Source organism: Impatiens glandulifera, chromosome 7, assembly GCF_907164915.1.
Source record: "Impatiens glandulifera chromosome 7, dImpGla2.1, whole genome shotgun sequence".
NCBI classification, from domain to species: domain Eukaryota; kingdom Viridiplantae; phylum Streptophyta; class Magnoliopsida; order Ericales; family Balsaminaceae; genus Impatiens; species Impatiens glandulifera.
The window spans coordinates 9,306,709-9,450,887 of record NC_061868.1 but is presented as its reverse complement, the minus strand read 5'-3'; the positions used below and the strand labels follow the sequence as shown (position 1 = coordinate 9,450,887).

The window sequence follows — 144,179 nt, the reverse complement described above, 5'->3', positions numbered from 1 at the left end:
ACAGTATTTCCAAATGAGCAGAGCATATCAAGTAAATAGATCTATTCTTAACCTGGTATCATATATATATATATATATAGTTTGATATTTATATATGATTATATCCACATACAAATTAAATCTATTTATATATCAGATCATTAATATCAACATTTATTTATATATTTATGAGCACTCCATATTTTAAACAACAGAACATGTTGTATTAAAAACATAACAAATTAATCAGAGTATATTTGTTGTCATTAATATGGAACTAATTTAAAATATATTCTGCTTTTAGGGTAATATTGAAGATAATGTATTTGAAAATATTTTTATTTTTTAAATTGAATTTAGAATAGAAACTGTCATAAAATAAAATTCCTAAACGCATCTCATTAAAAGATTTTTGAATCCACACGTACATGTAATCAGTTAAGATTTATATAGAGGTTAAAACTACCACTGATCCAAATTAATAAACTGATTTATATATATACAAACATTTATATATATACTGATCTATGTATATGAAATTTTCTATTAATTATATATTTTCAATTACAGAAATAATGAGGTCGGATCGTATTTGGATGTATAATTATAAATCATCATCAAATCAACGAGAATTCGTGGATCAATTTTTAAATGGTTTACAAGATTTTATATCATTTGCTACGAGTAAATTTTCTTACATGGATGGTGACAAGATTCGGTGTCCTTGTACTGAATGTCGTATTAAAAAATTTATTCCACCTAATTTGTGTCAAACACACTTGATTAAGTTTGGATTCATAGATAATTACTACACATGGATCGCTCACGGGGAACCAATTCAAAATTCAAAAGTGTACCAATATCTAAGGAAACGACCATCCCGTGTCATGAATGAATGGAATGATCAACAAATTGGAGGTTCAAATGCATATGAGTCGATGATGTTTGATATTGGATCTAGTTATCATGTTAATACAGAAAATGAAGGTACGACTTCCAATTCAAATGACATACATATTTTGTCTAAAAGATTTTGGAAAGCATTGAATGTCGCACATCAACCAATTTGGCCAGGTCATCCTACTAAGAGTAAATTGTCAGTAACTATTAAACTTCTTAATATCAAATCTGATAATAATTGGTCTGAGAGGACTGTGAACAAAAATTTAGACTTTATTAAATCTTTGTTGCCACAAGAAAATGTTTTATTAGATAGCTTTTATGGCATGAAGAAGTTGGTTGAAGATTTGGACTTACCCGTAGAAAGAATTGATGTTTGTAGAGATGGGTGCATGCTATTTTGGAAGACCAAAAGTGATGACGAATCATGTACGTTTAGTGATCTTCCAAGGTATAAGGGAAATGGTGATAAGTGTAAGCCATATAAACAACTTTTTTTTATCTTCCATTGGCTCCAAGATTGCAAAGGTTATATGCATCAAACATGACAGTCGCTCATGTGACATGGCATGCTTATCATGATAGAAAACAGAAAAAAGAGAAACTAGGGTTTTATTATACATTCAATATGTTAAAATAGAAAACAATAAAAGACTTATTTATAAGCCAACAAAGAGACTAAATAATAAAATATATAAAAGTAAAGGTCTAAAATACTAATATCCCTCGTCAAACTCATGATGCAGCAGCAATGAGCATTGAGAGTTTGGTAACAAAAAAACGAAAACGAGAAGAGGATAGAGCTTTGGTGAACAAGTCGGCGTTCTGCACAGAGGAAGAAACAAATGGCAATGTGATGGTACCGATTGCAAAGTGATGTCGAACAACATGACAATCAATCTCAATGTGTTTCGTCCTCTCATGGAACACCGAATTACGAGCAATCTGGATGGCACTCTTATTATCACAGAACAACGGAGTAGGCTCATGAAGAAAGACTCCCATGTCAGCAAGTAACCATCGTAACCAAACAGTCTCACAGGTCGTAGAGGCCATAGCACGATACTCAGCTTCCGTGGAAGATCTAGAGATCACATATTGTTTCTTGCTCTTCCATGAAATCAAAGAATCACCAAGAAAGATACAAAACCCTGTGGTGGACTTTCGATCGGAGGGATCACCAGCCCAATCAGCATCAGAGAACGCTCGAAGATCCAAGGAAGAAGAGGAAGAAAGGAGAAGGCTCTGAAACTGAGTTCCCCGAAGATACCGGAGAATACGAAGGACAGCACTCCAATGAACTGTAGTAGGCGCAGTAACAAACTGACTAACAATGTGTACAGCATGAGCAATATCAGGACGGGTGATGGTGAGGTAAACCAAGCTGCCAACAATAGTACGATACAAGGCTGGATCTGGCAAAGGTGAGCCATCGGTTAGAGAATATCGAGCATTGGTTTTAATTGGAGTCTCCACAATCTTATTATCAGTAAGACGAGCACGATCAAATATATCACCTATATATTTTAACTGAGATAAAATATATCCCTTTGGATATGAAGCAACCTCAATCCCAAGGAAATAACGTAACATCCCCAAATCTTTCATCGCAAAACTACGAGCCAACTCGGATTTCAAGAACCCAATCCCGTCAATATTATCACCTGTAATAATCATATCATCAACGTATATAGATAAAAGAATACGGCCTCGATCTGTACACTTGATGAACAATGCCGAATCATGATGACTACGATGAAATCCTATTGAAGTGATCACAGAAGAGAATTTATCAAACCAAGCGCGTGGTGCTTGTTTAAGCCCATAGAGAGCTTTCCGGAGCTTACAAACTTCACCAGGTTTGTGAGGGACCCCAGGTGGAGGAACCATAAAAACCTCTTCTTGAAGATCTCCATTGAGGAAATCTCTCAATAGACCCATCAGACTTGGTTTTGATTTTGTATACCCATCGAGAACCAATAGGTCGTTTTCCTGATGGTAAAGAAACCAAATCCCAAGTATGTGTTTGATGTAGTGCTGCAAGTTCCTCAGCCATAGCAAACTGCCAAAGAGGATCAATAACAGCTTCTCGATAGGACGATGGCTCATACAAACAATGAATAGATGCTAAAAAGGAAGCAAAAGATGTAGAGTAACACGAATAAGAAAAATCAGGAAGTTTGGTTGACTTACGTATACGGGTTGACTGACGAGGTGGAGGATCCACATAATCGGGAGGAGATTGAGAGACCGTGGAGGGAGGAAGATATGTGTCAGGAACTGCAGTACTAGAGTCTGTAGTAGGAGGTGTCACCTCTGTAGTACTAGAATCTGTAGTAGGAGGTGTCACCTCATCATCAACCGTAAAAGGATCAATTCTAACAAAGTCTAGGTGAGTCATATCATGAGAATTTATAGGAATGGAAAAAAATGGAATATGCTCAGGAAATGAAACATGACGGGAGACATATAATTTTTGACTGACGGGATCAAAACAACGATAACCTTTCTGTCATATCCCGTACCCCAAGAAAACACACATTACAGATCGTGAAGTCAATTTGCTACGCTCAACGTGTGGACGTAATACAAAACAAGCGGAACCAAAGACACGTAATGAGGAATAAGCAGGAGCATATCCTTGAAGCTTTTCAAACGGTGACAAACCTGAGTTGTGAGATGTTGGAATCATATTAATAAGATGTACAACAGTGAGGATGGTTTCACCCCAAAAGACACTAGGAACATTGGCAGACAATAAGAGAGAGAGAGCTGTTTCAACAATATGTCGATGTTTTCTTTCTGCAACGCCATTTTGTTGAGGGGTGTCTGAACAAGAACTCTGATGAAGAGTTCCGTCAGAAGCAAGTAACCTAGAGAAATCATTAGAGGTGTATTCCCCACCCAAATCACAATGAAAACATTTAATGATAGACGAATACTGAGTTTTGACAAGAGCTCTAAAATTATGAAATATACCTAAAAATTCAGAACGACGTTTCATAAGAAAAACCCAAGTATAACGAGTACAATCATCAATAAACGAAACATAATAGCGGGAACCCCCTTTTGTAGGTAAAGGAGAAGGTCCCCACACATCAGAATGAATTAGATCAAATGGAACAAAAGATGAAGATAAACTTGTTTTAAAAGGCAAAGCCAAAAACTTAGCAAGTTTACAACCACTACAATCAGAAACATCATCAGTTTTCAAATCACCTAAAACTCCAGTAGAAGCCAAAAATTTTAAATGGGATCCCGAAATATGTCCTAAACGAGAATGCCATAAATAAAAGGTAGAAGAAGAGCGACTCAAATGAAAAGATGTCAAATCCACAGTAGAAGCAGCACTAGTAGCTATTTTTGGTACTTCAAATTCATCCAACACATATAATCCTCCTCTCCTATGGCCTGTCCCAATCAGCTTCTGAGAATGTGGATCCTGCACATAACAAGTGGAATTAGAAAAGAAGACGGAATATCCCAAGTCACACAATTGACTAACCGAGACAAGATTTAAGGTAAGACTTGGAATATAATAGACATCTGAAAGAGTTAAATTGTGTGTATTAATAGAACCGTCTCCTACTAATGGCATATGGGTACCATCAGCTGTTGCAACCGAGATAGACGAGTTTGGTGACAAGAATCAAAAGAAGACAATTCAGGAGACATATGATGAGAGGCTCCAGAGTCTAGAACCCAAACAGAAGAATATATACCTGAGGGAGCAGAGGTATTGGAAGAAGACAAACCGACATGAGAAGACGCTAACATGGCATGAGGTTGCGAAGCGAGAAACCTTAGGAACTGCTCAATCATCGATGGATCTATAGGAGGTGGAGTCAATACACTACTAGCTTGGAATGCTTGACTTGTAGGTTTCCATGGGGCAAATGAGATGATAATTGTTGAGGGCGTCTTTGTGATTGCTGTTGTGGTTGCGATTGTTGTTGTTGGTGCGGTTGTTTACCTTTATTGATTAACAAAGGACATTGGCCTTTCCAGTGACCCTTTTTCTTACAGAAAGCACATTCATCCATAGCCACTCGTGAGTTCAATCGATTCGGATGATTACTAGAGGGATTATGTGGAGTTGCAAGAACGAATGAAGTAGATGTTGGGTTATGCTCTTTGTCAAGTCGAGTCTTGATTCGTATCTCCTCGGCTATCAACTCATGGACAACCAAATCAACTGAAGGCAAAGGGTTCCGATGCAAGATTGATCCACGCAAAGTCTCAAAATTAGATCGAAGAGCAGCCAAAAATTGAACTAAGCGTTGTTGCTCTCGATGTGTGATGTAAGGTGTCAATACCCGTAACTCCTCAGACTCGGTAAGAGCCAACTGATCCCACAAATCAGACATGGCGGAATAAAAATCTTGGATACACAAATCATTCTGCTTGAGTGCACGAATGTCTGTTTCCAACTGAAATTGTCGGGCAAAATTAGACTGTATATAAAGACGAGCAATATGGTCCTAAACGTGCTTGGATGTATCGTACTTTGCCAACTGAACCCCAATCGAATGTGTGACAGAATTTTTTATCCACGTGATGATCTTCGAGTTATCGGCCTCCCAAATATCGAGCATTGTTGCATAAGTCTCTGCAGCCTTATCAGTAGGTGGCATTTTCGTACCCGTAACATAACCCCACATCGATTTTCCCTTCAAAAAAATTTTCATCACATAGCTCCAATACGAATAATTTTTCCCATCCAACTGTACACTAATAGACTGAAGAGAATCGTCTTTACGAACAACCATAACGAACAAGCAAATGAGATCCAAGCAACAAAGGAACCAAACAAATAAAATCCCCAATTCACAAGCCAACAAACAAACCCTAGGAGCTGCAATCAATCAGTGCGGAAGCAAAACAAGAGACATACCGTAACAGATTAATCTTTCAGTGTAGAAGCATAAGAATCGTTGCAAAAACCCTCGATCCCAACAAATCAAGCCCTATAAATGAATGGTGGCTCTGATACCATGATAGAAAACAGAGAAAAGAGAAACTAGGGTTTTATTATACATTCAATATGTTAAAATAGAAAACAATAAAAGACTTATTTATAAGCCAACAAAGAGACTAAATAATAAAATATATAAAAGTAAAGGTCTAAAATACTAATACATCATTCTACTAATGACGGGATAATGTGTCATCCTTCAGATGGAGAGGCGTGAAAGACGTTCGACCACCACTATCCATATTTTGCAAGAGAGGAACGTAATGTTCGGTTGGGTCTTTGTTCTAATGGATTTTCTCTATTTGATCAATTTGGGAAGCCTACAATTTTCCACCATGTATGTGCATGAAAACACCTTATATGTTTATTTCACTCATTGTCTTAAGGCCTAAAAGTCCATAAAAAATATAGATATTTACCTTCAACCACTAGTGATAGAGTTGAAAATTCTATGGAGTCAAGGCGTGCCTACCTATGATGTATCTTGAGGTGACACATTTAATATGAGAGCAATTGCGTTATGGACTATTAGTGACTTCCTAACTTATGGTATGTTGTCTGGATGGAGTACTCATGAAATAGATGGCTGTCCAATTTGTATGAAAAAATCTAAATTATTTCGCTTGAAATACGGTCGAAAACCATGCTATTTTGATTCTCATCGATAATTTTTGCCCCAAGATCATCCCTACAAACTATATTTTCTTAAAAATAGGGCTGAAATGATGCATCCACCGCATAGGCTAAATGACAACGAGATCTGGGATGAAATTTCACAATTTTATTTTGTTAGTGAGAATCCTCATGGATATCCACTTAGTTTTGGGGATTCTTATAAATGGACAAAGAATATATCTTCTGGGAGCTGCCATATTGGGAAAAACTCCTTATTCGACATAAACTCGATTTTATGCATGTGGAGAAAAATGTATTTGAAAACTTAATAAATACTATTATGAATGCCAAGGGAAAGACAAAGGATAACCTTAATGCTAAAAAATATATGTTCCTTATTTATAATCGTCCGGAGCTTCATGTTGATCTAGAAAGTTCTTCTAAACGGACTAATAAGGCTAGTTACACCTTGGCGAGGAATGAAAATCAAACTATTTGTGAATGGTTGAAGGATTTGAAATTTTCAGATGGTTATGCATCCAACTTATCAAGATGCATTGATAGAAACGAGTATAAGTTAGTTGGGTTGAAAAGTCATGACTGTCATGTTTTTTTAGAAAGACTGGTGCCAATCGCCTTTAAGAAATTGATTCTTAAATTTGTTTGGGGAATATTGATTAATCTTAGTAATTTATGCATGACTTAAGTTCTATGACGTTGAATATCTCTAAAATGAAGAATTTGGAATTCGAAATTCCCCTCCCCCCTTGTTTATTGATTCAATGGAGCACCTTTTGATACATCTACCATATGAAGCAAAAGTAAGAGGCCATGTACAATACAAATGAATGTATCCTTTTGAGAGGTACATACAAATTATTTTTATAACAATTTATTATCTTCGGTGTAATATGTAACTTTAATGAAGATGCATGTATAATATTCTTATTTTTATGCAGGTTTCTTCAATCTATTAAGAGAAAGGTCAAAAACAAAGCTCAAGTAGAGGCATCAATTTGCAATGCATATATTCTACAATAAATTTCAACGTTTGCAATCTTATTATTTTGAATCTAATGTTCAATGCAAACGACGAATACAGAAGGGTCACTCAACAATAAAGAACCTTCAATCTCCATATTCAATTATCTTGGACGTAGTAGTGGAACTTCAACTAAAAGATTTTTAGACAGTCAAGAAGCGTTGGTAGCTCACACGTATGTCTTATTGAACTGTCCAGAGATGGATCGATATTATAAGTAAGTATAAAAAAAGTAAACACTAATTCTCTTATGCTATCTATATATATATAATGATGCTTAATTTTTAAAGTGTCCGGATTGGCGGGTCGAGAGCTGTGGTTAATTTGGATACTTGGGTCGGATTGTGGGTTGACCATTTTTAAATTTAAAACGATTAAAAATAAAATTAAAAATGCTAGAGGTATGTTTCGAACTTGCAACCTATCAAAACAAGTACAACTCTTTAACCAAATAGGCTACAAAGATTTTATATTTTAAATTCAACACCAAATTTGATAAACGCGGGACGTTTTAATATTAATATAAGTTCAACTTTTAACTAACTAATCTATATATATATAATGATGCTTAATTTTTAAAGTGTCCGGATTGCCGGGTCGAGAGTTGTGGTTAATTTGGATACTTGGGTCGGATTGTGGGTTGACCATTTTTAAATTTAAAACGGTTAAAAATAAAATTAAAAATGCTAGAGGTATGTTTGAACTTGCAACCTATCAAAACAAGTACAACTCTTTAACCAACTAGGCTACAAAGATTTTATATTTTAAATTCAACACCAAATTTGATAAACGCGGGTCGTTTTAATATTAATATAAGTTCAACTTTTTAATTAACTAATCTATATATATATAATGATGCTTAATTTTTAAAGTGTCCGGATTGCCGGGTCGAGAGTTGTGGTTAATTTGGATACTTGGGTCGGATTGTGGGTTGATCCATTTTTAAATTTAAAACGGTTAAAAATAAAATTAAAAATGCTAGAAGTATGTTTCGAACTTGCAACCTATCAAAACAAGTACAACTCTTTAACCAACTAGGCTACAAAGATTTTATATTTTAAATTCAACACCAAATTTGATAAACGCGGGACGTTTTAATATTAATATAAGTTCAACTTTTTAACTAACTAATCTATATATATATAATGATGCTTAATTTTTAAAGTGTCCGGATTGCCGGGTCGAGAGCTGTGGTTAATTTGGATACTTGGGTCGGATTGTGGGTTGACCATTTTTAAATTTAAAACGGTTAAAAATAAAATTAAAAATGCTAGAGGTATGTTTCGAACTTGCAACCTATCAAAACAAGTACAACTCTTTAACCAACTAGGCTACAAAGATTTTATATTTTAAATTCAACACCAAATTTGATAAACGCGGGACGTTTTAATATTAATATAAGTTCAACTTTTTAACTAACTAATGTATATATATATAATGATGCTTAATTTTTAAAGTGTCCGGATTGGCGGGTCGAGAGCTGTGGTTAATTTGGATACTTGGGTCGGATTGTGGGTTGACCATTTTTAAATTTAAAACGGTTAAAAATAAAATTAAAAATGCTAGAGGTATGTTTCGAACTTGCAACCTATCAAAACAAGTACAACTCTTTAACCAAATAGGCTACAAAGATTTTATATTTTAAATTCAACACCAAATTTGATAAACGCGGGACGTTTTAATATTAATATAAGTTCAACTTTTTAACTAACTAATCTATATATATATAATGATGCTTAATTTTTAAAGTGTCCGGATTGCCGGGTCGAGAGTTGTGGTTAATTTGGATACTTGGGTCGGATTGTGGGTTGACCATTTTTAAATTTAAAACGGTTAAAAATAAAATTAAAAATGCTAGAGGTATGTTTGAACTTGCAACCTATCAAAACAAGTACAACTCTTTAACCAACTAGGCTACAAAGATTTTATATTTTAAATTCAACACCAAATTTGATAAACGCGGGTCGTTTTAATATTAATATAAGTTCAACTTTTTAATTAACTAATCTATATATATATAATGATGCTTAATTTTTAAAGTGTCCGGATTGTCGGGTCGAGAGCTGTGGTTAATTTGGATACTTGGGTCGGATTGTGGGTTGACCCGTTTTTAAATTTAAAACGGTTAAAAATAAAATTAAAAATGCTAGAGGTATGTTTCGAACTTGCAACCTATCAAAACAAATACAACTCTTTAACCAACTAGGCTACACAGATTTTATATTTTAAATTCAACACCAAATTTGATAAACGCGGGACGTTTTAATATTAATATAAGTTCAACTTTTTAACTAACTAATCTATATATATATAATGATGCTTAATTTTTAAAGTGTCCGGATTGCCGGGTCGAGAGCTGTGGTTAATTTGGATACTTGGGTCGGATTGTGGGTTGACCCGTTTTTAAATTTAAAACGGTTAAAAATAAAATTAAAAATGCTAGAAGTATGTTTCGAACTTGCAACCTAACAAAAACAAGTACAACTCTTTAACTTTATATTTTAAATTCAACACCAAATTTGATAAATGCGGGACGTTTTAATATTAATATAAGTTTAACTTTTTAACTAACTAATATATAATGATGTTGAATAAATGAATACTTGGGTCGGATTGTGGGTTGACCCACCCATAAATTTAAAACGGTTAAAAATAAAATTAAAAATGTTATCCGTAATTTTTTTTTATGTTTTTATATATTATTACTCGTGCAAAGGCACGGGCTAAATGCTAGTTTCTATAATAATTCCAAATTTTATCTCTATGTATGTACATATTATTTTGTGATTTGAACCAAGGATGGCCAGTAGCCGAAATAGATCGTCAATTTGCTTCTTGGTTCCGATCTAATGTGTATAATTGTGACTATTTTCCATTTAAATTTAATTAATATTTATATTCACATATTATAATTTGTACATTTCAAATTGTCTAGGAATATAGTCAAGGCTGTAATGAACCAAATAAATTATTGTATTATTTGTCTTTTGGGCCCAAAACACTTGCATCTTCCTTGTCAATATACTTCGTGAATGCATTTGTGTGGCGGCCTAAAGATTATAGATCAAATAAATCAACAATGAACAATGGTATTTGTGTACATGCCCGTGATACAGATTACTATGGATTGGTTAATGAAATAATACAACTCGAATATCCCGGGTTGTGTCTACGTGTTGTATTATTTAAGTGCTTGTGGTTTGATCTTACATGAGATACACGAGTTGATGAAACTTATAGAATTATTGAAGTAAACATAAAAATGATGTATTCAAAGTATGACACATTCATTCTTGCACAACAAGAGATACAGGTCTATTATGCTACATATCCGACTAGAATAAATCAGACCAGTAATTAGATACATGTTTGTAAAACAAAAACTAGGGGAAAGATTGAGGAAAGATGGATAGATGATAATTTAGTGTATCAACAAGAAGAGTCGATCACTAATATCTATAGAACTATCCCCTTATATGATGTCAATGATTTGAGTGATCCTAATGGTATAATTTATGAGTTTGAAGATGAATCTGATGAAAATCAATATAATGAGAGTCAATTTGAAGAAATTGAATCAGATGGAAGTGAAGTTGGAGACAGTGAATCTGATCCAAATATTGAAGATGTTGGAAATCAATAAGAATTTGGACAAGATGATGATATATTTTAATCATATATATATATATATAATTAGTTATGTTGTAATGAATTATCTTATGTCATTAACTATATGTTATGTATGTATTGAAAAATCTTTTATTTTGTCTTTTTTATCTTGCTAAGAAAATTTGATGTATGTCAAGAAGATATTGTTGAGATTTCTTATACATTTATTTTGAGTATTTGATCAGGTCATTCTGGTTATGGAAGCAAAATAGAGTAAGATTTCATATCTGATTTTATTCTTTTCCAGGTATAACTTATCAAGATGTCTTAAAAGAGTTTTCATCTTTTTAATTATTTAAAAACAAACATTGAATGTCTATTTGAAAGGTATAAATTTGTTAGTTAACATGCTATTTTTATTTGTTTGGAAAAATATAAAATAAAATAAAATAAAATAGGTACTATGTTTACTAGCTAATTCTTTTTCCTTTTTTATAAAGTAATTTGCATCCCCATATAATTTATTTGCATTCCCTCTAATACATATTTATTTTCCCTCCAAATTAGTAAAAATTCTATATCTCTCTTCACAAAACCCTTTTCCATTCCTGGCCGACATCTCTTTCTTGACGAAACCCTTTTTTGTTCGTGGTCGATAACATATTTTGTTCTTCTTCAACAATGAGGTGAGTCACTAATTAAGTTTATTTCATTCAACTATCTGCTTTATTTTTATTTTGTTTCGTCAGTAGTGAAAGTATTAAAGGATTGTTGTTCATTTTGAAAACCCTAAAAGTTATTTCTTCAATCCTTTTGCCAGAAGTTGAATCCTTGAATCATTTTGAACGAAACTAATGTCTTTTCTTCAATCTTCATCAAAGTCTTAGTTCTAAAAAGGGAATACAATCATGTAAATAAAACATCAATTATCTCTTTATCCTCTTTTACAATAGGTTTATGTTGTTGTTCTTGATGTTTAAATATAACTGGAACTTTAAAATGTAGACATTTAAATACATGTGTTCACTGTCAATATTGTTCTTTATTTTAGCTTCTTTGTTTGCAGTATTGTTATGGTTGTTGTTGCTAGTAAATTGATATTTCGTTAGGTTATAATTGTTGTTCCACCTCATTGAAAGATGTTGAAATATGTTTTAGTGAAGTGATTAATACTGTTTTTAAATAAAATTTTACATTGGATGTCCATTTGAAATATGAAAATTTTACATTTGATAAAATTAATACTGTTCTTTATTTTAGATGTTGGAAGGTTATATTCACAATATTCGGTTATGTGTTTCTATCACGACCTTTAATTTGTTATTAATTATATGTTTTGAATTCAATAATTAGAATGAAGATGAAAAAGATTGCTAACAAAAAATAACATGTCATTTTCGAGGAGGAGTCTGAACCAAAATGGGAATCTGAGTTTGAATCAGAAACAGAATATGAAGAGGTAAGTTATATTCTTGTATTTAATCTATATTAAGAACTCATTAATTAATTTAATAAAACTATTGTTTATTAAGTGTATAATTGTTGTAGGATGAAATTATGATGGAGGCCGTACAAAAAAAAGTTTTCAAAAAGAATGAATAATTCGAAAGAGAAGGGTCATATAAAATCTTCAACTACTACTGACAACTTATTAACCAAGAGAAAGAAGAATCTACATGTAGACATTAATCCCAAACGACGTTCAACCATCGAATCCAATCAACCTACCACCATTAACATTCAATCTCTAGTCAACCAAATCCACAAGTCGCCTACAAGGGTTAACACCAAACAACCCTTAAAGGATAACCCCAAACCACCTTCTCAAAAGAAATCCAAACCTCTTTCAATGGTTAATCACAATCAATCGTCTAAACAACCATCCACCTTAGTTCAACCCAGTTTTTGTCTCATAACCTCGGAAGGCTATGAGACAGCAAGTAAAACTAACCACATACCCCACACACAACATCTAAACTCTTAAAACAAGACTCATATATAACACAACTTCCATCACAACTTGAAATGGGTGATCTTCAAGAGAAAGACATAAAGGCCAATGAATAACAAACTATCAACTTCAAGGCATACATTTCTATCGATGGTGCAAAACGAGTATTTAATATTTGTAAATTTACAGAATCCATAGATCTAAACAAAATTTAATTTTAAATTTATACATTTTACATTTGAAATACAGTTTTGAGCCAGACATTACAAAAGAGATTAACAAAATAATAATTGGATATTGGAGGGGTCATTACTTGAACTAACACCAAGTTCCACAAGACATAAAGAATCTTTGGTGGGCACAATTTGCGGTAAATTTAATTTATAGGTTAACAATATATTATATTTTTAAATTTTTGCATGTACCTTCGTAATTAACTAGTATGAATGTTTTGTAGGACAATTTCCAATGGGAACCCACACTGGAAAACGATGTAAACAAACTTTAAAAAAAAGGAGTGCAAAAATTTGAAAATTTGTCACTTGAGCAAAACAACAACCAAAGAAGCCCTCACATGTGACTATTGATGATTGGTCCATCATGAAAACAAAGTTTGGAGACAATACATACATCAACAAATGCAAGAAGGCACAAATGTATCGGGAAAAAAATACACAGAAGATGGAGGAGCATCATACTGTGGGGATTTCATCACTGCGAACTAACAAAGGAAAAGAATGGTTAGTCCCTTCTTTTAAAATTAATATATGAAATTTAACTCCTTAAAATTGATAATGGTTATTTTCATGTAATTAATTTGTTATTCTTTTTTTTTAAAAAGAAACTTCAAAGATCACCTACAGTTATGGAAGTTTTTACTAGAACACATACGAGAAAGGATGGACAGTGGAGCGGGAAGAGGGCAAAGAAAATGGTGGTAAGTTTTCAAAATTATTTATAATATACTAAAACTATTTTATGTTGTTTTAAATATTTTGTTTATGTGGGAAGCATTTACAGCAATGCAAAAAATACAAAAAAACATTAGATGACAATGAAAAAAGACTGAAAATGAATTATGGATGGAGGCGGTAGGAGGTCTTATAAATGGTCGTGTTTTTGGAATGGGATACATTGGAAAAAAAAGATTATTAAACGTAGTGCCATCGAACAATCAACTCTCTTTTGAAGTTGACCAACTGAAAGAATGGAATGTAGAGAAAGATGCAATTATTCAGACTCTAACAAAAGAAAACATGGAACGCGACACTAAATTAAAATAAGTTAACCGTAAATTGGATTCAATATTACGTCTATTTCAAAATTTTGGTTTGCCTATAAGTAGTAAATTCTCGATCCATCAGATTTGTAGAAGATATGTATTTTTTATCCTCTACTAGTTCTATTAATAAATTTTGGACATTAGTCCTTGCAGCCTTTTGATATATTTCAAACTTCACCCTTTATTACATGCCAATATTATGATTTAGATTATAAGAAAGTTGTTATGTTATATTTTTGGTTTTAGTAAGTTGATTTATTATAATAATGATTCATTAAACATATTTTTAATGGCTTTTGTTCTAATAGGTTATATATTTTTTACATTTCTTTTTATATCTAGTAATGATCATTTTTGAATCTAGAAAATTAAACTTTGTTTATTAAAATTCTTTCTATTATATATATATTTCTAGAAAATTAACTTCAATGACTAGTTTTTGTGACGTTATATATATATAATTTGAGGAGATATTGATATTTAGTTTGTCCCTTAATTTATTTCCTTGATTTATTCTCTATTTTTGAACATTTGATGCCCATGTTACTGGTTATCATGGACTATATCATCTTCTACATGATTCCTGATTTCTCAAAATTTGTTCATTGTCTTTATTAATGTGTTTTTGTTAAAATAGTTTCTAATTAAATGAGAGAAGAAAATTATAGAAAATAAAATAATGGAGTGTTTATATCTATTATTTACTTGGTTTTTTTTTTTGTGTATAGGTGTACATGGATGGTGCTAAATGGTACATTGTGGATATATGTCATTTTAAATTTGAAATAAATTATTATTTTATACATAAAATTTCAATATATCTTTTCATTATGTGATCCCATGATAAAAGAACGTTCATTTATTTTACTCAAATTATTATATTAGTAAAAAAAAATTAAAGAATCATCATAAAAGAAATCATACCTTGTTTATTTGGAGTTCTTGGACCTTGACAATTTGATTCAACATCTTTGTTCACATATTTTAAATTGAGTATATATAATCCCAATTTAAATCAACATTTTTGTCATCTCACATATTTATCTTTCAAAATATGAAAGTATGAGAGGTTTGAGAATAAGCGAAGGATATTAGGGGAGGTGAGGAAGTAATGGAATGAGGAGATTAGGGAGGTAAGATGAATAAGTAATGAAGAATGTGGAAACCTCTTTATCCAACTTTAACAATAAAAATATATAATTATAAATTTTATATCGTTTGATTTGTTTTAATTAAATTAATAAAAAAAACTTAAATTTAATTTATTTATTTTTTGACAAAATATTAAAAATTGGTCGATATTATTTTATTTTATCACGTATAATTATATATTTTAAATATATAATTAAAATTTTAATAATATATATATATCATTTAAAGACCTCTCATAATTTTAATTTTATGTCACAAATTTATTAATAATTATTTAATAATTCATTTTTTTAATTAATATATATATATATATATATTTAAATATATATATATTTGATGGGTTAGTCAAATTTATTAATAATTATTAATTCACTTTTTTTAATATATTATTTCTTTAACTCACAATTCATCATATATATATATATATATATATATATATATATATATATATATATATATATATATATATATATATATATTTTATTTTATAATACATATTATTTAACTTTAAATAAATTAGTTATATCTTTTAATGAATAGACTAATTCATTTAATAATTAATTTAAAAAATTAGTTTATATAAAAAGATTAATGAATACATTAATTCTTTACTAATTAATTAAAAAAATTAGTTTATATTAAAATATTACCTTTACTAGGTCATATTTATATATAACACATTTCTTAAAAATGGTCATGATTAATTTTTAAATTCTGTATTACTTATCTAAGTTTTTATCATTTTGTTTAAATCTTTATAATTTTGTATACAAGTTTCAATTTATATCATGCAAATTAAAAAGTCATTATTTATATATTATTTATATTCTTAAAATGATGTATATTATGAAGTAAAACTAATATTTGACTTTTATAAAATTATACATATATTAATTTTTCTGTATTTATATATTAGATTAGATCAATATATTTATTACAATAATAATTAGTTTTTTATTAATTTTAATAAATTAATAAATTGTACTATATTTAATTTTTTTAACTTAATATTAAAATTATTGATATAATTTTATTTTATCCATGTATAACTATAGATTTTATAAAATAATATATAATATTAAAATTGATATATAGTTACAAATTTTATATATATTTACAAATCTAATAATAAATTTCTAACTTCAAGCATTAGACATTAGAATTTTTAATTGTTTTTATAAATTATACATGATAAAAGAATTATAAATACATTATCGAGCTATAATTTAAAATTTTGTAAATCTAGTTAACTTTAAATTATTAAATTCATAATCTTATTTTTATAAAATATAAAATATTAATATTTGTCCAATTTAGGAATGATCATGTATTATATTTAAGTATGAAGATATTATATTTGTTAAATTTAGATAGACTCTCTATATGAATGTATCAAATATTAAGTTAAGTTAGTTTGATATATTTTTATTAAAAAAGTATATAAATAATACTAAAAAAATAAATTTTGTTTTAAATAAAATTTCATACTAAATAAATATGTCAATAATAAAATAGAAGTTTAATAAATAATTAATTAATTTATAAAATAAGTTCATACAAAAATTTACATTTAATTAGTTAATTGATTGAGGATAAAATTTATTTTTAACTTACTTTTATAAAATTATTTATAATTTATACTTCAAAAGTGGATTTATTTCCAAAAGGAATAAAAAAATAAATTACCACCTTAATATATAAGTTTTATTATATTACTATTTTATATTCATTTATTAAATATATAATTATCAATAATATAAAAAATTGTTCATAATAATTAAAAGGCTAATTTATCACTAATTAATTTATAAAATAAGAATTTAATTAATAATAAAGTTTTAATACTCATATCAATAAGGGTAAACTAGAGTAAATAGAGAAGGTGACAGACTCTATTATGAGGTCTGTAGCATAAAGTAGTATTGTTGATAAATAGGTGGAGTTGGAGTTTTCTCTAGAAGAAGATAAGAATATCACGTTGAGGCTGAGTTGCCAAAGCCTAAACTATTAGATTCTCAACCACTAAAGCTATTCATCAGAGTGTAGCTGAATGTCGTCAAAAAGAATTGGAGTTAGACCACATTAGAGATACAGTTATGAGAATATGGTTGATTATGCACTACATGTTAGTATGGAGGAGGTGGATACATCAAAACCATCCACATACAAATAAATGTATTTGATTATGAAGTTGCACAATGGTTTGCAACAATGGGAGTATTCAAGTCAAGGTGGATATTTGTTGAGTAGACTTGAATATTTTGGTTAACAAAGGAGTTGTTAAGTTATCTTGGAGACAACTTTAAATCTAGAAGAGAGAGACGGTAGATCATCTGTGCCACCACTAGCATTGACTAATGCATTCGGGCTACCTCTAACATTGACTAATGTATTTGGGCCATCTTTGGCAATGACTAATGCATCTAGGCCAAATTTTACATTGACTAATGTATCTAGGTCATCTCTGGCATTGAAAAATACATCAAGTCCATCTCTAGCATTGACGGATGCATCTGGTTAATCATTGGCATTGACTAATGTATCTAGGCCACATCTAGCATTGACGAATGCATTTGGGTCACCTCTAACATTGATGAATGCATATGGGGTCATCATTATCATTGACTAATGCATATGGGCCATCTCTAGCATTGACTAATGTGTCTAGGCTACCTTTAGCATTGACTAACGCGTTTAGGACCACATATGGAATTGACTAATGCATACGGGCCACATCCGGCACCACGAGTGCATATGGGCTATCCAACACCGACGAGTGCATTTGGGGTCATCCGACACAATGAGTGCATCTGGGCCATCCGACACAGCGCGTGCATTTGGGCCATCTAGCACCAGTGAGTGCATCTGGGTCATCTAGCACGACAAGTGCATATGGGCCATCCTTGACATTGACTAATGCATCTAGGTCACCTCTAGCATTGACTATTATGTCTGATCCATCACTAGTACTGAATAATGCGTCTAAGATCACATCTATATTGACTAATGCATATGGACCACATCCGGCACCGCGAGTGCATTTTGGTCATCCAACACCGACGAGTGCATCTGGGTCATCCAGCACTAGCGAATTTATCTGGGTCATCCGACACGACGAGTGCATCTTGGCCATCCAACACCAGTGAGTGCATCTGGTCATCAGGCACCCGCGACTACATCTAGGCCATCTGACATCGGCAAGTGCATATGGGTCATCCGACACTAGCGAGTGCATTTAGGCCATTTAGGACCGACAAGTACATTTGGGTCATCCGACATAGTGCATGCATTTGGGTCATCTAACATGGTGAGTGCATTTGGGCCATTCGGCACCAGCGAGTGCATTTGAGCCATCCGACAATAGTGAGTGCATTTGGGCCATCCGACACCCACAAGTGCATTTGGGTCATCTAGCACCAGCGAGTACATTTGGGTCATTCGACATAGCGCATGCATCTGGGTCATTTGGCACCAGAGAGTTCATTTGGGTCATCTAGCATCGACGAGTGCATCTGGGTCATCTGACACTGACGAGTGCATATGGTCCATCCAACACCGGTGAGTGTATCTGGGCCATCCGGCACAACACGTGCATTTGGGTCATTCGGCACCGATGAGTGCATCTAAGTAATCTGACACGGTGAGTGCATTTAGGCCATCCGATAACGGTGAGTTAATACGGGCCATTCGGCACCCGCAAGTGCATCTAAGACATCTTGCACTAGTTAGTGCATCTGGGTCATCCGACACCGGCGTGTGCATCTAGGCCATCTGGAACCGACGAGAGCATCTAGGCCATCTGGCACTAACAAATGCATCTGTTAAGTTGTCATATGACAATTCTGGATTAGAGAGAGGAGATAAAATATTTGGGCATTGATTAAACATTTGGGGTATTTGAGGGAATTCAAGTCAACGTGGAGATTTGTTGAGATGTCTTGAATTGATGATGCAAGGAAAGAGAATATTGAACAAAAGGAAATTATATCTTTTTGGTGTGTAATCTTGATTTAAGGAAATAAGATTAATACAAAAGGAAATGTGATCTTTCGTTATTAAGTATTTTGATAATATTTTAGAGATTATTTGCCAAAATATTAGTGTTGATCTAGTTGAAGCTTATTTAAAGGTGCATTCAAGCACTTTAGAAAGTTGAAGTCTTTGTCTTGAGAGCATCGTTTCTAGTCCCAGTTTTGTATCTATTAGGGTTTAGGGGACCGAGTGTTATATAAACTCGTGTCATAACCCTAGTTTGTCTTTATGTAATCTCTGTTCTTATCTCTTAATAATATTCTCTCTTTCGGGTGCACGTAGCCAAGTTTTATCTTGGTGAACCACGCTAAATCTATGTTTGTTCTTTATTGTTTACATCATCTAACATATAATGAAATTAACATATATCTATTTAATTACTATCAACATATAATCAATTAATCAACATACTAACCAATTAATGAAATCGTTACTTATGATACATATCAACTAACACCAAAACACATTGAAGAAACCTAACATGTTAATCCAAATAAGTCATTTCTCTAAACATGCAACCCTAATAATTCAAGTAATTCATTTATTTAAATATGCAACCCTAATAATAAAAAACATAGGGAAATTATCACTAGTAAAAAATGTGTTATTAGTGGCAAAATTTAACGGTGATATATAAAACTGTAGTTAATACCTTATATGTAACTGCGTTATATATAACCGTAGTTAATATCTTACTTTTAACTGTGATATATAAGACCGCAGTTAATAGTTTTATTTTTAACTACGGTACATAAAAACCGTAGTTAAAAGTCTTAATTTTAACTGCGGTATATAAAACCGCAGTTAAAAGTCTTACCTTTAACTACTTTTAACTGCGGTATATAAAACCGCAGTTAAAAGTCTTACATTTAACTGCGGTATATAAAACCGCAGTTAAAAATCTTACCTTTAACTGCGTTATTATATACTGTATTTAAAAATTTAAATGCTATATAAAATTAGAGTTAAACGTCTTATTAAGATTATCAAACATAAAAAAATTTATTAATAAATTTTAATTTCTATTATTTTAGAAATTAATTGGGATATTTTTAAAAATAGACTTCTTAATTTCTATTATTTTAAAAATTAATTATGATATAAGTATATAATAAAAGTTAAATAATAAAGTATTTATCATAAATCAAATCATGTATAATAAATATTATTATTAATATTATATATATATATATGGAAATTTTTATTGAGTTATTAGAAATATATATTACTAATATTATTTATAAATATGTTATATTATTAAAAAGGTATATAAATTATTTATTAATGTGATTAAATTATTTTTATAATTATATAAATATAAAACTAATATAATTGAGTTAAATCTTTAATAAAAAAATTGTTACAGTTCAATTTTTTTTTATATAATTGTAATGGTAAGTTTTAATTTTTTAGAATATGTATTATATATAAATATGAATTAAGTAAATATACTAAAATTTTAAATTTTGGAGACACTTTATGCATGAATAATCTTATGTATATATATAATTTATTTACTAATAATTATTCTTAAATTATGTTTAAAAATAACCTTCCAAATAAAATATATTTATAATATATATATATATATAAACATATTATTTGTACTTAATAATATATAAAAATTATTTAATGTTCAATATTTATATAAACAAATTATATAGAGTATAAGGTGTATAAAAGTATAAATTATAATTAAGTATAAATAAAATAGGATAATATAAGTTATATAGGTTAGTGATGTTTGTAGGCTTTGACAATTACATCGTCCCCCACTCTTCAAGGGTCTCAAATTTTTAATTTTTAGTATATATAATATTATTATCTATTTTACCCGTATAATATCATTTTCTTTTATATTTATTTTCTTTTAATATTTTATTTATTTCTCTTATTATATTATATATAATGTAATAATATATTAATTTTTCCTTCTCCATATTATATTATGGAATATATTATTTAATTTTTTCTCTTAATTTGTAAATGATTTTATTATTTTTTTATATAATTTTTTTATCCTTAATATTAGTAGGCCCATTTTCATCTATTTATTGTAGTTCTTTTATATCACTAACCATAACTATATTGTTTATATTGTAATCGATTTTCCCTCCGTAATATTTTATTTTTTTTATCATAAATCCAACCATAACTTAAAATTCATTTTTGAGGTTACATTTTAATACTCATAAGTTTATTTATTTGTTCTTATTCTTATGTTTATTTTTATAATCTCTTTCTTATTTAAAATATTTCTCAAATTTTTTCATTACAGAGACATCATAAATAATATATCACTAATATTATTAAAGGAGTTTCAAAATCACCAAAAGCACATCAATACTTATTACCAGATATATTTTCCTATTTTGAAATCAATGATCTTATTATATATTTTGTAAATTTAATATGTTTTTTATCAAATGTACAATTATTATATTTATTTTAATTTAGAGCCACAAAATTTGAATTTTTATTATTATTAAAATTCTATATTTATTTATATTATAAATAATATTATTTATTATTATAAATTACTTTACAGTTATTATTTAATAATTAATTTAATTTCAATTAAAATCTAAAATTTTAATTTTAATTATAATATAAATTGTAAATTATATTTATTTAATGGAAATATTATTAATAATTGTAATAAAATAAAATTAAAATATAATTTATATAAAAAATATAAAAAATATTCTTTATAATATAAGTAAATATAGAAAATAATAATTAATAAAATTATCGTTATAAAATAAATAAACATTTTCTAATTAAAATATTAAATTATTTAAAAATATATATATTAAAAATGATTATATATAATAATAGTAAAACTAAATAAAATATATTTTATATTTTATATAATAATAAGTTATATATAAAAGTAAGTTGAAAATAAATTTTAACTTATAATATATATGATTTTAGAATGTTAATAGGTTTTAAATTCTTAATTTTAAAAATTTTATAATTTATTTGGAATATAAGTTGAAAATAGTGTATACAAAATTATGTATTATAAATGTTTACAGTAAAATGATAAAGAGATTATTTTCAATCAAAATATATGAATATTATTATTAATATTATATATATATATATATTAAGTGAATAAATTATTTATAATTATAATAATATAATAATATAACAAATCACCTAGTTTTTAGGATATGTGTTATATATAAATATTAAACTATGAAACTAAAAAAAACTTTCAGACCTGAGCTATCCGCAAACTGGTCCGACCACACCCCGTTAAGTGTTTTTTATTTAATCCCGATAATTTAGCAAATAACATGTTTTTATGATTGTCGCTTCCCAAAACCTTTCGTCGAGCTTTATAGTATAGAACATGCACATCATTCTCACAAATAATGTATGATTCATCTTCACTTCCAGAATGACCATCTCAGCGGTTATTTCTGCTCCTATCGACAACGTCAACGACCCCCATGTTGTTTCAGTAGAGCCCACATCTTGATCTGCCACATTATCTTCTCCTCTAAAATGACAATCTCAACAGTTGTTATGCTCATATTGATAACTTCAGCAACCCCATGAGCCCTATCATTTTAGTAGAGCCCGCATCTTGATCTACCACATTATCTACTCCTCTAGAATGACAATCTCAACGGTTTTTCTACTCCTACCGATAACTTCAGTAACCCCATAAGTCATTTCATTTTAGTAAAGCTTGCATCTTGATCTGCCACATTATATTCTCCTCCAGAATGACAATCTCAACGGTTGTTTTGCTCATACTAATAACTTCAGCAACCCCATAAGCCTTGTTGTTTCAGTAGAGCCCGTATCTTGATTTGCCACATTCTCTCATCCTCTAGAACTTGTCGTCTTAATGCTTACTATTGTCGTCTCAATTGAAAGAACAAATAATCGAATAACTTAAAGCTTTGATACTAGTTTGTTGTAACAGAATGCGTGAGATGATGTAAGCAATAAAGAACAAACATAGATTTAACGTGGTTCACCAAGATAAGACTTGGCTACATCCACTAGAAAGAGAGAATATTATTGGGAGAACAGAATAGAGATTACATCAAGACAAGTTTGGGTTATTACACGAGTTTATATAACACTCGGTCCCCCGAATTCCTAACAGATACAAAATTGGGGACTGGAAACGATGCTCTTAAGGTAAAGACTTCCGCTTTTTAAAGTGTCGGACTACACCTTTAAATAAACTTCAACTAGGTCAACACTAATATTTTGGCAAATAATTTCCAAAATATTATCACAATACTTTCCTAGTTATATTACCATAACAAAATATCACATTCCTTTTTGTGTTAATCTTATTTTCTTAAATCAAGATTACACACCAAAAAGATATATTTTCCTTTTGTTCAATATTCTCTTTTCTTGCATCATCAATTCAAGACATCTCAACAATTTGTTGTTAATTCCTAGTTAAAATGAAAATATTCGATAAAGCTGGATGACTATATGCCGAAATGATACAAATTATATTCAAGGGTTGAAATTTTCATAGACTTCGCGATTAGGTCTATTAATAGAGATTTGATTCTTGTCCGTGTGTGAAGTATGGAAATCAAACTTTTGAGAATAAAACAGTGGTTAGAGATTTATAATTATATTTAGGATTTATCAAAATTATAATTTTTGGTACTTTCATGGGGAAACGAGATCTTCAAATAAAAAGGACAATATTAATGTAGGTACTGATGATGAGGATGATGAATTAGAAGACCTTATAAATGAAAATCAGGGTGCAGGAGAGAATGATGTTAATAATGAAATGAACAAAGAAAATGATCAATATGATCAATTTATGGAAGATATTATCAAAGAATTGTATCCAACTGTTTGAGCCTCAAATAGTGAATGTGATGTTGACGGTGTTAAGGCATTCTACCGATTGTTGTGTGATTCAAAACTTCCCTTGTATGAAGGATTCTGAATTTCAAAAGCATCAACCTTACTTCAATTACTTCATGTTAGAAAATGTTGGTCAATGGACCAACACATCATTTGACTTGTTGTTAAAGTTGCCCAAAGTGAAAATTTTACGAGTTAATTCTGAGTTGCCAAATTTATACTATGAGTGTAAGAAATTTATTACAGATATCGGTTAATTTATGATAAAATTGATGCTTGTAAGAATGATTGTATGCATTTCCGTAAAAAATATAAAGATTTTGAAGAGTATAAAGTTTGTGGTGTGTCTAGATGGAAAATCAACTAATCAAGTGACACACTTCGGACAAAGGTGAATGGGAAGTTAATTCCAAATAAGGTGTTACGATATTTTCCACTTGCACCAAGGTTGCAAAGGTTGTACATGTGCTCCAAAACTGCTCCTCAAATGACTTGGCATAAATATAGTATTAATGTCGATGATGAAGTCTTAAGGCGTCCAACTCATTTAGTGACATGGAGATCCTTCGATGAAAATTTTAAAGAGTTCTCCTCCGAGCCTTAGAATGTAAGACTTTCTCTCGCAAGTGACGGGTTCCAACCATTTGCAAATGAAAAGACATCTTATAGAATTTGACTTGTTATTATTATTCCTTACAACGTCCCTCCTACAATTTATATGGATAAAAGTAACTTCATTCTTTCAATGTTAATCCCTAGGTCAAAAACACTCGGGAATTTGATTGACGTGTTTCTCTAGCCATTGATTGACGAGTTAAAGGAGTTGTGACATACCGGTGTGATAACTTATGATGCGAGCCGTAAAGAATATTTTAATATGCGGATAATTATGTTATGGACAATTAATAATTTTTCGGCATATTCAAATTTATTTAAATGGAGTACGAAGGGAAAACTTGCATGTTCGTGTTGTAATAAGAATACAGCTTCGCTCAGATTAATACACTCCTAGAAAGATTGTTACATGAGTCATCGAAGGTTTCTTCCACCTATTCATCGATGACCCGGGAAAAGAGATTTTTTTACGGTAATATTGAGTTAAGACCAGCACCTGATCTTTTATTTGGAACTGAAATGATAATGCATGCAAGAGATTTAAAAGGCATTTGTTTGACTAAATATCATCCCAAAAAAAGTAAAATTTCCCATCAATCTCAAGGTGATAATTAGAATAAACATAACACATTTTTCGAACTACCATACTAGAAAACGATGTTGTTGATGCATAATTTGGATGTGATGCATATTGTGAAAAACATTTATGATAGCATGTTGGGCATTATAATGGATTTAAAAAATGAAAGATGGACTCAAAGCTCGTAATGATTTGGAATTATTGAACATAAAGCATTCATTGCATCTCGTTGAGGTCGATTGTGTTCTTTAATGTCCGACAGCCACATACACACTTTCCTCGGATCAGAAAAAAAGTTTATGTATGTTTCTTAAAGATGTAAAAATTTATAAAGGGTTCTGCTCCAATATTGGAGGGTGTGTAAATGTAAATGATATAAATTTTTTTGGATTTAAGAGCCACAGTTGTCATATCCTCTTAAAGTATTTGATTCCACTTGCTAAGTGTGTTATACTTTCGGATGATGTATACGATGCTTTAGTACACTTGTCTAAGTTCTTCCAATTGTTGTGCCAAAAATCCTTAAATGGAGATGAATTGGAAGAGTTGCAGGATGATATTGTTTTGACCCTTTTACTTGGAAAATTTTTTGAATTTAAGATCCACGATTGTCATATCCTCTTACAATATTTGATTCCACTTGCCACGCGTGCTATACTTCAAGATGATGTGTATGATGCTTTAGTACACTTGTCTAGGTTCTTCCAATTGTTGTGTCAAAAATTCTTAAATCGAGATTATTTGGAAGAGTTGTAGGATAATATTGTTTTGATCCTTTGTAAATTGGAAAATATATTTTCACCTTCCTTTTTTGATATAATGGTACATTTTCCTTTGCACTTGACCTTTGAGACTTTGCTAGGGATCTGTCCAGATAAATGTATTCAATTGAACAATACATGGGTACCTTACAAAAATATATTTAGAACAAATTAAAATTTTCTTGAAATGTCATTAATGAGAGTTACCTTTTGCACGAGAATATGAATTTATGTGCTCGATATTTAATAGATATTATTAATAAAATTTTCAAAATTTATAAAATATATATATATTATCTATTTTTAATCATAATTTTGTCAACAAATATAATTATAATAACTGGGCTTTCACTTTTTTTTTATTTTGACAGATTTAAAAATTAATTATAATTCTTACCAAATAAAAAAAGTTAGTACTTTTTTACTTTGATAATTTTGAAGAGTAATTTTAAATTTTAAGTAGATGCGTGTTTTTTATTCATCTTAATTAGTTGAAATTGTTAATACTTTACTATCGTTTGAAAAAAAAAGATTATTGTAAATAACATGAATTAAACCGTTTTCTAGTGATTTTTTTTTGCTTTTGATTCAATTACTATCACAATTAACTAATAATAAAATGTGAATTATCTGAATTCTAATTAAGATATTAAAGTATAAGAATAAATTAAATCAAACCCAATCCCAAATAATGATATTCATAGTCATAGATAAAGATAACATAAATAATTTAAAATTAATTAAACTTTATCCCAAGCAAGCAAGCAAGAAGAAGACCTTATAAACCCTAAACTCAACGGTAACAGTCTCCAAATTATTCAGTATATAAACACCACTAATCCCTTCTTCCTTTCCACACCTTACTTCTCCATTTCTCTCTCTCTCTCTCTCTAAAAAAGCTTCCATTTTTCTCTAATGGCTTCACAATCATCTCTGTACGTTTTTACTGCATTTCTCGCCGCCATAATCGGCTCATCAACTGCTCACCAATTCGTCGTCGGAGGTAAATCCGGTTGGATCATAAACCCATCTGAGAATTACAATCACTGGGCTGAGAGGACTAGGTTTCATGTCAACGACACTTTAGGTAATAAGAAATCTATGTTCTAAACACAAAAAAAAATATGTTTTTTTTTTGTTCTTGATCGGTTTGATATTTGATTTATGTAGTTTTCAAGTATAAGAACAGAGAAGACAATGTTTTGATCGTTAACAGAAGAGATTACGATAGCTGTAACATAAACAACCCTATCGAGAAATTCGACGGCGGCCATTCCGTCTTCAAGTTTTACCGATCAGGCCCTTTCTATTTTATCAGTGGCCATAATGATAACTGTCAGAAGGGACAAAAACTAATCATCGTTGTTATGGCCGTCAGAACCAAGTATCCGCCGCCGCCGCCGCCGTCATTTCCTCATCATGCTCCGGCGCCTTCCGGCGGTGAGACAACAACACCTGCTCCAGCACCGGCAGATGAGGGAGGGGATCAGACTTCATCACCGGCTCCGGCGACTCGGGGTGGGGATGATTCAAGATCGGTTCCGGCAACTATTTCAGTTCCGCCGGCACATAAATCTGCAGCGAGTGGAGTGAGCGGCCGTCAATGGGTGGCGGTGATATGGATGATTATATTAATAATTAATGTTTAATAATTTTTTTTATTTCTTAAGATGGATTAATTAATTATTTGTGTAGTTGATTGGGTTAATTAGTGGTGATAATCATATATATTATGCTTGGACGATTAGTTTTTAATAATATAAGTTAATTAATTATTCAGTTACAGATATTAAATGTTTGTTAATGAATTTTTTTCATTTTTTAAAAAGGTTTAATAAATGTTTGACCTTTCTTACAACTTTTTGTTTTATGTTTTTGTTAGTATTTATTTAAATCAGTTTTTTTTTTTTAGAAAATCAACTTTATATTTAAATTTATATGTGTATTAATCAATATAAGAAAGTAATAAATAGTTTCTACCTATTTTTCTATCATTCATAGATAAATTTGAAATTTGAATTGTTTTGTATTCTATTTACAAATAATAAAAATATCATTTTTTAATTAATTTGAGTGATACTAAGAATCTCTTAAATTGAAGGATAATGATTAAGGTAAAATATTGTTAATGAGTCTGAATAATAAAATATAATTTCAAATAAAATAATTATTATTATTTTCTTTTTATATAAAAAAAAAACATGTGTATATAAAAAATGGTTGAATAACAAATATTTTTACCTGGGTAAGGCAATCTATAATCTATGTAATCTCATCTTTACAGGGGTTTTCATTTTTTAATATTTTTTATAAATATTAATTATATATAATATTATTATTTAATTTTTTCTCATTTAATATTAAATATATGTTATATCATATATAACTTTTTTTTATCTCTTTTTTAATTTCTTTTCGTATTATAATATATTAATCATTTATATCTTATTTTATATTATTAAAATTTTAAAAAATTATTACAAAAATTATTTAATACTTTAAAGACCACAAAATTTAAATTTACATTTACCCTACAAAATGCAACTAAAATATGAATTTAAAAATAAACCACTATATATATTATAAAAATAATTATATTCAAACTATTTTACAAACAACATGTATAACAAATTAACCATCTTAACCTAGAAAGTCTCCACTCCAAATCACAAACAACAAAGTTAAAGCAACAATGGTGAGCAAACGAGTAAACTCAATCCGTATTACCCAACTCATATTCAACCCAAATTAAATTTATCCAACCCATAATTCAACCCATATTATTTACTAACTAGCATGTATCCCGTGCATTTTCACGAGAAATAATATAAAAAATCGTAAAAAAAATATTACGGTAAAATTTTTATGGGCGGGTAAACCCACAGTCCGATCCAAATATCCATTTACTCTCACATATATCCAAATTAATTACAGCTCTAGACCCAGCAATCCGGACACTTTAAAAATTAAGCATCATTATATATATATAGATATGGGTTGGGTATGGGTTGGGTAACCCAAATTATTTTATTTTTATTTTTTCATTTAACATTTATTTGACTCATTTAACACATTTTTATTCGTTTAACACGTTTTTTACATGTTTAACACGTTTTTCACATATTTCACGTTTTGAAATGTTTAACATGTTTTTCACATTTTTGACATGTTTAATACGTTTTTCACACGTTTAACACGTTTTTGGCACGTTTAACACATTTTGACACGTTGAACACGTTTTTCATGTTTTTGGCATGTTTAACACGTTTTTAACATGTTTAACACGTTTTTGACACGTTTTTCACGATTATGACACATTTAACACATTTTGACATATTTTTCACGTTTTTGGCACGTTTAACACGTTTTGACACGTTTTACATGCTTTTCACATTTTTGACACATTTAACACGTTTTTCACATTTTTGGCACGTTTAACACTTTTTGACATGTTTTCCACATTTTTGACACGTTTTGACACGTTTAACATGTTTTTTATACGTTTTCACGTTTTCGACACATTTAATACGTTTTTCACACGTTTAACATGTTTTTGACATGTTTAACACGTTTTGACATGTTTAACACGTTTTTGACACGTTTAACATGTTTTTCACGTTTTTCACATTTCTAACATGTTTTTAACACGTTTTTCACATTTTTGGAACGTTTAACACGTTATGACACGTTTTCCACATTTTCCACGTTTTTGGCACATTTTGACACGTTTAACACGTTTAATATTTTCTCACATTTTTGACATGTTTAATACGTTTTTCACACGTTTGACGTGCCAAAACATGAAAAACGTGTTGAACGTGCTAAAAACGTGAAAACCGTGTTATAATGCAAAAAAATATTAAACGTGACAAAATGTGTAAAAACTTATCAAAACGTGTTAACGTGTAAAAAAACATGTTAAACATGTCAAAAATATGTTAAATGTGCAAAAACGTGTTAAACGTGTTAACATGTCAAAAACGTGTTAAATGTGCCAAAAACGTGAAAATGTGCCAAAAACGTGAAAACGTGCCAAAAACATGAAAACGTGCCAAAAACGTGAAAAGTGAGTTAAACGTACCAAAACGTGTTAAATGTGCTAAAAATGTATTAAATAAGCTAAAAAATGTGTTAAACGTGTTCAACATGTCAAAACGTGTTAAACGTGCCAAAAATGTGAAAAACATGTTAACGTGTGAAAAACGTGTCAAATATGTCAAAAACGTGTTACAAATTTCAAAAACGTGAAAAACATATTAAACGTGTGAAAACGTGTTAAACATGTTAAAAACGTGTTAAACATATCAAAAATGTGTTAAACATGTTAAAATGTCAAAAATGTGTTAAACGTGCCAAAAACGTGAAGACCGTGTTAAACTTATCAAAAATGTGTTAACGTGTTAAATATGTTAAAAACGTGTTAAACGTGCCAAAAACGTAAAAAAAAACATGTTAAACTTGTCAAAAACGCGTTAAACATATTAAAAATGTCAAAAATGTGTTAAACGTGACAAAAACGTAAAAAAACGTGTTATTAGTGTGAAAACGTGTTAAACATGTCAAAAACGTGTTAAACGTGCAAAAAAACGTGAAAACGTGTTAAACGTATGAAAAACGTGTTATAAGTGTGAAAACATGTTAAAAATATTAAAAACGTGTTCGACTTAAAGTTGGAAGATGATTAGTTTATATTGGATTAATAATAGAAAATTAAATTAAATTTATATAATTTGGGTAATTTGGGTAACCCTAACCCAACCCAAATTAAACCCAACCCATACTCAACCCAACCCATATTAACCAACCCAAATTAATATTTTGGGTTTGGGTAAACCCAAATAATGCTCACCCCTACCGACTTTAATATAGTCGACAAAGAAATCTCATGTTTCCCCTTCTGAAAAAGACCCTTAAAAACACCCAAAGGAATATTACTACCAACAAGCTAGAAACCCATTCTCCAACTCCCGGGCCACAATTCTTACCCCCAAGTATTCCAAACCTAAAAACTCCAATAGCAATCGATGTTAGATGGATGAACAAAACAGTAGTGGCAGGCACAAATAACGGTGAATCATCAAACGTAAATCCAGTGTCGTTCCTGAAATTTTTTAGGCCTTAGGCGAAAGCACGAAATTGGGGCCCTACGCATAAACTTCACTTATGTTTCACCGATGATCTTCAATAACCTTCCAATATATCTACAAAGATGCAACATAAATTGTCAACGAAAGTGACTTCTTCTTGCATTTTTAGATGCAAAATCATTGATAATTGTATCGTAATCAATATATTCCAAAAAAACTTTTTCAATACATAAAATAGCAAGTCCATTCAATCTATCTTGAGACATCGAAGATCTTAGATAATTTTTCAATAATTTTAACTTAGAAAAACTTCTTTCAGCAGAAGCTACCGTAACATGCAATGTTAGTAAAATTCGATATACAATAGAGACATTAGGATAGCAATCTATTGACATTACAAAATCAAGAATTTCAGCAGCGGGCATATCCAAACTTGTAGTATTTTTAGTTCAGATAATGATAATGTATTTCATTGTTCATAGCACGTCTAACATGATCTTGCATTATTATATCAAACTCAGCAATCATCTCAACTAATCCTAGAAAATTACCGTTAGAACTTTGATTAAGTTTTTCATTTGAACCACGAAATGCCAAATTATTTTTTGCAAGACATTTAACAATAGCACATATTCTTACTAGTACTTGCCTCCACCGGTCCCTTTCTTTCTTGATCTCAAGTTGCAATTCTTTATCAATAGTTTCATCTTGTTCTAACCTTTTCTTCAAGTCCCACCAGGTTTTCATATTTTTGTAATGTTCAGCGCTGCGCTCATGCTCTTCAAGAATCCTACTAATATTTTTCCAATCCTTGCATCCTTCATTTGTAAGTGAGCTGCTATTGTGATTTAATTTAAATAACTTACAACAAAAGCAAAACACATTATCCACTGATTTTGAATAAACCAACCATTTCCTATCCCTTTCTTCTCCGTTACTTAACTTTTGAGAATAGTGAAAATAAGAAAAGCGCCTAGAAATATGATCATAAGGAAACTCAAGATTTAATTCCCGTCTAGGACCCTTTTCAACCAATAAATCTCTTATTTTATTATCAAGATTATCCCAATTTATAGGATCATATATATCTACTAGGGGTTTATCCACGAGAGAGATAGAATGGTTGTTCGTTTGACTATCGTTTTCGGGAATGATATTTATTTCATCCACATTCTCATCTACATTAACTATATTAATTTCTTCAGCATTTATCGCTTTAATGGAGTCTAAATTTTCAAAAGCTTTTGTTCTTTTAACAAACTTGTCAAGCGCACCACTTTGAGATTTAACAAATTGTTCTTCTAATTCTTTCCTTTTTCGTTTTTCATATCCAGATAAATATTTTTCCAGCGCCATAAAACAAGTAAACTATTTTTAAAGATCTTTACGGCTTAACCACACAAATACAGAATCTCAAAACAAAGCATAAAAATAAATAACAATCAAAACCTGATGTTGAATTTTCACTTTTAATGGTTAAACCTTACGGTCCTTATCTCAAGGCTCAACCCAGCGAAACAGAGCCACCGTCGAAATTATTTTATTGTCGGTTTCGTTGTGAATTTCGTTGTCGGTTTCGTTGTCGATGTAGGATACAGAGACTGAGAGAGACAGACAGTAGGGTTTTCAATTTTTTATTCTGATAGTGTTAGTTTGTTTCTCTATTTGGGCTATAGAGCCATGGGCCAAAAAATCTAACATAATAAAAAAATTAAAGAATAAGAAACTAAAAATCATTACTAATACCTGGCATATATAAAAAAAATGGGCCCCTTTTTGGTCCTAGGCCCTAGGTCGTGACCTAGGCTGCCTACCCCTCCGGGTCGGGCCTGCGTAAATCGATTGATACTATTTTTCATATGATCATCCACATTCGATGTTTGTTCCTTTTTTGTCACTTCGAAAGGTGTTTCAGAAAGTCAAGGAGTTTTAGAACAACACTAAGTAAACTAAAAAAGAAAAGATGTTTGAGGATATATACGCCATATTGATTTATTATTCCACCATGCCCGAAACCCTAAACCCTAAACCCATACTCAACCCAACCCATATTAACCAACCCAAATTAATATTTTGGGTTTAGGTAAACCCAAATAATGCTCACCCCTACCGACTTTAATATAGTCGACAAAGAAATCTCATGTTTCCCCTTCTGAAAAAGACCCTTAAAAACACCCAAAGGAATATTACTACCAACAAGCTAGAAACCCATTCTCCAACTCCCGGGCCACAATTCTTGGCCCCAAGTATTCCAAACCTAAAAACTCCAATAGCAATCGATGTTAGATGGATGAACAAAACAGTAGTGGCAGGCACAAATAACGGTGAATCATCAAACGTAAATCCAGTGTCGTTCCTGAAATTTTTTAGGCCTTAGGCGAAAGCACGAAATTGGGGCCCTACGCATAAACTTCACTTATGTTTCACCGATGATCTTCAATAACCTTCCAATATATCTACAAAGATGCAACATAAATTGTCAACGAAAGTGACTTCTTCTTGCATTTTTAGATGCAAAATCATTGATAATTGTATCGTAATCAATATATTCCAAAAAAACTTTTTCAATACATAAAATAGCAAGTCCATTCAATCTATCTTGAGACATCGAAGATCTTAGATAATTTTTCAATAATTTTAACTTAGAAAAACTTCTTTCAGCAGAAGCTACCGTAACATGCAATGTTAGTAAAATTCGATATACAATAGAGACATTAGGATAGCAATCTATTGACATTACAAAATCAAGAATTTCAGCAGCGGGCATATCCAAACTCGTAGTATTTTTAGTTCAGATAATGATAATGTATTTCATTGTTCATAGCACGTCTAACATGATCTTGCATTATTATATCAAACTCAGCAATCATCTCAACTAATCCTAGAAAATTACCGTTAGAACTTTGATTAAGTTTTTCATTTGAACCACGAAATGCCAAATTATTTTTTGCAAGACATTTAACAATAGCACATATTCTTACTAGTACTTGCCTCCACCGGTCCCTTTCTTTCTTGATCTCAAGTTGCAATTCTTTATCAATAGTTTCATCTTGTTCTAACCTTTTCTTCAAGTCCCACCAGGTTTTCATATTTTTGTAATGTTCAGCGCTGCGCTCATGCTCTTCAAGAATCCTACTAATATTTTTCCAATCCTTGCATCCTTCATTTGTAAGTGAGCTGCTATTGTGATTTAATTTAAATAACTTACAACAAAAGCAAAACACATTATCCACTGATTTTGAATAAACCAACCATTTCCTATCCCTTTCTTCTCCGTTACTTAACTTTTGAGAATAGTGAAAATAAGAAAAGCACCTAGAAATATGATCATAAGGAAACTCAAGATTTAATTCCCGTCTAGGACCCTTTTCAACCAATAAATCTCTTGTTTTATTATCAAGATTATCCCAATTTATAGGATCATATATATCTACTAGGGGTTTATCCACGAGAGAGATAGAATGGTTGTTCGTTTGACTATCGTTTTCGGGAATGATATTTATTTCATCCACATTCTCATCTACATTAACTATATTAATTTCTTCAGCATTTATCGCTTTAATGGAGTCTAAATTTTCAGAAGCTTTTGTTCTTTTAACAAACTTGTCAAGCGCACCACTTTGAGATTTAACAAATTGTTCTTCTAATTCTTTCCTTTTTTGTTTTTCATATCCAGATAAATATTTTTCCAGCGCCATAAAACAAGTAAACTATTTTTAAAGATCTTTACGGCTTAACCACACAAATACAGAATCTCAAAACAAAGCATAAAAATAAATAACAATCAAAACCTGATGTTGAATTTTCACTTTTAATGGTTAAACCTTACGGTCCTTATCTCAAGGCTCAACCCAGCGAAACAGAGCCACCGTCGAAATTATTTTATTGTCGGTTTCGTTGTCGATGTAGGATACAGAGACTGAGAGAGACAGACAGTAGAGTTTTCAATTTTTTATTCTGATAGTGTTAGTTTGTTTCTCTATTTGGGCTATAGAGCCATGGGCCAAAAAATCTAACATAATAAAAAAATTAAAGAATAAGAAACTAAAAATCCTTACTAATACCTGGCATATATAAAAAAAAAATGGGCCCCTTTTTGGTCCTAGGCCCTAGGTCGTGACCTAGGCTGCCTACCCCTCCGGGTCGGGCCTGCGTAAATCGATTGATACTATTTTTCATATGATCATCCACATTCGATGTTTCTTCCTTTTTTGTCACTTCGAAAGGTGTTTCAGAAAGTCAAGGAGTTTTAGAACAACACTAAGTAAACTAAAAAAGAAAAGATGTTTGAGGATATATACGCCATATTGATTTATTATTCCACCATGCCCGAAACCCTAAACCCTAAACCCATACTCAACCCAACCCATATTAACCAACCCAAATTAATATTTTGGGTTTGGGTAAACCCAAATAATGCTCACCCCTACCGACTTTAATATAGTCGACAAAGAAATCTCATGTTTCCCCTTCTGAAAAAGACCCTTAAAAACACCCAAAGGAATATTACTACCAACAAGCTAGAAACCCATTCTCCAACTCCCGGGCCACAATTCTTGGCCCCAAGTATTCCAAACCTAAAAACTCCAATAGCAATCGATGTTAGATGGATGAACAAAACAGTAGTGGCAGGCACAAATAACGGTGAATCATCAAACGTAAATCCAGTGTCGTTCCTGAAATTTTTTAGGCCTTAGGCGAAAGCACGAAATTGGGGCCCTACGCATAAACTTCACTTATGTTTCACCGATGATCTTCAATAACCTTCCAATATATCTACAAAGATGCAACATAAATTGTCAACGAAAGTGACTTCTTCTTGCATTTTTAGATGCAAAATCATTGATAATTGTATCGTAATCAATATATTCCAAAAAAACTTTTTCAATACATAAAATAGCAAGTCCATTCAATCTATCTTGAGACATCGAAGATCTTAGATAATTTTTCAATAATTTTAACTTAGAAAAACTTCTTTCAGCAGAAGCTACCGTAACATGCAATGTTAGTAAAATTCGATATACAATAGAGACATTAGGATAGCAATCTATTGACATTACAAAATCAAGAATTTCAGCAGCGGGCATATCCAAACTCGTAGTATTTTTAGTTCAGATAATGATAATGTATTTCATTGTTCATAGCACGTCTAACATGATCTTGCATTATTATATCAAACTCAGCAATCATCTCAACTAATCCTAGAAAATTACCGTTAAAACTTTGATTAAGTTTTTCATTTGAACCACGAAATGCCAAATTATTTTTTGCAAGACATTTAACAATAGCACATATTCTTACTAGTACTTGCCTCCACCGGTCCCTTTCTTTCTTGATCTCAAGTTGCAATTCTTTATCAATAGTTTCATCTTGTTCTAACCTTTTCTTCAAGTCCCACCAGGTTTTCATATTTTTGTAATGTTCAGCGCTGCGCTCATGCTCTTCAAGAATCCTACTAACATTTTTCCAATCCTTGCATCCTTCATTTGTAAGTGAGCTGCTATTGTGATTTAATTTAAATAACTTACAACAAAAGCAAAACACATTATCCACTGATTTTGAATAAACCAACCATTTCCTATCCCTTTCTTCTCCGTTACTTAACTTTTGAGAATAGTGAAAATAAGAAAAGCGCCTAGAAATATGATCATAAGGAAACTCAAGATTTAATTCCCGTCTAGGACCCTTTTCAACCAATAAATCTCTTGTTTTATTATCAAGATTATCCCAAATTATAGGATCATATATATCTACTAGGGGTTTATCCACGAGAGAGATAGAATGGTTGTTCGTTTGACTATCGTTTTCGGGAATGATATTTATTTCATCCACATTCTCATCTACATTAACTATATTAATTTCTTCAGCATTTATCGCTTTAATGGAGTCTAAATTTTCAGAAGCTTTTGTTCTTTTAACAAACTTGTCAAGCGCACCACTTTGAGATTTAACAAATTGTTCTTCTAATTCTTTCCTTTTTCGTTTTTCATATCCAGATAAATATTTTTCCAGCGCCATAAAACAAGTAAACTATTTTTAAAGATCTTTACGGCTTAACCACACAAATACAGAATCTCAAAACAAAGCATAAAAATAAATAACAATCAAAACCTGATGTTGAATTTTCACTTTTAATGGTTAAACCTTACGGTCCTTATCTCAAGGCTCAACCCAACGAAACAGAGCCACCGTCGAAATTATTTTATTGTCGGTTTCGTTGTCGGTTTCGTTGTGAATTTCGTTGTCGGTTTCGTTGTCGATGTAGGATACAGAGACTGAGAGAGACAGACAGTAGGGTTTTCAATTTTTTATTCTGATAGTGTTTGTTTGTTTCTCTATTTGGGCTATAGAGCCATGGGCCAAAAAATCTAACATAATAAAAAAATTAAAGAATAAGAAACTAAAAATCCTTACTAATACCTGGCATATATAAAAAAAAATGGGCCCCTTTTTGGTCCTAGGCCCTAGGTCGTGACCTAGGCTGCCTACCCCTCCGGGTCGGGCCTGCGTAAATCGATTGATACTATTTTTCATATGATCATCCACATTCGATGTTTGTTCCTTTTTTGTCACTTCGAAAGGTGTTTCAGAAAGTCAAGGAGTTTTAGAACAACACTAAGTAAACTAAAAAAGAAAAGATGTTTGAGGATATATACGCCATATTGATTTATTATTCCACCATGCTCGAATCGATAACCCATAAGTATTCCAAAAGAGTGTATAAATTGTATAACAATATGATGGTTAATGGAATAAAGAAGGCTGATTCTCCAACCTACACAAATTATTCATTTAGTTTCAAAAATGTTATTTTATTAATTATTTTTAAATAAATATTAATTCTTACCTTGAACAAGAAATGTGTGTTGGAGATTATGCAATAGGCCGATAATAAAGAATAAGAAAGATCGGCCCATGAGAGCAGGCCCCAAGTCATGACCCATGTGTAAGCTAAAGCCTGTCTAAATTGGAGTTTTTTTCCAATAAAACGAATAAATGGGCTGTGTTTTGACAGTAGGACTTGAAGAAGCCCAGTGGACCATCTCTTCATTTGGGTCATTAATTCAGGCCCACAAGTTGGTGCACAGCCCAAAAATCTTGGCCATATTGGGCTACACATAGCTGTTTTCCAACCTCTTGCTTGGATCACTAACCCAGTATTAATATCTTCGGTTGCAGATCCATAAATCCATCCCACCTGCCTAAAAATATATAATAAAATATATGTTTTAAATCATCTTAGTCTTAAACTAAAAATTACCTACTGCTGAATATAAAATCTTTTTGAAAAAATTAAATATGACAAACCTTTCTACCCTAAATAGTGTCAAGTTCATAACAACATCGAGCAACATTAAGTGTATCATCCAACGAACTTCGAAGATTAAATCGTCTTTCACTTGGCACTCCAATTAAAATATCATAAGTAAGTTTTGTAAATGATGCGGAGCCTCCAAGTGTCTTTTGCAAATCTGTATTCTTTATTTTCTCTAAAAATAATAAAATAAATATAAGGTGATGAATTATTGAAGGAGACTATTATAGAAAATTATATAAAATTAAGAAAATTAATTTTATACCAGAATTAGTATCATTATTTTGAGGTGTTGCCCCCATAAATAACTTTCCTCCTATGAAAACAACCAGTACCTTGATAAAATGGTCCTTGTATTCCAACAATTCCATGTCCAACATACTAGAGATAGATAATTTGTTAATTGAATATATAAAAGAAAAATGTATAAATATTCTACATATAGTTACAAACCCAAAGTTTGGACCTAATAGCTAGATACTTGCATGCATTAGTACCACAAATTGGTTGCCAAATGTGTGTCTTTATTTGCATTATAGAATTTTGTGGAAGCACATTGCTTGTAAATTGTAATACTGCCTTTGTATTGTTCACGAATTGATCGCAGTCTAAATTTAATATAAATTGTGCATTTGTCATCACTAGGGCCGCCCTGAGGTAAGCCCAGCAAGCCTCCGGGCTAGGGTAACCCACTCCCGGGGCAGCCCATTTATTAAAATAAAGAAGAAATTTTTAGTATATTTTAAACATAAATAGATCTAGCCTAGTGGTTTCGGATGTAAACAAAAGATATAAATCATTAGTTCTAATCTCACCAAAACCTTTTTTATCATTTTTTTAACTATCAAAAATGACGTTTTTTTAGGCTAGGGCAGCCCAAAACTCGGGGCCATCACTCATCCCTCGAGATACTCTAGTCTGTTCCATACAAAATAGACAATAATATTAACAACCATTAGTTTTAGTGTCATTTATCTCTTACAATGAGGGTAGATTAGGAACTTACAAGAACGTTCATGGCCCCGCTTTGAAGTTATTTGGATGTTTTGGATTTTTCTCTCTAGAGATATGATATGAGGCACCTCATAGTTGAGATCATCCATTCCTTTATTTTCCCATATCACCTGGTCATAATTAAAAGTATCAAATTGGTTAAAATTTAACAAGAATATGACAATTTGATATTAAGAATTAGGAAACTTTATAAAATACAAAATTAAAATTAAAATTTTAATTTAAAGAATTATTTGTATATGTACATCTTAAAAATTATAACAATAATAATTCTATAAGCTATTTATAAAAAACATTATTACAATAATAACATTAATTCCATTTAGATAATAGAGTTGTTCAATTAAAACTCTTATTTGATAGAAAATTTAAGAAAAAAAATTATATATTTTTTTGAAAGATCAAACATTATTTTCTAGCATGATATAATAATATTAAAAAAAATCACTTTTTGATATATTTTAACTTAAAAAAGTTATCCAATCACACCTTTATATCAAATTAAAATAAAATTGTTTTTAATTTGTATTTTAACCATTTTCAAAATAAATGTTATTTTGATGAATTATTGTTTAAGACTTGGACGGTAATATTATTTCTATTAAAAATCATATTTGATGTTGATATTTTTAAAACAAATATCAAATATGACATTTTCCAAATATTAATTTTTATTTTTTTTTGGTTAAATGGAAACCACAAATTTGCCCAAACTTTGAATCTTTCATTCGGTTCATCCTTCGAAATCATATAATATCTTGGAGGGGATGAAATACGAATTGAGACGGTATTTTATAATTACGTAATAATCTTGAATATATTATCCATTTCTTTCTTTTTCAATTGTCTGGAAGGGACAAAAGAAATATCTTATTGTTTCTTCAACAATTTTTTATCTCTAGTGGACCTTTTAGTAGGATTCGAACCCATATGAAGTTCTGACCATCTGTTAGAGAAAAAAATAACGAATGGAAGTTCCTAGATAGCAAGCCCTAAAGATTTTCTTATTGATGATATTAGTGACGATATTGATATTAGTGATGATATAGATCGTGACCTTGATACGGAGTTGGAGCTGCTAACTATGATGAATGTGCTAACTATGAATATAGTGTCGGAAATAAACATATTTTATATCACCCTTCAATTCGAATTAGTTAAAGTAATGTCTCCTAATTACTTTTTGACTAAACTTAAAAAGTTATGTTTTCTCAAGTGGCTCGACATTACCAACCTCATCCTAAAAGGGAATTATATCTAACCGACTTGGCATTATTGACCATCACCTACTCTTACTTTGAACATTAAGCACTAATCAACTCATCATTATAGATTACATTACGCACTCATTTTGGGCATTTTAATCCAATTCAAACCATCATTCACATTTAAAATATGACAATTCCCTTAATTCATCATCGCACTAACATATACTATCATCATTTTAATCTTATAATACCCCTTTAAAATTCACATATATATTCAAATTAATCACAACTCTCGACCCAACAATCTGAACATTTTGAAATTAAGTATTATTTTATATGTATAGATTAGTTAAAAAGTTGAACTTATATTGTTAGTAATGTCGCATGTTCATCAATTTGATATTGAATTTAAAATATGAAGTTTTATTAGTGTAGTTGATTAAATAGTTGTACTTACTTTGTTATGTTGCAAATTCGAAACATACATATAGTATTTTTAATTTTATTTTAAACTGTTTTAAGTTTATGAGCGTGTCAACTCACGACCCGATCCATATATTCATTTACTCTCACATATATATATTCAAATTAACCACGGCTCTCTACCTGGCAATCCGAACACTTTAAAATTAAGCATTATTGTTATTATATATATTAATTAAAAAAGTTGAACTTATATTGTTAGGAATGTTGCATGTTCATTAAATTTTGTATTAAATTTAAAATATAAAGTTTTCTTAACTTAGTTGGTTAAATGGTTGTACTTGTTTTGTTATGTTACATGTTTGAAACATACATATAACATTTTTATTTTTTTATTTTTAACCGTTTTCAGTTTATGGGCAAGTCAACCCACGACCCGACTCTAGTATTCCATTTACTCTAACATAGATATCCAAATTAACCACAGTTCTTGACCCGGCAATCCGAACACTTTGAAATTAAGCATTATTATTATATATATTATACTATTGATAGTTATTTTTCATATTTGAACATGTTAGCGGTTATTTTGATACAAAATATATACTTCTATAAATAGATGAAACTACATCAATAATATATATACAATATATGGAAAATAATGAAGTTTAATGATAAAAAGAAATGTCTCATATTCAATTTATTTAATTTTTAGAAAATGACTTAGTGTCGTGTTATTAAAAATATCCCAAAAAAGAGAAGAAAAAAAATCAGTGTGAGTTTATGGATTAGAGTAACACAACATTTGATCTAATTTAGAGAATCAACTAACACATAAAGTAAAAGAGCAAACAACATACCAACATCCACACAAACAATCAATAACAAAAACAATAGAAAGTTTATTGCACCTTAATGTTAGATGGTGACTTCCTCTTATTTGATTAACCATACTTCTCATATTTGATTAACCATACTTTGACTGGGAGTGATCCGTCTCAAATTCAATTTTCATCTATACTAATTTAAGTGAAAGATTGTGCTAACCTATACAAGAAATATAATTTTATAGCTCAGTAAGAAAAAATGTCCATAATAAAAAAAAAAAATTAAGAACGTTTATTTGTTATTGTCACGAAATGTTATAACCTGGAAAATGTGTTACTTTCACTAATAAAAAAAGGGTTTTACCAAAAAATTTATATATCTGTCGGTATAGGTGCCGAAATGAAGAAATCTGTCGCAAATGAGAAAGGATACCGACAGACTATACATATCTTTCGGTATTTAGAGACAATACTGAAAGATATATCATATATCTTTCGGCTTTGCATCCTTCCAAAAAACAGTCTTTTTTTGAAGGGTGAATACCGAAAGATATAAACTGTATCTTTCGGCTTTGAACCATTCCAAAAGAAAAATCAAAAAAATTCTAGGTGAGGGATTTTCTTTTGGGGGTATACCGAAAGATATAGACTATATCTTTCGGCTTTGACCCTTTCCAAAAAAAATCACAAAAATTCTAAGTGTTGGGTTTTCTCCAGGGGGTATACCGAAAGAATTAGATTGTATCTTTCGGCTTTCACCCCTTTTAAAAAGGAAAAAAATTCCAAGTGTTTAGTTTTTTATAGATGGGAGATGCCGAAAGATTTGGACTATATCTTTCGGTTTTAGTTCCTTCTAATAAACATGAAAGATATGGGTTTTGTCCACTTCCCAGCAGTTTTTTTTGTTATTTTAGGCTAAAGCCGAAAGATATGGGTATATCTTTCGGTTTATCTAATAGATATCGAAAATTTTAGTGTATATCTTTCGGTTTTGGTCACTTTTCCCTAATTTCTACACGCTTTTCCAATTGGTTTTTTGGTTTATAAATACATTAATATTGTTTAATTGTCCAAATGTATCAATTGTGAGCCAATATTCCAAATATAGGGGTTGTGATTGAAGTTATAAGTATATGTTTGTGTTTGATTATATAAATATGTATAAGGTTTGTGTTTGATTATACTTAGAATTAGTAATTATGTTTTATATTTGTATGTGTAGGGGTTTGTGTTTGTGTTTAATTTATAAATAAGATTGTGTTTAGGTTTTTAAGGATAAAATATAATTATGCTTCAATCTGGTGAAAATAATAAATTTTAAAAGGTTAAATACCGAAAGATTTCCCTCATATCTTTCGGTATTCAAGGGTAAAGCCGAAAGATTTGTGTAAATCTTTCGGTTTTTCCCACTTCCCATCAGTTTGTTTTTTTTGTTATTAAAGATCAAAGTCGAAAGATTTAAGAATATCTTTCAGTTTTAACCCCTAATACCGAAAGATTTAGTGTATATCTTTCGGTTTTGGTCACTCTTCCCTAATTTTTACACCCTTTTCCAATTGGTTTTTTGGTTTCTAAGTACATGAATCTTGTTTAATTGTCCAAACATATCAATTGTGAGTCAATATTCCAAATATAGTGGTTGTGATTGAAGTTATAAGTATAGGTTTGTGTTTGATTATATAAAGATGTATAAGATTTGTGTTTGATTATACTTAGAATGAGTTATTATGTTTTATATTTGTATGTGTAGGAATTTGTGTTTAATTTATAAATAGAATTGTATTTAGGTTTTAAGGATAAAATATAATTATACTTCAATTTTGTGAAAATAATAAATTTTAAAATGTTAAATACCGAAAGATTTCCCACATATCTTTCGGTATTCAAGTGTAAAGCCGAAAGATTTGTGTAAATCTTTCGGTTTTGCCCACTTCCCATCGGTTTGTGTTTTTATTATTGAGGACCAAAACCGAAATATTTAAGTATATCTTTCGGTTTTAACCCCTAATACCGAAAGATTTAGTGTATATGTACCGACGACAGTTATAACTATAATTTTATTATAAATGTAAAAAAAAAAGCTCAATCAATATTGGAAACCGAAGACAAGTGAGGTTTCCCCACCATACGGGTAGTAAACCATTTTCACAAGTGGAACAAGAATTGGTATGTACATTATTCTATACAATTAAACTTACTATAAATAATGTAACTATATTAATACTGATGAACAATTTATTTGAATAGGAGGCTGAACTCGGACGTCCACCAACTATTATAGAGAGATTTAGAAAGACTTAAACCCTGAAAGTCACCAAAGACAACCCGACCACAATGTCGGACCATCTGTTACAAGAGAAGATCGTAAGTTAAAGATTAATTGAAAATTTAATAAAACTATAGTTTATATAATGAAACTTTAAAATGTACAAGCGGAGATAGAGCAAGTAATTAGTGACACACCCGATATCTCCAACTTTGAGGTGACCGAGAGAGTCTTCGGGCCCCAATGACACGGGACGGTGATGGGTATGGGGTCAGGCGTCCGGTTATCGCGCTTTCACGGTGATCGGTGAAGGAGCAGAAATTCTCAACGTGTTGGGTCGTCGCTAAGATAGGAGAACGAACAGCTTCAGGCATGGGTCAATGAACTCGAAGAGCTAGTTCAAGTTAATAACGATATAACGCAACAACAAATTGTAGAAACATTAGCAAGGTTACATAATCAACCACCACCGCTAAGTTAGTACGTTTATTATGTAGTTTTTGGATTAGTTTATCGTGTTTGGAACAAGTACATGTTGGATTATGTTTTTGGATTAGTACACGTGTTTGTAACACGTGTTTGTAACACGTGTTTGTAACACGTGTTTGTAATACGTATTGATTTAGAATTTTGGAAAATATAATGAATTTTTTTGATTAATATATTTATTTTGTTTAACTGATAATTAATAGGTTAAGGTTATGTAAAAACAAACAAAATATTAAAATTTTTTAAAGAGAAAATACCGAAAGATATGCATAAATCTGTCGGAAAAGCCTATTTACACAATTCCGACAGTTTTAAGTAAATTTGTCGGTAAAGGCTATAAAGCAAAAACAAAAAGATTTAGTGAAATCTGTTGGTAATGCCTTTACCGAAATATCTGTTGAATATCTTTCGGTAAAGACATTTCTGAAATATTTCACTAAATCTTTCGTTATTTACCTAATTAAAGATTAAATAGTCTATTCGATTTTTATATATCCAAGTTGTTGTTAGCCTAATTAGAAGAAATACGATCTATGTTAAAATGTCATTTTACAATTAATGTCGATAGATCTAATCATATCTTTCGGAAAAGAATATGCCGAAAGATATACATAAACCTTTCGGTATAAGATCTACCGACAATTATGAAATCTGTCGGTTTAGGGCTTTACACCTTTACCGACAAGAGAAATGTCGACAGATGCCGATAATCTGACTTGTCGGTAGAAGAGTATTACCGACAGATATAGGACTTTTACCGAGAGATTATACTGACATATTTTTACCAGTGTTTGTAATGTATTTTATTTTTCTTAGTAAGTGTTAGACTGTTAGTCAATAAAAGTATTGTGAGATTAGTCATTTTCTCATCTTCTATTTATGTTCATTTAGTTGAATTTGCCTAGTAGTTATTCCATATCTTTAAAATAGCAAAATTCCAATGATTTAATACAAAATCCTTATTTTTAAACTAAAAAATTTATTGTTATTTGTAAAAATAATATAATTTAAATTTTATAAACATTCCAAAGCGTGCAATTTAAACATAATATAGTAAACCATATTAAAATTAATAAACACATTAAAAATATTTTGCTTGGTTCAGGATATTTTAATCCAAGTTTCGCACCACACCAAAGTAGTATGTTAATTGATAATTCTTGTTAGATTACCTCTAGGCTTGTATTGAACAACATTGTATACCCATTTGATATAGTGGATGATTTAAGTGGCCGAAGTGTCCTGTGGTTTTTACCTAATTTGGGTTTTCAACGTAAAATCTTGGTGTTTTGCTCTCTGTTTCTTTGATTGTTTGATTATTTAATGCTCAGTTGAATTGGCTGCCTATTTGATTATACAGAAGGGGAAAAGAATTGTTAGGCTTTTGTTGTAGCTTGTCTATTTCTGAATTGCTAAACAGGTGCTATTATTCGATTTATCCAACAAGTGGTATTAGAGTTGAGTTCGTTTGGTGGTGATTCTTGTATAATTCAAATGGAAGAATCGTTGAGTAGTAATGGAACGATGATCAAACTCACAACTACCAATTACACAATCTAGAAGTCACGGATGGAGGACTTATTGTGTAATTATGATTATGAAGACACTATTTGGGGTGATAAAGGCAAACCAGAGGCTATGACAGATGGAGATTGGAAGAAGCTGAACAGAAAGGCAGTTGGTAAAATCAGGCAATGGGTTGACAATAGTGTATATCAACATGTGGCTACTGAGGTTAATGCTCATAAAGTGTGGACTATTTTGAGTGAGTTGTATGAGAAGAACAACAGTCAAAACAGAGCATTTCTATTTAGAAAGCTTTGCTCGTTGAAATATCAAGATGGGTCTTCTATGTTTGAGCATCTAAATGCTTTTCAGGGGATTCTAAATGAGTTGGCTACGATAGGAATGAAATTTGATGATGATATTCATGCTATGTGTTCCACAAGGTAAGCTCTTTAAAAATGATGAAAGAGAGCGTGTTAAATGAAGAGGCTAGAAGAAAAGAACAGGGCTTCTCGACTCTAAGTCAAGTGTTCGTGACTGAAAAAAGGGGTAGAAGTAAAAGTAAAACTCCAAAGAATCGCAGTGGCAGTTCAGACAGGTCACAGAGAACATCCAGCTCGAGAAAAGAGATTACATGTTATCATTGTGGCAAGCCAGGACACAAGAAGTATCAGTGCAGATCTTTGAAGCGGGAACAAAATAAGAATAAGCAAGATGGAAGTAGTAAGGTTGTAGATGTGGGTGGTAATAACATCGATATTGTTTACGACAATGATAGTATCAACCTTGTTTCTCAAGATACACAATGGGTGGTAGACTCGGGTGCTTCTTATCATGTCACCAATCGTTGTGATATATTTGTTTCTTACACTAGTGGACAGTTTGGTTCAGTGACATTGGGAAATCATGTTACGTGTAAGATTGTTGGAAAAAGAGATGTCTGTTTGGATACTAATACTTCGTGCAAGCTACTTTTGAAGAATGTTCGACATGTTCCCGATATTCGGATGAATTCAATCTCTACTGGTATTCTTGATGATTTGGGCTATCATAGTTACTTTGGTGAAGGAAAATGGAAACTCACTAAGGGGTCTTTGGTGATAGCTAAAGGAAAGAAGGTCGGTTCTCTTTATGTGACAGAGACTAAGTCTTATGGGGGAGAAGCAAATGCAGTTAATGATTGTTCAGCACAACTTTAGCATAAGTATCTTGGTCACTTAAGTCAGAATGGCATGTGAATTCTCTCCAAGACAATCGATCTTCAGGGCTTAAAGTCCACAGATTTGAAGACATGCACAGATCGCTTAGTTGGTAAGTAACATATAGTTTCCTTCAAAAGTTTCTCTCCATCTAGGAAGACCAATATCCTAGATATGGTTCACACAGACATATGTTCTATGGATTCCTTGACTTTAGGTGGTGCTCATTATTACATCACTTTTATCGATGATTGCTCAAGGAATGTGAGGCATATTGCTTGAAGACTAAGGATCAAGCATTGGATTACTTCAAGTTGTTTCATGCTGAAGTGGAGAGAGAAACTGGGAAGAAGTTGAAATGTGTTCGTTCGGACAATGGTGGCGAATACAGAGGGCCATTTGTGGAATACTGTAAAAGTCATGGGATCAAGCTTTTGAAGACTGTTCCAAAAATACCTCAACAGAATGGAGTCGCAGAGAGGATGAACAGATCTATCAATGAGAGAATTTTGTGTATGTTGTCTCATGCTAAGTTGCCAAAATCCTTTTGGGGAGAGGCAATGAAGACAACGGTTGATCTGATAAACCTTTCACCCTCAACTCCTTTAGATGGCGACGTTCCAGAAAGAGTTTGGAGAGGTAAAAACGTCTCTTATGATAACTTGAGAGTTTTTGGTGGTAAAGTGTTTGTTCATGTTCCTCGAGATGAGAGAGCTAAGCTTGATAGCAATACGAGACAATGTATCTTTATTGGGTATGGCCACGGAGAATTTGGGTACCGATGTTGGGATCCGGTTAACAAGAAACTCATTAGAAGTAGAGATGTGGTATTCTTTGAAGATGAGACCATTGAAGACTTTGAGAAAAAAGAAAAGTCGAAGTCTACGGAGAAGGAATTGCCCGATAATGGTAGGATTTGTACACCACAATCACAACCCAATGATGAGGGAAATACCCAAGTTGAGGTTGATGAGACTCCTCTAGCTGATGCTGAGCCAATAGAGGAAGCTGAACAAGATGATGATAGTTCTCTAGAGCCACCTGATGATCAACATATTAGAAGATCTAGTAGGCAGCGACAACCTTCTAGTAATTATCCTCCCAATGAGTATGTGATGTTGACTGACGGGGGAGAACCAGAAACCTATCAAGAAGTATTGTCTCATGAAAACAAGAACAAGTGGTCGGTGGCAATGCAAGAAGAGATAAATTCCTTGCAAGAGAACGAGACTTATGACTTGGTGAAACTTCCAAAAGGAAAGAAGACTTTGAAGAATAAGTGGGTATTCAAGTTGAAGCATCAAGAAAATAGCTCACAACCTCGATACAAAGCAAGACTGGTTGTGAAGGGCTTTGGACAGAAATAGGGGATTGATTTTGAAGAGATCTTCTCACCAGTTGTGAAGAGGTCATCCATCAGAGTTGTGTTAACATTGGCTGCTAGTCAAGATTTGGAAATTGAACAACTGGATGTGAAGACTGCATTTCTCCATGGTGACTTAGAGGAAGAGATCTATACGGAACAACCTGAGGATTTCAAAGTTAAAGGTAAAGAAGATCTTGTCTACAGGTTGAGGAAAAGTTGTATGGGCTCAAGCAAGCGCCTAGACAATGGTACAGAAAATTTGAATCCTTCATGGAAGCAAATGGGTATAGTAAGACTACTTCTGATCATTATGTTTTCATCAAGAGATACGGTGTTGATGATTATGTTATTCTTTTGCTCTATGTTGATAATATGCTAATTGTTGGGCAAGATATTGCGAAAATTGAGAAACTTAAAAGAAATTTGAACAAGTCTTTTGCGATGAAGGATTTGGGTTCAGTGAAGCAGATCCTAGGCATGGAAATCACAAGAGACAGAAAGAACAGAACACTTTGGCTATCACAGGAGAAGTACATTGAGAAGGTACTTGAGAGAGGTTTGCAATGAAAAATGCAAAACCGGTTTCAGTTCCACTTGCAGGTCATTTCAAGTTAAGTTCTAAACAATGTCCTACAAGTGAGAAAGAGAAAGATGAAATGAAGAATGTACCTTATGCCTCCACAGTTGGTAGTCTTATGTATGCCATGGTATGTATAAGACCGGACATAGCACATGCAGTTGGTGTTGTTAGTCGGTATCTCTCAAATCCTGGAGAAGAACTTTGGTTGGTTGTTAAGTGGATTCTCAGATTCGAAGCTCTTCGAAAGCACGTTTATGCTTTGGAAGTGATACTCCTATTTTGGAAGGCTTTACAGATTCTGATATGGCGGGTGATGTTGATTCAAGAAAATTCGTATCAGGTTTTTTGGTTACCTTTGTAGGCGGTGCTGTTTCGTGGCAGTCAAGGTTACAAAAGTGTGTTGCCTTGTCTACTACAGAAGCTGAGTATATTGCAACTACCGAGGCATGTAAAGAGGTGTTATGGATGAAGAAGTTCTACAAGAGTTGGGCCAAAAGCAAGAGAAGTTTACTTTGTTTTGCGACAGTCAAAGTGTCATTCATCTCTCAAATAATTCAGCTTTTCATTCGAGATCCAAACACATCGACGTGAGATATCATTGGATACGTGATGTGCTTGAGGCAAAAGAGCTGAACTTGGAGAAGATTCATATAAGTGAGAATGGTGCTGATATGTTTATGAAGTCCTTGCCTAAGGACAAGTTTGAAGATTGTCGAGAGAGAGCGGGTTTATTGGAGCCCGCGGAGTTGCGCTGACGGAGGAGATTTGTTGGGTCAGCTCATTTGGCAGTTGGGCCTGACAAATTAATAAAGCCCATTAGGGCATATTAATTAAGAAAAAAAACACAGCAATAGAGTTTTGTTCTCTCTCTCCCTCTTCTTCCATTGAAGCAACTCTTCCTCCATTGAAACAACAATTTCTCCATTGAAGCAATAGGTTTTCTTCTAATTTCCTTTATCTCTTCTCCATTTGGTTAGTCATCTTTAGTGATGATGATAATGTATGTGAATGACAAGTTAGGATGAGGTTAATTGATAATTCTTGTTAGATTACCTCTAGGCTTGTATTGAACAACATTATATACCCATTTGATATAGTGGATGATTTAAGTGGTCGAAGTGTCCTGTGGATTTTACCTAATTTGGGTTATCCACGTAAAATTTTGGTGTCTTGCTCTCTGTTTATTTGATTGTTTGATGTTCAATTGAATTGGCTACCTATTTGATTATACAGAAGGGGATAAAGAATTGTTAGGCCTTTGTTGTAGCTTGTCTATTTCTGGATTGCTAAACAGGTGCTATTATTCGATTTCTCCAACAAGTAGTACAGTGGTAAGAGTTGACTTAAGAGATCAAGATGCATGTCATGATTCGATTTCCTCTTGAAGTATTTTAAATGGAAGCGACAGGTCATAACTGTGGCTATTACTCTTTAAATAGTATCTCAAAATCAGGGACCAACCTAGGATTCAAAAATGAGGTGGGCTTGAAAAAAAATTAGGTTAGATTTAAATAAATAACGAGAAAAAAAATAAATAAAACGAATGAATAAAAATAAGTTTTACCATTTTTTTAATAATTATATAAACAAAACAATGAATTATATTAATTTTTTTTTTAAATTAAGGAGTGATGTTACATTTTTATCGTAAAATAAATAAAAATAAAATTCAGGCTGGGCCGAGCCGAACCCCTATCTAGATCCGTCATCGCTCCCATTATTCTGCTCAATTCTCGAACCTGATATTATTTGCCCGGATCCATTGGACTTGTGGTCTTTTAATTCTAAAATTATTTCCTTTATTAGACTACAATTTTAACAAAATTGGGCCTACAGAAAACCAATGGATCAGTTCAATTCAAATCTTAACCCAAAATTCATATCAATAAAATAGATCATTTATCATATATATTTAGCCATTGTTTCTCACATATATATCCATGTCACGAACAAAACAAAGCTCTAGAAGTATAAAATTTTATTAATTATTGCCTACTTTCCTTGTAAAACTAATTATTGTCTACATTATTAATAGGAATTTTAAACTTAAAAAAACATTTTATCAATTAACATAAAGATAAAATTTGTAAATTATTTTTATTTATTAATTTTTAATATAGGAAGATAGCGAGAGGTTATAACACCACTATGACAGAACACCATAATGTGGCATTGATTCAGCCTTTGGAAGACCTCATTGTTGGGTACTCTAAAGATGATGCGATTATATTTCTAAAAAAATGCGATTATTAATATAGTAAAAACGATATAAGTGATCAAAAGTAACAAAAAATGAGGAAGGGTTTTCCACCTATTCAGAATTGATAAAGAATCAATTTATATCATAAATGATGGCGACTGCTCATAAACTTGATACTATGAAAAACTTTGTTACAAGGCGTAATCTGAACACTTCAACTTAATTTATTGATAAGCTTGTGAAACACAAATTAAATAAATTTGGGTGACTAAATCACATGAAAGCGTACAAAAATTCATTCAAATATTTACTACTTATGAAAAGACTATACAAACGAATCAATAGGAAAGTCTGATTAGAGTATCTCAGCTCACCAGGTTTTTTTAGCTTGGTGATTTTTATTTTTATTTTGATAATGTTTATAAGTTGATCATAGATAATGTATGATGTCATAACTTGAATTTTTTTTTTTTTTATGGGGTTTTCACAATTTGGTTTCGATTAATTGGATCAATAAAATAAATTTTATCCTTTTAAACAAATGTTGGGTTAATTTTAGGGAAATTGGTTAAATAATTTGAAGTCAATATAGATGAAAGGTCATGCACATGGCTGTCTATAGTAGGTCTTATACATGCCAGCCCAGAAGGGTTTGGAAGAAGAACGAACATGAAGGATGAATCTGATCCGACAAATAAGGTGGGGACAATTGCAGACGTACATCATCTCATCTGTCAACACGCCAAAATCTTGGTTGGTTTTTTCTTTTAATTACTAAAAAAAATTCAAAATCTTATTTATATACTGAGTTCTTTTGAAATATCTCCATACATAATTTAGTCTAACAATAACGTCGTAGTCTTAATCTGCAAGTTCATTGTCTGAAAATAAAGCAAAGTTACAACTTCGTCTTGTTTAAAAATGAAGCTGAAAAAGTCACACAAGGACAGAAATGAGAGATTTTTCCATTGTAAGATTTAGAAAAATAAATTAATATATACATATAAGAGAAATTTGTGTCTATTTTTATAACATTGTAAATGTTTATTAAACGAAATTTAAACAAAAACAAATTTAAAATAAAAACAATTTAAATAAAATTATGTATACAGATATATTTCAAAATATTAAATTATTGATATATGAGTAAATTTATAGACACAAAAATATGTGTTCCAATTTCTGTAACTACTTGCAAAATATTATTTTTATTAAAATAATATAACTATTAATTTTAAGTAATTTGTTCATACTTAGTTTTTACTTTTTAGTATGATTATAAATATATTAATTTATAATACTAATACAGCATAATAAATAAATAAACCATTTAACAGTAATTACTTTAAATAGGGCCAAGAAAATTATTCGTACTGATGAATGATAATGAAAAGACGTGACAAAGAGTGTAGACATCATTTCTCGACTCTGGTCGGCAAAAGAAAAAACAATACTCCTGACCCCTTAGTCGCTAAGTCGGCAAAAGTAGGGGTTGAAATTGTGAGGTAATATATTTATCAGTTTTTATTTTTTTTTACTATCATCTTTGTCCAGTTCAGTTTCGAGGAATATACGCGGGACACCGTTTATATAATATTTTTTACAAAAAAATTATTCTATAAACGAATTTTTTAATATATTGAAAATTTATATAAAACTCTTATCAAATATAATAAATAAATATTATCGGTGATTTTATATATTTAATTATGTTTATAGTGTTTAAAACAGAATCGGGGTGAAAGACACAAATATCATCATCGCCCTATCACCAGTTAACTACCGATTAAACTAGGAAAAATTGTCTCAAACGGGACAAAATTAACTACCAAATTACCAAATAGTAATAACCATTCAAACAAATTATTTATTAAACAAAGACGATTTAAAAAATATATGTATAATATAAAATAAATGAGAGCGTTTGAGTCCAATAATAAAAACAATACAAAATGAGTGACTCAAACGACTATTAACACACTCAAAACAAAATGAAATATAACTTGTATTATTTTTTTCGTAAATATTTACTCAAAAGTGTTGTCAAATAAACACATACAAAAATATTAAGTTGTTATATATATATAAAAAAATTCAACAACATGATAACTTAAACTATATATTTATTTTGAATGTGAATAGTATTTGAATAAATCTTATATCCAACCTTATCTCCTAAAAGTTTAATTTTAGCGTATACACTAGTTCTAATCTCATTATATTTATATATATATATATATATATATATTTACAATTAAAAAAAATGAGACAATAGATTTAATTATGTAGCCCACAAATACATTTAATTATTTAACTAGACGTAAAAATTATCGTCTGACATGAACTAAGGACTTTAGAGTGAGAATATTAATCTCTTGTTGTTGCTTGGCTAGAAGAAAGGATTACATCCACAATCGTGGATATTTGAGTGATGCATTTCTCATATATTGTAAACATTAAAATTCATACTCATTTATATACTAAGATAGATTGTAGGATCGTATATGAATATTTATTTTCTATATATGATTTAACCTTGATTTTACTTTTCATTTTAAGACCATGTGTATTATATAGTTGCACAAATTTAATTAAATTAGTTAATTAAGTTGGTCTTAAATCTAATTAGAATTACCAATTTTATACTTATTATTAGTTGTCTTCTAATCATTTTAGTACTATTCATTATTATTATTATATGGATATTGTTATGTAATATTCATTTTTAAGTGTAGAATTTATGAAATTAGAAATTTACTTATAAAAAATATTATAATTTGGATATTTATGAATTAACTTATTTATTTATTTTCAAGATCCGATGTCGTCCAGCGGTTAGGATATCTGGCTTTCACCCTGGGAACCCGGGTTCGATTCCCGGCATCGGAATAATTTTTGGCTGTTTATTTTTTTTTGTTACATCCTTAAATGGTCCTATCTATACAAAAACAAATTTGCAATTAAGATAGAAGATTACTACAACGAAAGGCTACTATAATTTGAGTTAAAAACTTTAATAACTATATATATTATAAATAATCTCTATTTTATTTTAATAAAAAAAATACACTTGTAAAGTCTGACTTCTTTGTCTGTATAATTAATGAAGAAGCGCGTTGCAGTCGTGGTTTGAAATGAACGGTATTGCCGCCGGTGAACAAGATCTAATTTTATTTTTATTTTAATAATTTACAATTATTAACTTATATATTTTATGATATGATATGGTTTAGATTGAATTTATTTGGTGACATGTTGAATCATTCTGTTTTGTAATATTTTTATCATTTGGTTTAGACTACTCTCAATTCTACTTTAATATATTAATTTATTTATTTTATAAAAAAAAATAATTACTTTATGAAATGGAATCCAACAAAAATTGACATATTAAAGACAAAAAAAAAATGAGAAAAATGATAAGTAGGCGGCATTGTTGACAATTGATGGTCCATATCATTCCAAAATCATGTCAGATGTAAATTAATTATACAATTCCAAAGTCTTACTAAAAGGGTTGACATCTTAATTGGAATTAAAATATCCAGCCCTATAAATCTATCAATCACCAATTAATTACTTCATATCATTGATACAAATATTCAAAATCCAGCAATTATATTATGCTTCACCGCCGATCTAAATTAATAATTAAATAAATCACACTATTTTTTCATATATAAAGATGATAAAATACATTTCATTTCATTTTCCATTTAATCAAAAAGATTCCAACCATATATTGATTGACATGAATTATTATAAGTTATCAAAGAAAAAAACTCAAACAAAATCTCAAATTAGACCAATAAATGTGATCAACTATAAACAAAATAACAACTCACAACTACGGAAACATAACTCACCCGTAAAAAAAACTTTAAAAAATAGGTTAGTTAATAGAATCTATAATGGTTTTCATATTTGTGCGTTTGTCTAAACCTCTTATATTGTAGTTCACATTCGTACATTGTATACTTTCTATTATGCTCGTGATTTGCTCAATCTAATTTTTCGTTTCGTTGACCTTGTTGCATGATCTATTGATAGTAAATAGTAAATATACACTAAGTCAAATGGATCACTTTTATATGTCAATTCACTCCTAAATTAATTTGTGAAAAATAAAGTCAAAACTAATATATTAGGTTGCTTAAATTGTTGAATTTTTATTATTCATTCAGACATTATTTCTTAGAATTCATTTAACCTACATTAATAATTTGTTGATTGGGAATTTGATATTATTATATATGCAATATGAAGATTTACAATATATATAAGTTTGATGTGCAATTATTAGGGTTTGTATAGTTAAAAATCTAGTTTTGAAATTCTTTATTAAAGAAAAGTGAAAAACTTAATTCATGAGTTCAATATTCTCAATAGAGCCTAAGTCAACATGAATATATCATTCTTAACTCTCTTTTTTAATATATACTTTTTTACTTCTAATATTTAAGAAAATATTAATAATAATTGAATGGGAATATAGGATTTTGGAACCTTGCCAATTTAATATACTGATGAGGCTAAATTCAACTATAATGAAGACTATTTTGTACTTTCTCAAAACTACAAAATAGTTAGGCATCATGAGTAGTATTATGATGACTTAAAGTAGCATATATATATTAAACATATCTTGCTCTTCACTCATGCACAATAATCTTCTTCTCCATTTAGAGAAAAAGAAGAAACTATGTCTTCCTCCTTACTCAACATCCCCAAAATTCTTCTTTCTTTAACCATAATGACTCTCATATTCGCGACTCATTCCACCGCCATATTTTCCAACATTGAAGAAGACGTGGATCAAGATGAGTACGTTCTCGACACCCCATTTGCCCACACGATGAGAAGTAGATTCTTGACTGCAAATACTAACATCAAGAAAGGCGCGAATTGTGATCTCTACTCGTTGAATCACCGTGTATGCAATGGGGTGTCGGTTAATAAGGGAACTGGGCTTCTCTATTGCTGTAAGAAGCATTGTCGAAATGTTTTGAGCGATAGAAACAATTGTGGGAAATGTGGGAAGAAGTGCAAGCAATGGGAAAGATGTTGTAATGGGAAATGCACGAATGTAGGGTATAATAAGTCAAATTGTGGAAAGTGTGGACATAAATGCAAAGGAGGACTTCCTTGTGCTTATGGAATTTGTGGGTATGCTTAATTGATCTTTTGTTACATAAGAAGTTAAAATAAACAATATGAGAGATTGGATATATTGCGGTTAAATGAGATGGGTTATAGTGTTCATTTAATTAAGTGTGTTTAATTAGTTTTGTTTTAGGAATAAGGTGTTATTTGTCTGTCAATCAAAAGGACATTACATGTTATAGTTAATTTATCCAGTTTTTGGATTCTTTGTATATGTTGATCTTCAAGCAAGTTATAGAAGGTTCATTTAATTCAACAGTAATTAAAACTTCGTATTTTGAACAATACTAAGTACTTAGAATCAGTGTTTTGCGTTTTTTTAAATGATTTGATGATCGTATTTTGTTTCAAGACTGTAAATAAATAGCGTATTTGAAAACAAAACCACTCAAACTTTAATAGGAACCTAGAGATCTAGTTGAATGCATAAGGATTGACATCTTGAATGTATTGAATAAATGGATTAATAATAGATGATCTAATTAAAGTGATAATATAGTCTAGTTTAATGATTTAAGTGTTTGTTTTTCAAATGGAGATCGAACTCTTGTATATTTGACGCGTTTTGTAACTTTGGAAAATTTAATAAATATCAGAGTAAAGACATTTTGAAAATATTAGACAATAAAACATAATTATACAACTGTAAGAAAATTGTAAAAATTAAAAAGAAGAAAATAGATTTGAAAAAAATCTTTATTGTATATAGTCCATGGAGACCCATGTGAAACATATTTGGTCATCAATCCTTGTCTTAGAAAATTGTTAAAAATTAGATATTGAAAAAATCTTTATTGTATATAATTTTTGTTAAAAATAATAGGGTTAATTGGGTGTCTGAAAAAGTGACAAAAGTTAAGTTTTCAGCTACATCGTTTGTTATGAAACCGTACATGTGTAAGTAAAAAAAATATTACATTTTGTAACAGAGGATTAAAATAATAAAAAATATATTTATTTTAAATATACTCATAAGGTAAATTTAATGAGATGACAGTAATAATTGTCTTAATTGGAGAAATGATCAGAAACTAATAAAAATTATATAAATGATCGGTTCATATTTTTCGGACGAAAATATTCCAGTCGCATCACGCGACGGAACTCTAATTCGTCTAGTGTGTCGTTGCTTGATGAGTGTGTCGTCGCGAGACGCGACCGCTATCGTGAGACTCCAACGAATCAAGGTTCCTTATTCGTCAAGTGTGTCGTCGCGAGACGCGACCGCTATCGTGAGACTCCAACGAATCAAGGTTCCTTATTCGTCAAGTGTGTCGTCGCGAGACGCGATCGCCATCATGAGACTTCAACGAATTAGAGTTCTGTCGCGTCACGCGACACAGTGTCGTTTGACACGCGAAGTATTTTCGTCATAACACAGGGAAAATAGTCATTTCCGCAAATTTTATTGGGCACTAATTTATTAAGGTCATTTCATCAAATTTCTCACCGATAAAATATAAAAATTAGGGTAATATTTTAGTATAATATAAATAAACACACTAATACTAATATGTTCAATAATATTTGTGAAAGTCAAATGGATCCTTATATGTGATTTAGGTTGATTGAAGAAAAGAAAAATCAGTGTGTACAACTAACTAACTTAAATTTATGTACTAATAAAATATTATTTAAATTTATTTTTTAATTTATATATTTATTAATTAAATATTAATATATTTTTTTCTCTTTCTTTTTCATTAATAAATTAACTCTATATTTTTATTTATTTTTATAAATTTATATAGTATTTATTATTAATTATTTTAATTTTAATTCTTATATACGAACATTCATTATTAATTATTTTAACTTTATATTTGATCTTCTTTTTTATTTTTTTTATAAATTTATATAGTATTTATTATTAATTATTTTAATTTTAATTCTTATATATCACATTCATCATTAGTTATTTTAACTTTATATTTGTTCTTCTTTCTTATATTTTTTTTATATTAACATAATTATTAATTATTTTAAAATTATTTAGTCCTAATAGTTGGATATAACAATAACTTATCCTTTCAACAATAAAAATCCTTCAACACAAAAAATAAATAAATTAATAATCAAAAATTGAATAATAATATCAACTCATTCATCAAACAAAAAAAAGTAATAATTAAATATTAGATAAAACAACGTTCCTCACTATGTACTATTATAAGTCATTAATAAAAAATTAAATAAAAAATTATTAATTATACTTTTATTCATATTAAATTAAATAAGAAAGAAATTCTTAAAAAAAAAATATTACAGAAAAATACAAAATTTATAAATAAATTGTTAAATTTTTTTGAAAAATAAAAATTTAAAAATTATGAAAAATAAAAACTACTAAAAAAGAGAGGATGAAATAAAAAGAAAAATTAATATAAAAATAAAAAATTTAAAAATAAATTTAATTGATTTAATTAATAAAAAAAAGAGAGAAAATATATTAATATTTAATTAATAAATATATAAATAAAAATTAACTATAGTTGAGTTAAAAGAGGTTAAATGAGTCAATTTTTGATAGTACGCATGTTTAAATGACTTTTTTTATTAGTACCTACGTCTAGATGAGCTATACAAATATATACGTGTAAGTGTGCTTTTTCCTTGATTAAATTGTTGAATTTTTATTATTCATTCAGACATTATTTCTTAGAATTCATTTAACCTACATTAATTTGATGATCGGGCATTTGATATTATTATGCAATAATATAGAGATTTACAATATACATATTTTTGATGTGCAATTATTAGGTTTGTATAGTTAAAATTCTAGTTTGAAATTCTTTATTAAAGAAAAGTGAAACAAGTGAAAAAGTTAATTCATGAGTTCAGTATTCTCAATAGAGCCTAAGTTAACATGAATATATCATTCTTAACTCTTTTTTTTTTAATATATACTTTTTTACTTCTAATATTTAAGAAAATATTAATAATAATTGAATGGGAATATAGGGTTTTGGAACCTTGCCAATTTAATATCATAAAGCTAAATTCAGACTATTTTGTACTTTCTCAAAACTACAAAAAAAAAAGTTATGGCCTGAGTAGTATTATCAATGGCGGAGCCATGTAGCCAGTGTTTTTAATTTTTTAATATATAATATATATATATATATATTATAATATTATATATTATTGTTTTTACATATAAATTAAATATATATATTAAAATAAATAAATATATTTTTTTTTAGTGACGATAAACTTGTAGCGATAAATTTTGAACCAGAAGAATTGAATTCCAATTTAATGTAAAAAAAAAATAGAGCTCTTTTTACTTAGTTCAAATCCTAAAATTAATTTTAAAATATAAAAATATTTATAAATTGACCGAAAAATGTTATTAAAAAGACTTAATGAATAAGTAATACATTGTTTTTTTATATCACAACTCCAACATTATAAAATTGATGTTTCAGGTAATAAGAATTTTCAAAATGTATCTTTCATCAATTAATTATGTCACATATTAGTTTAAATGGATGAGTCACAAAATTATAATTTGATTGATAGATTAATTTGACTTATTTTGACTTTACTATAGTTTTTATCGTCACTACAGAAAAATCATTTTTAGCTATGAAATATATGAAATTATTTAACGGAATAGAATGAAAAAAATATTTTTAGCACATATATTATGATGATTTAAATTGAACTAGAACTTTTTAAAGATATTAAATCAAATCCTATAATATATTAATTTTATTGTAGAAAAAATAAAAGTTACAACTTAAATAATAAGTATAAGTTTATTAGTTTCATAAAAAAATAAAATTGTCTTATTTTTACATTTTAAATAATACAAAATAAAAATTTTAATATAAAAATTTTCTATTTAAATCAGGTGTTTTAATCTCTTTTTAGACTTCGTATATTTATTTTATTTTAGTAGGATATTCGTGGATCGGTTCAATTAATATGCTTACTTATTATCCGTAATAGTGTAATACATGTAATTTTTATAACTAAGAAAAAAAATCCTAAATTCGTCCTTGAGTATTATGATTACTTAAAATAACATATAAATATATATTTATATATATATATATTAAACATATCTTGCTCTTCACTCACTCATGCATACAATAATTTGCTTCTCCAATTAGCTAGAGAAAAGGAAGAAACTATGTCTTCCTCCTTACTCAACACCCCCAAAATTCTTCTTTCTTTAACCATGATCATCACTCTCTTACTCGCGACTCACTCCACCACCGCCATATTTTCCGACATTGAAGAAGATGTGGACCAAGATGAGTACCATCTCGACACCCCTTTTGCCCACATGATGAGAAGTAGATTCTTGAGTACTTCAACTACTAGCATCAAGAAAGGCGTGAATTGCAATCTTTACTCGTCGAATCGTCGTGTGCGTGTATGCAATGGGGTGTCTGTCAACAAGGGAACCGGGCTTCTCTATTGTTGTAAGAAGCATTGTCGAAATGTTTTGAGCGATAGAAACAATTGTGGGAAATGTGGGAAGAAGTGCAAGCAATGTGAACGATGTTGTAAGGGGAAATGCACGAATGTCGGGAATAATAAATCAAATTGTGGAAAGTGTGGACATAAATGCAAAAGAGGACTTCCTTGTGCTTATGGAATTTGTGGGTATGCTTGATGATCTTTTGTTGCATAAGAAGTTAAAAACATATGAGAGATTGGATATATATAATTCTTTGCGGTTAAATGAGATGGGTTATAGTGTTCATTTAAGTGTGTTGAGTGTTTTGTTAATTCATCCTGTTTTTGGATTCTTTGTATGTTGTTGATCTTCAAGCAAATTAAAGAATGTTCATTTCAATTCAACAGTAATTAATACATTGTATTTTGAATACTAGTAACACTTAGAGTGTTTTGAGATATTTTTTTAAATGTTTGTATAGACTCGAACTCATGATTTTGTGACCATATTTTGTTTCAAAACTGTAAATAAATAACGTATTTGAATACAAAACCACTCAAACTTAAATAGGAACATGGATAGATGATAGATCTAGTAGAATGCAGAAGGATTGACATCTTCCATGTATGAATAAATGGATATTAGGGAATCTAAACATTAATTTTTAGTTAATTTGCCTTCAATTAGTCCTGTAAATTAAATATATATATATATATTAATAATATATCTAATTAACGTGATAACATAGTCTAGCTTAATGATTAGTGTGTTCATTTCTCAAGGGGAGTCGAAACATAATTTAGCTTAATGGTTAGAGTGTTCATTTCTTAAGGAAAAATCGAAACCCTTATTTGACGCGGTTTAAAAAAAAAATCTAAGAGGAAGACATGTTCAACAAATTTCAATTATACAAATGTTAGAAAATTGTAAAGAAAAGAACAGAAAAAAAATCTGAAAAAAATCTTTATTGTATGTAGTCCAAGAGACACGTGTGAAACATATCTGGTCATCAATCCATCTTAGAAAATTGTTAAAAATGAGATATTGAAAGAATCTTTATTGTATATAATTTTTCAAAATAATAGGAATGGGTGTGTCTGAAAATTTGATAATAGTTAAGTTTATGGCCAAAAAATATCAAATTGTGTGGTGTACATGAGAGAGGGCCTTTGTTGGCTTCATCCTTATTATATTCTTTCAAGAATGTTCATTTGAGTTTTGTTTATATCCAAACAAATGTGATAGCTTGTATTTAGTGTTGTCACCATGTTTATTGTCTCAAATAAAAGTTACCCTAATCCCTAGGTTGAAAGAATTGAGAATACCCTCAAAGGGGATCCTACCCCTAATTACAAGTTTGTTCCTTTGAGGCAAGAAACCCTTCCATCTTCCAATTTAAAAATCCAGTCTTTTTTTTTTTTTTTTTTTCAGTCGGTTTCAATGTATATGTAAATTCAAATGAGATCATATTTAAAAACATAACCAACTCTGGATCTGAATTCAAATCCATAAATATATTTTAAATTAACCTTTTTGCTTCTAATTTTGATGTTGCAAATTGGTAAATATCTCATTTCTGTATCTATTGGATTACTAATGTTTATATATTGCCTACTTTCAGGGTTATAATTATATAAAGGTTGAGATTATAGTCCACAAAAAAACACTTTCTAATCGCATTTATTTTGCTTCTATGTATCCAAACTTTAAAGACCAGGAAAAAAAATCATCATTATTTATGAAGGAGAAAACAAATAGTGAGATAACCAAAGCAATATCTATGTTTTTTTTTATAGGAATTTATTGTTTAGCATGACTTCCCATTGTTAAATTAGAATTTTTAATAAGAGTCTATTTAAATTATAATATTTTAATACGAATCGAACCTATTATATTTGTCACTCGATCTACTTACAATGCATATATCAAAAACATGAATTATCAATTAGCCATCTATCGGTCGAATGAGTTGTAGTTGATGTCAAATTTCGAATTCGGAAAATGAGTTTTCACATATGGATATGTCTTTTATGATTGAGTAAACAATTAACTTCATCAACCAATAAAAGAAGTGCAACAATTCTCATATAAATCATGTCAAGTGCTATTTCTGCAAATTGGAACATTCATCTTTTAAGTCAATGGGAGTGATATGACTCTTTTTTCTAGTGGATCTTTTCAATTAAGGATCCTCTTGTGGCCTTGTTTGGTATCCTGAACAGATTCAGACCAAAATTTGTGAGAAAAAAATATGGGTTTTACTTTTACATCCCACTATTATAGTGGGTGAAACTTCAATTTCACTTATATAGTTTAAGGATTAATGTCATGGTCTTTTTAACCTCAAAAATCAACCATCTTGACTTTTGAATAATTTTAGAGCATTAGTCAAATGTTTATGTCTTCTTTTTCTCCCTTTGCTTTCTAGTCCAAGTCTTCCACTATACCTACCATCATCAACCTTGAAATTTCGTTCAAAAAAAGTTGGAAAATTATACCCTAATGACTCTTCATCTATATATCTCAATCTTCAAATTGTTCATACGTAATCCAACCTCATAAACACGACGATGAACTCGAAAAACCCGCACCTCTTTTCTCTTCTTACCTTTTCTATCTTATTCCTCTCTTCCATGTCCCATGCATCAATAACAACAGTAGATTCCATCTCGGCCGGGGAATCGATATCTTGGAATCAAACCATAACTTCAAAATCTGGCGTTTTTCAGCTTGGATTCTTCAAACCAGGTGAGTCATCTCGAAACTATTACATAGGCATATGGTATGGAAAACTTCCTGTTCAAACAATAGTATGGGTGGCAAACAGAGAGACTCCAATCTCTGATCCAACCACCTCAAAACTACAACTTTCCGAAAATGGAAACCTTATTATACTAGTCAACCAATCAAAATTACCAATCTGGTCGACTAATTTGACGTCCGACACTCCTATCACTTCCCCTGTCATGGTTCTTCACGACAGTGGGAATCTCGTCGTAAGAAGCGCGATGAATTTGGCTATAATATGGCAAAGCTTCGATAATCCGACGGATACATGGTTACCAGGAGCCAAACTAGGCTTAAACAAGCTTACCCGAAATAGACAAGTCTATTTCTCGTGGAAAAGCCTCGACGATCCATCTCCAGGCTCGTACTCGCTCGAGATGGATCGAAACGGGGAGAAGCAATACTTCATCATGTTGAACGGGCATCGTCACTTTGCTTGCGGGATTTGGCCGGGAAGAGTGTCAGTTTTCGGATCAGACGTTGTGAAAAACTCGTATAATGACATGGTTTACGTGTCCGATGAGAAAGAGAATTATTTCATTTATTCGATTAATCGCGACTCTCCTTCGAATCTAACCAGATATGTGATGGACACGTCTGGCCAGCTGATGCAGCTGGCTTGGCTAAACGAGTCGCAGAAGTGGGATTTGGTTTGGTCTAGACCGAAGCAACAATGTGAGATTTACGCGTTTTGTGGTGAATATGGCGGCTGCAACCAGTTTAGCTTGGTAACGTGCAAATGCCTGAATGGGTTCGAGCCGAAATTTCAGCAGGAGTGGCAAAATGGCAATTTCTCAAATGGGTGTGTTAGGAGAATCCCATTGGAATGCAATCAAGGGAGGAATGATGATAATGTCTTTGGAAATATTTCAAACATCAGATTACCTGCGAATTCAATTTCTAAATCAGCTAAGAGTTTTGAAGAGTGTGAATCAGCTTGTTTGGATAGCTGTTCTTGTACTGGATACACTTTTGACAATGAGTGTTTGATTTGGGAAGAGGATCTGTTAAACATTCAGTATCTCTCCCTAGGCGATATCCTTGGACGCCAACTCCATTTTCGCATTTCCAAACGAGAACTAATACCTAATCCGAGCAAGAGAAACAAAGTGTTCAACAGAACTTGGGCTATTATGGTTGGACTTTCTGTGTTCTGCCTGGTTCTAGTCGTTTTCGCCTTATGGACGATGATCAAGAAGAAAGTGAGACCCTTTCGCTCCACAAAAGTGGTTTCAGAGTCGAATGAAGATTCGCTGGTTTCTTTTACCTACGCAGAATTAAAAACCGCGACGAAGAACTTCTCCGAGAAAATCGGGGAAGGTGGTTTCGGATCTGTATACAAGGGAACATTGGCTAACTCATCGGTTATAGCGGTTAAGACCCTGAAATGTTATGGACATGAGGAGAAGCAATTCAGGATGGAAATAAGCACAATCGGAACAACCCATCACATAAACCTAGTTCGCCTTCGTGGGTTTTGCGTCAAACAAGCAAACCGATATCTCGTCTACGATTACATGCCAAAAGGGTCCTTAAACAGCGTCCTCTTTGGAAATCAAACCAAAACCCTAGAATGGAAGACTCGTTACGCTATAGCCCTAGGTGTAGCAAAAGGGTTGGCTTACTTGCACCATAAATGCAGAGATTGCATCATCCATTGCGACATCAAGCCCGAAAACATATTACTCGACGAAAACGACAACCCGAAAATCTCTGATTTCGGGCTGGCAAAGCTATTCGGAAGAGATTTCAGCCGCGTCTTAACAACCCTAAAAGGCACCCGAGGCTATCTTGCACCGGAGTGGATCTCGGGAGTGGCAATAACTCCAAAGGTTGATGTTTTCAGCTTCGGAATGATGCTATTTGAGATCATATCCGGGAAGAGGAACACCGATATGGAAACTAACCATGATACGGGCGAGTATTTCCCAGTTCAGCTCATGGCCAAGCTACATTTCAGAGACATGGAGATTATAAGTATGTTACAGGAACCAGATTGTGACAACCCTGAGGAGGTAATTAGGGTTTGCAGAGTTGCAGGATGGTGTATTCAAGATGATGAGAAAGATAGACCTTCTATGGGAGAAGTTGTCAAGATGCTAGAGGGGATCATGGAGGTTAAAAAACCACCAATGCCTATGTTTCTTCTCCATATTGCTGGAGACATATGTTAAAATAAAGTTTATAGCAATAGTGATCTAGTGTAACATATTTTGGTCAGATTTTTTTGAATCACTATCTTTTGACCTAGTGTAACATATGTTCCTAAGTTATAAAAATTTCATTTGATAAAATGGTAAAAACTAAAAGTGGATAAAAAAGTTAACAAAAACTTGTACAAAATGAAATTTCAATTAATTCAATCATATTCTCCATACCAAATGCAAAAGAAAATAAATAAAATATTTAAGATTTTTCAATGGTTGTGAGGAAATAACAGTTTTCAAATAATTGTAAAGATTTTCAAAAGAGATGCAAGAAAGTATGAATTCCTGTAGAAATTAGAAGTAAAAAAGAGTTTGGATCCAACATATCAAAATTTCAAGTCTTAACAAAAACACCCAAAAAAAAGAGTCTAAAGAAAAGACTGATCACCTGCAAGAATCTCAAACTGCCTGGTTCTAGGAAAGGAAACATAATTATGCAAATTATTATATATTTAGTCTTACTGATACAGTTTCTAATCACCCACATGGCGATCACTTAGAAATCCCGGTTACCTTTAAAGGAGATACTTGTATGCGATCGCTGCAACCAGCAGCAGGACAGCCATACCAGCAGGGAGAGCCCAAACCCAGTAGTTTGTCGATTGTTTCCTCTTGAGAATGGCCCTCGGGAGTGAATCCGTGCCTTTTGTTGACCGTCGAGTTCTGAGTCTGACAGTTTTATCCTTCACATCCTTGTTCTTCAATGAAACTGGAGCTTCAGATATTTCCTCGGCCTTTTCTGGTTCAGCAATTTCTGCTTCAGCTGGCTGTTCGTCGGATTCATCTGCTGGTGCAGAAGCAGCAGCCTTCTTTCTTGCTTTCTTTTCACGTTCCTGTGAGAATCAAAAAGAAACTGTCATCTTTCCAGAAAGAAGGAAAGAATTTAAACATGTGAAAAGAGGATAAAAAATGGTAATTTCCTTGAGCTTCTTTTCTTCATCCTTCTGAGCTTTAATGGCGGCCTTAGTAGCAGCTTTCTCAGCCAGCTTCTTCTTCCTCTCCAATGCTTGCTTGGATTTAGCAATCTCTTCCTCTCTTTTAATTTCCTTCAACTTGGCCTCATCAATTTTGGTCTCTTTCGGAATTTCCTTCTCTTTCACCACAACAGTTTCAACAGCAGGCTCCAAGACAACGTCCAGATTGGTTTGTTTACTCTTATCTTCTTTCTGGGGCTTACTCTTATTCTTAACTTCTTCTTTCTGGACATTCACAATTGGCTGGGCAGCTTCAGTTTTTGCGAGAATAACAACTTCTTCTTTAGGTGGTCTAACAATAGCCTTTTTAGCAGTCTCCACTTGGGGAGGAGGAGCAGATGCCTCTATCAAGGGCTTTTCACCTGGATTCCTCAACCTACCATCCCTACTCAGTTGTCGAGCATCCAATGATGCCAAAATCCTTCTCTCGTAGTCTTCCCTAAACTCTTTCTTACTGCTCCAGCTCGATATGAAACTCTTAACCTGAATCAAAGCGAAGAAAAGCAAGTGTGTCCAGTTAACAATAAGAAATGAGCAAGCATCATATCTAATCAACAAAGAAGAGCACGTTTAGAACATTTGTAGAACTAGAATTTATCCGAATTCCTTTGATAATATCTCGAATAAAACTGAAAATTAAGTACTGAAAACTGAATTTTAAGTATTGAATGAGTGCAGAAAAATTAGGAGTGTTGAAAGATATTTGGAAAAATATATTGTTCAAAATGGATTGGCACTCATTCGAATATGGTGGAGAGTTCTAAATACATTTCACAACTGGCTCCCTCTGTCTTCAATGTAGGATAAAAAATGAGGAAATTATTTAACTGGAGAGTTTCAATGTAGGATCAATATGGTGGAGAGTTCCAAATACATTTCTTCAACTGGCTTTTAGTTTTCATTTTCTTTGCAAAAAGCTTTGTAAAGAAAGACACTTGGATTTAATCTTTAAATAAAATGATCCGCCATTTTCCCAAAAAACAAGTATCGAAATGAGTTAACCATTTGAAAAGTAAAGTGAATAAACAAAATGAAAATATCTAAGTTTTAAGTTCTTGGTGTATGTAAGTTAATTTGATAAATTGTATAATTGATATAGGCAAAGTACTTAAAGACTATTTCACCTTCATATGATGTTATGATTAATTTTAAGGGTTAAAGATGTCTTTGGATGTTCTAATTAGAACACTCAGTTATGTCATTCTAGTTTTCAGAATTAACCAAACTTTTTAGTTTAATTTGAATCTAATATAAGTGATATTATGTAACCCTTGTAAAATAAACTTAAATCAAACTTAATCGTTTAGATGTGCTATTAAACACCTTATTCGATTTTGTGTGGCCAGATCCAGTCACAATTTCATTTGGCAAATGAACTTTTGGGTGGATATTCTTTTAGTTGGATTTTAAGTTGAAACATCGAACAAAATTTGAGCTTAATAATACCAAAACAGCTTAATAATAATACCTGCGTCTCAGAAAGCTCTTTGACCTTTTCGATGTCCTGTTTACCAGCAAGATTTCTAGCATCGTTGAGCAAAGCACGGTTCGCATTAAAGGAGCCGTTCTGAGAAATGCAAAAAAAATAAATAGTTAGATCTTTTAAGCTCAGGGTAAAAGAAACATAAAATGGATTACATGACGAACAGATAGACAATAGTATACACCACAACGAGAAAATATAAGCCAAAATCGATAGACAATTATTGATTTCCCATTAGAAGAGTGAAAGAAAATCACTCTGATTGTGTGACAAAATACTAGTTTCCAAAGAGGCTCAAGTATGTACGAGTGAAAGCTCAAATTAGGATTTTTAGGATAACCCACAAAAACATATAATAATGTAAACCAAATTATGCAACAAACAAACAATATAATTAAGTAATGATGTCTTTAGAGTGAAAATATAAGTAATAACCTACCCCAAAATCTTTCTCTTTCCTGAGTTTTTGAAGCTTTTCGAGCTCTTCATCTCGCTTTTTTGTTGCAGCCTCAAGATCCGCTTCCAATAACTTAATCTCACCATTTATACTATTCCTTTCCTCAATAAGTTTGCTTATCTTGGTTCCAATTGCCTTCTTCTCCCTTTTAACTGCATCCAAGTCTCCTCCCATGTGCTACATTTTAGTAATGCAAATTGCAAAAAAAACATTAGGATCTCATTCTGAAATTTAAGAGAATTAAATGTAAAAAAAATATTGTTATGGCGCTTATCCTTACTTTAACCTGATCCTGAATGACAGTTTTTTCACCAAGTGATTCCTGAAGCTTTGCTCTTATGGCAGAATTGGCAATGACTTTGTCCCTAGTTGCTTCAAGTTGCTTCATTTCCCTTAAGATCAGTTTCTCTTCAGTGAGGGGCATAGAACCGTGTGAAATACGATAATCCAAGCTTTTGATCTGTTTTTTTTTTCAGAAAAAGAAAATGAAACATCAAGAGAGAACAAAAGTACAGAAATGATTTATAAAAAGATCGAAATAGAAAACCTTACAGCTGCATTTAGCTCTTCCTCAGACGAATATATACTTCCTCCGTTTCTATCTCCACCAGCCATTCCAGATCCACGCAACTTTCCTAGAGCCTCCTGCAGAGGCTCCATCTCCTTTCTCTTATCGTCGAACATTTTCCTGTACTTATTGTTCTCCACACTCAGAGGCTCTATTTGAGCATTCAAAGCTGTTTTCTCCCCCTTCATATAACAGTCAATTAGACAACCAAAGGAATTCAGAATCAAGTAATCATTCATATTAAGGCCTTGTTCGGATTGGGTTATTTGAATAATCCTGAAAATTCACCATCTTTTCATTCATCCTATCAACCAAATATCAAAACGCCCTCTATCAATACAGTCCTTTTACCCAAATAACCCATTTAAATAACAATGAATCCGAACAAGGCCTAAGAGTAGGATCGGGATCATATACATAAACCACCTTCAATTGTAATTTAAAACAAAAATCTAAGCTTACCCTTTTAGCCCTTAGTTTATCGAGGATGCTAAATCGATCTTGATTTAGCTTCTGATACTTCCTCTCACCTTCTTCCACTTTCGCTTTCAATTTTGGGTCCTCAAAAAACCTGTACTTGACGAAAAAGAACGAATGGAACTGTTTTGGCACATGCCAATCATTTACAGCATCCTTCGGTAAACTAGTGTCCTTTGAATCTCCATTAACAACAGTCTCCTCCGCAGCACCATGTGATCCAAACATTATTGGCTCAACAGTTTGCCATCCATGTATCTCTTTACCATTTCCTGCCTTTTGCAAAAAGGAGCCGATGTCATCGCTTGAACCGTTGATGGTAGCTTGGGGCACAACAGTTTCCGCAACTTCAACACCCATGATTTCAGCTATTCAAAGAATAAATCAAATACTCAATCAGGTCAAACAAATACTTCAACTCAAGAACAACTTCAAAACCTATCCTAAATCAGGTCACCCATAATTGAGTCTCCCCCAAGAAAACATCATAAAAACAAACATCTTGCATGCAGCATGCATATATCAAAGATGAACATAGAAGAATTCGATACCCAAATACGATCAACTCACAAAGATCCAATCTTCTAATCAAGATCAACCCCAGATTGCAAAAACAACAATATAAACAAGGAGATCGGATTCATCCCCACCCCCCAAAAGAAAGTCAAGATTCAGATATACACATAATTAACATCGAATCGTGAGAAAACCCAGATCGGTAAACGGATCGTATCAGAATATACAGTTGAAACTGATCCATAACAGTGTAGAATAAGAAGAAGACACAAAATTGAGAGCAAAACTGTATCAACACTTACCTGAAAAGGAGAAGCTAATGAAGAGAACAGCAGGAGAAGAGAGAGCCCTATAGAGAAAGGATGATGGTGAAAGAGAGCAAGCAAAAAAGATACAGAGAAAAGGTCAGATCTCGTTCTTTCTTGGGCCTAAACCAAGGCGTGTTTGCTATATGAAGCCAGAAAATCAGGAGAGAGAAATCATATATTTACCAGATCAAATTTTTTTTCTCAATTTAGCGAAAAATCAACCTCCATGTTTATCATTTTTTATTTTTATTTTTATTTTTAAATCTTTATAAAGTTTAAAACTTTTATAGAAAAGTGTAAATATTCTAATGTAGACTAGGTTTTATGAATCAATTTGTGGTATGGGTTTGTCCTAATCTAGTAGTATTATTAAAAAAAAAAAATTACTTTTATTCATATTTAATCAAATGTAATTGAATTAGAATTGAAATATAATTAGGAGTTTTTCTAAATTATTTTAAGAATTAAATAAATTAAGCAATATTAATATTGAAAATTCAATTAATTTTAGTAACTTTCTAAAAAATTATCAATTTGTCCAAAATTGAATTGGATATATAAAATTTTGGAGCAAAATAAGTAATATATAAATCAAGGTAGTTTCTCAATTATTTTACCTTAAAAGTAAAATACATAAATATATTAAGTAAAATACATAAATATATTATTATTTAGTTTAAAATATAAAAAAAATAATATAAGTTATATATATTATAATTTGATGCATAATGTAAAAATTATAAGAATGTATTATAAAGTATTAAAAGATAAATCCAAAAAATAAAGCATACTTTAAAATTTAATAAAATATGCAAAATATAATAATTTAATAATAATAATAAAATTATTTTAAATCCAAAACAAAATAATAATTAGTAAAGTAATTTTTTAATATTTAAATAATAAGATTCTTACTTAATTATTAAAAAAAATAAGAATTTGTAATTAACCATTTTTTCCCATTTATTATAGTTAGGCAAAATGATAGGGATTTTTTTTTAATTTGGTCATTTAATAAATAATATTTTTTTTCAAATTAATAAAATTAATTTTCTTAAACCCAGTCCAACTTATTTGTTATAAAAAAAAAAAAATATGACGTGGCATTTAAATTTAATATTTTATGTTATATCGACGTCGATAAAGTTAAAGATAAGGTGTGCCGAACCCTGGATTTGTGATTGCGAACACGTGTATGGGCCTTTGATTGACTTCTTTTGTTTTACATTATATTCCTTTTTTATCCCTCAAAATAAAGTGAATTACTAATTAACCATTATTAATTAAAATATAAATCAATAAGATATTTTTAGTAATTTTATATATTATTTTTATTGGTAACTTCTTAATTTGATTATATTAAAAAATTTATTTTCCAAATTTTTTGAAAATTAATTTGATAATATTAGAAACTTTTATTTTATCAAATTTTTTTAGAAAAATTATAAGGTCATAGTCCTTTAATTTCCCTTTTTTTAAATCAAAACTATATCACAAGTTACATTAAAAATATGGTCAAATTATAATAAAAAATAACTTTTTATTTACTAATTGCACCAACTGTGTATATATCATTTAAAGTTTAAGATCTCAATTTTTTATTATCCAAATTTATTTTGGATAGTTTCTTTAGGAATGACTAACCAATTTAGATATGACCTTCTTTATATTAGTAAAAATTGAACTTAATTTATTTTTTTAAGTAAATTTTTGTCACTTTAATTATGTGGGTTGCTTCAATCTCAATTAATAATAACTATTTTAAGAATATTTTATTTTTGTTAAATTATATCTATTTTAAAATAGGTAATGTAACTTTTTTTTATAATCTAAGTGTCAAATTAGTTTGCATAGTCTAATATCTTAAATTTGATTCTGGTTAACTATTTTAAGTTTAAGCATCATCATCAGTATAAGGATTATGTTAACTTTTCTAAAAAAAATAATTAATAATATTCGTGTCTAAATGATCAAATGTGATGAGTTTGATTTTTATTAAAATGCTTTAAATTGAGATTAATACATAATTTGACTATATACTCTCGTGCTAGTTTTTTTAAATGGAAAGAAAACTTGAATTTTAAAGATATATAAAAATAATTCTTATTTTGGCTTAATTTATTTGATAATGTCTAAAAGATCATGAAGTGCCTATTTTAAAAATGAAGTGTACATGTTAATTTATTCTAAAATATAATGTATTAAATATTAAAATAACAAGCCACTTCTTTTATATATATATATATATATATATATATATATATATATATATATATATATATATATATATATTTTTAATTTTAAAAGTATTCAGATTGTTGGATCGATGTGGTTAATTTGAATATATACGTGGGAGTAAATAGATATTTGTGTCAGATTATGAGTTGACTTGCCCATAAATTTAATATGGTTAAAAATAAAATTAAAATTGTTATATGTATGTTTCGAACTTACAACCTAACAAAAACAAGTATAATCATTTCACCAACTATGCTAATAAGACAATCTCCAACCAAAAAATTCATTTATAAACTCATTTTGGTGTAAATGTCTCATCAAACAGTAATTTTTTTCAACCGAAAAACTCATTCTCAAACTCAAAAGAATATTCATATAATATTCTTCCTTACATCAATTTTTATAACTTTTTAATATCACCTCATAAATTTTACAATGTTATAAATTACATCACAATATTTAAATATCACCAAATTATTTTTAATTTGTTGGTAAACTAATTAAATTAATTCATTAATGATTCAAAAGTTACCATGCATAAACTAATTTTTTTAACATTATTACAATTTTTTAACATTATTGTCAATTTTGAACATTATTATAAATTTATATTATATAAAAAATATTATATAAATAAATAAAATTATATAAATAAATTAAAATAATAAATTATATAAATAAGTTTAATATATATCTAAATAAGTTTAATATATATCTAAATTAAGTTTAGGGGTTGAATTAGAAGGAAAAAAATTTGAGATTGATGAATAGTACAAACGCATATATGTATTTGCAAGAGAGGGAAAATAATACAAAACCTATTTTGGCTTGAGTTTTGGTGTCGGTTGGAGGAAAAATGTGGTTTGGGTTTGAGTTTGGGTATCGATTGGAGATGCTCTAAAACTTTATATTTTAAATTGAATATCAAATTTGATGAACGCGGAACATTTTAACATTATAAGTTCAAGTTTTTAACTAACTACATTAATCTATAATATATATATATATAATGATGCTTAATTTCAAAAGTGTCCGGATTGTCGGGTCGAGAGTTGTGGTTAAGATTGTGGGTTGACCTATCCATAAATTTAAAACGGTTAAAAATAAAATTAAAAATGTTATATGTATGTTTCGAACTTGCAACATAACAAAACAAGTATAATCATTTAATTAACTAGGTTAATAAAACTTTATATTTTAAATTCAGCACTAAATTTTATAAACGCGAAATATTTTAACAATATAAGTTCAACTTTTTAACTAACTAATCTCTCTCTATATATAATGATGCTTAATTTTAAAAGTGTCAGAATTGTCGGGAGTTATGATTAATTTGGATATATATATATATATATATATATATATATATATATATATATATATATATATATGAGAAATGATTAGGTGAGGGAATTTGGTGAGGGAATTTGGTGAGGGAATGACGTGGCATAATCTTATTCGATGAAAAAATCAAATAATTTATCTCTTTTCTCTCTTTCCTCCCACTTTTACATTTTCCAACCAATGAAGGTGATGCCACGTCATTCCCTCACCAAATTCCCTCACCAAATTCCCTCACTCTATCACTCCTCTATATATATATAAGAGTAAATAGATATTTGAGTTGAATTGTGGTGGGTTGACTCGCTTATAAACTTAAGACGGTTAAAAATAAAATTAAAAATGGTATATGTATGTTTCAAACTTGCAAACCTGCCGATATCAATTGAAAATAGTTAAAAAAATTTAATCAAATGTTTGATTGACAAAATGTAAGGTCACGATGCTGAATGTTAAAAAATATGAATCAAATATTTGATTGAAAAGTGATTGTGTAAGGTTACAAGATGAGAGGTTGTTTCGGAAAAAATATGTGATGAGATATATGTGAAGATAAGTTGATTTATCGATGTGAATAATATGTGGAATTAGATTGTTATATTTTTATTTTAATATATTATTCGTGATTTATTAATAATTTTAAACATTGAATATATATATATTTTTTATTAAATTTATTTTAGCAATTTAATAAAACAAGTGCAACTCTTTAACCAAATATGATTATGATGTGGTTTGCCGATGTATAATAGGTTGGTATCAATTTAAAATTGTTAAAAAATATGAATCAAATATTTGATTAACCAAAGTGTGAGGTTACAAATGCTAAATGTTATCAAATATGAATCAAATATTTAATTGAACAAAATAAAAGTGTAAGGTCACAAAATGAAAAGTTAATTTAGAAAAAATATGTGGTGAAATATGTAAGAAGATACGTTATTTTATCAAAGTGAATAAAATTTGGAATGAGTATATTCTATTTTTTATTTTAATATATTATTAGTGATTTATAAAAAATTTAAATATTAATTATATATTATTATTATTACTTATTTTATTGTATTTTTATTTTTATTTGACAAGAAGTCAATTCATCCCATAATATGTTTTTCTCTGTCTATCTTATTGAATAAACTGAAATATTCATTTATGTACTTGCATAAATTCTTGACAGCAGATAAACACTTACAAAAAATAAATTATAAAAAAATGAAATATTTATATTGTTTTTAATTAGGCCTTGTTTGGATTGAAGTTTTTAAAAAACTTAAAGGAAAAAAATAATGATTGTTAATGATTTTGAGAAGGTAATGATTATTTTTAGTAAAAATATTTAAAAGGTATTGATATATATAAATAAAATAAAAATAATTATTTAAAATATAGGGTATTTTAGTATTTTTGTTAACGAGAGTATATGATTGTTGAGAATTAATTGATTGAAAAATTAATTTTGTTTAAATTATTTTAAAAAAAAATAAAAAACAAGGCCTTATAAAAAAAATTATAATATTTAAATTATTTTTAAAAAATAAAAAACAAGGCCTTATAAAAAAAATTATAATTTTTCTTCAATGCATTTTTTGTGCTTTGATCTATCTCTCTCTATATATTATGAGTGTTATGATTTTCTTCTACATTTGGTTGGGCTGGTATATCAACATTACAGCTCAAAGCCCAAATGAAACTTCATTCTTTTGGGCCTCCTATTGTGCCCGTGGTGATCGGTAGAGATTATTTAAATAAGGTGAGATTTATTTATTTATTTATTTTTTGGGGGTGGGGTTAAAATAAGTACTAATATATAAATAAAATAAAAAATTAATAATTAAAAATAAAAGGTATTTTAATATTTTCATTGATAAATTGATTGATTCGATAAATGTGAGATTAGGAAGGAAGTATTGTTTGATTTTTTATTTTTATTTTTTTTGTATTATTTGAATAATTCAAAATCAAACAAGATTATATAAAAAAAATAGAAATGTAAAATTTTAAATATCAAAATATAAAACTTTTTTTCTAAATATTATCGTGTCAGTTTTGTGTATACAAAGACTGATTCTAAGAAAAATGCTAATATAACATTTTACCAATTTACATGAACTAGTCAAAAGTATTGCATTAAAAAAAATATTATAATTCCTAATAAGAAGGAATAATATTAATTTTAAAAAATAAATTACATGCATGACTCCCTCTCTCCACTTAAACCTCATTAGTAAGTTATATTATGTAACTTTTTCCATGATTTAAAAATAATTAAGTTTATAAAACAATCAATTTATATTTAACCATATACATTTTTTTTAATGGAATCATGAATCAATTATAGCTTTATTTAATTTGTAAATAAAGAAGTTTTTTCATACCCAACTATAATTCTGATCAAATGGAAAAAAAAAAATATATCTTCAGTTTAAAATATATATATATATATATATATATAAGAAGAAGAAAATGAGGTTGGTTACATATTATTAGCACTTCTAAAAATGATAACTTGATTAGTACATTTGATGAAATCAACAAAAACATACCAATTTTTCTGAAGAAATATATATATAATATTAAAGTATTTTTTCTTGTTGTGAAAATGAAAATACAGTAAAGAATTAGTAATGCTCATAATTGAAAGCAAATATACATGATTAAATAATTAAATAACAATCAAATCATCAAATAAGATTATAAATTACGATTCCATAAACATATTGTTATACAAGCCAATATTATTGTGATAGACACTCCTAACTTATAATTTTGTAATTTTGTCCAATAGTCTCTATATTTTATTTTCACTCAAAAACATCATGTTAAAATACATAATTTAATAACAAAATATTAAATGTTTTACATAAAATAAAAAAGGAATTAAACTGTATGCAGATTTTCACTAAAATCTATAGTTAGCAAGTCTAAATCAAATACTTGTTGCCTAAAATATCAAAATCTCAGTGTATAGATTTTCACTAAAAACTTTGGTAAGTTAAAATAAGTTACTATATAATTAAACATAATTGATTACTATAATATAAATATGAATGATTCAGATTATTTGAATAATATTAATAGAATAGAGAAAAATATTCAATTTAATATTATATAAAATATAATAAACTTATAAGGAAATGATTTAATAATATAATGAATTATGATAATATCTCATATATATTATTTTATATGATAAATTTTTTCTCAAACTCAAGATGAAAAATCTTTGAACATCACAAGATGAAAAATCTTTGAACATCACGAGATTGTGAAATGTTGATGTTATGTTTTTAAACTTGATAAACTCGTAATTGTTGAAATCCATCAAATAACAGGATAGTAATGTGTTATCTAAAAAAATTAACAAAGAAAGTATAATTTCATGAATATTAAATATTGCAGTTAAATAACAAATGAAAAAAAACTCTAAAGTTACTTATGAGTGTTGTAATCTATTCAACATCGACAAATAATGTGTTGTCTAAAAAGAAAACTAGTGAACAAAGTTAAATTTTATAAAATTTTAATGTTGGGTGAAAAATAACAATTAAAAATAAACTCTAAAACTATGATATTTAAAAAAATAACATAAAAATCTTAAGAACAAAAATAAAAACAATATTATTAAAATAGATTTATTAAAGTTCTTCATAAATGTCTAAAATAATCATTGCTAGAAACAATAAAAATTGAATTTTATATGTTTAAAAATTAAATGTAACACTGTATATATATATATATAGATTCACTGAATCTATAAAAAAATAATATAATAATATAATGGTATTATCATAATATTATTATATATATTATTATATTATATAACACATATAGTTAGACAATTAATTAAACAAATAATTGTTAGTTAATATTATTATTATTATTTATATTTTGTTGGAAGAAAAATAAAAGAATTTTATGTAATTTAGTTTGCAATTATTTTATTTGCTATGAATAATTTAGTTAGTAGTTGGAGCTAGAGTAAATAAAGTAGGTGGGAAATCAATTTTGACTTGGTGAGAAATCTTGAAGCGATTTGGATAATCACTAGCCTTGTTTTTATTATTTTTAATTTATAATAAATTAACTTGTACCATAGTTTGAGGATAATTAATATTGTTTTGCATAAATAAATATTATTTTAATTTAATATAAAAAAAGTAATAAATAAGCCCCTAAACAATTTCTCAAATTTTAATATAGAGAATAAACCAATCAAACACTCATGATAGACCAACACCTTGCAATATAAACAAAATAATCAAAGACACTCACATAATAAAAAATGAAAATTCAAAATTTGTAATCAAATCTATCAAGTTTTATAGAAGAAATTCCTTAACAATAATTTAGTTAAATAATAAATTGGTCATAAACCTAATTTTCAATTTACTATCTTCTTAAGAAGATAAGAAAGGATGAACATGTGTTTGTTTTTAGAGAACATTAAAACATTTGTCTAAAAAAATACATCACTATTGTTGTCGGTGAGATCAAGTTATACTTTGACTTAAAAAAAATTAAAATAGATTCTATGATGTAATTCTATTTTTGTCCTTAAAACTTAAATATTTCAAATTAAAGCTATGCTATATAATCCAAATTCACATTGTGTTTTTTTTGAAATAGTTAAACTTCAAAATCTAATCACACTTATGTGATAATTTTAAAATCTCAAACAAACCAAAGAAGAAAAATATAGGGAAAAAATCTCCAAAAAAAAAAATTATTGTAATAAATGACATATTTACAAACTTTGGTAACATTATAAATTTAATTTTCATATTAATTATTAAAAAGTTAATTAATTCACATAAATGTAAAAACTATTAATTAGTATTTCTTGAATCTAAATCTAATTCACTTGATCCCATACATATTTCTTTCTCTCATAAAGATGGCATAACCATATTAACAAATAATGAAAAAGTACAATTTTATTAAAATTAGTTGAATTTTGTCCTTGTACTTTTGACTCTCTAAATTTAACCTCTTAAACTTTTTTTAAAAATACATGAAATGATAATTTTATTAAACTAGTTCCCTTTTCAATAAAAGTTTTATTTTTTTCATCTCCATCATTTTTGTTATAATCGAAATTAAATATTTTTTACTTAAGTAACTTATAATGTTCAATTCAGAAAAACGTCTTACACAAAAATACAAGAGACAAATATTGAAAATTTGTGCTAACTTTTAATTTTTTTTTATCTCTATCACTATTGATATAATCAAAATTAATTAAATAATCTCTAATTATATTATAGACATTGCAACATATGAATCAAATTTGAAAACGCCATAAACCAGTTAATGTCTATTCAAACTCCGAACTCGGTATTTTCAAACATGCCCGATTTTTATTTAGATTGATTATTTCCATTACTTAGAGGTATAATAGAAATAAAATAAAAATTAGAGGGAAAACCAAGATGATTAAATTTTTGGGATTAAAATAAAATAAAATAAAATAGTTGAGGAGAAAATATTAATTATCTCTAAATATATGGAAGCCGGGAAGTTGATCATTCATCATAACATAACATGAATAATCCTTCATAATAATAAAAATATACGGATTGACGATCCCTGAAAACTAGTAACAGAAAGAAAGAAAAAATCAGGTTTTCTCTTCTAAGAGAGAAGCGAAGAAAGACTCTTTCTCCTCTGTAATTCAGCGTCTCTGCTTTCTCTTTTTCTCTCCCATTCCAACGAGTGAAAACCGGCCATTCTAGAGAATCTGCAACTAACCCAGGTCAGGAATCGTCTTAGTAAGCTTTGAACGATTTTATCTTCTGTTTTTTATCATCATTGGGTTTCAATGGGAGATGGGTTTTCATTCAATTTGTTCATTAGGTTGATTTGAGGTTTTCTTCTTTTCTTCTTAGCTGTGGTGTTACATATTTGATCAGACTATCTTCTGTTGTTCATGATTGTTTGTTTATTATACAGATATCTTTTCTCAATCTGGGTTTGTCTTCTTTTCGTATATCATGATGTTTTTCAGTTACAGAATCAACTACTGTTTGCATAAAATAGGGCGTTTGATTTGATTATGCGTTATGATCTTCCATATTTGCAGTTAGTTTATGTCATTGAAGAAAACCCATTGAATATTTTTACAGATCAAGATTGTTTAATTTATTTGATTGATTGATTTCATTCTGACAGTTAAACTTTCCTTTTTTTCTCATTGTTTAGAGTTCATGTGATTAAAAAAACCCTGGTTATAAATGGGGAATGCAAGCGTGGAGAAGAAATGGGTATTTCCAGTTATCATAACTTCACTTATATGCATCTTCCTTGTGATGACATCTTTGAATTTTGGTCTTGTTTCTTCCTTTAGAAAGATCAATTCCCTTTTTTTCGTTTCTACCATCTCATATTTCAGTTAGTAATTCTACAAACCAACTACTTTCATCTGAGACTAAGATATTGATTCAATCTCCACCTCCTCCTCCAGCTGCACCTCCTCTTCCACGTTTTGCATATCTGGTTTCAGGTTCAAGAGGAGATTTAGATAAATTATGGAGAACACTTCTAACACTTTATCATCCTTTGAATTATTACATTGTTCATCTTGACCTCGAATCCCCGGTTGAGGAGAGATTAGAACTTGCTTCTCGTGTTGAAAAACATCCCATGTTTGTGAAAATTGGGAATGTTTACATGAATTCTAAAGCCAATATTGTTAGTTATAGAGGACCTACCATGGTTTCCAACACTCTCCATGCTTGTGCTATTCTTCTCAAGAGAAATAAAGACTGGGATTGGTTTATCAACCTTAGTGCTTCTGATTATCCTCTTGTTACTCAAGATGGTATGTCTTTTCACATTATGTTGATTTTGTTTTTGATTTATTAAGGTTTTTTTGATTTACTAAGGCTTTTGTTTTGTCAGATCTTATCTATACTTTTTCAAATTTAAGCCGGGATCTGAATTTTATCGAGCACACTAGCGATCTTGGTTGGAAAGCGTATGTCATCTCTTTCGAAACCAACCGTTGTCATCATATCCATAAATTGAGCCACACATATGCTCATTTTCTTTTTTCTTTTTTTCAGGGATTACAGAGGAAGGCCTCTGATAGTGGATCCTGGACTTTTTCGATCTACAAAAGAAGATTTACTTTGGGTTAAAGAAAGTAGAAAGTTGCCAACAGCCTTCAAATTGTTTACAGGTTAGAAAATCTATTTGTTTTGATTAAGAATGCAGATTTAAAGATTTTTTGAAAAACATTTCTAACATCAGCAATTAGAGTTTGAACTGGTTTTTATGATTCTTTGATATTATGATTAAGCTGTTGAGATAATGGTATTCAACATTTCGATCAATTTGTAGTACTTAAGCATCTTGATAAGATATGTGTTTTCAAATGAGCCCAATAGTAGAAAGTCTATTCTCATTCAGATCACTTTCTCAAAATTAAAAGATTGTTTTCTTTTTGTTCCTAAATTTGATTTAGATAAATTTGAGAACATATAACTAAGTTCTGATTTCAAACATGATAATGAGATATACACATTTCTGAATGAATCAAGTTTAAAAGGTTTTTCTTTTTCAGGTTCAGCTTGGATGATCTTATCGCGATCATTCGTGGAATACATGATATGGGGATGGGACAATCTCCCAAGAACCTTACTCATGTACTACTCAAATTTCATATCGTCTCCAGAAGGCTACTTCCACACGGTTATATGCAACGCTCCCGAATTCAACCACACAGTCGTAAACCACGACATGCATTTCATTGCTTGGGACAACCCTCCACAGCAGCATCCCCAAGTCCTAAACCTAACTCATGCAAAACGAATGATATCAAGTGGAGCTCCATTTGCTCGCAAATTCAAACGAGATGGTGCAATTTTGGACAAGATTGACAAGGAAGTGCTTCGTCGGAGAAATGGGAGTTTCACACCTGGTGGGTGGTGTGCGGGAAAGCCACAATGCTCGAGGGTTGGGACAGAGACCAAGATTAGACCAGGGAAAGGAGCGGTTAGGCTTCGTCGGCTTTTAGATAGGTTAATGTTGGCTCCTAATGTTAACCAAAGACAGTGTAGGTAGTTTAGAAAGGTTTCAAATATTTATTTTTATTTGTAGATGGTGAAGCATAACATTTGAAGGCCATGGGAATGTATATGTCCCATCCTCAAAAGATTTTAACTTCTGGTTTAGGGTTTTATTATAGTTTTTTTTTTCAGATTTGTTTTTTGTTTAGAGGGGAAGAAGATAATTAGGAACAAATAGTTAGTTGTGTTCTAATATTGGATATTTCCAGATTTATATTTATTTCCCATTATTAGCTTTTTATCTACCGAATCGAATCAAAAAATTTATCGAAATTTTGTGGCTAAACAGTTTGACAACTACAACAGCAGATTTAAGTCAAACAAAACTCAAAATTCTGAGTGTAATGGAAGATTATACCATTTCTAAAAGTTTAATATTCCCCATGGAATTGGCAGCAACTAAAGTGGGCGATTGACCGCGCCAACAAACCGATGAGATGAATTGAGCTGCATCATCTCCTTCATCGCCCCCAACAGAGTCCGTATTTCCAAATTTGAACGACAATGCTGGCATCGGAAATGCCTTGTGATAGATAAAAACCTGACCAAATTGAGAAAGAAAGAATGATGGTTGATTATACAAAGAGGCCATTTCAAAACACACTTTCTCGATCTGGAACTGAGTATTAGAAAAAGTTAAAATTCAAAACATTCGGATAGATACTTGACAAAGAAAAAGTGCTCTAAATAAATTAATCGATACTTTTTTAACTTACAATAAATTCCTAAGAAAAACTCTTAAATATGTCTTTAATGTTTTTCTTTAAAAAACATTGGCTTATTGGTTAAAAGAAGCTAACATGACCCTACAATTATATCCCACTTTAATTGAACCTTCCTAGTAGAAAAGTGTTCTAAATAAATTAATCTATATTTTTTAACTTACAATAAATCCCTAAGAAAAACTCTTAAATAAGTCTTTAATGTTTTTCAAAACATTGACTTATTCGTTAAAAGAAGCTAGCATGACCCTACCAACCTTCATGGTAGGAATCCATCTTAAAAGGTCTATTAAATAAAACTCTCTCCACTTAATAATATTGGGTCCATTTGAAAACAGATACAAGAAAAATTAACATATATCTAATTAGGTTATAGTTCACAACATTATCCTGACAAGACAAAAGAAATTAATATCGTATAAACCAAGACTTAACATAAATTATTCTTAAGAAAAACTCTTAAACAAGTTTAATGTTTTTCTTTTGAAAACCAGGGCTTAACAGACCCTACAATCTTAGGCAACTTTAATGAAAACCTTTTGAGTAGAATCAAATTTAAAAGGTCTTTTAAACAAGATATCATGTCAATTTGAAAATATACTTTCTCGAGTTGGGTAAAAAAAAATTAACATATTTATGAACATATATCTAATTAAGTTATAATTCATAACAATTTTAATTGATATATTTTTTTTTTGTCTAAACCCAAACTCATATTCAACTTTATAAAGTATTTTCAAATAGGCCTTTTCGGCCCCCACTTTAATAGGAATCTACTTATTGAACTTAAAAGATCTCTTAATAAAACACTCTTCATTTGAGTGTGAGTTGCCCTTATGTAACTAAGCCTTTAAAGGATTTATCAAGTGAAAAATAAATCTTAAAACTATTTATTTTTTCAAATTATTAAAGGTCTACCAAGTTATGAGTCTTCAAAAGCAAAGGATTTTATAGTAATTCAACAAATTAAAAACTCAAATAACTTACTTTTTCTTTAACAAATAATATTTTTAAAATCTCAAATAACTCAAAATCAAACAAGCTTTAAAATTTCTATAGGGATTTCAAAATTGCCCAATAATTTAAAGGCTTATTTATGATTTTTTCTGTAACTAATTATGGATTTTCTAAAAAAATAAAATAAAATGGAAAACCGATAGCTTGTCAGTTTCATTTTACAGGTTTATTGGTTCACCGGTTCTAAAGATTTCGATTAACCGGTTTTTTACTAGTTAAGCGCTTCGATTTTCGGTTAAACAAATTTTCTAGCGGTTTAACGTGTAAATCGATAATAATTTAATTATATATTTATATTAGTTATTTTGTAAATATTAGATATATTATAAATAATATTTAATAATAATAATATATATATATATATATTAATTATTTTTAAATTTAACTTATAATGTGTATAGAATTATTTAATTTTTTAAAATTTAAATAGCAATTAATTTAAAAATGAAAACTTTTAAAATATATTATATTGTTAAAATACTCTATTATATTATAAGATATTTCTAAATATATATCTATGAAATATTATAATATATTATATAATAACAATAATATAATATATTATTTATAGGATAGGAAAAAAATGGAGAAGGATTTTAAAAAAAATAATATTTAATAAATTTAATACATAATTTTAAAAATTGAATTATCGGTCGTCGGTTAAACACGGTTAACCGACCTGAACCAGTAAAACCGATACTAATACTGGTCGGTTAACCGGTTTGTAAAATAAGAGGTAAAACCGGACTTAACCGAAACTGATTAACCGACCGGTTAAATACCTCTAGTTCTCTAAGATAAAATCAGTTATTATAAAAAAGATAAATTACATAAATACCTCGTTTGATTCGGAACCTGTTGCAATATACCCTTCCGACACTGACAGACCAACGAAATTCTGAAAATAGACGCATATAATAATAAGAGCCAACAATCTTATTTTACTCGAAAAATTAATGCAAAAAGTTCCATGATAGCAAACCTTAACATTTGTGTGACCTGTGAACGAATGAAGAGGATTCTCGAGGACTCGAGAAGTGCACATCGACAGATCCCAAAGCTTTAACGTGTTGTCTGTGGAAGCAGAAACAAGAGTCGTGGAATCCACAAACTTCACATAACTAACCGTTTTGCTATGTCCAATTATCGTACATAGGGGAGTTTTTGTATTTCGGAGATCATAATAATAAATCCTATGATCTGCTGAACCAAAGGCGATGGTTCGTCCAGAATCAACTGGAAACTGAACACAACATACGTTAGCCTTCGTCTTGATAGTTCCAACGCTCACTCCCTGCGGTTTATTGCCAAAAATACTTATTACAAACCGAGAATTAAACCTCGTTTAACAATAATAATAGACATAAGCAGTACGTTTTATTAAGTTTCAAAGCTGACATAGAATTGCCTGATTGATATTCCATAGCTTAACTGTCCCGTCGTCGCTTCCACTTGCCAACATTGTTGGGTCGGATAATGAGAAGTCGACTGACCAAACGCGTCTTTCGTGTTCTCTCATTTCCATAAACACTTGATTTCTCGCCGCATCCCATACCTGTAAAGAAAATAACATAATTTAGCCTCTTCAACTATTTCCAAATATTGAAGCAGAAGGGCAAATTGGTAATCAGGTGACATCATCATGCATTGCGGATTTTTAAGGACTTGATTGGATTGAATTATTTGAATAATCCCCAAATAATCCACCATCTTTTCATTCATACTCTCGTAAATCAATAATTCAACTTAACAACTAATTTATCAAAATGCCTTCAATTTTTTTCTTATAAAAAATATTTTTTCTTTATATATTAATACACTTTTTAGAAACCCTAAGAGCTCATTTGATTTTAGGTATTTTTACCAAACTCTTTTATCACATCTTATTTCTTTTTAACTATTCAATCACTTAATTCATCAACTAAAATACTATTACTTTACTTTAAAAAATTTAAATTTTGAACACAAAAGAATATGATAGTAATTCAACCAATTAAAAACTCAAACATCTTACTTTTTCCTCAAACATTTTTAAAAAAAAAAAACTCAAATAACCCAACATCAAACAAGCTCTTAAGGATCAAGGTTACTTATATAATCCCATGTGTGCTTCTCTATTTTTCATTTTTGCTATTCTGGTCTCGGTCCTAGGGCTGCAAATGAGTCGAGCTACTCGTAAGCAGTTTGCGAGCCGCTCGGTCAAAGCTCGACTTGAGTTTGATTTTTATCAAGTTCGAATCGAGCTCGAGCCGGCTCGTTTAATATTTGAGTCGAGCTCGAGCTCATAAAATACTTGCTCGATGACTTGTCGAGCTTTTTCGAACTTGAAAATAAATAATATATTTTTTAATATTAAAACATCAAATTTAAAATAAAAGTTTTTTTTCTCATAAATATTTGAAAATTTAATTGTAATTCAAGTTTTTTTCGAGTCAAGTTCAAATTTATAAACTCATTCAAGCTCGAGTTCGAGCTAATAAAAATACTTAATGGAATCGAGCTCGAACTGGTTTGAGCTCGGCTTGACTCGTTTGCCCTACTCGGTCCTGTTTTTTTTATTTGCATTTTATCACTTTGCTAAAACAACTTTTTTGAATGAATACCGATAGAAAGGAAGAAAAACAAGTGCCTAAGAATACATCACCTGTACAATGCCCTCGAAATTACTCGAAGCAATTTGGCTCTTGATATAGCTATTCCAGCAAATACTGCTCAACTTGGATTGACTTGATAATTCAGCAACCGGATAATGAATATCACGATGCTCGTTAAGAATTGAGTCGTATTCGAATATTTTGATCTTCTTGTTAATCCCAGCTGTTGCAAAAAACTCTCCATCACGATCGAAACTAAGAGAGCATACCAAGTTGGAAGAATTCAAAAGGTCGCCTTGCTTCATATCTGCTTTCACTTTCAATTTATCGAAAGAGAGATACTTGCACAAACCCTCGAGAAACAAATTTATCCATCCACTTTGTCTTGCCATGGGTAATATATTGTTGACAGAACTCCTCTCACTCACGACAATTGACCCTCGACCACCGCTGTTTATCGGAGAGTTTCTAGTAACCGACCTCCCAATAGGCTGCTGTTTCATCACAACCCTTCGTCTTGTTACAAAATAAGCCGCCTCTAGTTTCTTGAAATTCTTCGCCAGTTTTGAATTTCGGGTAATATTGTTATCATTGTTAAATGGCTCGCCTGAGTTTGATAACTGAATGTTCTGTTGTCGACACCTTTTTCTAGAGCCTGAACAACCGGAATCATTGTTTTCAGTAAAATCAGTTGATACAAGGCCTGATGTAGATTCTTTTCCGAGTTCCTGCTGACTGCCTTTTCGAGAGATAGCTGTTTGCTGTTTCGTGACTTCTTCTATATCAGAAGATATAAAGGAAATGGCATCCTGTAAACTATCAGCTACTTCTTGTTTTCTTTGTTGTAGTAAAAGAAGAAACTCGAGCAATAGCTCTTGCTCTTCTATTTTCTCTGGAAGTTCAATCGCTGCCTTTCGTTCATCCATATTGTCCCTTGGTTGGTTCAGAAATTCACTTCGTAGCAACTCGCTGTCAAATACCAATCAAATTATAGCAAAATCTTAAAACAAACAAAATATTCGTCAATTTGAAAACTTTCATAAGGTTTTTAACATCAATATATAGTGTTTCAATTGAAAATTTTAAACAAGAACAGCCTTAGAACAACTAATCAACAATTTCATAATAAATCAATGAAAACCAGTATAAAGAAAATGAGTTTTCTCTTATTAGAACCAGAGACAAACATAGACTCTATCAGCTATGAGTCTCCAAAGACAGACATAGATTTTAGTAACATCGGTTCAAAAAACTTATAGTTCATGATAACCCCGGTTTCATTCAGTTTTAAGGTAAATTTAACAATCTTAAATTGGAAAAACATAGATATGATAGATATCTTATAATCAATGAATGCTTAAGTTTGAATTAGGTTAACCTAATTCCCTGTTTATAGAACCCTAAACTGAAACCTTATTGTCTATGATTTTCTCTTCAACTTGATTTTCTATTATACACACTTCTGTTACCTCCACCGGTGGAAGTTATAGCAAGCGAGGAAACATACCCCATTTTCGGGCGACAGTTGGGATCGGGATGTAATAACCATAGACAAAAGGATGCCTCTTTTGGCCATTTCAACAGCAATTGAGGCGGAAGAACGCGATGTCTTAAACTGTTCATCGTCGAACTCTTCTCTTCGGTGTTATGAAACACGCAGAATAACTGCCACACAACAAAAACCAAACATCAACAATTAAACCATAATCTGACAGACATAATCAAATAAAAACAAAGTAGATTTGAACAAATGGTCTAGTCTGTTGACCTCAAAGAGAAGAACACCAAGCCGATAGATATCAGAAGCACAAGAACTCGAATCCCCATTAGCCTCTTCTGGACTAGTGTACCAATTAGTTTCCATAATCAATAACTGCTTCATTGGAAAATGGAAATTGGAGTTATCAGCAACTGGCAATTGAAAAGAAGATGATCCTTTCAATTCAGCAACATCATCGATTGAATCCGAACCAGAATCAGAACATGAAGTGGATTCGATGAAGGATACCCTGTTAAAAGTAGACATGATAAAGCAAGAAGGACGAACATTATGAACCACAATTCCTTGTTTATGAGCTAGGTTAACTATCTCTACAACTTGTATGAAGATGGGTAAACATTCAAACGAATCCACTCTTCTTTCTGGGTTGTCTAGCCATTGTCTTAAGCTAACATCATTGTTCCATTCTGCTGTCTTCTCAACAACGCTAACTCCAGACAGACCAAGACTTGCTCTGTCGAAACCACTGTAATCTGTTTCTTTCTTCTCCGATGGAGGATCAACAGATAATAACCTAGGAAATGAGGAATTGAAAATTCCTCTAGTAGTTTCCGACCTCTGCCAATTAGAATCTGAAGAACCTTCCATTGACTATTAGTCAACCTATATTAGCAACATGAAGAATGAAAATCGAACTTACTGTTTTCACATCTTGCATTTCCTCCATTATATTATCAAGAACATGCAAAAAGAAAACGTCTTTCCCAATCAAACACAAACGTTTGCATGTTCCAAGATGAACCCACAACAGAAAAATCCAAAATCAACACTCAGAAACTGAAACCCAGTTCGTATTCTAGTGACATGCAAAGATGGGATGAATAAAGAAATTGGGATAAGAGAGAATTTTTAGCTTTTAGAGAAGATGGGTTTTAGGCAGCAGAGAGAAACACACCATAGAAAAGGGTTGGAGTAATTCAGATAGATGAACCACAAACTAGACCAACCCATTAACTTGCAATCACAGCCTCATAAATTAAGATGAAAATGTATTATGTTTTATTTTTTTAAAGATGAAGAACCAAAAAGACAGACAATTCAAACCGCAAGGAAAACACTGGCCGTTCAGTAATGGTATGGGAAAGATCATTACTTTAATGTTCCTTTTGAAAACCCTAGTCCTCTAGTTGTCTGCAACACACTTTCTAATTTAATCTTTTTTTCTACTTTTGTTCATTCTTGGATACGTGTCAATATGTTGTCCTCATGAGTCAAGCTCATAAGAATATCAAAATATATTAAACAAATCTTATGTTGATCTCCTCAAAACCAGAGGATAAAGGATCTGTTTGTTTCAGATCTTTTTTATTTTTTATATTTGTGTGTGTATTATTGCTTTGGAGTGATTAATTTATTGGGTCATATTATTATAATACTTTTTCTTATATTTAATATTCAAATTTTATTAAAGTAAAGTAACAATCAATTTATATTTTTAACTAATAAAATGTTATTCAAATAAATAAATAATTAACATATATATAATTGATTTTTTTTATTAGCTGTTTTCACTAAGGAGGGATGAGTCATGACCTATCCTTTTCAATTCACTAGATTTTAGTAAGAACCGCTTCATTGCATGCAATTTCATTTTTGTTTCATTCAGGTTTATTATCCTTAGTTTATAAACCTTTTTTTTATTTAAAAGAAATTGAATATAAAAGATTATAGAACATGAGTTCAATAATTCTATTTTAGGTCATGTTTTCTCTTATTTTTCATAAGGACATTTAGATATGGTTATGCATTTGGTTTGTTTGATTTTGAGTTTATGTTTTTGGGTTTGTGAATTGGTTTATTTTTGACGTATAAAGGTTGTATTTCAGATACATGTAAATATTTTGTCGACAGTTATTAAGCGATATAAACACACAAATAGACTAATAAATTTTCAAAACAAACACTTAAATATCTTTTAATTGTTCTAACTCGGATAAACTATCTAACCCATTTGTGTAATTTTGTCTTTAGGAAGATAACTTAACATTGTGTCGCTCATGGTTCGGTTCGAATTTCTTTGTTTGTAGATTCGTTTTAATTGAAACTATTGTTATCTTATCAAAATCATTAGTTAATTTTGTGTTTAAAGCTAAAAAGTTTTTTAAATATCCTATTGGGAATTGGATATAAACATCGAAACAATGAAATCTCTCTTTTAAATTTGTGAATAAATGACTCAAAGTGGTGGCAATGATGGAGCAATTTTCATACTTAAATTGTCTAACTGAGTTTTAAGAAATAACACTAAATTAATAAGGATATATTGTGCAATTATTCTGCTAAAAGATTATACCTAAAACAAACAAGACTTGAGTAATGTTTAGTAATTAAAGTATGAAAACTTGGTCAAGCAAACAAGATTTAAAGCAAATTATTATTCTAAACTTCTTTTTGCTATTTTAGTTTGGATCCAGAAATAGAATAATATAATAAAAGTCATGAGTACTAAGCATCTATAAATAGAAACGCTACACGCCAAGATCGGATAAGTTACAAAAACTTATTTATTATTATTATTATTATTATTATTATTATTATTATTAAATTGATCAATGACTAATAATTGGTCAATTATACAAAATTAACTTTAAACTGCACTGCTTACAAAATTAAAAATATTAATTAATGTTAAATATTAGAGTTAGATACGGATAATATAAGACGTTATTTGTATGATATCTCAGCACGATATACAGTAACACGACCCGAAAAAATGTAACACGTTTGATAATATAGTAGGCATGTACAAATATTACACAAATGACTTATATTGTACCGTACCTAAACATAAAAGGTCTCAAATACGAATGAGTGGAGTTGATAAAAAAAAGTTATAAAAAGAGTTTAATCAATAATATCAAATTAAATATTTTATGAGGGTGAAAACAACAAGTTCAAAATATTGAGCTACAAATCAAATGATATATTAAGAGAACCTGGCTGATTTTGGATTTAAGTTTAGTCAAAAAAATATTATCTAGTAAATTTTGATGTATCCAAATTTAATACAATAGGATTGTATTAGTAGTTTGTAAGATATATACTTTGTCGTGAGTTTATCTAAAAAACAAAAAAATGGTTAGTGTTTTTGAGAGATTTTGTTTTATTATAATTTTGCTATTAATTTTTTATGAGAAATGTGTAAATTGGCTTTCTCCATAAATAAGAGTTCTAACTAAACTCTTCTAATATAATCAAAAACAAATTCAAATGAACAAAGTCTTTTGATGTCTCCATTCTTTCAAAGGAGAATAAAAACACAAATTCATAGAAAATAACAACACAAAAGGCAACAAATGTGTTTTTAGGATTGGTTCAAAGTTATTTAGTTAAGACATATTTATTTGTAATTCATTTTTTTAGAGAAAAATTGGTTAGAATTATTTTTACAATAAAAATTTTTAAAACTATTTATAAAACTTTTGTTTGTTTAAGATATTTGACATTTTTCCCTTATAAAATTTTAAACTTAGTAGTGATTTCTGAAACTCAACATAAACGTTATAGTATTTTAAACTCATCTCATACAATCACAAAATGAATTAGAATTTCACTTAAAAAAACAAACTTAGACTACTATAAAAAAAACGTATACTACAAAACAAATAAACAAAAACAATATGTTAAAGAGTGAAGTCACCGTTCCCTTTAAACAATTCAATAGCCTCTTAATCCTCCTTAAAAACTGAGAGTAAGTAATTTTTTCACTCATTAGAATATAGCCAATCCAATAATAATTCCACAATATAAACAGGTGATTTTTTCACTAATTAGAATATAACCGATCTAATAATAATTCCACAATATAAAAACGAATTTTGTGAAGTTTCTGAACTTTGGATTGATTTGTAAAATTAGGTTGGAGAAGAATGAAGAAATTGATTGAGAAAAACGTAAATGGCTTTGGGAGCCTTCAATCCCTTTTATTAATATAATAAATCTGTTACAGTCCCTGAATTATCTATCAGGTTTTAATAAGACTATAAACTTATAAAAACAAACATATCAACATATTTTCACATCCCTCCCTCAAGATGAACATCCCTTAAGTTCATCTTGTCTCTAAGATTAACAAAATGTCGAAATTCTAAGGGCTTTGTAAAAATGTCAGCTTGTTGAATTTTTGAATATACATGTAATGGCTGAATAAAACCTTGTTTGAAACTGTCCCTCACAATATGACAATCTATGTCGAGATGTTTCGTTCTCTCGTGGAAGACTGGATTTTCAGTAATATGTATTGCAGCTTGATTGTCGCAGCGTAGGGGAATCGGGAGATTGACTGCAGCATTGAAGTCTTTCAGCAAAAAAGTGATCCATTTCAGCTCACATACAGTGGTGGCCATGCTTCGATATTCCACTTCTGCAGTGGATCGTGAGACTGTGTTTTGATTTTTGTTTTCCAAGACACCATGGCTCCTCCAAGTTTAACACAATAACCTGTAAGGGACCTCCGACTGTTTGTACTATTAGTATTACAAGAGTAAAACAGTCCAAGTGAAGGCGTGCCTTTAAGGTACTTGACAACCTGTAAGGCAGCCTCCCAATGGACTTCCAGCGGTTTCTGCATATATTGACTTAGTTGCTGGACACTAAACCCGATATCTGGTCTTGTAAAACTCAAGTAAATTAAACGTCCAACAAGCCTTCTGAACATCTCTGGTTCAGCCAATTCTGGACTATTTAATTCATTGAGTTTGATCCCTTTTTTCATTGGGATATCAACTGGTTTACATCCAGTAAGACCTGTGTCAGCCAATATGTCAAGAATATACTTGCGCTGATTTACAAATAAACAAACTTTAGTACGATGCAATTCTAACCCTAGAAAATATTTGGCTTCGCCCAAGTCTTTGATTGTAAATTTTTTATCAAGATAATTCTTAACATCATTTATAATTTCTATAGAATTTCCAGCAATATGTATATCATCTACATAAACTAACAAGGCAGTAAATGTTTTTTCAGTTTTAAAAATGAATAAACAGTTATCATTAATTGATTGAACAAAACCAAAATGAATTAATTGTTTTGAAAACTCTTTATTCCACTGCCTTGAAGATTGTTTTAAGCCATAAAGGCTTTTGTTTAGATGACATACCAGATTTAATTTGTTTATTTATTTCTCCCGTTAATCCTTCTGGAATGTCCATAAAAACATCCTCTTCCAAGTCACCGTGGAGGAATGTATTGTTAACGTCAAATTGCTGCAAAAACCAGTTATTAGCAGATTTAAAGCAAATAAGATTCTTACCGTGACTGTTTTAGCAACTGGGGAGAAACTGTCGTGGAAGTCAATGCCGTCTTTTTGATTGTATCCTTTCGCCACTAAACGTGCCTTGTATTTAGCAATCGATCCATCTGGATTCAATTTGGTCTTATATATCCATCTACAACCTATCGCTTTCTTCCCTTTAGGAAGTTGAACTAGATTTCATGTATTATTTTCTTTTAAAGCTGTTAATTCATCATCCATAGCATCTTTCCAATGTTTGATTTTTACAGCTTCTTTAAAATTTTGTGGTTCTTTAATAGTGGATATGTTTCCTAAAAACTCTAGGTGTTCAACATTCATACATTAAGTCGAATAAGGGAATGTGTTTGGAGTATATGACCTATCATTGTTATTTGTATTTAAATTGACAACATAATTGTCAAGCAAAGTAGGAGGCTTTCTATCCCTGCTGCTTTTTCTTTGTTGTTCTTGTGGATGAATCAATGAGTCATTTGGACTAGGCTGTGTAGATGTGTTTGACTCAAAATTTTGATTTTCAGTTTGATGATTATCAAAATCATTTGAAATTAATGGATCATCTTCACATTCTTCATCAGAATTATCAAAAAAATCTACATTTGTAGGGTTTTGAGGTTTTTCTACAAAAATATTTCATTTTGATATGGAAAAATATTTTCATGAAAAGTTAAATCTCTTGATACAAAAATATTTTCATTTGAAATATCAAACACTCTATAACCCTTCTGTCCACATGAATAACCAATAAAAATACATTTTTTTTTTCCTCTTGGCTCAAATTTAGTTTTGTAAGGAAAGTTATTTTTCACATAACACAAGCAACCAAACACCCTAAGATTTGAAAGATCTGGATTTTCTTTATACAATTTAAAAAATGGACTCTCCCAATTTAAAATTTGTGAAGGGGTCCTATTTATGATATGTGTGGCCATAAGGATTGAAAATGGCCAAAAAGTTGTGGGTAATTTGGCTTGAAAAAGCAGAGAACGTGCTACTTGTAGTAAATGTTGATGTTTTCGCTCTACCACCCCATTTTGTTGTGGGGTGTAAGGGCAAGACTTTTGATGAAAAATACCATTTTTTTAAAAACTTTTGTCATTCGTAACTTAAGAATTCACTACCATTATCTGTTCTTACTGTTTTGATTGATGATTCAAAATGTGTTTTAATCATTGTATAGAAATCAATAAAAGTTTGACAAACAATATTTTTTGATTTAATCATATATGTCCATGTGAATCTTGAAAAATCATCTACAATCGTGAGCATGTAAGGACAATCAATAAAAGATGTGTCTTTATAAGGGCCCCATATATCCATAAAAGATGTGTCTTTATAACCGATCTAATAATAATTCCACAATATAAAAACAAATTTTAATATAACTTTAACAGCTATCACCCTATTATATTTCAAAATATGTCATTTTGTTTTTGTGAAACATCAAAAAGTTTTCAATTTTTATTATATTTCAAAATATGTCATTTTTTTTTTGTGAAACATCACAAAGTTTCCGATTCTAATTGAAAACTCACCTCATAAATAAGAATATTTTTTCAATCTCATCCAATTTAATCAATTATCAATTATCAATATTAAAATATAAAATAAAATTATAATTTTAAAATTTTGCAACTATTCAAGCATTTTGAAATAATTTAACAAAAGAAAAACTGGGGGCCTACCTCCATGAAAGGGAAATTTGACAAAATAACCCTAAAGATGCATGTTTGCATCCGTGCTCATCCGATAATTTAAATTGATCTGGTAATCACTTTATTTTTTTTTACGAAAATACTCTTTTTGCGTGTGAAGGGAATTCATATTTCGCGAAGTGAATTAGGTTTTGTATAAATATTCAAAATTTATCATTTCCTTCATTTACTTTCTCTCTCTTTCTCTCTCTTCTCACGACGGCACAACGGCACGACGGAACCCTAACCCTAAATGAACACATTATATAGATCGATGACGAAAACTCGTTCTAATATCGGTGAGTGGATCGATTTATGTTATTATTTCCATTATGTTCATCTTTAAACCCTAAACCATTAGGTTTTCTTATTATTCATCTTGGTTGTTCATCTTTTCGATGATGATGTTTGCAGTTGATGATGCTCTGATTCGGTTTCGTTTTAGGGAAGATTTATTTGATTCTCACGACTGACCTTCCCATTATTTAGGTAATTTTCATATTGCAAAGGGCTTTTCATTTTGGACATGAACCTCGTTTTGTGAACAAAAACCTTATTGAGGTAATTTATTAGATAACTATATGAAGTATTGAGATTGTATTTTTGAGTTGGAATCAGAAATGTGAGTTAACTTACGGTTTTAGTAAGCATTCAATTGAGATATCTGAGTTAATTATTGTAAATTATATAGGTAAAATTGTACTTATATGAAATCTGTAACTAAGCCCTCAAGAAGATTTGAAATTGACTGGAGTATAATTACTTATTTACCATAAACAATGATGTTTCTTCAATCTTTTTGATTCAGTTAGTGCAATAGGATTGGAACTAGGGTTTGTTTGCATTTCTCATTAATGAAGAATCATTTTCTTTTGATATGTATATAAAGAGGTGGATTTGAATCAACTGGGGAAAATAATATGGAGATTTTGTCTGTTTAATGACCTGATAAACTTGGTTTAAGCAAAATGGGTGTAGTTTATACAATGAATTTCATTAACCTTATTAGGTATTCTTTACATGTAACAGGCTCTTATTGATGCTCTTGATATGGTTCGAACCCAAATGAATTTCAAAAAGACTTTCATTAATAGATATCAAGATTGACATTAAAAGAGTTCCTCAGAAGAAGACTTTAATTGCTGCTATGGAGGCTGCTGATGTCAAGAACAAATGGGAGAATAGTTCGTTGGGTAGGAAGTTGATTGTTAGAAGAGAAGAGCTGCACTAAACGATTTTGACAGATTCAAGATTATGTTGGCTTAAATCAAGGTATGTTGTGATGTTTTTTTAACCTTAAATTTGTTGATAAATCTAAACATTTCTCCTCACACTTGTATTTGCAGAGAACTGGAGTTGTCAGGCAAGAGCTTGCAAAGCTCAAGAAGAGCTCAGTTGCGGCTGCATAAGATATTTCTATAGTTTTCAAGATTAATTTAAGATTTGTGTTTGTTTCTTTGTTACTTTTTGAACAATTTGTGGGTTTTTTTGGGTGAAACTTGCAGGAACGTGAGTCACATTAAATGTTATTTGTTTCAACTTTGTCAATTGTTTTTGTAATGCAGTTAGAAACAGAGAAATTTTCAATTAATGAGTATTTGGAAATCGGTAATTCTCATTGGAAAATTGTTAAAATTCAAATTAAAAGTACTTATTTATTCTCTTGGAATAATATTGTTTTATTGGGATGTTTATACAAATATTATTAGAACATGATTAATTGGTGTTGGTTGAGGTCTTAGAGAATTTTGTTATGAAATTTTTTTCCTTGTTTTATAGTAACCAATATTAATTAACCAATTCCACTTCCTCTGGTTTAGCTATTCAGATCCAACTATTCTATAAAGCACAATATTTATTTTGAGTGGTTCAATATGATAAATCTGCAACTTTTATGTGTAATGATGGATTTGATCACAAATACATAGTTAGATTTATATAAACACTATGTCAACAAAAATATATAATAAATCATAATATTCATTCATGGTTTCCACATGACAAACTAGTACTAAAAAGTGAAAACAAACCAAGAACCACAACTGTCTTTTTTTTTATCAAATCACCACAACTTAAAAAACATTGGAGCAAACAAAATAAACAAGCTCTCCCCTACTGCAATGAGCAACAAACAGATAAGCCCAGAAGGATGATATATCTGAAATGATATGAACAATTGTTTTTACTCTCGGTCAAGGTCCTGATGAAGACAAAGAGGTTGCAGAAATCACATCTCTAGATCTTGTTGAGTTTCTCCGTCTTAATAACAGGAATGGCTTTAACTATAGCATCATGGGCAGTACCATGATAGTCAAAAAGGCAACCATGTTTATCAGAGTAGCGGTGGGATCCACAAAACATATTCTCATATCGACATGGCGGGTTCCTTTCCATTAACAATGTTCTCAATGGATGATGCATCAAGTTTGGTATCTAATGACACACCAAGGTTTGAATGTGAATTATGATGATAAATAAACATAGAAAATTCACCAGCAATGAATGATTTAACTCATTTAATTGTACTGAAAATTGAAATCCACCTATTCTGGAGCACCTTTGCTGACACGATGCATTCTACCTTCACTATCAATATATGTCAAGGCCGTTCTTTTGTCAGTCGGGTTAAATGGAAGGAAGTGAACTTCTTGAATCCCAACTCGAGCCTATTGTTTCTCAATATATATTCAACAAGTTAACTGAAAACTTGTGCAAAAAGGTAATTAATTAGATTTTTTTACCTCCTTTGGATTAGCTAGCATCCATATAATATCAACGTCAATTGCATCTTGATTTTTCATCCGAGATGCCCTAGTAGACATCAAAATTACAGTATCTACATCTACTCCTCTGGAATTACATGAACACAAAGAATGACTCCATGCAACATTTTTATGAAGAAACTCAAAACGAGGAAATCATGTCCAACAATAAATTACCTCAATAAGGTTTTGTTCAAAAAAGAGGTTCATGTCCAAAACGAGAAGCCCTTCGCGTAACGGGAAACCCTTCACGTAACAGGAAGCCTTTCGCGTAACGGGAAAGTCAGTAATGAGAATCAAATAAATATTCCTTAAAACGAAACCGAATCAGAGCATCATCAACTACAAACATCATCATCGAAAAGATGAACAATCAAGATGAACAATAAGAAAACCTAATGGTTTAGGGTTTAAAGATGAACATAATGAAAATAATAACATAAATCGATCAAATCACCTGATATTAGAACGAGTTTTCGTCATCGATCTATATCATGTGTTAGGGTTAGGGTTTCGCCGCCATGCCATCGTGAGAAAGGAGAGAAGAGAGAGAAAAGAAATGAAAATATTTAAGTATTTATACAAAACCTAATTCACTTTGCGTGACACGAAAATGGTATTTTCGTCCAAAAAAAATAAAGTAGTCATCAAATCAATTTAAATTATTGGATGACCACGGATGCAAATACATACATCTTTAGGGTCATTTCGTCAAATTCCCTCGGAGACCATTTTGTTAATATATAATAATTTATTTTTTCAATTAAAAAATTGTAGGTATAAAAATTTACCATTTTCTCCGTAAAGTTATACAAAGTCAAGTATGGAACTTTGACTTGTTACATGCTCACACTTATGATTAGATTAACTAGATTATTCATAGGCCTAGTTTGAGTTTTTAAAATAACTTAAATTAAATTATTTTTTTAATTAATCACTCCTTTATAATAATAAAATCACTCATTTCATTAATCAAAATATTAAAATATTTTTTATTTTAAATTATTATTTTTTAATTTATTTATATATATTAATACTTTTTAAGTCTTTTATCAAAAATAATCATTACCTTCTCAAAGTTATTAATAATTATTATTTTTTTCTCCCTTTAATCTTTTTTTAATTCAAATTCAACAAAGTCATAGTTACATTTTTTCAAGTATTTTCCTGTGTTAAATTAGGATCAACAAAGAAGTGACGAACTACCTTTTCTTTTTAAGTTATAAACAATTTGGAATTCTATTCACACTAAAAAAAAATGGCTTAAGGCCTAGTTTGATTCGACGTTAATATGTCGTGTATTGGCGTGTGCGTAATACGCTACTAAAGTAACTCACGCAAAAAATTATAACCAAACATACGATTTGCTCACTTCTCAACGTTTTTCTCTCTCATCATTTTTAAATATTTTTTTTATTCATTCTCTCATCTATTTCATTATTTTCTAATTATTTTACTCATTCTCTCTCATCTATTTAATCTCTTTCTAATTATTTTATTTATTCTTTCTCATCTATTCCATATATTTATAATATTTTTATATATTTATATAAAAATATTATAATAAAAAAATATACATTTAAATATATTTTTATTTATAATATATGTATCTTAATATATAAAATAATTAAGCCATGAAATATAAATAGTGATTTTTTTATTTATAATTATAGTTTCAGAAATTAACATAGCCTTAATTAATTATAGAAAAGTACCTATTACAATTGAAATGAATTAAATGTGACAAAAATGAATAATAATACGAATAGGTGAGAGAGCTCAAAAATGAATTGACAATTGAAAAATTTGGTAGGGGAGGAAGGTTGAAAAATGAAAAATATATATAATAATAATAAATTACTTTATTTATTCATATCATTTATTTTAAAATATATTAATTTTTAATTTAAGTCATTTATTAATATTTAAAATTATATATTAACAAAAATTTATAAATATTAATATATTAATATAATTTATTTTCAAATATATATTATTTTTTAATTTAAATAATTTATTAATATTTAAAATTAAATTAATAAATATATATAACAATATATATATATATAATATTAATTATTAAATAATATTATAAATATAAAAAATAAATAAACTGGACTTATAAACTGAATGAAACATACTCAAGTTTAACAATTAAATAAAATGAGATCATTATTAAACTTATGATCAGAATAATATTAAACTTACCTCAAAAAAAGCTCGCGTCAATAAGCTTCTCAGAATCAAACTAGCCCTAGATCTGCATTTGAGATTCTCTGCTACCAAATAAGTATGCTACTCTGTTGTCCCTCTCCTTGTGAGAGGCAACAGAGTAGCATGCTTATTTGGTAGCACTCCCTAGATCTGAGGAGATAATTATATAGGATTGTCTTAATTTTTTTAAGTTAAAAAAATTATGTGGTCCAACAATTATTGAACAAAATAGTATTTTTCCAATTTAGACATCAAATCGATATTGTAAGCTTGAAGATGCTATTGAGTCCTTAATTTTAGGTTTAGTTATAAAATTTATTTTATTATTATTATTATTATTATTTTGATGGGTAAAACAAATGATTTGCGATAAAATCCTAACTAAATATATTCACCTTTCTCTTTTCGTATTTCCTTAGGTTACTCATTTATTTCAATCTTATAAAACTCACAATCTTTAAATACTAAAGCGTAGTTATATTTTATGTTTTGAGGCTCAAATCTATAAAAGTATATCACATAATTATAAAACGGTCACAAACCGATTATTATACAAGGATAAAATAGAGAAATACAAAACACAACAACTCGCACGACAACAACACTAGCAACTAGCTAGGACACACATGCAAGATTTATTTTAACACACACTATATAAGGCTAATGCATCACATTGCAACTCAGAAATTGGTCTTAGTGACCGCATTTGCAGTGGGTGCATTTGCAACTGTGGCCGCATTTGCAACCACCATTCTCGGTTGATAGGGGTTCCATCACCATGGTGTCGAGGTAACTGCCAATATGGAGAAGAAAAAAAGATGAACAAATATATGTTTTTAAATCCAACACGACAAATATTTTTTTTTTATATAAAATTAAGACTTCTATTCTCGAATCATGTTTATCTTGGAAAAATTAATACGAATTACAAAATAAGGGACGACATGAACAAAATAATGAATTATACCTCTCTTGAGTCTCAATGATGACCACTTGGTTTCCCTTCTTCCTGCGTTACGATACAAAACATAGATCAATTAAATATGGTGACTAATTATGATGTTTAAAAACTAGTGTTGGACTCGAGACTTACATGCCCTGGCTGGCGACGGAGCAGTCACAACTTCCGCAGGTGTTAGACATGTCGAGTAAAAGGATTGGAGGAGATGTTTATAAATATAGTGAAGTTTGATCTTTGCTTAAATGAATATGGACTTTAGCTTGTGTGTTTTTTGTTTGTTGAGTTCTAGTCTATTTATAATAGGAAGATCACAAGTGGAAGGTTTTTGCATGAATGAGAGAAGATTCTATATCTAAGGCTTTGTTTGTTTGATGATCAATTGTTGTCGACGAGTTGGTGTTTGGAAGTTGAACTTGTGGTGTAATGGTTGTTGCGAGTTAATTTCAAATGTGAAGATTCGATAGATGTCTTCTCTTTCTTTTTTACCATCGGGACGATGTAACGTGCACGAAACTTAAGGAATATTGAGAGAATTAAATGCTTCTTCAATTAGAACTATCCAAATGGAATATGGCTTTAGTTGAGAATATTGTTATGAATGAATGGACAAAGAGATGGCCTTTTTATCCTCATATCATCTCATCATCTTAATGCTTTTCCATTTGTTGATCCCCACCTGACTACTTTCTTTCATCAATATCTTCTACAATCTTCAACTCATAAAATAAAAAACAGATATTAGTTCCAACTAGAATGTTATCATAAATTGAAGCTTGCTCAAATTTTGTATTTCCACAAATTTTCCGGTATTTGCTAATAGTGAATTTAAGAATATAAGACAAGGGTATCGGCCTGCTATTCCCTTTGATCTGTTGTTGTTATTGCTAAGAACTTAAGGTTACACATTTTTGATAATTGATAAGGTTGTAAGGTAAACCGACCGAATCAATTAGCCGAACCCAACAAGACTTGCTATGTAGATTGACATCCAGAGTTCCTATTTTCATAGATTTGTGTCAAAACATGGCACACGATACGAACCTAATGTTAAAACCGTTCGACCGCCAGAACCATTATAATTAAAATTTAAAATATCCAATAATTTTGTTGGTGATAAATAGTTGATAACTAATTTTCTCTTTTAATAGTTAAACCCCTACCACTATTGAATTACAATAAACATTTAAAAATATATAATAAAAATAATAATAATAATAATAATAAGTAATTTTTTTTTATAAAAAAAAATTAAATTAATTTTATTTTCTTTTAACATAATTTATATAATTTTTTAATCTTCCCTTCAAATCAAAGTGTTATAATTGAGAATGAAACTTGTAACTAGTGATTTGACTATTGGGTTCCCTTACATATTTGTAAACCCCGTAATTTCTTGGTAATTAGCTTACCACATGTCATTGATAGGTGACAATACGGGTACGGGGATCACAGAGTTCTTCGAGGTTCAATGTGTTTCAATTTTGGTTTGCGTGTCATACATTATTTAAAAAAAACATTAATTTAAAATATCTTGACGGTACCTAACTTATTTTAAAATCAATTATGTAAAAATAATCAATTTTTTCAAATTTTAATAATTTGGGAGATTTGTGGTAATCAAATGATAATTTGATTTTAAATTCAGATTAAATTAATCAAACACAATTAATTTAAGAAAATATTATTTATTTGAAAACATAGTCGCCAAATGATTTTAGAAAAATTAATAAAAGGTATGTGTATAAACGTACTTTATACTAGAGTTTCTATAGGGGTTCGTGTTTTGGTTATGCTCGAGAAAGGGTTTTCACGCTATGTCATCTACGCCCGTCAAAGATGGTTTTATTTTTTAAGTAAAAGTCTGGCTAACAAAATATTTATTTATAACATTTATTTCCTTTAATTAGTAGTCTAGGGTCCTAAACAAGGATATGTTTAGATTACGTAAATAATTATACAAAATTATTTAGAAGGGCGTACCTGCAATTACATTGATATAAGATTAAGTATAATACCTTTTGGGATTATTTTTAAATGGATTGAAGTTTCAAAACTACAAAAATAATTTTGGATTTTTGAAAAGTGGAACCAAACAGCCTTAGGGCCGAAGTCCTAGGGCTTGGGTCCATTTGTACCGGTCTTGGCTAGGACGGGCTCAGTCTAGACTAAGGGTGGTTTGGATCAAAGCTCGGGACACTCGATCAAGGGATCAGAAGTTTCGACCCTGGGGTTCAAGAGGCTCGGTCCTGAACTTAGGTTGTTCGATCCTAGGTCTAGGAGTCTCAATCCCAAATCTAGCTTCTTCGGTCGTGAACGTGGGAGGCTCAGTCCCAGGTCAAACCTCTAGGTCTTTAGGTTAGAATCCTCGATTGGATTCCTAGGTCCTTACTCAAGAACATCTGTTATAGGGCTCAGTTCTCACTCAATAACATTGGTCCTTTGTCTTGATCCTATGTCGATTTTCTCGGTGCTTGGTCTCGTTCAGGATCGAGAATTCTCGGTCCCGGTCCTATTGGACTCAGTTGTTGGGGACCGAGTGCTCTTCAAATATGAAGAATTGCATGTTTGTATCTTTTGATACAGATCATAAAAATATTGTCTGTAAGTTGCAAAAATCTCATATGAATGTAGGGATCATAATCCTTAACCCTAAACATAATCAATCGATCTCTATAATGATCAATTTCTAAACCCGATTTCTAGGGAAAAAATTGGGAACTTTTGATTTAGTTCATCTCAAGGTCTAATTCTTGTTTCAACAACTTTGAAATGATGTTTATAATCGAAACACAACCAAACATAAATCAAGCTCTATAGCAACTTTTAAAACTAAAATTTAAACTTATATTTTTAAAATTTTTAGTTGGGTCAAACATGATCGGGATGTTGATATTATGATTTGGAAATCATTCTAACATGTTTACAAACATGTTAGGCAACTATTTAAATCAAAAATTCAAGCTTAAAGCTCAAGAACACAAAATTCAAAATTTTCAAATCAAATTTGGGTTTTTTCAATTTAGGTGGAATTGATGAAATCTATTTCGATAGATAGCTTAAAAATCATCTAAAGAGTGATTTCAAACAAAGAAAATACAAAATTGAACCCTATATATCATCAACTCGATCAAACTTGGAAAAATACAATTTTAAAACATAATTTGAATTACAGTGAGTCTGGAAGCTTACAAGTGATTAAAGAACACTCCAATGATGTGTAGGAATCTTTCCTGATCCCTGAATCGAAGCTTAGCTCGCTGAAGAAGTTTTTTACAAAAAAAATTGCCATATTTCTTCACAATTCTTATATTTAGACTGTAATATTTGATGATTGTTTATGGATTAGAAGAACACTACATGAGCCTATTTATACCCAAGTTAGGTCGGTTATTGAAGTCGAATTCAACTTCAATTTGGCTACTGAAGTTCTTCTTCCCCGTTTTTGTTTTGTCCTTAGCAGACTAGGTATAGTATATGTTTTAACTTCTAATCCTAGGGGAAATGATGGCGAGGAGGAGAAGTGCACATGAGTGAAAGAATGGAGGGATAAGATTGAGAAACGATTGAGATAATGTTTTTGAAAGAATCGTCGGTGTCGATAGCGGCCTCCGGCGTCACCTAGTTGATCAAGAAAGACAGACGAAACAACGTCGTTTCATTTAAAATGAAACGTGTGTTAGATTCTTTAGTCTAGATCTTTAATTCTTAAATCTATATTCTTAATACTCTATGTCGATAAATCAAGATAAACATATGTTGCGGAAACGTACCTGGATCTTTAATGAAGAACGGTTCATTAAGCCATTCTTCGTTATTATCTTCTTTTTGATCTTCTCTTGATCTTGAATCTGGACATGGACCTTCTCGTTCTGGATCTGGACCTGGATCGGAATGTTTGATGTGGGTGGGGTTTAAGTCTTCCAACCCTATATCGATAGCCTTCTTGAGAGTTCTTGAGAGATGAACTAAATCCTTATTGTCTGATGAGAGAAACAAATAGGCTGGCTATCTATATGGGTTGGGGACCTAGCCCTAATATACCCATTTATTATTCGGCCCATCAACGAAATAATGAATGGTATTTCTGCTTCTACACAAATATGTCCCCATATTTATTATAGATGTCTAAATAAGCCCATAACGTTTATACTTTAATAGATCACTTTATTTGGGCTTTAATCTTTATTTTGATAACAACTAATATACAATTATTAAATTATATATGTACCCAAATATTATAAATAATTCCAACAATCTCCCACTTGGGTCATATAATATTTCCTTCAATTGTATATTATAACCTTAAGAGCTCAAAATATTGTTATCATTACAAATACATCTATATCAATCTCGTCCATCAATTATAACAACATAGGATTAAAGCGGTTTTTGTTACATTAATTCGTAACTAAACCCTCAATAGTCACATATGTCAATACAATCAAATGACATAGATTAAACATGGGTGTGTAGTGTGGATTAACATGTAGTGTGATTTTTAACATGTCTAATACCAACTGGTCCTCCTTTATTCCTTATAGAGATCAATCTGAATAACTTTAAAATCTTGATTTTCTTTAAAAAACTAAATCTTTAATTTCTTTAGAAACTAATTCTTTAATGTGCACATAAATTCCAAATTGTATCTATACAAGCATCACAATACAAACTCCCACTAAAACTGTATATCATCTAAATATGTAATATCCATATGAACAATATGTTCATGAAAGACCTCGGATAGCAAATATTTAGAGAACGGATCCGTAATTTTAGAGTTTGTCCAAATATGCTCAATAGATAAATAAACATTTTGAATTCTTTATTTTCCAAATAGTTCGACTTAGTCAAACTCATATTACTATTAAAGTAAAAGAACTGCAAATTATTGTCACGTAATAACTTTAGTGGTCTTTCTATATCATCCATAATTTGCAACCTCGTGACAAAATTTTGCAGTCAGATTCTTTAATTGGATACCACAAAACACCTAATAAATTCTGCCATCAACTTGAAATAATTCGAGTGTCTACTTAACACTCTTCCAAAAATTAATTCTTTAAACTAAAATGATGTGGCACGAATTTTCGACTGTTTTAGTATCCAACAAAATTCGAATCAATATACCAAATGATCTCTATCCGATTCGATTTCACTATATGAGTATGCAATGTTTTGTTCTTAAAATATCACATTAGTTGTTTGGTTGCTTTCTTAATGATCCAAACTAGGATCCTTCAAGTATTTATCCAACATCATAAATATTCTTAATTTCTTGATTCATATAATCTAGAGCATACATTAAACTCTTGTTTAAGGAGTATTATGTATATATATTTATTTTCAAGGCTAATCTTGAAGTACTTATGAGACTAAATTTATCTCTAGATCTTTCAAAATATCCAATAATTAACATCTAGAAATTCTTTAGTCTAGTTTATTTTCTTTAGACCTATAAGGCCTGACCTTAACTGGACAACCCCAAAAGAATTTACTAGTTGTTTTAGTTGAATCTTTATTCCATATATAAGTTGTAATTCTTAACTCTTCTTTTTAAATGAATCAATTACATGAAGATATTCCATAAATGTTTGTTTCCAAAAAAAAAAGTATTTAAAGTAATTCTTTATTTCTTCATCTTTAATATGAATTGTCAATGCCCACGCCGATGTTTCTTTCACCATCAATTGACTTTTGACAATTAACTCAACCGTACATCAACACATTTACTTTAGTAATACTGAAGTTACCATTAAATGTGTATGAGTACTGAAGTTAAATTACTCTTAGAACAAACAAAACAAACTATAGTATGTATTCTTTTATGCACCACTTTCTTTAGTAATTTTATTTTAGGTGCAATATCTGCAATTCTTACAACTTCATTTCTTTATTATGTATTAAGGTATTTGCTAAGTGAACACTATTTATGTTATTTTTATTTCAATCTTTTATTTTTCTTACACACAATTGATGTGAGTTCATATAGAGACTATGTCTCCCTTTAGACAACTATAATTCACATCAATTAACTTAAGTGTAAATAAGAAAATCCAAATTAGATGCATGAGAATACATTATTGTAACTCTGACTTTAATGCATTACTTTTGAAACAAAATAAAACATATATTATTTATGAAATCTTTATTCTAATAATACCCTTAGCAATTTTAACCATTTTAGATATAATTCTTAAAAATACAACAAATTCTAAATATGTCTTAAAAATTATATCATATAAAATGAACTTAAGATGTTGACAAAAAAATAATCCGTATAAGCAGGAGTGTTAACTTGATTAGATAACAAAACAAATGAACAACCATACTCACAAAATTTTAATAATCACATAAATTCAAAATAATGGTACGTCTCATCATAAGATACCAAACGCAACATTAATATTTAGTCTTTGGACATTAAATATTAACTTGCAAACGGTACTCTTTTGTAGTAATCAAATATTAACAATAAGTCCTGTCAAATAATTGGTTATCTTTGGATATTCCAATTATTCACATGGCCCACCGAATAATTGTTACATATTTATTACCACATGTGCATAATGTTATTCTGACCAATTATTTATCTTCCTTTGGGCCGATTAAATAACCGCATGAAATACATACACACTACCTTCTTAATTTATAAAACATATTAACCTTCACAAGAGAGCCTACTTTGGTAGGATGTTGCTTCAATTAATTGATTTAATAAATTAATAAATTAGGTACATACTTTAAGTGTGTAACTCGACCAATTATTAAACTTCCTTTTGTCCGATTAATAATCGCATAGTTACAAACACAGCCGTCTTAATCTTATAAAACAAATATGTTCTATAAATTAATAATTTGTACATTATTTAAATTTGCAATCCGACCAATTATTAATCTTCCTTTAGGCCGATTAACAACCGCATAATTACAAATTTAAGTGGGCCTAAAATTATACCAAATTTTGAATGTGTTATTAATACCGAAAATCTGAATGTTGTTTTATGTATCAAGATTGCATAAATTCCATATGTGTTACACAAAACAAATAATTGTGATTTTACTAATCACTCAATTATTTCTTAATATCAATCAACACAATATATACATAAAGACCGAAATATGTATATATATTCGAATGTGTAATATAACATGATTGATTATTCATCCAAATATAATAATAATAATAAACAATTAAATAATCAATTAGACAGATTACCCAAAATTTTAAATTTATCAATTATTAGGTTAATTGATTTCCTTAATTTTTGATAAATAACTTAATTCTTGATAAATAAGTTATTGATATTTATTTATTCTTTAATTATAAATTATTATTATTAATAAAAATAATAATCTCTTTATTCTTGTCTTTTCTTAATTTCTGAATATATTTATATAAATTGACTTTTTCTTAATTTCTGAATATATTCCATACATTAATTAAGTCATAAATTAAATAGATGTATTATCCGTTTTTATTCATTAAATATATTACAAACATAATATAATCAATATTTATAAAATATTATAAACATGATAACTATTTTTCTTTACTTAATTCTCAAATCATAACTATTTTTCTTTACTTAATTCTCAAATCATAACCTATATTATAAGTATATATTAAAATTCCAGAATTTCATTCTATATTTTATTTATTCTATATAAATGTATTAATACATTAACAATTATTTCAAGAATAAATATTTCTTCAATCTTTAACTAATTAAAATAATATTATCATTATTTTAATTCCTTAAATTAATTATAATAAGTATAAACTGAATTTCTTAATTCCTTACATATATTATTATTATTATTTTAATTCCTTAAATTAATTATAATAATTAATTATTATTCCAAAAACTGAATTCCTTAATATTCTAAAAATTCAAATTTCTTTAATTAATTCGTACTCAAAATATATATATATATATATATATATATATATATATATATATATATATATATATATATATATAACCGAAATATATATAATATATTTATTAATATCTCTTTAATTATCTAATTAATAATAAATAGATATTAATTTGACCAATTCTTTAAAAAAAAAAATTCAACTTCTTTACCATATATTTCTCTCTTTTGACTTAAATTCAGGTTATTAATTTGAATTATTATTTTCAAATTAATAAATAAATCTAATTCTTGAAATAAAACTTTTCCATCTTCTTTATTCTTTATGATTCTAAAACCGTTTATTCTTTATGATTTCTGAAAAATAAAATCGTTTAGATGTCTAGAGTCTTTAATTCTTTACTATAACATATAATTTAATAAAGATTGTTTCTAAATTGTTCATCTTCCTCATGCTTTAACAAATATTCTTTAACAAATCCTTTTCAATATTTGATATCTTTCTTTATAACATATGATCAGTTCTTTATTTTAACTTCTTTATTATATCTTTCTAATTAATTAAATATTCATATAAATATGAACCATTCTTTAATCATAATTCTTTAAACAAAATATGTTAATCTGAATATCTAAAATTATTTAGATACTTGATGTCTTTTCTTTATTTTAATCTAATCCAAAATTTTAGATTAATATATACATCAAATATTGTTGTTACTATTCATTAATTCATTCTATCATTATCCGTTCTAGCCAAATTAGATGAAGAACATAACTAGCCAAATTATTTCAAGAACAAAAAAAATGTCTAATCATATTCTTAAAAATTCTTATAAACTTAAATCTCAATAGATTGACATAGAGAGGCTCTGATACCACTTGTGAGATTCTTTAGTATAGATCTTTAATCCTTAAATCTATATTCTTAATACTCTATGTCGATAAATCAAGATAAACATATGTTGCGGAAACGTATCTGGATCTTTAATGAAGAACGGTTCATTAAGTCGTTCTTCGTTATTCTCTTCTTCTTGATCTTCTCTTGATCTTGAATCTAGACATGGACCTTCTCGTTCTGGATCTGGACCTGGATCGGAATGTTTGATGTGGGTGGGGTTTAAGTCTTCCAACCCTATATTTATTGTCTGATGAGAGAAACAAATAGGCTGGCTATCTATATGGGTTGGGGACCTGGCCCTAATATACACATTTATTATTCGGCCCATCAACGAAATAATGAATGGTATTTCTGCTTCTACACAAATATGTCCCCATATTTATTATAGATGTCTAAATAAACTCATAACCTTTATATTTAATAGATCACTTTATTTGGGCTTTAATTTATTTTGATAACAACTAATATACAATTATTAAATTATATATGTGCCCAAATATTAGAAATAATTCCAACAACGTGTCGTTGCATACCATTGGCGATCCGTTAATGTTTGGGTGATCAGGCTAACGGGGTTAACATCCCGTTAGCTGATTCCGTGTGGATCGGCCGCGCATGTGATTCCATTACAATGGGGTGCGTGGCTCCATCATGAGCGCTGAATAAAAATTCAGCGCTGATCTAATTGCCCTGAATCCTGCTGCAAAATTTAAATATATTTTTGTCACACAAGATTATCAGTTTATATCTTTAATAAAAGGATTATTTGAAATCAAATTTTTAACCATTTCTTACGTTTTTCCCCATCAAATTAATACACAAAAATGTTTTTGACAACATATTAAAAATTATGATCATTTATTTTATTTTGGGTATTTGAGATATTTATTTAATTATTTTATGCCATAAATTATACATAATTTATATCTAAAATCATAATTAAATTATTTCACCCATTTTTAAATTTTAATTTAGATAAATAAATACAATATTTTTAATTCACTTTATAACTATTTTAATTTTGGTGTAGGTATACAAAATTTAAAATTGTGTCTAAATAGAAATGGAAAGAAATTAAATCAACATTTTTCATTTTCAATATATATTTTTAAATAATAACGTCAACAAATTATTTCAATAATATTTTATTTGATTTATTCATTTATATTTTTATTACTCTAAAATATATAATATATATTTTATATTTGATTTATTCATTCATTCTCTTATAATTACTCTATAAATAAATAAGTTAATTGACAAAATATATAAATATATTAACAAATTAATTGATAATAATAGAGAAATGATTAATTGAGAGAAGGGATAAATAGACTATTTGAATGGTATTCTTAGTAATTTTTTTCCACATTATTTATTGCAAATATTTTAGTTTTCACGATCGTTACTCTTTTTATATATATATATATATATATATATATATATATATATATATATATATATATATATATATATATATATATATATATATATATATATATAGAGGAATGATAGAGAGCGTGACTTAGAGACAGCGAGAGAGTGATGGTCTACGTGGCCGACATGTGAAATTAATAAATAAATAAAAATATAATAATAATTAAAACACGTTTGTAGAATATTCTCTCTTCTTATTAAATAATTTTTCTCTCTATCTCTACAAATTAATTTATCTCATTTATCCATATTCTTACGATTATTATTTCACTCATTTATTTGATATTTATTATCTCTCATTTAACACTTAAAATAACTCAATAATTTACAACAAACCCTCACATTAAATACTTTAATAATATGTTTAAATAAATTCTAAACACTAAACCTTAAACCCTAAACTCTGAAATCTAAACTCTAAATTCTAAATCCTAAACTCTAAACCCTAAATACTAAATTTTAAACCCTAAACCCTAATTAATATCACTGGTTAGTTGAATTATGAATTTATCTCTTTTATTTTTATTTTATTTTTATGACTTTTTAATTCCTTTATTTATCAAATATTTTTTATTTATTTTTTATGGCCTCTTTTTTCTTTTTTTTTATTATTTTATAGGATATAAATTATTTAATAAGAGGAGAGAGAAAATAATTAATAATAAGAGAGAGATAATAATTAATAATAGAATAGAGAATATTCTACCTGTCAACCCACGTAGGCATTGCTGGATCATTCGCTTTCTAAGTCGCGCTCTTTATCATTTTTCATAATTATAATATCGTTATATAAAAAAATTATAATATATAAAAAATATAAATATAATTGAGAGAAAAAATATATTAATTAATTTATAATATATATTAAATAATTAATAATATTATATTTTTGAAAATTTTGAGAAATTTGAGACGTGAAATTGTATAGGTTGCATCACCTTGTTATTCTGGGCCTAGAGCAGTCAATTTGGGTTAGGCCCGTTGGGTTGGTCCGTCTCGCCAAACAATTTAGACAAATTAGGTTGAAATATTAGTAACTTATTTGGAAGTGGGCCTACACGGGCCAGTCTGTTTGGTAGCGGGCCTAGGATGATCGGGCTTCAGATGATCTGTAGATTGGAAAAAAAATCTAATCTAATTTATAGCCTTATAGGCATATGCCACATAGCCCTAGTTTTTTTACTGAAATTTTTATTTTATAAAATTTTCAAATTTTAATTATTTTATTGAACTATTTGGTCAATTAATGTGTATCGATAGACAAGACTCTTCTTTGGTGTGTATTATAACTATTTGATAATATTCTTGAACTTTTGTTTTATAGAACTATTAATGATTTTTATTTGTAGTGTGAGTGTAAGACAACCGCTTAATTGTAACCCACCTTGGGTTGGGTTGGGTTAGGTTGGGTCGGGTTGGGTTGGGTCAGTCCACCGGGATGGTGGGTCAGCCCGTCATCGACCCGTCAAATAATGGATTTTGGTGGGTAGACTCAGGCCTGATTATTGTATATATAAATTATATTATTATGCATATTTTCCTTATATTATAAGATGAAGAGTGATAGAGGGAGGAAATTTGGTGAGGGAATAACGTGGCATCACCTTCATTTGTTAGAAAATGTAAAAGTGGGAGGAAAGAGAGAAACTATTTGATTTTTTCAGAGATTATGCCACGTCATTCTCTCACCTAATCATTTCTATTATTTTACACCTACAAGTTATAAGTTTTATAAATTTAAAAATATCCTATTATTTTACACCTACGAGTTATAAGTTTTAATAAATTTACAAATATCCTCTTATTTTACACCTACTAGTTATAAGTTTATAGCTATGGTTGGATATTGCCTCTATAAAGAATAATGTTTTTATAGTTTTGTTGACATTATTTTCTAATAATATGAATTAGATATATTTTCTATTATCTCTATTTTTTTTATATTTTGACACTAAATATACTTGTTCCACATTATCTTTTGAAGTCTAAATAATTTGTAGATAATCTAATTATTGTAATAATCAATTTTCATACAAGTAACTGTAAATAATAATTTTTAATTTCAATATATATATATATATATATATATAATTATGTATAATCTAATTTTCACCCATTTTTTTTAAGATAGTTTAAATTCTAAATAATTTTTAATAATATAATGTGATAATCAAGTTTTGTACAAATAACAATAAATAATAATTTCAAATTATATAAGTTATAAATTGCTAAGAGATCAAATATCAAATTTATAATAAATAATAATTTAGATTTCTATAAAAAGAAGTATAGAATAAATTAAAAAAAATATTGTAACTATAATAGACTAAAATGTTTATCACAAAATGCAAAATAACTTTTGAGATTAATTAATCATCATATTACTAAATTTTATTTAAATAATTATATGATTGAATTTAATATCTAATTAAAATAATGCTTAGTGTTTCAAATTTAGGTATAATAAATTATTTTTAATAATATATAGTTGGGAGAATCTATATTGTACAATGGGTGTCCCCAACTATACAATATAGATTCTCAACCCAATATCCAACAAAGGCACACAGAAAAAGGGATCACAACAACAATCAACAATGGATACCTAAAAATAGTTTTTCCAAAATCTTTAAGTTCATCATTTTCCCTACAGTTCCAAAGTTCCAACAGCAATCCGATCACACAAATTCTAATGTTACTAATTTTCGTCACATTATCTTGTTAGATCCAACATACTCTCGACATGATTCAGCAAAACACCTTGCTCATCCTAAAAATAAAATAAAATTTCGATTGTACCCACAACAGGCAGACTACAACTAAACAATCATATTCAAATGGCTGATCGCCTCAAAGGAATAAAACAATTTGAAATATGCATAAGATATTTCATTAAAATAGCAACACTAAGAACATCGCCCCTTTCATCGAACCGTAACCAGTTCACAAATAACTCACCATCATTTAAGCAGAGCCAAGCATCTGATGCTTACATGTTGATGTCAAAACCATTTTAACAATTTCAAGTGGCGACATTGACATCAATGAAACTTGGTCACCGTTCTTAATTTCAGTAATTGACAGCAGACTCAGACGAGCCACTTTGGTTTAAAATTCAACAGATTTTTAGCTGAGTTCTACCACCTTAATCCACTCATTCATCACCTTCTTCCTGATGCTCACCCCATGTAGGTTATGAGGCAACCTTAGACAAGAAAAAACATAACTCTCTTCTCCCCCATGGATTTGGAACAACATTGTTAATTTGTCCATAGTCAGAAACTCACTATCTCCTGTCATGAATCAAAGTTGTCTTATGTTCAAACTCCCAGGACCATGTCATGAGAGGCATCCTTAGGGAATGCTCATAGATTTGGTTAAGGACCAATGGTCAGCAAGAACGGTATATCCCTATGACTCCCTCCTTCCTTTCTATGCTCACTTGAGGTTGGCAAACAGAGGCAGCGACCAAATCTCCCAACTAGGAATTCATCTACAATTACCAAACAAGAACAAATCCACAAAGTCTTGGTGTAGTAAATTTAGTCATGAATTGTTAATATTTCATGAAAGAAAAGTGTAAATTTCATTGTTAATTTAAAATACATTTTTAACAAATAACCAAAACAGCCTCAGTAAAATTCAGTAACATCAAATGAATGAAGATTCACCAAGGAGGTTCTCCCTGTAAACAGGGTCCTGGATCATCAACACCTCAATTATATGAATTATTTCATCCTTGGCAAAACGAATCTTAAAACTAAGAAATCTAGTGCTGTTATTTAACTCCAAACCCGTGAAAATTCTAGGGTAGAAGCTGATGACAACACACAGTTTATGAGTTATTCAGACTCTATATCCACCATTTCATAAGGATTAAGAGTATAGTAAAACTCAATTCACAAATATTACAACAAAAAATGCCTCAGTAAAATTCATTAATCTCATTTGAATGTAGAGTCACTAAGGAGGTTCTCCCTGCAAAACAGGGTCCTAGATCTTCTACACCTCAAAAACATGAATTATATCATCAATGGCTATATGAAGATCATAATAACAAACATAGAAAGGAAGTATCTTTTACAAACAGAAGAAAGCTCAGGTATATTTTGCAGCTCTATCAATCACGAATTTTCTGAAGCAGAACTGGCGTTAAAGCTGTAGATATATCATCATAGCATTTTCCATAACAAAATCAATAATCAATCATGGCTCATATCAAGAAATTCAAACAACTGTTTCAATTAAAAAACCATGATTAATTCCGAAAGGATAGAAATGTAGCCGTCGATTTGACACAAAATTAGCCATGAAATAAAATGCTAAACTGCAACACTTAACGACAATCGATAAAGCACAATCATTGGGGCTTACATCGTCAATTCAAAATCTTTCAGAGAAGCCCGGGAGAGATCGTGCAGATATATTGATAGAAGATAAGGAAAATAGATCCATGGAAGGATCAAACGCGAAGCTTACCTTTGGACATAGAAATTATAAAAACTTAGGATCTCTGAAGCTTCTTATGTAGGCTGATGGTGAAAATTTATGAAAACCCTAGCGGCGGCCTTGACTGGATTTGAGCCTTGGAGAAGATAAAGCGGCAGCCCAGTAATACAAAATTCAATCTTTGGGTTTTTTTTATATCATTTAATTAAATATAAAATAGACTAACAAATCAATTTTTATTTCTGAAAATTTAGTGATGATTAATAATAATTGTTAATGATGTAATTTATTGATAATTATTTAAATTAATTATAATACAAACATATGATTTAGTTTAAATTAATTAATTATAAATAAATATATTTTTTCGATTTAAAATTTATTAAACGTTAGTAATTAATAAAAAAATATTTTACTATATTTTTTTAACTAAAGAGATATAGTTTATTTATATATGTAATTTTATCTTTTAACCTATCGGCAATAAAGATAGATATCCCTAGTCTCTTTTACAAATACTTCGATGAAATTGACTTAATCTTGTCTTATTATCAACGCATTTAGCCCGTGTATTTGCACGAGTAATAATATAAAAAATCGTAAAAAAAATTACGGATAACATTTTAAATTTTATTTTTAACCGTTTTAAGTTTATGGGTGGGTCAATCCACAATCCGACTCAAGTATCAATTACTCAACATCATTATATATTAGTTAGTTAAAAAGTTGAACTTATATTAATGTTAAAACGTCCCGCGTTTATCAAATTTGGTGTTGAATTTAAAATATAAAGTCTTTGTAGCCTAGTTGGTTAAAGAGTTGTACTTGTTTTTGTTATGTTGCAAGTTCGAAACATACCTCTAACATTTTTAATTTTATTTTTAACCGTTTTAAATTTTAAGGCGGGTCAACTCACAATCTGACCCAAGTATCCAAATTAACCACAGCTCTCGACCCGACAATCCAAACACTTTAAAAATTAAGCATCATTATATATATATATTTGGTGGTAGAGTGAGAGGTCCTGGGTTCGAGCTCTTGTCTTACTGCCAACCATTTGGTGGTAGAGTGAGAAGTCCTGAATTCGAGCTCGTTAGGCGGTAAATTTTGCGTCGGTTAAAGGGTTAAGTGTGTTTGTAGGCTATGTGTTTAACCCCCTGTGGCCATATTTTTTTTATTTATACATGTATATATAAATTTTCTTATATATTTATCTTTTAATTATGATGCTAAGTTTGTTTTAATGTAGAATTTTAGAATTACCCCACAACTATGACACATCCTTCAACTTAATGTGTTCTAAGTGAGAATATAACTCATGATATTTTTGGTCTTATAAGAATCATTTTTGTTACTTGAGCTAATTTAATGAATTGTGATATAATGTTATATTTTTAAATGTATATATATTAGTTTGTTGACAGAGTTAAATAAAAAAAATAATAAGTTATTCTCCCTAACCTAAAGAAAACAAAATATCGTAACAGTGATAGAAAGACAAAAAAGTTAGTGACCAAAAAGTTGAAAGGGTTTGTTTAGCTTGGATTTGAAACATAAAAAAAGAAACTCATAATTATGCGGCACTAGTGGAAGAGGGCTTACTCGGTTCCAGATTTAAATAATAATACCTTGTTCGATTTGATCTTACAAATAAAATTTTGATTAATTGAGAAACGATGCAACATATGTGTCAGACATTCAGATTGAATGTGCAACCGTAAACGAATGTGCAAGCAGTTTCGAAAAAATATTTAAAACATTATGATTTATTTTATAAAAATAATGTGGTATGAGATTATGTGGATGTGATTTATGTATGAATAAATATTATAATCTCTAGTAAAACACTATATACAAATAATTTATTTAATTAAATATTCAAAATAATAGTTATTTTATTCATTAAATATAAATATAATAAAAACAAATTTATAAAAAAATTGTGTGTCAATTTCATTATTAGAAAATATTTGATTTAATTCACACAAATATGCATGATTTAAAAAGCACCAACACGAATGTGGGGGTTAAAGTTTAAAAAGTGTTTTGACATTTGAAAGCGATTTTTGATTTGATAGTTTTTTTCCCTAAAACTCACATTTCTCTCGAATCCCGAGTGAGATAAGGTCTAAAATTATATGTTTAACTAAAGTCTATTTTATTGTCAATTTCATCAAATCTTGTAGTTTATATTTCACTCGAAACTCGTAAAATGATACGAAAAAATAATTTTCTCAGAAGTCATCTCGTCTAAAGTAAAGGGATGAATCTGAAAATAAAATTTAATGAAATTTAAACTAGATTTGACTTTTTAATCTGAAAAATATTTTGCTTTCGAATGCATGTAAAAGAGATTCCGAATTTTAAGTTTGGTACTTAATTACATCAGAAATTTAAATAAATAAAAAAATATAAAGAATGATACTTTTAGGAGAAATAAGAATCATAAATTTAAAAAAGAGAAATAATAATTTAATAAATTATAAATAATATATTTAATTTTTATTTTATGTATATTTATATTTATAATTTAATATATATTTTAAAAATATACGTACATTTATATATTTTATTAATTTAATTTATTCATTCTCATTATTATTATTATTTATATTAAAAATACATAAATAAATTAATTAACTATTAACCCAAAAAATTAAAATATTAATAAATAATTAATTAAATTAAAAAAATTAATCATATTCATATTTAACTTCTTATTTTTTTTTATATATATATTTATTAATTTTTCTGTTATTACTTTTAAAAATATATAAATATATAAATATATAAATTAATTAATTAATTTAAATATATAATTAAAATTAATAAATAAAAAGAAAAAAATATAAATAAAAAGAAGATCGATAAATTATTTATAAAAAGATGAGAGATAAATAAATATTTTGAATTAAGCTTAGTCATCCATCATAATCACATTTACAAAAAATTTGCTCCCCGATCATTATTCTATATAACTAGAATGTAGCCGTGCATTTGCACGAGTAATGATATACAAACCGGAAAAAAAAATAATGGTTAAAATGTGATAACATTTTTAATTTACTCTCACATATATATTTCTAAATTAACGGTTAAAGGGTTGTACTTGTTTTGTTATGTTGCAAATTCGAAACATACCTATAACATTTTTAATTTTATTTTTAACCGTTTTAAGTTTATGGGCGAGTCAACCCATAATCCGACTCAAATTACCATTTACTCTCACATATATATTCAAATTAACTACAGTTCTCGACCCGGTAATCCGGACACTTTAAAAATTAAGCTTCATTATATATATATACATTAGTTAGTTAAAAAATTGAACTTATATTGTTAAAACGTCTTGCGTTCATCAAATTTTGTGTTAAATTTAAAATAAAAAGTTTTATTAGCCTAGCTGGTTAAAGAGTTGTACTTGTTTTTGTTAGTTTGCAAGTTCGAAACATATCTATAACATTTTTAATTTTATTTTTATCCGTTTTAAGTTTATGGACGGGTCAACCCATAATCCGACCCAAAAATTCATTACCCTCATATATATATCCAATTTTGAAAACTGTTTCGGTCATCAACCCAGATTTTTTGGTGTACTTCGGTCCGACTGGTTCAACCGGTTAAACCACTAGTTGAACCGGATTTGTTTTAAAAGTAAATTTAAATATATTATTTCATAAATTATATATATATATATTAGTTAGGCATATAAAAAACAATCAAATAAATGTTAATTGAACATAATAATTGTCAATTAAATTTATATTATACCAAATATCTATAATTCTCTACAATCAAATTAACAAATAAGCAAATTAATAAACTCACACATCACATTGAAGAACATTATTTATACCGTACCTAAATTAAAAAACCCTAATTGAAGAATCCTAATTCTTAGCACTTATTCTCTTCTAAACCCAAACAATTCAGTCCTATATTGATTTGTTTGCTGCTCATCAATGATAAACCAACATATTATCGGAAATACTATAAAAATTTATACTTACCGAAGATCTAAAGAACAACCATAAATTTGATGAACAAACGTAGATCCGAAGAACAACCGAAGATCTGAAGAATAGTCGTGAGTTAAGAAAAAAATTAGATAATCGTGAGAAGAACAACCGTCTTTCTTCTTTCGTCTTCAAGCTTTCTCATATTTCTTCTTTCTCTATTTTTTGTTTCTCTTGTTCACTGTAAAGGCTAAAGCCTAAAAGCAAAGGTAAAAATGCAAAACTAATAATCATAAGCTCATAACTCATGACAGAAATAAATTAAATATTATTATAATAATAATTACATAAACTTTATATAATTACCTTTCTAACCGGAAAAAATCGGTTTGTTTTTCAGGTTAAACCGGACGGTAGGACCGAATTTTGACCGATTTGAAAGGTGACCGTTTCGAAGACAAAACTCGGACCGGTTGGACCGCCGGTCGAACTGCCGGTCGGACCGCGTATTTTAAAACATTGAAATTAACCACAGCTCTCGACCTGACAATCCGAACACTTTGAAAATTAAGCATTATTATATATATATACTTTAAAACTTTGTATGAAATTTTAGGAGAAAATAATTAAATATCTAATATAATTTATATTTAATAATTATGTAGATATTATGTAAATGTTATTTATGAGTTGAAATAATTAAATTAGTATTTATATTTTTGTAAAATAAATACCAAAATTGTATCTTCTCGTTCCTAGCTTATAAGTGTGCCCGGCACAACAACTCCATAAACTTGAAGATATCAATTTCTACCCAACTCAAAAACTAAAATTTAGAAGAAAAAAAAAACATTTTTCTCATTTTTTTTTCTTTCCTTCTTCATTTTCTTTCATACTTTCTTAACTCCTTTTTTCCATTAACATTTGTAATAAGAAAAATAAATCAAATTTAATGGCCGAACAATAAACATAAATTTGTATTCTCATTTTTCTCTTATATTAAGTTTTGAGATATGACTAAAGTCACACTAATTATTTCTTTTTCTTATGATATTTTATTTTCACTTTCTTTCATAATTAAAAATTATTTTAACAATTGAGAAGTTGATTTTTTTTTACTATTTTTATATTTCAACAACTATTTTCATGTGCATATTTTCTTATAGATTTGAGCAAATATTGTAAGGATGGCGTGGACCGGTTACATGGTTACATTTATCGTCGACAACTGAATTTTGTTAATATAGACAATTTTGTGTATGTAAAGTAAAACCTTCAACTGTACCTAGAATTCTTCAAGATTAAAATAATTTTTAATATCTTATATACATTTTTACTAAGAAAGAATGTATGATGTAGAATTTATATTAAGGTTTAATTAAATATAAATAAATATATACTGGCTTGCACCTTTTTCTTATTATCTCTATATTAGTTTTTTTTATTAATATTGAAATATATTTGTTCCACGTTAAAATTTAAATACTTTTTACAATAATCTTATATATATAGGGCCAATCCACTTTTTATTTATTTTTGTTTTTTGAATCATACAAAGTAAGAAAAAGAAGAAAAAATAAAATAAAATAAGAAAAATAATTAAAATTAAGTCATTGCATCATTGGGATGACAGGGATAAGGTAGGCCTAGCCCATGGGCTCACCCAGCCTGCATAAAATAATGTATTTTATAAAAAAATATATAAATTTTTACAAACTAAACAATAAGAATTATAAACTTTCGGAAAATAAATATTCATGTTAAAATTTCAAAAAATTATTTAATATAATTTATATAAGGTTATGCAAGACATTTTACCAAAACAATTTAAGCTATCATTGGAACGAAATATAAGTACTCATTAATTTATAAATCAATAAAATCTGATTAGATTATTTTTTTAAATCAATATTATTTAATTAGTTAATTTTCTCATTCATTTAAATTATGTACAAATGAAGTGAAATATAATTGATTATTTTGTTAATTTAAAATTTTATTTTATTTGATTATTACTTTATGCATTGAATCAAATATAAATATTGTCAAATATTTTAATTTAAACAATTTCCTTTAGTTAATTTTGGAAAACAAATATAGCTTATTTTTGGAATTTAATAAAATTTTATAATTTGTCTTTTGTTTAGTCATCATTGTCTTCTTTGTTATTTGGTCACTCACTTTTTAATAAATTTGTGAGTAATTTTATATTTTTGATATATTACGGTATTTTTAATATATCTATAATACCATGAAACCATATAAGTTTTTTAAAATAAACTAGTTTTGAAGAAGGAACCCATATTTGGATTGGGGACAGCAGATCCAACCATTATGTCTTCATTTGGGAGGTTTTCAGTTTGATAAGTCAATCTTCAAGCAAATCATGGTAGATTTTTTTTTTTCATCAAACAAGCCTATTTTTGGCCATTCATTAAGGCACTCAAAATAATGTAACATATGCATTTATAATCAGCAATTTAAGGGACCACATATTTAAAAATATTTTTTAAATTTGTAGCTTTCATCTATAGTCACTTAAAGAAGATAAATAATCAACTAATCTAACTTTATTTTAAAAAATATTAATATATATATAAATTACATATGACCCTGAAATCCAATCTTTAAGGCCGGACCTAATTCTAAGCATCTCACTTTTCTTTTATAACAAAAATTATTCTACACGTTTGTTTTTTTAATAATTAAATAAATAATAAATTAAATCAAATAAATTGATCCGGTCTTTTTAATAAATCCTTGATTAAATTAAATTAAATAAATTGATAGGGTGTTTTTAAAATGGTTTTGATTTCAAATGTTGCACCTAATTTTTTGTATTGAGAGGTATAAACACAATTTGACAAATAATTTTTTTAAAAGAAGTTCGGAGTTTAGTTACAAATGAGAAAGGACATAAACGCTATGTCTCATGTGTTCTACCAAAATCGGACGGAGGTTTTTACTTATATATTTGGAACCATTAATTTGGAAAAAAAAAATATGTTTTATCCTTTTAATTATTTGTTACTCTATCTTGTCTAAGAGGTCTAACCTATGCCCTAACATAAAATCTAAGGATAAGATAGTATAAAAAAATTAATTTAATGCATTAAATGAATGAATAATCTTGAAGATCAACAAATAATTCCAAACAAATGAAAGACATTTTTTTATGTTCACAAATTAATTTTTGTGGACATAAATAAATCAATTTTGTGTTTTTGAAGTGTTAGAAATTAAGATATAATTAAAACAAGATGAGTAAAATGTTAAAATTTAGCTAAAAGATGCACTAATTATTATTATTATTTTTTTTTTTGTTGAAAATAATATTTTTAACTATTTTTTAAATAATTAAAAAAATTAATGAAGGCATTAAAAGTGTAAAAAAAATAAAATAGAAAAACAAACAAGGCTTAAGGCCAAATAACCGGGTTCGAGTTGACTCACGAGTCATCGGAACGGATCTTGGATGCAGGAAGCAAGCGTGGGAGAGGAAGCGGGCATGGGCGCGGGATGCGGGCTTAGAAGCGTGTGTTGGAGTGGTAGATGGATCTCGGTTAGAAACCAAGCCAAGGGCCTGGCCTCTCGATCGCGAAGCTGACTAGCGATCGTGTATGAAGAATCCCTGTTCGCAACATAATTTATATGAAAGAAACAACGGTCGTGGCCTTGTGGCCTTCGACGATGGGGAAAGTTAGGCGCAACGCAGAACTTAAAAATTTGGAGCCCAATGCAAATTTAAATTTTGAGACCCTTAAACTAGTAAAAAAAAATTTAATAATATAAAATAACATATAAATGATTAATATATTATAATACGAAAATAAAAAAAAAAGTTATATATATTGTATAATGTATATTTAATATTAAAGGAGAAAAAAAAAGATGGATAATATAAAATAGGCCCTATTCAACTGTATAGGTTGCATTACCCCATGACCGCCGACCTTGGTTAAGCGCATGCTACTCTCGATTAAAAAAACATGCCATGCATGATTCTAGGTCGAAAACATGAGCAGCTCAACAAAATCGAACAACAATAATAAAAAAATAATAATTTTTGATTTTAAACTCATAGGATCATACTATATTACCATTAAAACATATTACATCATCCAAATCATGAACATCAATAGCAATTCAATTAATTAGTAAAATAGGAAGTTAACATTTTGAAAAATAAAGAACACAAATTCTTTCCAAACATCATTTTAAGCTCCAAAAAGTATGCAAATATCTTCTACAACATGTTTGAAATTCTTGATCTATTATTCTCAATTAATAGCTCAAGAACACCCTTTTCAAGTTTTTAAATATTTCACTCAAATTAGGCATTTTTAATTTAGAAAGAATGAAACAATTTTATGGTTGTGCAGAAAGTCTATAATTGCCAATTATAATATGAACTAATTATCAATTTCAATACAAACCAATCACAAGAATATATATGAACAAACAAAGCTAAAATCAGATTTTTCTTAAATTAAATAGTTAAATGAAAAATGAAAGGAATAAGAATGTTTACAATCTTTCTATACACTCCTAGTAACAACTCCACAGCCAACTCTAAGTTCACAACTCACTCAAACAAACAAAAAAACCCAAAAAAAAATAGAAGAGAAGCTTTGATGCTCAACAATGGTGGAAGAAAAAAAGAAGTTACCTGACTTGTGTGTAAGGATGGCAATTTGAAACCGCCCCGCGAAAACCGAATCGAATTGCCCCGTTTGTGATGGTTTTTCCTCGAAACCGAACAAGAATGGGGCGGGGATGGTATTTGTGTCCCCCGCCCCGATCTTCCCCGATCCGCCCCGATCTCACCCCCGATTATGCCCCGAACACTATAAATATAGTTAAATCATCAATATATTTATTTATCCACTATATTTTATAAGAATAGTAAGTTTACTTCTTTATAATAATTTAAAATTTCAATATATTACAATATATATTATATTAAAAAATCCGTTTATATAATTTTATTGGATAATTTTATTATTTAAAAAATATATATTTTATTAACGGTGCCCCGTGGGGATTCCCCGAAACCGAAAAAAACCGAACGGGGCGGGGATGGTATTAAAAAAATCCCCGAAATAAAAATGGTGCGGGAATGGTAAATGCATTCCCCGCCCCGAACCGCCCCATTGCCATCCCTACTTGTGTGTCTAGCTTCTAAACTACTTACTATATAACACTTATATAGGCCAATAGAAAAAGGCCCAAGCCAATTCAATATTTATAACCTAGTCAATTCATGTTTCCCCTTTTCTCTATCGAGTTTTGGGGGGCAAAATTCGAAATGTATGGTTGATAATTGTAGGATTGGTTGGCTACATTGAAATTCTCATATATTCGTTAGGTCTTGCATCTGGCTGCGTTCGCCTTGGACTGAGCCTGAGCCACCTGTTCTGTCGGTGGGCGGCTACGGCTTTCCGGCAACTGTACAGCGCAAACAACTTTTTCAATCATTTTTTTTTATATTCTATCCTTAAAAAAACAAATAACACAATATCAAATATAGTCCATTATTTTAAATTGCTATCTTATTTATTTAAATGATCGACACTTATTATAAAATAATTATTTATTTATTCATATAGAAATTTATAAATTATTTTATTGACTTGAAATTATTTATTAAAAAAAATGAGTGTTTGTGAAACTAGTTTACTCTATAAAAAAATCTTTCTAATATATATATATAAAAAATATGATGCTTAATTTTTAAAGTGTCCGAATTTTCGGATGAAGAGCTGTGGAAATGGATACTTGGTCAGATTGTGGGATTACCCATAAATTTAAAACGATTAAAAATAAAATAAAAAATGCTATTGGTATGTTTGGAACTTGTAACCTAACAAAAACAAGTACAACTTTTTATCAAGTGTGATTGAAATGTGATTTGCCGATAGATAATAGACCGATATCATTTAAAATTGGTTAAACAAATATGAATCAAATATTTGATTGACCAAAGTGTGATGTCAGAGTACTAATTATTAAAAAATACAAATCAAATATTTGATTGATAAAATGAAAGTGTAAAGTCACGGAGATTTATTCGGAAAAAAAAATGTGACGAAACATGTGAAAAAACAAATTATTTTACCGAATAAAATGTGGAATGAGAGCGTTATATTTTTTTTATTTTAATATATTATTAATGATTTATTAAGAATTTTAAACATGGAATAGATATTATTATAATTTTTTTAATTTATTTTATTTTTATTCTTATTCGCGTGCATTAAATTTTTTCCTAATTTAAACAATAATCCATAAAAAAACTATTTCTTAATAACTCCAAAATATATATATATATATTATAATAATTGTAACTAAACATAATTTTAAATGTTTATTTATCTCTTTAATATTCATTAACAATTTATCTTTCTTCTCTTTATTAATAATTTATTTTTTATCGCTTCAATATTCATTAATAATTTATTTATATTATAAATAAGAAATAAATCAAATAAAAAATAACAATATATATATTTTATTTGATAAATATATATTAAGAGAATAAAAAATTAAATTAAAATTCTTAATCTTTTTAATTAATTAATTTTCTCTTAATTTTTTTTTCATACTTTTTTACATAAAATGTATTATAAATTCAATCAATTAACTAATTTGAGTTATATTTATTTTGAATATTAGTATGTATATTTGAAATTTTGAATTAGATCATCTTAAAAAATTCTCATTTTTCTATTATAACTAATTTTAAAAATAAATTTATATATATATATATATATTAATAGAGGAGAGAAATATTTAATTAAAAAAATTAAGAAATTTATTATTTATTTTTTATTATCTTAAATATATATTTATTAAATAAAATATATATTTTGTTATTTATTTATTTGATTTATTATTGTTCTTATTATTATTTAATATTTTTTATAAATAAATAAATTAAAAAATATATATAAATATATATTTATAAATTAATAATATAAATAAATTATTAATAAAAATTGAAGAGATAAAAAATAAATTATTAATAAAGAGAAGAGAGGAATTATTAATGAATATGAGAGATGAATAAATATTTGAAATTATGTTTAATTATCATGCTTAATCACCATTCCATATCACTTTACTCATATTTATATTATGATAGATAAAATGTATTACAAGGTAGAGAAATTGGAGAGAATGTGATAAAAAAATGATGTCGTATTGGTTTTAAAAATAAAAAATATAATGATTATAAAAAATTATTAATGAATATGAGAGATAAATAAACATTTAAAATTATGTTTAATCATCATGCTTAATCACCTTTCCAGTCACTTGACTATAAATTTTTCGCTCTCCTATCACTACTCATATATATATATTAAGATAAATAAAATATATGATAGAGGTAGAGAAATTGGGGGAAAGAATGTGATAAAAAATAACATGATATCTTGATTTAAAAAATATAAGGAATAAAATTAGAGAGATAATTTTATTTTTTTCAAGAGAAAATAAAATTAACTCTCTTTTCACACTTTTTTTTGTCGTTTTTTAATTAATGAAGGTCGTTCTTTCTCCCAAGTTTTATCGTTCTATTAATTTTTTATATACATATTAAATAAAAAAGATTAAAATATTTATTATCTTAGAAGTGTTTGATGGAGTTATTTTAAAATTTGCATTTAATATTTAATATTTAAATTAAAAAATAATAATAAGTTAATATTTTAATAATGGTCAAGTCAAACAAACAAAGCCAAAAAAAGAGAGATAAATATATTTTATATTATTAAAAAGAAAATCAATAGAGACGATATTAGAGGGGCCAAAAGAAAAGCGTTTAATAATATTGATCATATTGACACGTGGGACTCATGCGCATCTATGGGCCCCACTTTTTCCGACCGCCGTTAAGAACACTCCGGTGGCGCTACCGTTATAATTAATCTGACGGAAAGTGATCAGTCGCTACTCGCTAAAGATAATAAACGGATCATTGACGGTCTTCTTTGATTATCTAATAAAGTCTTAAAGCTACGAACTTTTCATGATCAAAACTCGTCTTATTTTTAGTACAAGAAGATCTTTTCGTGGACGATAGCAAAATTATTTTAGGACCCTTTTTTTATAATTGATTGATTGATTCATTCATTCATTCATTGATTAAATTCATGATCCAAGTAAAACCCTAACCCATTTCTTCTTTCTCTCTCTCTCAAACCTCTTATCGCTCATGGAATCGCAACCTATGCCTGGTCATATACCTCAAAACTACAACAAGTAACGTACTCTTTATCACTCATCACTATCTGTATGTATCTATGTATGCATAATCTCTTTATTTGTATATTTATTCGTGTAATCGATTGAAGGGAGCGGCTTTTCTTAAGTGGGTCATCTTCGTATGCGGTTGAAGAAATCGAGGAAATCCCTCCTCCTGCTTGTTGGGTTTCGAATTCAAGGAAGAAGGTATGTGATTCTTCCGTCTGCCATTGTTTTGATTTTAGGGTACTGTTCTATTTGATAAACGATTAGCTTCTTGTAGATGACTGAGCCTGAACTAATTTGTATCGATTTGGATGATGATGATGATGATGATGGTTCTGCTGATGTTGTGCTTATTAATGGAATAACTGATAGGAAGAACAAGGGGAAGGTAGGGTTTTGGCTTTTTTTATCTCTTGATTGGTAATTTCTCTGAAATGAATTGTCTTTCCATTTGTAGGCTCATATAGTGGATGTTTCTGATCGACACAATTCGTTGAAATCTAGGTCTGGAAGTTGGATTCCTTGTAATACAGTGACGAGTTCTGATTCGGAAACACACAGTGAAAGTAACGATAGCGATGATATATATTGCTGGGAGGATGATCATGTTATGGCATCTAAGAATGAGGATAAACTTGCTCTATTTCAAGCACGTCTAGATAGTATGGATATTCCTGCTGGAGTTGAGGCTTCTATTCCTTGGTTTCCTGATTATGAACAGAACATACATGTGCAATCTACCAGTCTTGGTCTGAACAGTTCAATGGGTGCAGCACAGTCTAGCAGTGCTGTTCCTATGGCTATGTTAGATAATGAATTTCTATCGTTACCTGTGAAAAACAAGGGAAGTTCTTACGCAGTAGGCAGTTCAAAGCTGAAAACTTACAAAGGTTAATTGTTATGTTTCATCATGGTTATAAGTTCTTTCTTTGGATGGTTATAATGGAAATTGGGAATAATGTTTCTATTTTCTGATGATGCAGCTAAGACCATTTCAAAGGATATTCATGGAGATGGGAAGTCTCACTTCAAATTATACCCGCCTAATCCTTATGGTTTTCATATGGGCAGTGGACTCTTGCATCAACTACCATCTTATAATTATTCTGTACCTGTTTCCTTCTCATCAGTCTTTGTGTCAAATCCTCCTCCCCCTCCTGGAAATTTTATTCCCGTTTGGGGGGATTACTCCCCATTTGGACATGATCAATTTAACGTTTCAAATGATGCGGCATATACTAATGGATATAATCTTGTGAATAATATTCCTGAGATGTCTATGTATTCTACTGGAGTTGTCCATGAGGAACCTGCAGGATCTATGCCAGCTGTTTCTCTTCCTATAAACTCTAGCACTGAGGAGATCTTGAGGAAGCACCAAGAATTCAAGAGATTCGACACAGTTGAGGACCACTCAGATCATCATTTTGCTAATCGTACTTCAATGAGGCAGGCAAGTTAGTTTTTATGGTTCATTTTCATGTTTTTCCTTATGATTTTGTTGATTAACTCAATTGACTGGTTATGTAATGCTTTTTCCACTGTTTCCAAAAAAAAAGAAGATATATCAGGATCATGATAATCATATTTTGATTTCGTTTTTGTATTTTTTATTCCAATTAGAACTTCAAAAAAGTTAAAAAAGAAAAATCGCATTGCTTTGGTTTGACAGTTTTGTTTGAGTTACAAGCTGTGAAGATATGACATTTTTTCACACCTCTTTATTTTACAGCCATCAAAAACATGGGCAAAGAAAATACAGGATGAGTGGAGAGTCTTGGAGAAGGACTTGCCAGGTAAGTTAATTTGGTGCATCTTGTATTCCTAGTCTACTTGTGAGTTATAGAAAACCAACAAGGGTAAAAGGGACTAAAAATTAGCCTATGAGGAAAATATACCATTGAACTACTATAACTAGTGCAAAAATGCATGTCCGTTTTTTGGTTAGTAAAAAGTTTAACATCCGACCTTCCACTCAATTGCAATCTTTTTCTCTGTTGCTTGATCAGACACCATATTTGTTCGGGTCTACGAATCCAGAATGGACCTTTTGAGAGCTGTTATTATAGGAGCAGAGGGTACTCCTTACCATGACGGACTCTTCTTCTTTGATGTGTACTTCCCTGCTGACTATCCTAATCTTCCACCTGTATGTTCACAAAAAAAAACTTCCTTTTCTTTTTCAAAATCACACTACAACATGCTTTATATTCTGACAAGATTAATATGATCACCTATTGCAGCATGTCCACTATCACTCTGGAGGTCTTCGAATTAACCCTAATTTGTATAACTGTGGAAAAGTATGCCTGAGTCTTCTTAACACTTGGAGTGGCAGAGGAAATGAGAAATGGGTCCCGGGGATATCAACCATGTTACAAGTTCTAGTTTCTATTCAGGCATTGGTTCTTAATGCAAAACCCTACTTTAATGAGCCAGGATATGCTGGGTCAGAGGGGACATCTGGAGGTGAAAAGCAATCACGGAATTATAACGATAATGCATTTAATCTTTCTCTCAAAACGATTTTGTACACAATGAGGCGACCGGCAAAGGTGAGTCTATTCTTAGTGATTACAATGCTGATGTTTTTTTTATATTAAATTTACTATTTGTTTAGCCAGTTAGAAGGTGTATGCTGCTATCAGTCAATCATCATATAATAAATCTGCATTCTTTAATCAACTTGAGAAATAAATGAAATTAGTGGTTGCTTAGGAATTACATATTCTTCAAGTTGTAGATGGTTGTGGAAGTTGTCGCGTGTTAATGCTGATGTGTTTTCTATATTACATTTACTGATTGTTTATCCAGTTAGAAGGTGTATGCTGCTATCAGTTAATCACCATATAATAAATCTGCATTCTTTAATCAACTTGAGAAATAAATGAAATTAGTGGCTACTTAGGAATTACATGTTCTTCTAGTTGTAGTCTTGTAGATGTTTGTCAAGTTGTTACAAGTTAAGTTTTCAATAGTTTTATGATATAAAATTTAGAGCTTGTTTGATAAAGTTTTTTTTGAAACAATCCAATCTTTTTGAAAAAAAACCCTGTTTGATGAAAAAGTGGATTATTGGGTTAAATGACTAAAATGTCTTTGTATTTGATATGTTAAAATGTAATAAAAATAAAGTGTAATTTGGATGCTGTTTCATGTATTAATTTGAAAGAATCTGAGTTATTTGAAAAAAAATCTGATTTGATGAAAAAGTGGATTATTTGGTTAAATGATTTAAATATCTTTTTGTATTTAATATTTTAAAAGTTGGTGATTGCATGATTTAATTGATGATGGGATTAATGATGGCATAAGGGGTTATTTGGATTAAATCCAAGGACTTGTTGTTCGATCTGGGTTATTTGAAATTTAATCTCAAATATCCCACTATCAGATCATCAATCCCCTCGTCACTCACATCATTCAAACAATCAACTAAATTACCCTTTATTTCTTTCAAAGAAATCATTTCTCTTTTATTTATATACCCTAAAGTCTTTTTATGCAAATAACCCAATTTTCAAAACCCTACACTGAACAAGGTTTTTTTGAAGTTTGAACAAGGCCCAAATAACCCTTCATCAAACAAAGGCTATAGTATTTTAGTTGATGAAAATAGTTATTTGGAATAAACCTAAATAAACCCTTCATCAAACCCTTTTGGAAGAAGTCTAAATACCCATGATTTAAAACTTGGTTATAGATCAATGTTTTTGTTTATTAATATCGAGTACCAGTTTATCTCGATGCATAAACATGATTTTCAGAATTTCTTTTCTCCTTGCTAATTTGATTAACTTGGGTTTATGTAAACAACAGTATTTTGAAGACTTGATTATTGGCCATTTCTATAATCGTGGTCAAGATATACTTGCGGCCTGTCAAGCTTATAAGAATGGAGCTCAGGTTGGAAGCTTTACCAAGAATCAATCTTCTGATGTTACTAGCCATGGTCAAAACAAGATCAACAGCTCAGCTTCTTTCAAGAACGGTTTGACTGCATTAACCTCTCAGCTTGTGCAAGCATTTACCCAAATTGGTCTAAAAGATTGCGAGAAGTTCCTTAATGCTCCTCCTACTATTGCCGTTACTGCAGAAAATGGAAATAAACTGATGTCCCATGCAATAGCTGCCACAGTGCCTAAGAAGAAGCAACGAATGGCGGCTATGAGGTAGTAGTTGGTTGGTTTTCATTTTTTTGGTCGAATTAGGTGAACTAAATTGGCTGAGTTACTTCACATGATCTAATAAGAGGGTTTAAAGAGTGAGTATATATATTGAATCAAAATGCACTAGGAGTTGGTTCTTATGTCTGCCTCTTCTTCTTTTTCTTCTTCTTTTATGATTGTGGATTTTTCTAGACTTGAATTTTGGGTATCTAACTTTGATGGATGGATTATAAACATATTCTTGGTTTATTGACTAACAAATTTTTCATTTTTTTAGAAACAATTGAATTTTTATATGGTTTTGTTGTTATTGATTTTAAACAAAAGCTGTTGTTTTTTAAGTTACCTTTTACCAAGGTGTTGATGTGCTAACTTGGGAAATGTTCTTAAATTATTTAAAGTTTTTGTTATCATTTTAAAATAGTTCAAACAAAATCAATTTTTCGAATCATTTCTCAATAATCATATCACTCAATTTATCAACTAAAATATTATTTTATTTATATATAACAATATTTTTTAAGTTTTTTTACTAAAAATAATTATTATCTCTTTAAAATTATCAAATAATAATAATAATTTTTTATTTATATATATTAATATTTTCAATTTTTTAAAATTTTTTATTATAAATAATTATCAATCAATTATTATTTTTTTTCACTCTAATTTTTTTAAAACCTCTTTGAATCTAATCATTTCAAGGTAATATGCCTCTTATATCTTGTTTGGGTTATTTTGGATTTTTATTGGTTAAAAAAAAAATCTAAAATAATAGATTATTTATGTTTAATTTTGTTGAATTTTTATAATGTTTAATACTTCTATTGCATTTTATTATTTATTTTTTTAATTAATTAAGAATATTTTCAAACAAGAAATTTTTATCAATTTTCTTCTATTACAATTTATTTCAAATTCAGTTAGTTGGTGAAATTAGTTTTGGCCACTATCTCTAAATCATGAATATTATACATCTTTTTGTCAATATTACAAGAAAATTTAACTAAATAAAAATAAGTATAAAAATTAATATTTAATTACTCAAATAATCTAAAATAAAAAACTCACTTTTTAATAATACACTGAAATTATTTGAAAGTAACCTATTATATTCAAATAAGTTCTTAACCCAAAACAGACCAAGGCCCAAGGAAAATTCTATTTCAAATAATCAATTTATCATCCAGTAATTATTTTTCCTCAAAAATTTTATTACTCAAATAATTAGTTAAAATATTTTCTATTTATCAAACAAAAACATAAATATATATATTTTGTACAAGCAATTTGATTGTGGCTAAGATATATAACTTATTTTATTTCTCAAGTCACAATAAAAAAAAGTCACATTGTTATGTTTATTAAAATTACAATATCTACAACATAATGAATCATGATATAGAAAAAGTCAATTTTAGAAGAAAAAAGGATACACAACATTATGAATCAGGATTCTTATACAAAATGAAGAAAAACTTTCTTCAAATAATAATTGTTAAGATTATTCAATAAATTATAACTTTGGAGAAACTATGACAAAATAAAATATTCCAAATATGTACAGAAATAAATAAAAGAATTAAGCAAAACCAATCCCTAGTTGTAAAAATCAATAACATATATATGTAGTTCTACTCCATCTTTTAGAGCCATGGCTGAATGTAAGAATAGTGAAATTCATGAACTATTAGATAAAGGATTATACATTTAATTTAAAACTCGAATTGTTAATATTTTATTCGAATTTATTCTAGAATTTAGAGTTGTTTACTCGATCTCAAAAGTCATGACCCTTTTAGTTAGAGTCTTCTTAGTGAAATCTTCTTTTAATTGAAACTTTTTGAATGCAATTGAAAATTAAATATTTGGTTTATTAGGTAAAATATACTGCCCTCCCATCAAATATTTAAGTTATCCTTAATGATTTTACTTCATCAATATTAATGTCATCTTCCTCTTTTGTACCTGAGTTTTTAAAAGGCAAAAAGTGTTATTTATTTAAAAAAATATTTACTTACCAATTAAAAATAAAATGTTAACTTATTTATCAATTAAAAATATGAATAAATCTCACTTAGTTTTATAACTAGTTTATTTACACGTAAAAACTATTAGAAATTTATTTAGACTTATTTTCTCTCTTATATTTTATTAAAATATATTTATAATATATATATTATATATATATATATTATATATATATATATTATATATATATATATTATATATATATATATATTTAATATTAAAATATCTTATCTTTCTATTACAAATATTTAATTATACTTACAAATTATTTAAATAAATATAAATTTTATTTAATATTATACAACATTTTAATAAATTATTATAACTTATTTTCTTATTCAAATAACAACTATCACAGTTCAAATAAAATCAAAAAATAAATACTATTTTTTTAGCTATATTTTACTATTTTTTATTACTCAACTTTACAATTATACAAATAATTAAAAATTATATATATTATTATTAATTTGATAATTAAAGAAAATTAATAATTAGTAAGACCATATTATATTAATATATGTAAATTTATATAGTTTTAAAAATATTTACTATTTATGTAGTTTTTTTGATTTTAAATATATATATATATATATATATATATATCAGTTTTTTATTTTAATTTTTAGTCAGTTTTAAAATATATAATATAATTTTAAATATATAATACTTTTTAGTTTAATATAAATGATATGTAACTATTTTTTTTTTATATATTTTATAATATTAAAAGAAATTGAAATAAAAATTGATTTAAATTTAAATAAATTTTAAGTGAAAAAAATATTATAAACTAATTTTGAGGAATTGATATTAGATTTAATTGATTGGTTGGGAAAACTTTTAGGAGGAAGAGATGGAAGAGGCGACTTCTTGACAAAGTATTAAAAAATACTAGCATTTAGTCCGTGCATTTGCACGAGTAATATTAATATAAAACCGTGAAAAAAAATTACGGATAACATTTTTTATTTTTTTTTAACCGTTTTAAGTTTATGGGTGGGTCAACCCACAATTCGACCCAAGTATCCATTTACTCAACACCTATATAGATTAGTTAGTTAAAAAATTAAACTTATATTAATATTAAAACGTCCCGCGTTTATCAAATTTGGTGTTGAATTTAAAATATAAAGTCTTTGTAGCCTAGTTGGTTAAAGAGTTGTACTTGTTTTGTTAGGTTGCAAGTTCGAAACATACCTCTAGCATTTTTAATTTTATTTTTAACCGTTTTAAATTTAAAAACGGGTCAACCCACAATCCGACCCAAGTATCCAAATTAACCACAGCTCTCGACCCGCCAATCCGGACACTTTAAAAATTAAGCATCATTATATATATATAGATGACCTAGTATAAAATAGTGAGAAAAATAATGAATTATATATATATATAAATATATATATATATATATAAAAAGTTAACACTTCAATTTTTTATGATATATAATACTTTATAAATTTTTCTCATAAATAGTATTTTTAAATGAAAGAGTAATATAAATGCTAAATGAGATTTCTTACAAATATTTGTTTATGTACATAAAAATTGAGAAGATGTATACTAAGAACAAATAATAACTATGCTAATATATAAAAATTAAAATTATTAATTTTATTTAAAAAAACTAAAGGAAAATAATAATAAATTTTAAATATTTTATTATTTGATAATAAAATAATTAAATTAAAATATTAAACATATATATTTTTAAAAAATTTGCATTAATAAAAGGAGTTCTTACTCTACTTTGACGGTCGGTAAAGTTTCTTCTCACGCACAGTTTCAACTTATTTTTTTTAATTATTTTATTTAAATTAATAATCAAAATATTTGTTATTTTTAACTATGTATATTATTCTTTCTACTAACATAATTTTACATAACATACTTTTCAATAAAATTAAATGGAACAAAATTATTTAAAAATAATCCTAAATAACCCATAATGAAAAGAAAATCCTAAAAATGGATTTTAGTAGATAATATATTATTTTTATATATTAACATAGAATAACTGGATAACAAAATTACAGCAAATAAAGAAAAAGGAAAAATATACATAAGAAGAGAATATAAAAGGATTATCTATTTAACTGAAATCTTTAGCCAAATATTTTTGTTACCTTTTAAAAAAAATATGTCATTATATATATATTTTCCAAATATTTATATTTATATTTCTATTAAAATAACTTTAAATAACAAACTTTTAAATAAATTAAACTAAACTAAGTTATTTAAAAATAATCTTAGATAACTCATGATAAATGGAAGTGAATTTTAATAAATAATATATTATTTTTACATATTTATCTTTGACTGAAGAATATAAAAGAACTATTCAAACAAACAAAACAAGATGAATTACAAATAAATAATAATTATATATTTATAAAGAATAATTCTCCTTCTGCAAAATAACAATGATATATTTATAAAGAATAATTCTCCATCTACAAATCTACAAAATAATAAGATGATTCTATGAACATCATCAAATTTATAATTAATCAACATTAATCAAGACTCTAACTATATTATTGTTTCGACAAATTGGACACGAATTGTAGTTTTTGAGCCATGATTGAATGCAATATGAATGAAATCCATGGCCGCATAAAGGAATCACATCACATTCTTCTTCAAACTCAAAATCCTCTAAGCATATCGAACATAGATTAGATTCATACCTAAGATGCTTGCATGCTTTCTTCTCTAGTGATGGCGGTGCGAACTTCGTCATCTCCACATTATATATCTCGTTTTCATAATTAACATTGACATCGTGATAATTATCATTGACATCTTGATTGAAAACTTGCATAGCATACTCATAGCTTGATGCCCTCATTAATTGAAAGAGATAGAAAAATAAAATAAACCCTAAAAATAACAAAGTCGACAACACGATTAGTAACATATAAATAATTTGAGTGAAGACTGTAGACATGGTCAATCACAAAATAAGATAATGAAGAAGAAGAAAGAATAATTGTATTTATAGAGCTCTCATTATTCATGAATTGATGATTACAAAGTTTTAGGGTTTCAAATATTTTCCTTTTATAAATATACATAATATATACATAATATATATATATAAATAATATCTTTTATAAAAAAAATGCATAGAATTATTTAAATGAGGCATTGGAGATTTTTTTAATTTAAATTTATTTTTTTATAAAATATTTATAAATCAATTTAATTATTTTTATAAGTTAAATATTAAATATTCATTTTTAATATAAATTAATTAATCATATTCATCATTTAATTTGTATACGTATTTTTTTCTGTAAATATTCATTGTTTTAGTTATCTTTATTTTATGAAAATGATATGTAACATGGAACAAGAATAATGAATTTCTCTCTTTACCTCTTATTTTTTTATTTATTTTTACTTATTAATAGGGTTTAATTAGGTTTATAAAAAATAAAAATATTAACAAGTCAAAAACAAATATAAAAATTAATAATTATTTACTAGTTGTCAAATAATTTGTATTTTAAGAAATTTTACTGTAATAATTATTTCATATATATATATATTAGTGCATATTTATCTCGAGAATATTAAAAAGTTGAAAAAATATTATATAAAGAGAATATAGAAGAAGATAAAATTAAGAGAATATAATGATAAAATAAAATATAAATTTTCTCAAAATAAGATTATTTTATTAATATTATTAAAATTGTAATTTATTTATTATAAAAATTATATTTTAAATCATAAATTGATTTTATTGTAATTTATGTTAGTGTAATTTTGATTTTGATTATTATTTTATTTAAAAGTTAGCAATAACTTTCAACATTATGTAACTTTAATTCTTATCATTCAAATGTGCTACAATTTATTTCACATTATCATATATCATCAAATAATAATTTTTTTAACCTTTTAACAACAAAAAATAAAAATAAATTAAACATGCGTTCATGAAGCCATTATCCGTTCACTAGTTATTTTAGGTTTATATTTTTCTTTTATCTAAATTATAATAAAACAAATATTACCTTATAATTTTTATGTAAATAAAATTAATCTAAGAAATAATTGGGATCATGATTCAAAAAATTCTTTAACAAAAAAAAAACATAATTTTAATTATATAAAAGTAATCTTATACCACAAAAATCACAATAAATAAATAAATAAGTGATGATACTAACGTTTTTCTTAATTTAAAAATAAAATAAAAATAATCTTATACATAATAAATAAATAACTCACTTTAAAGAGTTGTGAATTGTGATAAGTAACGTTGGAGTGTTAATCTGAATGTCCAATAATTTGAATTTTTTGTCTTTATTTTATTTTATTTTGACTTATTAATATTTTTTTATTTTATTTTGACTTATTAATATTTTTTATTTTTTTTTAAATCCTAAAATTTGTATCTTAAATCCTAAATTCTAAATCATATACCTTATAAATCTTATAAATTATACCTTAAATCTTAAACTTTAAATTTTAAATCTTAAACTCTAAATTATATATCTTAAATTTTATACCTTAAATCTTAAACTTTAAACCCTAATTATATGTTTTATAATTATGTCTTAAACCCTAAATTAGTTATATAAATATATATATTTATATAAAATTACAAAAAATTAATAATATTTAATAATTAAAAAAAAATATATTTATATGATGAAAGAGAAATAAAAAAACAAATAATTAAGAGGAATAAATTTAAACATTCACGGCCTATTATATATCCTTACTCTTATGTAAATTGATAACTTCTTAATAAATAAATTGTTTCTTAATAATATATATAATAAGTTTAAGTCAAAATCTTTGCATAGTTAACTGGATAATTTTTTGTAAAATATAGTTTTAACCTTTTTAATTTATTTCATAATTGTCCATTAATTTGATTAATTTTTTTACAAGTGTTAAATCTTAAATATTTATTTTTAATATAACTTAAAATTTGATATTGATCAATGTTTCACTTTGTAATTTTCTTAAAAAAATTAAACTATTTTACATCAATTTTTTTTATTCTTTTTTAATGTTTCAAGTTAGAAAGTCTATGAATTTCACTCCAACTTAAATTAAATGAGATTTTTTAATTTAAGTTAATCTTGTGTTATTTTACATCAATATTTATTTTATATAATTTAATTTCTATTTTTGTATAATTTTTTTTTCATAATATGATATACTTTTTTTATATCTCATTTCAATTAAGTGGAAATCAAAGTTAGGTTAAAAATGATAGTAAAATGTTAGTTTTGACTCTCCTTTTATAATGTTAAAATGTATCTCATCTAAGTTGTAAAGTGAAAGAATCTATAGAAATTGATAGATTCAATACTTAAGCATCCAACACACATTACAATGCTTTACTATTTTCTTCTTAATTGTGACTAGGGTTTATGTCTGAAACAAGGCTATCCCACCGTATATTCTCAGTAAGAATCAGACTTAAAACTTTACTTAAAACTTTCGATATGAACCACTTGAACTTGCTTCATAAATTAAATATTATCGAAGATTAGGTATCAAAATAATTTTCTACCCCATTCGATAACGAACTACTCGCCCATCGAGAGGACCAAACACATTAAATATTTATAGGATAATAAAGAAAACACAATGTATATGAATTATTGTAAGTTTAGATTCCATAGTTTTCAATCATGTTTAAATCTTATACTTCCAATTACATTTAAACATCTCTACCTTCATTTATGCATATTTTACTTCAGACAGCAATGGTTTGTTTGCAAGGAAAGCTTCAATGTTTGTTCCCACAACATCCAACATCATTTCCATTCCCTCCGGAGTGAAAACCGCACAATGAGGAGACAAAACAACGTTGTCCAACTTAAACAACTCTCTTGACACAACCGGTTCCTCCTCGTACACATCAAGACCCGCACCTCCAAGTTCACCTTTAATCAAAGCCTCCACCAAAGCTTTCTCATTAACAAGACCTCCTCTACCAACATTAATAACGATACCCTCCTTCCCCAACAACATCATCGTTTCTTGATTGATTATGTGGTGCGTTTCGGAAGTTAAGGAACAACATGCTATGAGAATGTCACAGTTTCGCGCGAGATTGTCAACACTTTTGAAGTAAGTGTAGGTTGTTTTAGACTTCTCGGTTCGAGATGAATATGAAATGATGCAGCCGAATGATTCTAGTCGTGTAGCAATCATCGAACCTATGCTTCCAAGCCCTATAATTCCAATCCGTTTTCCTCCTAACTGAAAGAATATTTATTCATAATTAACAATCTCAAATATTCCAATCTCCAATTGATCTATACTATAATTTCTTCAATTGATCAATTAGGGCATACATACATACATACATACATACATACCGTAGAGCCTAGAGGATAATCCCCTTTGACAGGCCATGAAGCAGATCGAATGTACCGTTGACTAGCCGATATACGACGAAGAACATCGATCAGAAGTCCGATTGCATAATCGGCAACGTCCTCCGAGAAGGCAATGCCGGCGTTGGTTACCTTGATTCCCCTTCGATGGCACTCGCCGGTGTCAATGTGGTCGACGCCGGCGCTGGTTCCGATCACACATTGGATCGACGGGAATCGATCAAGCGTGGAGGGATTGACTGGTGCTAGTCCGACACAGACGAGGATGCGAGATAGATTGGCGTCGGCGGGGGAGAAGGAAGGGAGCAAGGGATCGATGAGACGGAATCGTGAACCGAATCGATGGATGAATTTGTCGAGATTGTTTTGGGGAGAGTGATGCAGTATGAGAAAAGGAAGATCGGTGTTCATCGTTTGTTCTTCAGGGGAAGCCTGATCTTCAGAGTGATCAAATGAAGAAGAAGAAGAAGAAGAAGATGAGAGTTGAGAGTGATAGATAGAAAATAATAGAATCAATCCTCTTGTTTTCTTACAAATGGCAAACCCTATCCGACCCGATTATTTTGGGTCATCACATTTTCCAAACCCAATCTCAACTTCTAACCATTTTTTAAAATATATTACTAAAATATTAATTTTAAATATATTTTAATTATATTATATATATATATATATTAATAAATTTTACAATTTTTTTACTTAAATTGGTAGTTCATCTATTTTTTTTCAATATTTTTAAATTTATTTTGATATGTTTAATATATTTTGATTCATTCATCTATTATTTTTTTACACTTTAATATAATTTATTACTTTAATATAACTTATATTTGTAAAAAAGTTTGATTAGTTAAGCATACTTTTGATATATTTAACTTCTTTTAAGTTTTTATCACATTATTTTGGCACAGTTTAACTTATTTAATTTTATAATTAAAATTAAAAAATTATTAATTAATAGTAACTATATAAATCCTCTCTTCTAAACTAGCGACAAAAGGAGATGAATACTTTTGTTAAATAGATTTGTGGGCTATATGTTTAATTCATGTGGATTAGTCGCACTTCAAAAGACAAGCGAAACACAATGTTTTCAAAAATAAAAAACAGTAACTATATTAACGGGAAATTTGACGAAATAACCCTCATAATAGAGTTATTTCCAAATTTAGCATAGGCAATATAATTTTTTCCAAATCTAACCTTTTGCCTATGAAAAAAGACATTTTTGTCCTCAAATAAAAAATCATACATTTTTCCCATTCAGTTTCTCCCCTTTTCCTTCTTTTCCCTCTTTTTCCTCCATCTCTTCTTTTCACATTTCCCCCGAAACGGCCGAAACCCGCGACTCTCCCTCGACGACGATCCAAGCCCCCGTTCCAAGCCCCCGATCCAAGCCCCCGACGACGATCCAAGCCGAACGAACGAAGGTTAAGGGTGAGTTTTCTCCGAGGCAACGAACTCCTGAGGCGTCGCAACATTGAAGGTGAGTTTTCTCCGAGGCAACGAACTCCCGAGCCAACGCCGCAACATTGAAGGTGAGTTTTTCCAGTTTTCTATCGTTTATCTTCCATGCATGATGAAATGGAAGAATGGTTTAGGGTTTTAGTGTTTATAGTTTAGGTTTAGATTTAAGTTTAGGGTTTTATGGACTAATTGAATCATTTTGGGTTTAAAATGCATCTGTCGAAGGCGTTGCAGGCGACAATGCATCTGTCGCAGGCGACTAAATATTATTCGCCTACGACAAATGCATTGTCGCCTACGACAGATGTCTTATTTGCTTTAAAGAAGTGGTATTTGCTTTCCTTAGTCTGACATAATATTTTTTTGCAGATGACACCAACCAAAAACAAATCCAAAACGGTTATTGAGAACTTTCCTGGCCTTGTTTCATGGAAATCCACTTGTACCTGTTTGTTAAAAAGACGAATGACAAGTTTAATCACTTTGGTCTTATGGATAGGGCTTTGAAGACTCAATTCCAATATCTATTGAAAGCCCCGACTGTAATTTTCTCAGGAACAATAATCCATCAGATGTTGATGAGGAAAAGCAGCTCCAATTCGAAGGGATTAACTTTCCTGGTCAATGGTCAAGAGCTGTACTGGGGCATGAAGGAATATGCCCTAGTGACAGGCCTAAATTTTGGAAGATTTCATGTGATCGAAAACTGGCATGTTGAAGAATGTCCACCCCTAGTCCATAAATATTTTAGGGGCAAAACAGTTGTTAGAGTGACAGAGGTTCAAATAGTTTTCCTCCAATGCTCTGATAAGGAGGATGCATGGAAGCTTGGGCTCATCAACCTTATTTACTAGTATCTTTTTGGATCTGATAATAGGAGGAGGGTATGTTTGAAAATCTTCAGCATGGTGGAGGACATGGAGATGTTCCTTCAATTTCCATGGGGAAATGTGTCCTTCAATTCAACCCTGAAGGGTATTGACAAATACATGAAACATCTTCGACAACTATATCTGGAGAAGAAGGAAACCTGCAAGGGGAACTGTGATGTCGCTTATACTATTAGGGGGTTCGCAATAGCCTTCCAAGTTTGGACATATTTAGTTATGAAGACATTTGTCCCCAAATTTGTGGATATGACCAAGGAACAACCTATATGCCCAAGTATATTACTCTTTACAGCCTCCAGAAGCAACACCAACACTGTCCAAGAGGTATCCACTGCCCTCCTAAAATGCAATGTGTTTAACAAGATTGATGAGTCTGAGGAGAAGAAGAGGAACTACTGTGGGGAAGACTTTGAAGAAATGGGAGGCTACATTTATGATGAATTATTTTAAGTGGATGGTAGGAAGAGAAAGAATGAAGATGGCAGTACTCCTAAACCGACGCCCAAGAGGAGAAGACCACTTAAAATCACACTAG

General features: G+C 29.2%; 10 protein-coding genes, 1 long non-coding RNA gene, 6 other non-coding genes and 2 pseudogenes across 17 annotated transcripts; 8 read left to right on the top strand and 11 right to left on the bottom strand.

The window, feature by feature from the left end:
* Positions 1-4,724: 4,724 nt before the first annotated feature.
* LOC124946290 lies at positions 4,725-5,648 on the bottom strand. The gene is made up of 2 exons (XM_047486854.1): positions 5,367-5,648; positions 4,725-5,309 (listed from the first exon to the last, which is right to left on the bottom strand). The coding sequence occupies exons 1-2, from the start codon at positions 5,646-5,648 to the stop codon at positions 4,725-4,727; spliced, it is 867 nt and encodes a 288-aa protein (XP_047342810.1).
* Positions 5,649-27,274: 21,626 nt separating this feature from the next.
* Positions 27,275-28,008, top strand: LOC124946289 (early nodulin-like protein 1). The gene is made up of 2 exons (XM_047486853.1): positions 27,275-27,446; positions 27,530-28,008. The coding sequence occupies exons 1-2, from the start codon at positions 27,275-27,277 to the stop codon at positions 28,006-28,008; spliced, it is 651 nt and encodes a 216-aa protein (XP_047342809.1).
* A 26,648-nt stretch (positions 28,009-54,656) lies between these two features.
* On the top strand, positions 54,657-54,728 carry TRNAE-UUC. The gene has a single exon. It is a non-coding gene; the product is annotated as a tRNA-Glu (tRNA).
* Positions 54,729-56,535: 1,807 nt separating this feature from the next.
* LOC124910387 (protein GRIM REAPER-like) lies at positions 56,536-57,019 on the top strand. Its single transcript, XM_047451021.1, has one exon. It carries the CDS (start codon positions 56,542-56,544, stop codon positions 57,013-57,015), a length of 474 nt encoding a protein of 157 aa, XP_047306977.1. The 5' UTR covers positions 56,536-56,541; the 3' UTR covers positions 57,016-57,019.
* A 4,074-nt stretch (positions 57,020-61,093) lies between these two features.
* LOC124910682 (protein GRIM REAPER-like) lies at positions 61,094-61,768 on the top strand. The gene has a single exon (XM_047451358.1). The coding sequence runs from the start codon at positions 61,144-61,146 to the stop codon at positions 61,630-61,632; it is 489 nt and encodes a 162-aa protein (XP_047307314.1). The 5' UTR covers positions 61,094-61,143; the 3' UTR covers positions 61,633-61,768.
* Positions 61,769-63,755: 1,987 nt separating this feature from the next.
* Positions 63,756-66,631, top strand: LOC124910303 (G-type lectin S-receptor-like serine/threonine-protein kinase At2g19130). The gene has a single exon (XM_047450931.1). The coding sequence runs from the start codon at positions 63,987-63,989 to the stop codon at positions 66,375-66,377; it is 2,391 nt and encodes a 796-aa protein (XP_047306887.1). The 5' UTR covers positions 63,756-63,986; the 3' UTR covers positions 66,378-66,631.
* Positions 66,632-66,676: 45 nt separating this feature from the next.
* LOC124910304 (proton pump-interactor 1-like) lies at positions 66,677-71,341 on the bottom strand. Its single transcript, XM_047450932.1, has 8 exons — positions 71,188-71,341; positions 70,355-70,737; positions 69,877-70,074; positions 69,605-69,784; positions 69,307-69,501; positions 68,853-68,951; positions 67,331-67,867; positions 66,677-67,243 (listed from the first exon to the last, which is right to left on the bottom strand). The coding sequence occupies exons 2-8, from the start codon at positions 70,727-70,729 to the stop codon at positions 66,926-66,928; spliced, it is 1,902 nt and encodes a 633-aa protein (XP_047306888.1). The 5' UTR covers positions 70,730-70,737; positions 71,188-71,341; the 3' UTR covers positions 66,677-66,925.
* Positions 71,342-80,350: 9,009 nt separating this feature from the next.
* LOC124944415 lies at positions 80,351-83,052 on the top strand (annotated as a pseudogene).
* Positions 83,053-83,062: 10 nt separating this feature from the next.
* On the bottom strand, positions 83,063-89,980 carry LOC124944416 (protein SPA1-RELATED 3). Its single transcript, XM_047484664.1, has 7 exons — positions 88,940-89,980; positions 88,679-88,836; positions 87,222-88,140; positions 85,986-86,132; positions 85,560-85,871; positions 85,416-85,475; positions 83,063-83,379 (listed from the first exon to the last, which is right to left on the bottom strand). Exons 1-7 carry the CDS (start codon positions 89,537-89,539, stop codon positions 83,191-83,193), a joined length of 2,385 nt encoding a protein of 794 aa, XP_047340620.1. The 5' UTR covers positions 89,540-89,980; the 3' UTR covers positions 83,063-83,190.
* Positions 89,981-96,867: 6,887 nt separating this feature from the next.
* LOC124946288 lies at positions 96,868-97,513 on the top strand (annotated as a pseudogene).
* Positions 97,514-98,134: 621 nt separating this feature from the next.
* LOC124946287 (zinc finger A20 and AN1 domain-containing stress-associated protein 3-like) lies at positions 98,135-99,144 on the bottom strand. Its single transcript, XM_047486852.1, has 3 exons — positions 99,119-99,144; positions 98,641-98,749; positions 98,135-98,332 (listed from the first exon to the last, which is right to left on the bottom strand). The coding sequence occupies exons 1-3, from the start codon at positions 99,142-99,144 to the stop codon at positions 98,135-98,137; spliced, it is 333 nt and encodes a 110-aa protein (XP_047342808.1).
* A 2,234-nt stretch (positions 99,145-101,378) lies between these two features.
* Positions 101,379-102,468, bottom strand: LOC124910459. Its single transcript, XR_007096421.1, has 2 exons — positions 101,969-102,468; positions 101,379-101,884 (listed from the first exon to the last, which is right to left on the bottom strand). It is a non-coding gene; the product is annotated as an uncharacterized LOC124910459 (long non-coding RNA).
* Positions 102,469-115,681: 13,213 nt separating this feature from the next.
* Positions 115,682-115,796, bottom strand: LOC124910977. Its single transcript, XR_007096572.1, has one exon. It is a non-coding gene; the product is annotated as a small nucleolar RNA Z278 (small nucleolar RNA).
* A 21-nt stretch (positions 115,797-115,817) lies between these two features.
* LOC124910890 lies at positions 115,818-115,923 on the bottom strand. The gene has a single exon (XR_007096506.1). It is a non-coding gene; the product is annotated as a small nucleolar RNA snoR97 (small nucleolar RNA).
* Positions 115,924-115,974: 51 nt separating this feature from the next.
* LOC124910965 lies at positions 115,975-116,090 on the bottom strand. The gene has a single exon (XR_007096562.1). It is a non-coding gene; the product is annotated as a small nucleolar RNA Z278 (small nucleolar RNA).
* A 53-nt stretch (positions 116,091-116,143) lies between these two features.
* Positions 116,144-116,236, bottom strand: LOC124910958. Its single transcript, XR_007096556.1, has one exon. It is a non-coding gene; the product is annotated as a small nucleolar RNA Z223 (small nucleolar RNA).
* A 92-nt stretch (positions 116,237-116,328) lies between these two features.
* LOC124910924 lies at positions 116,329-116,473 on the bottom strand. Its single transcript, XR_007096534.1, has one exon. It is a non-coding gene; the product is annotated as a small nucleolar RNA snoR134 (small nucleolar RNA).
* A 12,022-nt stretch (positions 116,474-128,495) lies between these two features.
* Positions 128,496-133,136, top strand: LOC124946286 (probable ubiquitin-conjugating enzyme E2 25). Its single transcript, XM_047486851.1, has 9 exons — positions 128,496-128,722; positions 128,815-128,911; positions 128,988-129,098; positions 129,168-129,600; positions 129,652-130,163; positions 130,443-130,506; positions 130,720-130,859; positions 130,954-131,265; positions 132,530-133,136. Exons 1-9 carry the CDS (start codon positions 128,676-128,678, stop codon positions 132,884-132,886), a joined length of 2,073 nt encoding a protein of 690 aa, XP_047342807.1. The 5' UTR covers positions 128,496-128,675; the 3' UTR covers positions 132,887-133,136.
* Positions 133,137-140,402: 7,266 nt separating this feature from the next.
* Positions 140,403-141,767, bottom strand: LOC124909676 (glyoxylate/hydroxypyruvate reductase HPR3-like). Its single transcript, XM_047450333.1, has 2 exons — positions 141,270-141,767; positions 140,403-141,150 (listed from the first exon to the last, which is right to left on the bottom strand). The coding sequence occupies exons 1-2, from the start codon at positions 141,696-141,698 to the stop codon at positions 140,626-140,628; spliced, it is 954 nt and encodes a 317-aa protein (XP_047306289.1). The 5' UTR covers positions 141,699-141,767; the 3' UTR covers positions 140,403-140,625.
* Between the last annotated feature and the right edge of the window lie 2,412 nt (positions 141,768-144,179).

Excerpts from the sequence above, each read along its gene's own strand:
- LOC124946290 (XM_047486854.1), bottom strand. The coding sequence starts at position 5,648 with ATGGTTGTTCGTAAAGACGATTCTCTTCAGTCTATTAGTGTACAGTTG. Across the intron at positions 5,310-5,366 it reads AGTACGATACATCCAAGCAC|TTGGAAACAGACATTCGTGC; the intron begins GTTTAGGACCAT and ends CGACAATTTCAG.
- LOC124946289 (XM_047486853.1), top strand. The coding sequence starts at position 27,275 with ATGGCTTCACAATCATCTCTGTACGTTTTTACTGCATTTCTCGCCGCC. Across the intron at positions 27,447-27,529 it reads TCATGTCAACGACACTTTAG|TTTTCAAGTATAAGAACAGA; the intron begins GTAATAAGAAAT and ends TGATTTATGTAG.
- LOC124910387 (XM_047451021.1), top strand. The coding sequence starts at position 56,542 with ATGTCTTCCTCCTTACTCAACATCCCCAAAATTCTTCTTTCTTTAACC.
- LOC124910682 (XM_047451358.1), top strand. The coding sequence starts at position 61,144 with ATGTCTTCCTCCTTACTCAACACCCCCAAAATTCTTCTTTCTTTAACC.
- LOC124910303 (XM_047450931.1), top strand. The coding sequence starts at position 63,987 with ATGAACTCGAAAAACCCGCACCTCTTTTCTCTTCTTACCTTTTCTATC.
- LOC124910304 (XM_047450932.1), bottom strand. The coding sequence starts at position 70,729 with ATGGGTGTTGAAGTTGCGGAAACTGTTGTGCCCCAAGCTACCATCAAC. Across the intron at positions 69,502-69,604 it reads TCATTCAGGATCAGGTTAAA|CACATGGGAGGAGACTTGGA; the intron begins GTAAGGATAAGC and ends ACTAAAATGTAG. Across the intron at positions 68,952-69,306 it reads GGAAAGAGAAAGATTTTGGG|AACGGCTCCTTTAATGCGAA; the intron begins GTAGGTTATTAC and ends TGCATTTCTCAG.
- LOC124944416 (XM_047484664.1), bottom strand. The coding sequence starts at position 89,539 with ATGGAAGGTTCTTCAGATTCTAATTGGCAGAGGTCGGAAACTACTAGA. Across the intron at positions 88,837-88,939 it reads TTGGTGTTCTTCTCTTTGAG|TTATTCTGCGTGTTTCATAA; the intron begins GTCAACAGACTA and ends GTTGTGTGGCAG. Across the intron at positions 85,872-85,985 it reads AGCTATGGAATATCAATCAG|GGAGTGAGCGTTGGAACTAT; the intron begins GCAATTCTATGT and ends AATAAACCGCAG.
- LOC124946287 (XM_047486852.1), bottom strand. The coding sequence starts at position 99,144 with ATGACGAAAACTCGTTCTAATATCAG. Across the intron at positions 98,750-99,118 it reads AAAACTCGTTCTAATATCAG|AGGAGTAGATGTAGATACTG; the intron begins GTGATTTGATCG and ends ATGTAATTCCAG. Across the intron at positions 98,333-98,640 it reads TGCTAGCTAATCCAAAGGAG|ATACCAAACTTGATGCATCA; the intron begins GTAAAAAAATCT and ends GTGTGTCATTAG.
- LOC124946286 (XM_047486851.1), top strand. The coding sequence starts at position 128,676 with ATGGAATCGCAACCTATGCCTGGTCATATACCTCAAAACTACAACAA. Across the intron at positions 130,507-130,719 it reads CTTGGAGAAGGACTTGCCAG|ACACCATATTTGTTCGGGTC; the intron begins GTAAGTTAATTT and ends TTGCTTGATCAG. Across the intron at positions 131,266-132,529 it reads CAATGAGGCGACCGGCAAAG|TATTTTGAAGACTTGATTAT; the intron begins GTGAGTCTATTC and ends TGTAAACAACAG.
- LOC124909676 (XM_047450333.1), bottom strand. The coding sequence starts at position 141,698 with ATGAACACCGATCTTCCTTTTCTCATACTGCATCACTCTCCCCAAAAC. Across the intron at positions 141,151-141,269 it reads ATTATCCTCTAGGCTCTACG|TTAGGAGGAAAACGGATTGG; the intron begins GTATGTATGTAT and ends ATATTCTTTCAG.